We start from the raw sequence: 143,360 nt of genomic DNA, 5'->3' as shown, positions 1-143,360 counted from the left end.
CTCCCTCTGGACTATCTAGCCTTGCGAAGGAGGAGAGGGAAAGAGAGCAGTAAATATTTCCACTGCACCTCAGACTTCTCACTTTCACACACACACTGATCACACACACGCATACACAGCGTGCACCATGCTAGCGCACACACACACACACACACACACACACACACACACACACACACACACACACACACACACACACACACACACACGAAGAAATAGTATCCTGGTCATTCTGATGCGATGCTGGGCATGTATATGTCTGTGTGCATCTGGAGGCACTGGAGTGGACCCAGGCTAGTTGGGGGGGGGGGGGGGGGGGTTGCTGGGCAATGAGGTGGAGCCTATCCCCTTCTCCCTTCTGCCCTCCACCCCACCAAACCCACATTCCCTCTCCTATCCCAGAGGCTCCCATCACTGGACCCCACTGACTCTCTTCCAGGTGCCTTGGAGCTTCTGTGGCCCAGCTTGCCTTTGTAGCCCGTATCAGATTACAGATACAGGACCGCAGCCCAGTCTGTCTGGGCAAGGAGGGGCCAAAACACACCTCCCTGGGCAAGAGAGGGGCTAAACCTCACAAAGGACCACTCTGACTCTGGTCAGACCTAATTGTTGCTTGGAGGCTTTGTACAGAAATGCTCTTTTTATGATTGTTATTAATATTGTTATTCTGATTATTTAATAAAGGATTTATACCATACACTGGGGTTTGGTGGCCATCGCTGGATGTGCTCATTTGTCTTGCTTTGTGTGAGTTTCAGATGGGTTGTTAGTAGGAGGATACTGAGGTAACCTCGGCTTATACACGCACACACAGTACATTGTGTTGTCTATAGCCATGTACACACTTAAACACTCAGGACAAACACCCTCACAGGCACATTTCTATTCACACACTGTACACCGTTTGTATTCACAAACACTCTGTATAGGTCACACGCGCACAGGCTTTCAAACATGAACACAGACATGCATACACACAGTGTCAGCCAGCCATAGTTTTCCTCTCATCTCTCCATGGCCTCCCGTTAGCCCAGACCTCTAGTCACCCTTGTTTAGGAGCTCCAACATTAAAGCTTTTGAAGTGCCCGGCGTCTCACACACACACACACACACACATATGATTACTCTGCTTCCTCCATTTACATGGCTCCCCATCTCCTACACATGGTTTTGTTTGGCCATGTCAGCCCTCATACCTAAACACTAACACAACCAGAAAGTATGGCCTGTAACATATCCGTGACTGCAAGGATTTCTCTGGTTGGTATTGATAAGAGGGAGGAAATGGCTACAGTCTTAACATGAACAGACTGTGAATTTAATTTAAAGGGAAAGTTTAATGACATAGTTGAGCGAATTATCACTTGAGGTGGGAAATTTGGCTCCCAACCAACCCAAAAAAAGGTCATCGTCTCAACTTTTCATGTCCCTCACAATGGATTGACAACACTCGCTGTTTGATACTTCCTGGGGAACCGTGGCTCAGCTTTGAGTGGGCTCTTTACTGAGGTAGCAACACCCACTGCTCTACAACCAGTGATTCAGAGCTTTGACACGTTGTTACCCAGTCAAAGTGGGTGCGGCTGTTAGCACGCTCTGTGGTGCAACATAACAGCCCAATTATGGTCCCTAAACACAACACCCGAACCAACAGAGGAGCGCACTACCATCTGTTAGTAAGTGTGATTGATCCCAGCAGAAACGAGCTAGCACACCAGACACAAACCATGACCGAACCGTCAACAGGAAATTACCAAAGAAGCCTGAATGTCGTTGTTCTGTCCGGGGGGGGGATCCCTCTGTTCTTACAACTAAAATGATTTAAAAAATCAAAAATGTTTTTCCAAATGATGTTTTTTCCCTTTTCTCTATCAGTTGGAAATTAAATACGCCACAGGAGCTTTGTCCTTTCCTGACATCAGAGAGACGTCTCGTCTTCTAACGTTGCACCCGGCCAGACCAGCCTTCAAAGCATCTGTAAACTGATAGGGCCAGATTAAGAGAGGCCCCGTTCGAGGGTCACAGCAGGAAATGTATCCAACACTACTGCTAATTCATCTCTACTGTTATGCAATGGAGATGAAGGCAGGGCCGGTAGTGGATGCACAGCTCCCAGCTCATTACTCATTCTGTAATCACTGTGTCTGCGTGAGGGCTAGCTCCAACCATTTATTTGTGTCTTGATTATATGTAGAGAGTGTTGTGTGGTGAGATTGGGCGTTGCTGTATATTTTGTTGGTTGTTGGTACATTTGTTGAATGTAGGCTAGTTGGTTTGAGTGGATTTTCTCTGTGACTGAACCGACAGCGAGATCTATTGACACTCTTAGCGAGTTGGATCAGAACGAGACGGAGTGACAGTCCATTCCCCCTATCAGTGATGAACAGGTGCGGACCCCAGAGAAGCACCGAGATACTGACCCAGTATCCCTTTCAGCAGCATCCAGACCCCTCACATCACTCCCTCCCACCCCCACACACACTCCTTCTCCCTTCCACTGAGCCGCCCCCCTGTCCCACAAGGCATGCTGGGAAGTTGGCCCAGTCACATCCCTGCCTGTCCTGTCCTGTGTGCCAATGGTTCAAAGCTTATATGTGGGTCAGAGGAGGGGTGTACAGGGGATCTGGGCTGCTGCTGCCATAGAAATTGAATTAGCTTCTAGAATAGACTATCCCATTCAAGTCAATGTTTTGTGATAGGTGGACCGGGGACCACATCGAGTGTACCCATAGGAGTATTTCCATGGACTAACCATGGACTAATTACTTCCCTTCTAGTAATTCTATTTCTAGGACCGCTACCGCCCAAACACATCCACAGCCACCTACCTAAACATTTACAGAAAGACAGGCTGTCAATAAATGGAGGACATATTAGAAGAAGAAGAACATACAATATCTCTGTTTGTGAGCTCAAACTAGGCCAGACTCAATGTGGGTCTGTGTCCCAAATGTAACCCTATTCCCTGCATAGTGCACAACTTTGTAGTAATGTAAGTACACCACTATATAGGGAATAGGGTGCCATTTGGGACGCAACCTGGTTCTCGCTCCCCCTGTCATGGAGGAAATTCACTCAGTATACATATATTCCCTGTGAGCTGATTGAATGATGCACATTTAAAACTGAAGACAGCACTCCAAGAGGAAACCTTCAGTTATCAATGTATTGCTCTGTTTGTGAATACCATTCAGATGGTGATTTCTCAAGTTATTTCTCAAGTTATTAGTCTACATTTGAAGTCAAATGTCTGATTTTCTGACCTGGAGATCAGACGTCATGAGTTTCCAGTTGTCTTGAAAGCACCATTGCATCATAGTGCAGCAGGAGAGAGTGGTGTTTTGTCACGCTTGCACATTCAGAGATTGATTTATAGTCAATCAATGTAATCTAAAATAATTCATAGAGTTTAAACAAAAAACATTCTGTTTGTCATAGATGGACATGATTAATATGAGATGAAAGGTGAGGAACCGAAGTTCGAAGTTCCTAACGAGTTCAGGAAGTCAAGCTAGAGCTCTATGTGACGTTGACAGCAGTGGGGGAAGACATTTTGTTTAAGAGAGACCTTTAGAAAATATGCACATTTTTTTCATATAGTTTTGTTGAATAGGAAATAAAAAATATTAAAATATGATATATTTTACATGATGTGTCGTATTTGTACTGTGTACTTGAGCGTGTGTCCTCAAAGGTGACCACACCTCAGCAATGTATGACTGTTTTTAACAGAAAGGTCAGATTTGAACCTTTCTTGAAGTATGCAGCGTTACTAGAAATTGTTTATGTCCCTCTCATGATAAATAATGACTTTTTGGAATTACATAGATTTGACATAGCCTTTTGTTACTGCTTTCACTGTCTGTGACAGAAAATCTGTCACGTCCTGACCTGAGATATCTCTGTTTTCTTTATATTTTGGTTAGGTCAGGGTGTGACTAGGGTGGGTACGCTAGTTTTTGTATTGTCTAGGGTTTCTTGGATTGTCTAGGGTTTTTGTAGGTCTAGGTGATTTGTATGTCTATGGTGGCCTGATATGGTTCCCAATCAGAGGCAGCCATTTCCCCTTTGTGTTTTGTGGGATCATGTCTATGTGTAGTTGACTGTCAGCACTCGTTTGTATAGCTTCACGTTTTGTTATTTTGTTAGTTTGTTCAGTGTTTCATTCTTTGAATAAATAACCAACGCTGCGCCTTGGTCTCATCATTTTGACGAGCGTGACAAAATCAGTCCTCAGTTGCCTGCACAAAGTCACCTGCGTAATATGCTCCTCTTATCCTCAATGCAACATGACAACTGCCACCACAGACAATGCTTCACTCTGGCCCCATACACACTCATGATTAGGGCTGTTACAGTGACCATATTACCGCCACACCGGCGGTCACGAGTCAGGACAGCAGTCAAACCGTTTATTCACGGTAATTAGGCTTCTCCAAGCTCTGATGCTGCTGGTCATTAGTAGCCTGCCAAACTTGCTAACTGCCTGTTACTCAGCGCTCTAATGTCCCTCTAGTCAACCTGATATCAATGTAATTGAAAATCGAAGAGCCCATGAACTCATGTTGCGCAACATTTATATTGGCTCTGCAATTGCGCGGGAAAACAGAGTGATGGCCGCTAATAAAAAGAAGAGGATCCCATCAGCTTTCTATAGGCTAGGCCAAATATATTTATTTCTCAACTTTCCTAATATTAAGCACATTGCTTCTCTTCACAACAGGAGTATAGCCTGGCTGGCATGAAAATTAACCATGGGAAACGCATCCTCCATTCGCTATTTAAGTGCACAGATCACAGGTATTTTTTCCCGCTGACCCTGTTTCGAGACGGGTGCATGATAATGGTCCGTTCGAAATCAAAACAAATTTCACACGCATATTATTTAGCACATGTAAAGACAAGATTATATCAAGAATAGTGAGATGGTTGACAATATTAGCCTGTCACTTGTGAATGATATATTATCACGTGTGAATGAAGCCCAGCTTGTGTGCAGTAAGGCAAGAAACAGAGCATGCTTTTTTTTGGCGACTTTTTCAAATCATAGTCAAACACCTCATGTAGCCAGCCCAAAGGCCTATATGTTTTGATAAGGTTTGTATCACAACTAAAGTGGACAAATAACTTGTTAAAATGAAGCACATTAATTTGCCTTACAACAGGTGTAGAGTCTAACTGACATACATACGCAGCGTGTAAGTTTGGGGAAGATAATTTTCACCATAAAAATGCACCTTTATAATAAAAGCATCACATGCATAATTGCATTTGTGGTCACTTTTGAGAAGGTGGTTTTTTGAGGTGGTTTCCTACTAATGGAACATTCACGTTGATAGCCTGTGTGTGCATTGGTGTGCTTATAATGTAAAGAAATAGCCTAATAGTTAATCAACATTTTAATCTAAATGTTCTCATCTGTTGAGTCAGGCTCATTGCGTAACACAGGCGTGTTGAGGCTAATGGTTGTATTAATTTGGGATCTATTGCATCCCACAACTGTCCCAGACTTTGTTTGGAAGATTTATTTCTCGCACAGAATAAAATAGGTCTACTTTTGAACTATGGGGATAGTAGATTGACATAGGCTAGTGATTTTGCTGTTTGTAAGGCCTACTCATCTTGTTGGCTGACGAAAAATAAATATGGACAGTTCTTCCAATATCTTCAATATGCGCCTCGGAATTGGATAAGGACACGCGCAGTTGCATCTACGATGTCTGTCTTCACTTGTAGCCTATGAGAAAGACCCAATCATGCGAAGAGAGCCATGTAAGTGAGAGGTGCTTCGGCATGCAGCCAGGAGAAGGGAATGATATTTATTATATTTAGCCCAAGGGCACAACGACCACTGGCCGCTTGTCGAACAACTAAAGTTACATTAATAACTCTAAATTTTGTGAACCACTCAACACAGAATAGCCCCATGTGCGCACTCCCTCAAATCTTTTTGAGGAAATATGCTTTCTATTTTATTCAGCTATATTCTTTATACTATAAAATAATATAAAATAATGCCACGGAATTCTAAGAAAATCTTGTCTGCTCAATGAACTAGTGTAGCACACAGCCATATGACATAGCCAGATCAGGGCCTAACATAAGGACAACTCAGAGGATGCTATTCTGTTCTTCTGAAATAGAAAACGTTTTCTTCATATCATGTTTCTTTAGAACTGTCTAAAATAAATAATTTATTGTGAAGGTAAAATGTTAAAAATGTAGATATTCCAAAGGTCTACATCAGTGGCTTGTAGGTTATGCATGGAAGCTAGGAGATGCTAAATCAATTACCATGAGACAGCCAGTTATTTGCTTGACAATCACCTGCTGGAAAAAAATAAATGACTTCCACAGCCCTAGTTGTGATACAATAGATATTTTTGTGATTCAACTGAGAGTTTGTCTGCACAAAACTGTTGGCGCACACAACCATTGTGCGCGGTGTCTCAACAACCATTGTGTGAACATTTTGCGCAGAAAAAAGTCCATTATATCAAAACGGTCTCAAATGTATTGTTCATCGGTTGTACAAACGGAGTGTATACAGTGCCACCACAGACAATACATGAGACAAGCACATCAGACCACATCAATGTGGCCACCTGGGATAACTGTAGTTTTAACTATGCTTTGAAGAAAGTAACTATTGTTTCAGGGGAACAAATAGTTAATTTCGAGATGACTATAACTATTTGTGTGTATTTAAAAATAATGTTTTTTTTTTTTTTTACTATTTGAAACAGATTTCATAAAGTGACCATGTTTTCAAAACGACTTGAATCAGAGATTGGAACCGAAATTACCTTCGACTCGTTTAGTTGTGAACAGAACCATTATTTGTTTCATTCCGTTCCACTGTTCCCGACCCAACAAAATAAAGTTCTGAACTGGTTAGATCCAAAAGAAAATAACGGTTTATATCGTTCCTTCATGTTCCTTTTTAAACCTCTGAAATCATTTGTTTTTTACATTTAGCTCGACATTAAATTACTTAACCAATCAGTGAGGACAGAGCAGCTTGCTATGGCGCAGGCAAGCTATTGACATGCATTGGACAGACGAGTGTAGCGCGATGCAAAATGCATTTTGCGGGTGGGGAGAGAGAGAGTGGAGGAGGAGGAGGCTTGGCTTGAAGCGCTGGGGGCCTTGTTGTTAGGGCATGGATTATCTTAATAAATCAGTGGGTAATAATACCGCAACCAGACTTGAACAGAAAAAAAGTTGTATTTTGTAGTTTATTTAAAAATACCAACTTTTCAAAACTCAATGTATTCAAATATACAGCACCAGTCAAAACCTAAGACACACCTACTTTGATTTATTTTTTATTATTTTCTACATTGTGGAATAATTGTAATAGTGAAGACATCAAAACTATGAAATAACACATATGGAATCATGTAGTAACCAAAAAAGTGTTAAACAAATCAAAATATATATTTATCTTTGAGATTCTTCAAAGTAGCCACCATTTGCCTTGATGACAGCTTTACACATTCTTGGCATTCCCTCAACCAGCTTCACCTGGAATGCTTTTCAAACAGTCTTGAAGGAGTTCCCATATGTACTGAGCACTTGTTGGCTGCTTTTCCTTCACTCTGCGGTCCAACTCATCCCAAACCATCTCAATTGGGTTGTGGTCGGGTGATTGTGGAGGCCATGCTATTTGATGCCGCACTCCATCAGTTTCATTCTTGGTAAAATAGCCCTTACACAACCTGGAGGTGTGTTGTGTCATTGTCCTGTTGAAAAACAAATGATAGTCCCACTAAGCGCAAACCAGATGGGATGGCGTGTTGCTGCAGAAAGCTGTGGTAGCCATGCTGGTTAAGTGTGTCTTGAATTCTAAATAAATCACAGACAGTGTCACCAGCAAAGAACCTCACACACCATCACACCTCCACCTCCATGCTTCACGGTGGGAACCACACATGTGGAGATCATCTGTTAATCTATTCTGCGTCTCACAAAGGCACGGCGGTTGAAACCAAAAATCTCAAATTTGGACTCATCAGACCAAAGGACAGATTTCCACCGGTCTAATGTCCATTGCTCGGGTTTCTTGGCTCAATCAAGTGTCTTCTTCTTATTGGTGTCCTTTTGTAGTGGTTTCTTTGCAGTAATTCGACCATGAAGGCCTGAATCACGCAGTCCCCTCTGAACAGTTGATGTTGAGATGTGTCTGTTACTTGAACTCTGAAGCATTTATTTGGGCTGCAATCTGAGGTGCAGTTAACTCTAATGAACTTGTCCTCTGCAGCAGAGGTAACTCTGGGTCTTCCTTTCCTGTGGCGGTCCTCATGAGAGTCAGTTTCATCATAGAGCTTGATGGTTTTTGCGACTACACTTTTTATTTTTTTATTTACTTTACCTTTATTTAACTAGGTAAGTCAGTTCAAAGTTATTGAAGTTTTCCGCATTGAATGACCTTCATGTCTTAAAGTAATGATGGACTATCGTTTCTCTTTGCTTATTTGAGCATTTCTTGCCATAATATGGACTTGGTCGTTAACCAAATAGGACTATATTCTGTATACCACCCCTACCATGTCACAACACAACACAACTGATTGGCTCAAAGGAAGGAAATTCCACAAATTAACTTTTAACAAGGCACACCTGTTATTTGAAATGCATTCTAGTTGACTACCTCGTGAAATTGGTTGAGAGAATGCCAAGAGTTTGCAAAGCGGTCATCAAGGCAAAGGGTGCCTAATTTGAACAATCTCAAATATGAAACATATTTTGATTCCATATGTGTTATTTCATAGTTTTGATGTCTTCACTATTATTCTACAAAGTAGAAAATAGTCCAATTAAAGAAAAACCCTTGAATGAGTAGGTGTGTCCAAACTTTTGGCTAGTACTATACATACTGTAGTTTATATGGAACTATTTGATTTGATATTCAAATACAGGTCTCAGAAAAACAAATCATATTTGAAAGTATTTTGAAGACCTCTCAGAAAAGGTATTTGAATATATGCCAAATGATTTGAAGGCTGCCAAATGTTTGATGAAGAACCAAAAACTTCTGTTGAGATGTCGCCAAAGACCCATCTGCTATCCCTGGCCCGCTAGCTTTCTGAACACCGTGTCTCATTGGACCTTATGATCACTCAGCTACACAGCTACACAGCTGATCCCTGCTGGGCTGTTCACTAACACGGTACCTCATTTTGTTTATCTGTCGGCACCAGCCTCAAACTCAGGTCCTGAGTTAGGTATGTACCTAACTGACCCTCTCTGCCCATTCATCGCCATTTACCTGTTGTTGTCTTAGCCCTCCCGATCAACACCGGTGATTGCTTTACGCCTCTCTCTAATGTCAATATGCCTTCTCTACTGCTGTCTTGGCTAGTTTTTACTGTTTTATTTCACTGTAGAGCATTCACTCCCACACAAAATGTCTTAGATAGCTTAGATAGACCTCAACTTGCTTAACTGGTGCCTCCAGAGATGCAACCTCTCTCATTGTCACTCAATGCCTAGGTTTCCCTCCCCTGTACTCACATCCTACCATAACCTTGTCTGTATATTATGCCCTGAATCTATTTTACCACGCCCAGAAATCTGCTCCTTTTATTCTCTGTTCCAAATGCACTAGATGACCAGTCCTCCTCCTCTGTTCCTCTAGTGATGTAGCGGTTAACACAGGCCCTGTAGCCATCAGTACTACACCTATTCCCCAGGCGCTCTCATTTGTTGACTTCTGTAACCGTAAAAGCCTTGGTTTCATGCATGTTAACATCAGAAGCCTCCTCCCTAAGTTTTTTTTATTCACTGCTTTAGCACACTCCGCCAACCCTGATGTCCTTGCAATGTCTAAATCCTGGCTTAGGAAGGCAACCAAAAATTCAGAAATTTCCATCCCCAACTACAACATTTTCTGTCAAGATAGAACTGCCAAAGGGGGCGGAGTTGCAATCTACTGCAGAGTTCTGTCATACTATCCAGGTCTGTGCCCAAACAGAGCTTCTACTTTTAAAAATCCACGTTTCCAGAAATAAGTCTCTCACTGTTGCCGCTTGTTATATACCCCCCTCTGCCCCCAGCTGTGCCCTCGATACCATATGTGAATTGATTGCCCCCATCTATCTTCAGAGTTCGTACTGTTAGGTGACCTAAACTGGGATATGCTTAACACCCCGGCCTTCCTACAATCTAAGATAGATGCCCTCAATCTCACACAAATTATCATGGAACCTACCAGGTACAACCCTAAATCCGTAAACATGGGCACCCTCATAGATATCATCCTGACCAACTTGCACTCTAAATACACCTCTGCTGTCTTCAACCAGGATCTCAGCGATCACTGCCTCATTGCCTGCGTCCGTAATGGGTCCGCGGTCAAATGACCACCCCTCATCACTGTCAGACGTTCCCTAAAACACTTCAGCGAGCAGGCCTTTCTAATCGACCTGGCCCGGGTATCCTGGAAGGACATTAACCTCATCCTGTCAGTAGAGGATTCCTGGTTGTTCTTTAAAAGTGCTTTCCTCACCATCTTAAATAAGCATGCCACAAAAATGTAGAACTAAGAACAGATATAGCCCTTGGTTCACTCAAGACTTGACAGCCCTTGACCAGCACAAAAGCATCCTATGGCGTATTGCATTAGCATCGAATATGCAACTTTTCAGGGAAGTCAGGAACCAATATACACAGTCAGTTAGGAAAGCAAAAGGCTAGCTTTTTCAAACAGAAATTTGTGTCATGTAGCACTTATTCCAAAAGGTTTTGGGACACTGTAAAGTCTATGGAGAATAAGAAAACCTCCTCCCAGCTGCCCAATGCACTGAGGCTAGGAAACACTGTCGCTACCGATAAATCCAAGATAATTGAGAATTTCAAGAAGCATTTTTCTACGGCAGGTCATGCTTTCCACCTGGCTACCCCTACCCCGGCCAAGATCTCTGCACCCCCCGCAGCAATTTGCCCAATTTGCCCATCATGAAGTGGAACGACATTTATTGGATATGTCAAACTTTTTTAACAAATCAAAAACTGAAAAATTGGGCGTGCAAAATTATTCAGCCCCTTTACTTTCAGTGCAGCAAACTCTCTCCAGAAGTTCAGTGAGGATCTCTGAATGATCCAATGTTGACCTAAATGACTAATGATGATAAATACAATCCACCTGTGTGTAATCAAGTCTCCGTATAAATGCACCTGCACTGTGATAGACTCAGAGGTCCGTTAAAAGCGCAGAGAGCATCATGAAGAACAAGGAACACACCAGGCAGGTCCGAGATACTGTTGTGAATAAGTTTAAAGCCGGATTTGGATACAAAAAGATTTCCCAAGCTTTAAACATCCCAAGGAGCACTGTGCAAGCGATAATATTGAAATGGAAGGAGTATCAGACCACTGCAAATCTACCAAGACCTGGCCGTCCCTCTAAACTTTCAGCTCATACAAGGAGAAGACTGATCAGAGATGCAGCCAAGAGGCCCATGATCACTCTGGATGAACTGCAGAGATCTACAGCTGAGGTGGGAGACTCTGTCCATAGGACAACAATCAGTCGTATATTGCACAAATCTGGCCTTTATGGAAGAGTGGCAAGAAGAAAGCCATTTCTTAAAGATATCCATAAAAAGTGTTGTTTAAAGTTTGCCACAAGCCACCTGGGAGACACACCAAACATGTGGAAGAAGGTGCTCTGGTCAGATGAAACCAAAATTGAACTTTTTGGCAACAATGCAAAACGTTATGTTTGGCGTAAAAGCAACACAGCTCATCACAGCTCATCACCCTGAACACACCATCCCCACTGAACCACAAACATGGTGGTGGCAGCATCATGGTTTGGGCCTGCTTTTCTTCAGCAGGGACAGGGAAGATGGTTAAAATTGATGGGAAGATGGATGGAGCCAAATACAGGACCATTCTGGAAGAAAACCTGATGGAGTCTGCAAAAGACCTGAGACTGGGACGGAGATTTGTCTTCCAACAAGACAATGATCCAAAACATAAAGCAAAATCTACAATGGAATGGTTCAAAAATAAACATATCCAGGTGTTAGAATGGCCAAGTCAAAGTCCAGACCTGAATCCAATCGAGAATCTGTGGAAAGAACTGAAAACTGCTGTTCACAAATGCTCTCCATCCAACCTCACTGAGCTCGAGCTGTTTTGCAAGGAGGAATGGGAAAAAATGTCAGTCTCTCGATGTGCAAAACTGATAGAGACATACCCCAAGCGACTTACAGCTGTAATCGCAGCAAAAGGTGGCGCTACAAAGTATTAACTTAAGGGGGCTGAATAATTTTGCACGCCCAATTTTTCAGTTTTTGATTTGTTAAAAAAGTTTGAAATATCCAATAAATGTCGTTCCACTTCATGATTGTGTCCCACTTGTTGTTGATTCTTCACAAAAAAATACAGTTTTATATCTTTATGTTTGAAGCCTGAAATGTGGCAAAAGGTCGCAAAGTTCAAGGGGGCCGAATACTTTCGCAAGGCACTGTATCAATAATGTTGCTCATGCAGCCGGTTATTCTTTGACCCACCTCTATGCAGACGACTCCATTCTGTATACATCTGGCCCTTCTTTGGACACTATGTTAACAACCCTCCAAACGAGCTTCAATGCCATACAACACTCCTTCCGTGGCCACCAACTGCTCTTAAATGCTAGTAAAACTAAATACATGCTCTTCAACTGATTGCTGCCCGCACCCGCCCGCCTAGCATCACTACTCTGGACGGTTCTGACTTAGAATATGTGGACAACTATAAATACCTAGGTGTCTGGCTAGACTGTAAACTCTCCTTCCAGACTCACATTAAGCATCTCCAATCCAAAATTGAATCTAAAATCGGCTTCCTATTTCATAACAAAGCCTCCTTCGCTCATGCTGCCAAACATACCCTTGTAAAACTGACTATCCTACCAATCCTTGACTTCGGCGATGTCATTTACAAAATAGCCTCCAACACTCTACTCAACAATTGGATGCAGTCTATCACAGTGCCATTTGTTTTGTCACCAAAGCCCCATATACTACCCACCAATGCGACCTGTATGCTCTCGTTGGCTGGTCCTCGCTACATATTAATCACCAAACCCATCTATAAGTATTTTCTAGGTAAAGCCCAGCCTTATCTCAGCTCACTGGTCACCATAGCAACACCCACCCGTAGCATACACTCCGGCAGGTATATTTCACTGGTCATCCCCAAAGCCAACACCTCCTTTGGCCGCCTCTCCTTCCGGTTCTCTGCTGCCAATTACTGGAACGAATTGCAAAAATCACTGAAGCTGGAGACATATCTCCCTCACTAACTTTAAGCATCAGCTGTCAGAGCAGCTTACCGATCACTGCACCTGTACACACCCCATCTGTAAACAGCCCACCCAACTACCTCATCCCCATATTGTTTTTGCTCTTTTGCACCCCATTATCTCTACTTGCACATCATCTGCACATCTATCACTCCAGTGTTAATGCTAAATTGTAATTATCTCGCCATATGGCCTATTTATTGCCTTACCTCCCTAATCTTACTACGTTTGCACACAATGTACATAGATTTTTTCTGTTGTGTTATTACATTTGTTTATCCCATGTGTAACTCTGTGTTGTTGTTTTTGTCGAACTGCTTTGCTTTATCTTGGTCAGGTCGCAGTTGTAAATGAGAACTTGTTCTCACTGGTTAAATAAAGGTGAAATAAATAAAAAATATAAAAAAAGAGATGCACTGCAGTACTTAATGCGGCTGGTGGCCACACCAGATACTGACTGTGTCTTTTGATTTTGACTCCCCCTTTGTTCAGGAACACATTATTCCATTTCTGGTCTCCATTTCTGGCCTGCCTGGTTAATTAAAGGTGAAATAAAAAAAAGTAACAGTAACAAAATATGGCTATTAAATGTCTAAAGGAAACCAAATATCTGAAAACTGCATTCTTGAATCAACTACAGCCAAGGTAGGTGGAAAATCATGTTAGTTTGTATTCTGGGTTCCTTATCCCTTTAAATATAGTATAGTGTGTGTTTGAAACAAGAACACTTACCCTCAGATGGAAAAAGCTTTCAACCTTTTCAGTGGCATGTTGAAAGAGTCATACAGTACTTGACTGTAAAAACATATTTATACTTATCTGTACAAAATATCATTGGCTAATTGTTTTGATTTTATAATGTACACCTGGGACAATGGACATTTATAAGAATGGACATTTACAGAATGTTTCAATAGAAATGTCCTATTGTGTTTTTATTTGTGTTCTTATTTGAATTCTGGTGCCTCTCTGCTCACACAAGCTTGCTAGCTAGCTAGGTAGTCCAATGTTAAGCCAACTCACCGAAGTTCAAAGACATTCAGGGTTCTTTCATAGAACCCGCTCCTCCGTAGGTATAATTCTGTGGGCCTGAGTCAATAGGGAGTGAGTCAATATGAATCTGGGGGAAAAACAAAGTAACATACTGTATTTCATATTGAAAACCAGCAACGAAGTATGTCAAAAATGAAAATCCTTTACTTTCAATAGACATGAGTCAGCCTAAACAACGGGGGGGATTTACTGAACTCAACTTGAGGCCCATCATGCAGCCGATTGTTCTCAAGAGCTTTCTTTTGTTTTTATTATGTGTCAGGCAGACGTTTGTCTTTTGTTTTGTGAATAATAATTCTCATCATTTCCCTCAAATTACTTCTCTTTCCTTACAGACTCCATTCAATGGCACTTCAATCTGTTTCGGGAATAATTTAAAATTTTGTTACCAAAAAAAAGCCTTTGAGCCTATAAAGTTTGCCCATAAATAAACTGCATCTGAATTCACTCTTCTTCAAACAAATGATTTAGCCAATCTAGTCATATTCCAACTGTTTAATCATTTTTGAAGTGCAAAGCTTGGGTGACTCATGTACTTTAGGTGTACTATTTGTTTGCAGTATAAAGGGGCTGGTATGTTAACTTTATGTACTCTTTTAATGTTGACTGATGGTTTGTTCTGTTCATTTTCACTCACTGAGTGAGCAGGGGGTTTGTTGACGGTACGCTCCCATGCCTTGTAGGAGGTATGTTCCCAGACATTGTGTGTGTTTGTGAGCCTGCATGCGTGCGACACACATAAACACACACACATTTGTCCACGTGGGCAAATGTGTGTGTGTGTGGACTTTATGTAATGACTGTGATGATACCCCTCTCTCTCTGACTGATTCTGTGCTTCTCTAAGTAACAGCACCCAGGGGAGAGGGGATTTACAACCCCAGTCAGCTGCTCAGACTCAGTTTAGCATCGTTCAAACCACTGCCTCCTAAATGCACACACCTGAACTTAAACCCACTCAGGTACGCACACACACACATGAAAGCATGCACACACACACACGTGCACTCGCACAGGTAAGCATACGCACCCACACACGTGCACCCAAATCAGAACCTCTTTCAATCACTTGAATGAATGATATGGATGTGTTCATGAGGAATTTGAGGAAGACATTTGGAATGTAGAATTTATCTGTGCAAATCCCGGGAATGTTCCTGCATGCGGTATTGTTTAAGCGAGAAGATGATAATAACCCAGTAAGGAGATATGAATCTCTAGGCACAGTGTGGCGAGACTCCGTACACACACACACACAAGTACGTACAAGCGCACGCACACACTGAGAGAGGAGGGGGTTTAAGATAGCTAGAAGATGGTGCAAGGATGAAAAGAATAGCTGGGGATGAAGGTAACGGAGAGAGAAGACAAAGGAAAGGTCTGTTTGTGATAAGGTCTTGTTTCATTTTTGTTATACCTACAGTAAAATAGAATTGATAGGAAAATAGGGCCCAATGCTGTTATCAGTCTCTCTCAAGATTTTATTTTGCAGTGCCTCAGAGGCAGTCTAAATCCCAAATGGCACCTTATTCAATATTGGCCCTAGTAAAAAAGTGCACTATATACAACAACAAAAAAGTGATATCTAGAACCTAAAAGTGTTCTTCAGCTGTCCCCATAGGAGAACCCTGTGAAGAACCCTTTTCTGTTTCAGGTAGAACCCTTTTAGGTTCAATGTAGAACCATTTCCACAGAGGGTTCTACATGGAACCCAAAAGGGTTCTACATAGAATCAAGTGATTTCCTATGGGTACTTCCGAAGAACCCTTTTGAAACCCTTTTTTTCTAAGAGTGTAGGGAATAGGGTGCCATTTGGGACAAAGACAAAACAGAACTGGGACAGTGGGACGCTAGCTGTAAACAGTTCTCTGTAGGATAAGCAAGCCTCACAAAAGGCCTTCCTCTCCTGAATAGACCGCACACAAATAGGCAGCACTGCACTTTCCATAAATACACGACACAAAACAACAAACACCCCAGAGTCGCCGGGCAAAATCTATCTCTCCAAATACCACGTAATGCATCAATATCCAGTCTTTTATTTTTTAAACTGTATAAAAAGGTGTCACCCGAGGCGTATTTGTGTGAATGCCCAGTGGAGGGACCCTTGGAGCTCGCCACCACCTGCCTGGCCTGTCCTGCAAACAAAGTTGGGGAGGAAACACAGACTTCACACGTGTGTGTTTGAATGGGAGTTGTGTGTGTGGGAGGAGGCTGTATGTGTGTGCACGTGCATTTGCTCACACACACGTGTATACATTCGTGCATATTCAGTGCTCTCCTGAGCTCTGTATTTTGAATGGGAGCTGCCCAACCTGTACTTGTTGAAACAACAATGGCTGTCAAAATGAATGCAGTTGTACAGCAGGCAAAAAGGGACACAACGTGATTTACTATGAACAAAAGAACATAAGGACAGAGGTCAGTGGTGAGCCAAACTTAACATTCAGTATCACGTTTAAAGGAGAAATGTGTGCCCAGAAATGGCCCATCTGGCATGCAACATTAGCACAAAAAAATTCAGCTACGGAGTGATATTTTTTCCAGATGTTCCTACTCTTTGAATACACAAATTGTAACGGCTGAGTTAAATATGTGCATATTTGTGTAAAACATCAATGGCTCTTTGAGCTATTCAAGGTGATTTTCACATAGTAGTGGAAACAACAGATCATTCCCCACTGTACGCCAGACTTGGAAAGAAACTCAGCTTCGCTCTACTCAAGACACTGGCTCCCTGCTGGGCTGAGTCTGGGCGAGGTTGTCGAAAACTCAGAGACGTACCATAAAAGAATTTGCCCTACGAATATGACTCATGAAATCTGCTGCATTCAATGTTTGTACGAAAGAGTATGGGCAGATAAGATCCGTGTGTGTACATGCCTGTGCGTGTGACATCATGTATGTACTGCGTGACTATGTGCTAGTGTACATGTACTTGCGTGGTTCAATGTATGTTTGTGTGGTAATGTAACATGAAACATATTGGCAGGGGAACATGCCGGCCGGGCACACACCGTTATTCATAAAAAAGTAGATGTTTCCTGAATTCCCATGCCCCCAACCAAATAAATAACCGGCCCTGTTTGACAGAGTGAGAGCCCCTTGTCTCCAGATGCTCTGACCTGGAGTGTCTGCCTGCACACACTGACACTCACACACACACACGCCTGCCTGTCTGTCTTGTGTCCATCTGCACTACCCAAGGCCTCCCCATCCCCACCAACCCCACAGACAGACACCCAGAGGAGGATCGCCTTGCCTGCAAACGATCACACACCAACATGATGGATGGCTATCCCCTCTCGGTAATGCATAAATGCATTATCTGTCACAGCCTGCCCGAGGCAGAGGGAGTAGCTCTTTTTTGACGCTTAGGTGGCCTGGCGTGGCCTAGCGGTATGCCAGCATAGGTTTAAATCCAGCCCACTACTCTTTCAGCAATTCCTCTATCTCCCTTCCACCTCTGTCTTTATCACTAAAACATACAAAAACAAACAATATATGTAACAATGTTTTACACTTACAGTACACTCAGGTAGTTTCTCCAGCCACCTGTCAGACCGGGAGTAGAACCCACTCTTGCGGAAAGAAGATAACCCTCTTCCAAGTGCCAGATCACAAACCTCACACTCAATTGAACAAATCCTATACTTCTTATAGATCATTATTCATACGGTAGTTGCTATGATCGGGACTATAAATGCATAGGACCCTTAAGAACCCGCTGTTCACTTTGGGGACCCTGAACTGTGTGACTCAGTTGGTAGAGCATGACTCTTCAATGTCAGGATTGTGCGTCAAATTCCCTCATATGACAATGTAAGCAGGCGCCACTGTACATTCCTTTGGATAAAAGCATCCACAAAAATGGCATATATTATTATATTCTATACTGTTACTAGATGTAGGCTGCATCTGTAAGTGCATGATGATAGAAATGAAAGCAATGTCCAAAGGTGACCCAGGACATCACGGCGAAGTCGGACGCTGTAGCAATGTGCTATGCTATCTCACATGTTAGCCTTCTTGACAGAGGGGTGGGAGAGGCCACCGATGTGATCATCAAGATGCTGCAGCCTATACATGTACACAGAACAAAAATATAAACTCAACAAGCAACCATTTCAAAGATTTTACAATTACAGCTCTTATCAGTCCATTGAAATACATTCATTAGGCCCTAATCTATGGATTTCACATGACTGGGAATACAGATGTGCATCGGTTGGTCACAGATACCTTTAAAAAAATGTAGGGATGAGGATCAGAAACCCGGTCAGTATCTGGTCTGACCAGCCTTTGTCTCATGCAGTGCGACACATCTCCTTCGAATAAAGTTGATCAGGCTGTTGATTGTGGCCTGTGGAATGCTGTCCGATTCCTCTTCAATGGCTATGCGAAGTTGCCGGATATTGGCGGGGAACTGGAACATGTTGTCCAGAGCAGCCTAAAAATGCTTAATGGGTGACATGTCTGGTGAGTATGCAGGTCATGGATTAACTGGGGACATTTTCAGCTTCCAGGAATTATGTACAGATCCTTGCAACATGGGGCCTTGCATTACCTCATGCTGAAACATGAGGTGATGGCAGATGAATGACACGACAATAGGTCTCAGGATTTTGTCACGGTATCTCTGTGCATTCAAATTGACATCGATAAAATGCAAATTGCCATCGTTGTCCCTAGCTTATGCTTGCCCATACCATAACCTCACCGCCACCATGGGGCACTCTGTTCACAACGTTGACATCAGCAAACCGCTCGCGCACACAACACCATACACGCTGTCTACCATCTGCATTAGTACAGTTTAAACCTGGATTCATCCGTGAAGAGCACTTCTCCAGCGTGCCAGTGGCCATCGAAGGTGAGCATTTGCCAACTGAAATCGGTTACGACGGCGAACTGCAGCAAGGTCTAGACCCTGGTGAGGACGACGAGAACGCAGATGAGCTTCCCTGAGATGGTTTCTGACAGTTTGTGCAGGAATTCTTTGGTGGAGCAAACCCACAGTTTCATCAGTTGTTGGCGTGGCTGGTCTCAAACCATCCCGTAGGTGAAGAAGCCGGATGTGGAAGTCCTGGGCTGGCGTGGTTACACGTGGTCTGCAGTTGTGAGGCCGGTCGGACGTACTGCCAAATTCTCTAAAACCAGAGCTGGGTTATGGTAGAAAAACAAACAGTCAGTTCTCTGGCAGCAGCTCTGGTGGGAATTCATGCAGTCGGCATGCCAATTGCACGCTCCCTCAAAATTTGAGACATCTGTGGCATTGTGTTGTGGGAAAAAACTGCACATTTGGCCTTTTATTGTCCTCAGCACAAGGTGCAACTGTGTAATGATCATGCTGTTTAATCAGCTTCTTGGTATGCCACACCTGTCAGGTGGATGGGTTATCTTGGCAAAGGAGAAAAGCTGACTAACAGGAACACCCAAGATGACCGTCAACAATGCAGTATAGTGACCACGGCTGCTTGTCATACAACATTGTATTCAAAACGTTTATGTTCAATTACTTACAGTGTAGGAGTATCACTGTATTATTATTTAAAGGGACATCCCACCAAAAGTACTACCAACAGAATACAGTGCCTTCAGAAAGTATTAAAAACTATAAGGGCATAGCAGGTCAATGGCAGGCAGACAAGACAGGCTGATATTCTGACAGAGGAGACCTGCAAACTGACTTCTGTTTTCTACAATAAAATGACATGTTCTTTCCTTTGCCAGTTGCCAATGCTTTCAGACCCTTGGTTACTGTCACTCTAGCTATGATACGAGATTGCCCCTAGTGACCAAAACGAACTATAGCATGGTAGTCAGGGTAATCAAATGAGTAAAGATGTACGAAAGCTGCTGCTTGTCAAGAAGAAGTCCATGGCATACTACCTTACTGTGCTACCCACCATCTCATTTACAGTGGAGTTAATCGATCCCTCGTTCAAGCTACCTCTCTTTTTTGTCTCTCTCACAGCCACTCTCACTGACGTGTTCATTAAGCTTATCTTAACTTTGGCACTATCTCTCTCTTCCTTTCCACTCTCTCTTCGTATCTCCCTTTCTGGCTCTTTGTGTACGCAAATCTCCCTCCAACTCCCCCTTCTATCGCTCTCTTCCTGTCACTCTCTCTTGAGGAGTGTGGTAAAGGTTCAGTGTTTGCAGAACATGTCTATTTGTGTTTGCCAGCGGCAGCCTGACTGAGCGAGAGAGATCTTCTTCCACTTCCCTCTTCTCCTTCTCCTTTCCCTTCCTCTTCTCCCCTTTTCGCCCCATCTTTTCCTCTTCCATCTCCTATTCTCACCCCTCCTCTTTCTTCCTCTCCTCTCTCCTCCTTTCCCTTCCTCTCCCACTCCTCATTTAAGAGGACAGTGCTTACAGGGACCAACAACATGTCCTTCTAAACCACTTCACCTGTGTGTAAAGTGTATTGACTACCTAAAGGCTGTGGTATAGTGGTTAGTGGTCATACCTACAGCCCTCATGTATCAGTGTCTACGATTCACATTCCGACCCACTTCCTATGGCACACTATTCCTATTATTCCCTTTCTCTCCTGTCCAATAAAAATATGAACTAATACTTTATGAATTTTAGGCAGGATATTGTGTTTAAAACGAGATAAAAGATTACCCTCACAGTGGAAACCGACATGATCAAAGTTGGTTTGTCAAGGCAGTGTTGTTCATTATGATCTTACACAGAGTTGATATTGGCAGACTGGCTTGTCTCTTCGGGGGGAGTTCCAGAAAATATTAAGAAAGACCACCTTTGGCGTGCTCTCCTACTTATTCAAAGATGCAGTAGAAGTAGAAAATGATTTCCCCATGTTTTCTGGGTAGATTTATAAAAGCCTGCGGCATTTGTGGTGCTAAACATGATGTCCTGCTCGTTCTGGGATTCTGAAATTTGACACCGGCATTTTGTTGTGTCATGAGGATGGAACATCTACACAATGTTAACATCTACACAAACTTAACACAAAGGTGTTAAGATCACAATCTCAACTGATTCAACTGAGGATATGAGCTGAAAACAAAAGAACCCTCCCCTCCAAAAAGAAAGATAAACCACAAAGTTGAATGGATTTATAAAGCGGTATCCCTTTTTGGTCTCTGTTGAGATCTGAATGGAACATTTATCCATACTCCAAAGTGCAACAATATAGGCCCACCATTTTATCTCTGTGCCAAAGCTTTAGATTGATACGCCCCCTATCCTTCTCTCACTCTGCCCATCAAACTGTGTCAGTCAGTTAAGCCACTTTAGTTCAGATGGAAAACAAAGACATGGGGGGGGGGGGGGGAGAATGAAAGAAAGAAAATATGTACCTAAAAGAGGCCTTTACGATCCTGCTGTGCTGCACAGTGGAGGTTGAGCCAGGCCCCACAATGAACGGGAGATATGAGCGCTGCGAGTCTTGTGTCCCAAATGGCACCTTATTCCCTATGTAGCGCACTGCTTTTGACCGGAGCCCATAAGTTGACATTTTTTGGACGCACATTGTGACAGACAGGCCACGGCAGCCATCGAATTCACTGGGGACAATGGAGACGTGTGAGCGGTAGCTGACTGACAGAGGGCCCATTTCCACTCAACACAAAAGACCGGAGAGATGAAGCAGATAAGCCACTCTCTAGACCTTATGCGAGCGGGCCAAATGATAAGATTTCCCTTTCTCGATTCCTACTTACGTGCGCATGCTGCACGGCGATGGACCCAGGACTATAGTCTCAGCTTCTTTTTTTGAAAGGTTCTTTTATTCCCCTTCTTTTTAAGCAGCTCAGATGTGACAGCTGCCTTTTCAGTCCATCTCTGGTCTCCTTTGTCCCTCGGGCTGAATTGAAAGCAGGATAGTGGTGATAGGCTATAGGGCTTAAAGAGTGGCTCTCGTCATGAAAAAGTCAATATACTGCGATTCCCTCTCCAGGATTAGGCCTGCTGCATTCTGTAGAATATAAAGCACACTTACACAACAGAAGTATCTAATTGAAGGTATCTTCTTAGAAAGCGTATAACTGCCATTTCATGTAATATCAGGTGCTGTTCTATACCACATTGCATTTACCTTTTTTTTCTCTAAATACTCAACACCACTAACAGTACATTGTTGACACCTCATGGACCTAACCTAGTGCTCTGCAGCAGTACCCATTGATTTTTGGAGAATATAACTACTACTAAATGCCTTATGAATCGATTACATCCGTCTTATCCTATCATAAACCAAAATATAAGGTTCCTCTTTTCTATTGTAAATTATTACAGGTATCGGTGAAGAGAGATTTTAGAATTTCACTCCTGGGCTACTGGGTCTGCAGGCTTTAGGTCCAGGCCTGCAGTAACACATCCTGATTTTGTTGTATGGTCCAGAGAGAAGACTTTGCTTAGTTCAACTCCTGTTCAATTCCTGAATCAGGTGTGTTCGTGATGGGCAAGAACCTAAGCCTGCACACCCACTTATTGTAAATCGGTCGGGATGAGAGCATCTGCTAAATGATGAATTGTGAATGCACAAAAACACGTGTTGGTACAATGATGTCTCTGTGACAGGGATAGAGTGGATAAAGCAGCACCTAGTCAGGTTAGAAGTAAGAAAGAGCATTTTCAGATTCGAACATTAAAAAACATTTTATGTGGAAACCTTCAGTTGTCAAGAAGCAAGAAACAGGCCCATGACGCAATCATGGTTCACATCAGCATTTTCAATCTGTTATGTGTTGACCCATCAGTGACCTTTACCACTGCACTCTGCTCTCTCTTCACAGACATCTCAGGCACTCAGCATTTCACAGAAAGAAATGAGTCGATTTTGGGCTCCACATCACAGGGTCACAAGTATTGTAACATCAAGGCATAAGCTATATATATAAAAAAAGGAATATCATTGTTTTTGCTATATTAAAAGAAGAGTTCAATTCACGTAATAGGGTTGATCTTTAATTTAATCACTAATCACCTAAAATAAATAATAATCTTCAGAAATGACTTTGTCAAAACAACAGAGTAACTAGCGAGACTTTACAATGATGGTGAAAACTTGGATACATTTTTGAGTTCAAATCTACATGATTTTTGGTACTTTAGCAAGTCTTTATTAATATAAGGGATCTGATGTGTTACATTTTCCATGTGGTCTTTATAAAAAATAGCTTAATTTAATGTAACAGGCTTTTAAAAGTTCTACTTTCAATAAGAAAGGGACACAAAAGTGACTCTGTTCGTTGAACAACCCGAAAGAAGATATCAAAAGTGCTACTGGTTGTTTAAGATATGTAAATGAAACGCGCTACTGAAGCAAGAAACAGGCCCATGGTGCAATCATAGTTCACATCAGCATTTTCAATCTGTGTTCTTTTAACCTATCAGTGACCTTTTCACTGCACTCTGCACTCTCCTCTCTGACATGTCAAGGCCCTCAGAGACAGAGTTGAGTAGATATTATGCTCAACATCACAGGGCCACCAGTATCGCAACATCGAGGCATAAGATAACTGAGCAAAAGCAGATATATAGCAAGTGGTTTGTCACAACACATTAGCAGAGACAGAGTGTGTTTAATGGATTCTGTCACAAAGCTTAGCATTCTTCTGGCTGGTCTGATGGGAACCATCCATGCTGTCTAAGAAATCTATTAGATTAAAGAAGGAGGAGAAAATTATGCTTTTTACAACAATGTCAAATCAAATCAGATGTTATTGGTCACATACACGTGTTTAGCAGATGGTATTGTGGGTCTAGTGAAATGCTTGTGCTTCTATCACTGACAGTGGAGTAATATCTAACACGTAATATCTAACAGTTTCACAACATATACCCAAAATACACGTAAATCTAAGTAAGGTATGGATTAAATCATTTATTTACTAACTAAGTAATTCACAGAAATGCATTAACAAACAGTTTATAGTTACAAGGAAATGATAACGGAGTTTCCCTAGTGGGATAAACCGGTATCGCGGCTTGGTGTACAAAGGGAAGTGGGGGTCGACTGAGATGACAACACACAGTTGATAATTATAACAATTGAAATGCTAATCCTTTGCACATGAACGCTCACTCATTTGGGAACAATTGCAATCAATGTATCTTTTTACGCTCAGTGTGTCGTCGGGGTCTCTGTTGAAAAGTTTGTTTCCGTTGGAGAGTTTGTCTGTCGTCTCTGTCGTGGTTAGAATGGATAGTTCAGAGTGACATTCATTCATGTTGTTATGAATAGATGTTTCGGCGGTTGTCGGTCTTCGCGTTCAATGGTAGCTACAGACTAGTAATTAATATCAAAGACTTGTTCTTATTCTGTCGGTATCGATAGTCTAAGAGTTTAAGAACAAGTGTATCTTTAATTATATGTAAAACATGTATCTTTCGTCAAAGTTTATTATGAGTATTTCTGTTATATGACGTAGCTCTCTGTAATTACTCTGGATGTTTTGGAGGCATTTCTGAACATGGTGCCAATGTAAACCGAGATTTGTGGATATAAATATGCATATTATCGAACAAAACATAAATATATTGTGTAACATGATGTCCTATGAGTGTCATCTGATGAATATTATCAAAGGTTAGTGATTAATTTTATCTCTAATTCTGCTTTTGTGACTATCTTTGGCTGGGAAAAATGGCTGTGTATTTTGGGGGATTTGGTGGTGATCTAACATTTAAAAAATCAGACACAATGGGTAGATCAGAATATACTGTAGACCGCTGTGGCTATTATTGACAAAAAGAATCTCGGGAGATAGTACGGTTGGCATTTGATTATGAAATATTCTAGGTCGGGTGAACAGAAGGACTTGAGTTCCTTCTTCTCCAGGGAAGTCGTAATCCTGGTCGTAATGCTAGAAGTTCTGGTGAGTTACCGCCACTCTAATATCCAATAGTTCTTCCCGGCTGTATGTAATGACACAAAACAATTCCTGAGCCAATAACGTAAAAACAAAATAGTACTTAAACAACATACTGCAGAATTGTTTAAGAGCTAGTCACGATGCTGCCATCTCCGTCGGTGCCATCGCCTCAATGTGGGAAGGGACTACTGTTTGATCTTTAAAATCCGAATCTGAAGAGCGCCTGCTTTTACGGAACTCTTCTGACACTTCATCTGAAAATTCCACCCTGAATGCCGAATTAAGGGATTGAGTGAAACTGAAATGGATTCATGACATTTCAACTGTCCTGATCCCGAACCTCTCGTCAGACCCTGGACTATACAGGGCAGAGTGCTGGACAGCCGGCAACGTAAAACTCCAGCAAAGCATCAACCTCAGTGTCTGAAGTACTGTAGCTGTATCGTTAGTTTATATGTATGCTCATTTGAGAGGGAAAGTAGACCTGCAGTGTGGGGATTCTTGGGGGGGGGGGGGGGGGGAGATGGTAACTTTACAGTCAGATGGGTCCGCAAGCAAGCACTTTTGGGACGTGAACGAATCCGCAAAGCCCTTCATGGAGGAAGTAAGGGGCCGGGTTTTGCTGGCTGACAACGGATCCTCTCTCCATATGACCAACCTCAGTCAGCATGATATGGGAGAGAAGGCTGTGCTTCCCTGTTTCAACCCTGACCCCAATGGGACAAAGACATGGTGGGGGAGAATCCTTAGTCATCAAGGGAAGCAGACATCGTACGTTGTGGATGGACTATTGTCAGGAAATGTCTCCCTAGTCATCCCATCACCGATGCTCAACCACTCAGGGTTTTATGATTGCCAGCAGAAGCCGCCATCAAGAGTCATCATATCATATGGTCTAGTGGTGTGCCCTAAGTCTTAGCCCCTCAAAGAGTTTTGAGGCGAGGTTTCCCTTACATGCAGCTGATGTCCCAGAATATGACCGGGTGGAGTGGTAGAGAAAGACTACAAAGGTGGGCAATGTTATTCTGGAAACAAGATGTATGGATAAGTATAAACAATTCCCTAAAGATTTGGCAGAATGAATATATTTCGCCCTTACATCTCTCTGGTCCTCTCTAACCTCTCACCGGAGGACAGTGGGGATACTGGTGTGCTCTCATCTCTGACCAGAAGAACATGGTCTGTTTATCAATAACTACAACCCTTTTGATTGAATGGTAGAGAGACCCGTTTGGTATCGACGCCACAACCTATGCTGTGTACTCTTCACTGCTGGCCTGTGCTCTGCTGCGAAGGGAATTTGCTGTGATCACTGTGGACCTTAAGAACAGGAGAAGAGACCAGGCTTCCCCGAAGACCAGGAGAGGTTACCAGGCTTCCCCGAAGACCAGGAGAGGTTACCAGGCTTCCCCGAAGACCAGGAAGGGTTACCAGGCTTCCCTGCAGAACATGATGTCTGCAGCCAAGACGCTTGCCAGCAGAACAGCAGAGTGGAAGAGGAGAGCGAACAAAGGGGAGAGAGAGAGGATAGTGAAGAGAAAAGAAAGTGAAGAATAAAGAGAAGACTAACATTTTAATCTATTTTTTCACTTGCTCAAATTATCCAAATCGGTTTAATGTACACATGTTTCTATTTAATTTAATAATGTGTTACTTCCATGTAAAATTTGCTTTGAATGATTCTTGTTAATAGTTTGTTACTTACATGTAAAATTGCTTTCAAGGATTTTGTTAATACCTATATGTTAAGTTAATTTTAAGGAATTTTGCTAAAGCCACAATCTAGAAGAAGTCCTGCACTTCATTTGATTTGTCATTTCAATTAATGATATATACCCAGCTAATTGAATATAATGCCTCGTGAGCTTAATACAACTTTCTTACCCTATCATCATAACCCAAACTACAAGGTTATTAAAGACAAAAAAACGGCCTAATTCACAATAATGTGATTTGTACCTCATACAAATGGATTCTTCACACACCACACTAAGATATTATCCAATTCCACTACATTTCCCCCCAAAAAAAACTATTACATGAAAGTAGACCATCAGGTTTGTTTAAGTGAGCTGTTTTGTCTTGTGGTAATGTGGTGCTTGCCTGTATTTCCTTAAACCTTTATTTTAGCAATTACATGTCATTGAGATTTTTCTCTTTGTAATAGTGTCCTTTTTTTGTCTTTCTACGTTACACCCAGGGACACACTGCTTAATGGCAGGGTGGCGGATTGTGTTCCCTTGTCACCGAGAAATGCGTACGCCAGCTGATTGACGGAGCTTTGGGCCCCCTCTATGCATTTGTTTACATTCTGGTCCCAATGGAACATCCAGCTTCTCCGCTGCATGATGTCAGCTGGCGCAGAACACCGAGCAGTTTGTGCCACTTCATGCCTTGCTCTCAGAGCCACCTAATGTGACAGTCAAATAATGTATGTAAATAGTTCATTTCTAATGTTTTGAAGGAGGTGTCTCTGAACAACCACAACGTCCGTCTTTGCACGGCAGAGACGTGAAAGATATGAAATGTTGGCCTATGTTTCCCAATCAGAGTTTCATTCAGATTATTAGCTAAATCTGATCAGATTGTATTGCTTGCAAGGTCGCGTGCTTCAGGTATCGCGTGGATGCTAGTTGAATTGGTTTGAAAGATATTCCGACCTCTCCAACATATTAACCCATGTATTTAATTGAAACCGCTGTTACAGATGTAGATTTATTTTACATATATACCACCGCTGTGTTATGAACATGTGATTTAAAGAATGGCGCTGCAATGGATAACTGCCGTTTTATGGTCTCCTGATCAAATCTTCTATTTTGTGGGGGGGGGGGGTTCTGTGCTGATTGTAACTTTTTTTCATACATAATGTTTTCGACATCGTTTCTGTGATGTATACGCTGGGAGTCGGAAAGCAAGTGCAGGTGGGGAGTTTAATAATAAACAGAACGTTGAATAATATATCAAACACGAGTAGCGTATAGACAGGAAACACATAAACAGTACTGACTGGGGAAAGTACCTAAGGGGGTGCCAGATATAGGGGAGGTAATAAGTGAGGTCATGGAGTCCAGGTGTGCCTGATGATGATGTGTAGTTGTGCGTAATGATCGATACCAGCTGTGCGTAATGATGGATCCCAGGACCGATGATTAGTATACCGGCGACGTCGAGGGGGACAGCATCAGCTAGGGAACCAGGAACCACCGACCTGAGAAGGGAGATATGAAAAGAAGTTGAAATACGGTAGTCACTGGGAAGCTGTAACCTATACGTCACCTCGTTGACCCTCTGGAGAACCTTGAACGGCCCACAAACCGGGGGCTCAGCTTCTTACAGGGCAGGCGGAGTGGGAGGTTCTTGATTCTTGATCCCCAGGCTGGTACACAGGGGTCTCACTGCAGTGCCGGTCTGCCAGGTCCTTTTGATGGTGGAGAGACCGCTGGAGTCTCACGTGAGCATCGCTCCACACTTCTTTTGTGCACCTCATCAACCCCAGGAGCTTCAGTCTGGGACAGGGTCCACAGAGCCAGGGACGGCTCAAAATCCAGAACACACTGGAAGGGGGTCAACCCAGTGGAGGACTAATGTAGCAAGTTATGGGCGTACTCCGCCAAAAGGAATCGAGCCCACTCTCCCTGCCGGTCCTAACAGTGACTCCTCATGAACCTCCCCAGCTCTTGGAACATCTTCTCCACCTGCCTGTTGGACTGAGGTCTATACCTGGAAGTGAGGCTGGCTGTGAACCTGAGCTTCTCCATGAAGACTCTCCATACACGTGATGTGAATTGGGGGCCACGGTCGGAGACGATGTCCTCCAGAAGGCCATAATGCCGGAAGACCTGCTGGAATAGTTCCTCAGCAACCTGGAGTGCAGTAGGGAGACCAGAAAGAGGGATTAAATGACAGGATTTAGAAAATCTATCCACGGCGGAGGGGAGATAAGAAACCGTCAGAGGAGGGGAGATCAGTATCAATGTCAATGGATAGATGAGACCAGGGACGCTGAGGCACAGGAAGGGGAAGGAGTTTCCATGCTGGAGCCTTCCGGGGGGATTTGGTCTGGGCACATACGGAACATGAGTTGACGTAATGAGTGACGTCCTGCGCCAAGGTGGGCCACCAGTACTTCTCAGAGTTGGATTGGGTAGTACGAGAAATACCTGGATGTCCAGCTACGACAGCTGTGTGCGCCCAGGTCAGCAGCCGGTCCCTTATCCCTATGGGAACTTGGAGGCGCTCGGGAGGACAGTTAGTGGGTGCAGACTCCCTCTCCTGAGCCTGGCAAATGTTCACATCTATGTCCCAGACCACAGGTGGTACGACTCGGGAGGATGGGATAAGAGGTGCATTCTGGACAGGACCATCTCCCGAATCGTAGAGATGGGACAGAGCATTGGCGTTGGTGTTTTTTTAACCTGGCGATAGTTCAGCGAGAAGTCGAACCTTGTGACAAAATGGCCTTGACCTGACTGCATCTACATTCTTGTCATCCATCCTCACTCCCTGCGGGCTGACTTGGTAGCCTAAGAAAGAGACAGCCTTCTGATGAAATTGGCACTTCTCAGGCTTGACGGACAGGTGGTTAGCCAGGGGAGAAAAAAATAAAAAGGTGGTTAGCCAGGAGGCGTTCCAGTACTGCTTGAACATGAGTGATGTGATCCTTCAGGGTAGCTGAGTAGATCAGGATGTCATCGATATACATGACCATCTGGCGTCCCAGCATGTCCCTGAATACCTCGTTAATGAATGCCTGACGGAGCATTGGCTAAACCAAATGGCATCACCAAGTACTCGTAGTGACCAGACATCATGCTAAACACATTCTTCCATCCATCCACTTCCAGGATGCGGGTGAGATTGTATGCACTCCGCAGGTCCAGTTTGGTAAAGAACCGGGCCCCCACGGAGCTGTTGTATAGCTGCCGGCACTGACGGGAGAGGGTAACGATACTTAGGTGATTTCATTGAGTCCTCTGTAATCTATACATGGACGTAACCCTCCGTAACCATCCGTCTTGGCCAAAAAGAAGAAACCAGCCGACGCAGGAGAAGTGGACGTGCAGATGAAACCTTGTTGGCGCGCCTCTTGGAGTAGACGTGACCGTTTCCTATAACCGAAAATAGCTTCTGGACACCAGAACAGTGATCATTAACCTCAATTTGGATGAAGATTTGTATTTCGATTAGTTTGAGGAGCAGGCCCCAATTCCCAAGACTCTGAAAACAAAAAGACTGTGCAAGAGAGGCTGACATGCGGACACCGTGACGAAAATGCGTCAGCGAGTACATCAACCACCTCTACGCTCCGTTCTATTGGCTCTGTTGAAGACTATGCTATCAATGGGACCTGAACAACTATAACATCCGATGTTTTGTGTTTTTCAGAGTCAGTAGAAAGGCCTCTTTAGTGTCCCTGGTTTTCATAACTGTGACCTTAATTAATTGCCTACTGTCTGTAAGCTGTTAGTGTCTTAACAACAGTTCCACAGGTGCATGTTCATTAATTGTTTATGGTTCATTGAACAAGCATGGGAAACCGTGTTTAAACCCTTTACAATGAAGATCTGTGAAGTTATTTGGATTTTTATGAATAATCTTTGAAAGACAGGGTCCTGAAAAAGGGACGTTTCTCTTTTTGCTGAGTTTAGTACCCTGTGTTATTATTACATGTATTATTACATGCTATTACTTTTCTATTATTTCTCTATTTCTTTCTCAATTAATTGTTGGGAAGGGCAGAAAAGTAAACATTTCACTGTTTTTCTGCACCTGTTGTTTACAATGCTATTGACAAATATAATTTGATTTGTAATGCATTGAAAATTCTACTCCTTTTGATAGGAATTATCAAAGGTATTTTCTTGTCCATCTTATTTTTCTGTTGCTAAGATATTGGTATATTGACTGACTGCATACTGTTGGCCTGTTCCTGTCTGTTGGCCATGACGAGACCCAGCGTTCAGATGGCATTTATGTGTGAGGTAGGATGTCTTTGTATATACTGTCATCTACTGGCCATATATGAGATTGCGTAACATTATATTTGAACATGCGTGTTCTACGGGGCGCTAGGACCCGGTTCAGGCAGTTGTGTCATTGTGAGAAAATGCCGATTGCTGAGTCATGGAATACGTCGCTCCACGCAATCCGCAAGAAGAATAAGAACAGTTTACAAGTGGATACAACAAGATGACCATTATTGTTATTTTTGACTTGTAAAATCTCTTTGCGTAAAACGAGTTATTTGTTGGGAGCTTCAATTCACTGAATTGCTTTCCAGCCCCAGCTTGTCTTGAGAATGTGAGTGTTGTATTAAAAGCAACAGATCTAAGCTTGCTAATGTAGATAGCTAGCTATCTTGATAGGCCAGACCGATAACGCCACACATGTATTTATTTAATTTTTATTTAACTAGGCAAGTCTCACAAATGGTAGCTAGAGAGAAACTCTACTGCTAAGGTTATTTTGACGCTCTGTTTTTGTTGTCACATTTTTAAAAATATGTTCTGTCTGTCAAAGAGCGGGCCACCAAGAAAAACACGCTAAACAATGCCACTGGAGCAAATGCATCTTGATGCCCACGACAATATCTGTAGTGCTCAAGAAATGATTCCATGAGAGCAACAACATCTTAAGCATTTGTTTAGAACGTTCAATATCATATGACAACAAAAGCATAAACAATGGAGTAATAGGGGTTAATAGTTTTGTGCGGGTGATGATAATAAGGTACAGTTGTCGGCATACCACTGTAACCTAATTCTAGTATGTTATTTTGAATGAATATCAGTTGATGAAATGTGATGTGTTTTAAGTGCCTTGACTGAATCAGAATTAGTCCACCGCCCACCCCCAGATGACTGGCTGGGGTGCTTTTAGGAGCCATGACTGAAGCACTAACCATATTGTCAAGTTCACAGCCCGATATAGCAGGGTTGGCCTGGATCTCTAAGGCCTATTAGGTCTGTTGAATGATTATACACGAGGAAGAGATGCTTGCTGTGTTTTGCTTCAAAGTACAACACACACACTTCAAGGAGATTCAATCTGCTCTTAACCCTGATTCATTAAGTAGGGTATAGCAGCAACGATCTGAAGTCACGAATGAAAGAAGTTAGATGAGTTGAATTCCATCACGAATAGCCGTTTAGAGTAGGATACAAATAAGATCCGGTGAAAATACTGACTGCATGAAAACGAATTTCATGCAGTCAACTGTATGATTTCCTTTGCCTGTCCTGCTTTTTTAAAGTCTCTTTAACATCCATGCGGACCAGGTTGATGATCCTGAGCCCTATGTGTAGGCTTAATGTGGTAATATGTCTGTTATAGTGAATACTCTCTTTCCCTTCCCTGTCTCCCCAGCTTCCAGCCACCATGGTAGCAGTGCAAAGCTACTGTGAAGCCAGTGCTTCCATCTCTGAAGCCTGGCTGGAGGGCGGCATCTCGCCCTGCTTCTACTTCACCCTGGTGCCCACCGTCCTGCTTACCCTCTCCTTCTTCTTCGGCACCTTCCACTGCGTCTGCTACCGCCGCTACGGCACCGAGATGGAGCCCAAGTTCGTTCCGCGCTCGCGCCTCTATGGCCTCCAACTGTCAGTCTCCCTGCTCCTGCTGCTGCAGTTCCTGGGGGGGCTGATTTGGAGGGCGGCCGGGGGAGGGGAGCTCCCTGGCTATGTGGTGCTGTACGGCCTCCTGTCCATGCTGGGCTGGGCCTGGGCCGTGGCCCTGTTAAGGCTGGAGAGGAGGAGGGTGCTGGTGAGGGACCGGACACGTGGCCACAGCACGGTGCTGCTGCTCTTCTGGGCTGTGGCATTCTCAGCGGAGAACCTGGCCTTCGTCTCCTGGGCCAGCCCCTACTGGTGGTGGGGCCTGGAGAACACACAGCAGCAGGTGAGAGAGGACCAGTGGTATTGTTGAGGGTTTAACATTATAGAATGTCCCCAATATCAAATCAAATTTATTTATATAGCCCTTCGTACATCAGCTGATATCTCAAAGTGCTGTACAGAAACCCAGCCTAAAACCCCAAACAGCAAGCAATGCAGGTGTAGAAGCACCTGCATTGTAGAAGCAATAGAGCTGACGTAACTCCTCTCTCTACGTATCACTCAAAGAGACACGTCTTTTCTACATAATGTATTTCTATCAGAATGTTTCACAAACTTGCCTACTGAACGTGGCACTGGGTTCTGTTCAGGAGTGTGTAGCGTTAGAGGACCTTCCCGATATAAATGTATTTGTGTTGAAAAAACATGTTTAACTGTCAGGTTAAGTTGGAAATGGTGTTAGATCTGTTCCTTGCATTTCTGTCTGCATTGTTCAAACGTTTCACCTCTTTGAATTAACCCCACAGCTCAACCCTCAGTGAGGATAAACTGCCATCTCACTCCCTAGTTTCATAGAGGTTGTTAAAAACGTTAGCATATAATGTTACTGGCTATTAGTATTAAACTTAACATTGAGTTTTAACACTCCATTACACAAGTGTAATAGTGGGCTTTCTAAAAAGTAAGTTAGTCTACCCATAGGGTGTGATACTGTATCTGCGTAAATGAGACACATAGGCTAGGTTTAATGTTTTGTGAATCCCATTTCGTAAAGACGGTTGTGATTGTAAAAAAAATAAATATATATATATATATATAACAAAGCATTTTCTCACAAGAAGACTGCTAAAATAGAAACTGGCATTCCAACTATGACACAGCAGTGGAAGGGGGAAGAACCATTATCATTAGTCAGCTATGAGTAACTCTAGAAGTGCTGAGTCATTGCCCCATCTTGCCATTCTTCTTACCTCTCCCTCTGGCCACACCCTCAAATATACATTTTGTAACCAATCAGATCACGCCTTTTCTTAGTCCCTCCCTATGTCTGTCATTGGTTGTCCCACTCAGCTACTAATGTCTCCCAGTTGCATTCAGAATGCATTAGTTGAACACATCTTCATTAGCTTTTTACCAAGCATTCACCATCTTAGTTCTTCTTCCAATGGGTTGTTATACCACAAAGTATATGACACAGTCCACTGTTTACTTTGTGTCATAATGTGTACAGTAGTTTACTTTGTATAGTCAGTCTGACTGTAACCACTGATTCACCTCTCCTCCAATCCTGAATGATCCAACAACTCCTGAGTAAATTACTTTTGAATGAGAACCTCGGCCTCACATTGAAGTTGAAGCTGGTTCGAATCCCAGAGCAGACTAGGTGACAAATCTGCCGATGTGCCCTTGAGCAATTCATTCAACCATAATTGTTCCTGTAAATCGCTCTGGATAAGAGTGTCTGCTAAATGACTAAAATGTAAATGGTATGGGTTGAATGGAGTATTGAAATGTGTTTTATGCAGTTATGCTTGTCAGTCAGCACTTATTTAAAGAAATACTACACTCCAAAATGTTTTTATTTTGACGGCTGACATTCACCGTTTGGTATTGTATTAACAGTCCCATTGGGATTGAATTATCAATGGACAACATACTAAAATGTAGTTTATGAGTGCAAGATTTCTTTAAAGAGTCAATCTACAATTGCTACATCCATTTTTGGACTAATGATGTATACCCATTGAGTCTTGAAGATTATAAATTATATATGCCTCATGAGCTTAGTTCAACTGTAACACCCCATGAGAACCCAACAGATGAGCTTGTTTTACTTGAATGTTTATAAACATTGTAAATGTAAACAAACCGTGTATAACCTTAAAAGATGGTCATTTTGATACTATGGATGGTCGGTCCTTTCATCCGTTGAGTGGTTCCATTTCTCCAAGCCAAAGCTGCAGATTGCTCCGTTAAAGGTTCAGTCATGACTTTTCATTCGTTACCTCAGGTGGAATTTTCTCTGTGGTTGATGCGCTACGTCGGCACGGGCACACTCTTCTTCCTGGGCCTGAAGGCCCCGGGATTACCACGGAGACCGTACATGCTCCTGATCAACGAGGACGAACGCGACGTGGAGGGCGACACTGGCCAGGTAATCTAGTAATCAAATCAAATGTTATTTGTCACATGCGCCGAATACAACAGGTATAGATAGACTTTACGGTGAAATGCTTACTTACGAGCCCTTAACCAACAATGCAGTTTTTACGAAAATGGAGTTAAGAAAATATTTACTAAATTAACAAAAAAAATAATAATAATAAGTAACACAATAAAATAACAATAACGAGGCTATATACAGGGGGTACCAGTGCCGAGTTAGTGTGCGGGGGTACAGATTAGTCGAGGTAATATGTATGTACAGATACAGTTGAAGTTTTCCCAAACGCCTGAAGGTACCACGTTCATCTGTACGAACAATAGTACACAAATACAAACACCATGGGACCACGCAGCCGTCATACCGCTCAGGCAGGAGACGCGTTCTTTCACCCAGAGATTAACGTACTTTGGTGCGACAAGTGCAAATCAATCCCAGAACAACAGCAAAGGTCCGTGTGAAGATGCTGGAGGAAACGGGTACAAAAAGTATCTATATCCACAGTAAAAACAAGTCCTATATCGACTAACCTGAAAGGCCGCTCAGCAAGGAAGAAGCCACTGCTTCAAAACCGCCATAAAAAAGCCAGACTACAGTTTGCAACTTTACGTAGGGACAAAGATTGTACTTTTTGGAGAAATGTCCTCTGGTCTGATCAAAAATAGAACTGTTTGGCCATACCGACCATAGTTATGTTTGGAGGAAAAAGGGGGAGGCTTGCAAGCCGAAGAACACCATCCCAACCGTGAAGCATGGGGGTTGCAGCATCATGTTTTGTGGGGTACTTTGCTGCAGGAGGGACTGGTGCACTTCACAAAATAGATGGCATCATGAGGAAGGAAACTTATGTGGATATATTGAAGCAACATCTCAAGACATCAGTCAGGAAGTTAAAGCTTGGTCGCAAATGGGTCTTCCAAATGAACAATGACCCCAAGCATACTTCCAAAGTTCTGGCTTAAGGACAACAAAGTCAAGGTGGCATTCACAAATCCCTGACCTCAACCCTACAGAAAATGTGTGGGCAGGACTGAAAAAGCGTGTGCGAGCAAGGAGGCCTAGAAACTTGACTCAGTTACACCAGCTCTGTCAGGAGGAATGGGCCAAAATTCACCCAGCTTGTGGAAGGCTACCCGAAACGTTTGACCCAAGTTAAACAATTAAAGGCAATGCTACCAAATACAAATTGAGTGTATGTCAACTTCTGACCCACTGGGAATGTGTTGAAAGAAATAAAAGCAGAAATAAATAATTCTCTCTACTATTATTATGGCATTTCACATTCTTAAAATAAAGTGGTGATCCTAACTGACATAAAACTGAATTTGTACTGGGATTAAATGTCAGGAATTGTGAAAAACTGAGTTTAAATGTATTTGGCTATGGTGTATGTAAATTTACGACTTCAACTGTAGGTAGGGGTAAAGTGACTGCATAGATAATAAACAGTGAGAAGCCGCAGTGTAAAGAAAGGTATAGAGGTTCTGGATGTCAGGATGCTCTCAATGGTGTAGCTGTAGAACGTTTTGAGGATCTGGGAACCCACCAATCTTTTCAGCCTTCTGAGGAGGAATAGGCGTTGTCATGCATTCTTCGCAACTGTCTTGGTGTGTTTGGACCATGATAGCTTGTTGGTGATGTGGACACCAAGGAACTTGAATCTCTAGACCCGCTCCACCACAGCCACGTCAATTTGAATGGGGGCGTGTTCGCCCCTCCTTTTCCTGTAGTCCAAGATCAGCTCCTTTGTCTTGCTCACGTTGAGGGAGAGGTTGTTGTCCTGGCACCACACTGCCAGGTCTCTGACCTTCCTATAGGCTGTCTCGTCAGTGATCAGGTCTACCACTGTTGTGTCCACATCAAACTTAATGATGGTGTTGGAGTCATGCTTGGCCATGAAGACACTTGCCAGTTAGTTCACACATGCTCTGAGTACACTTCCTGGTAATCTGTCTGGGGCCGCGGCCTTGTGAATGTTGACCTGTTTAAAGGTCTTGCTCACATCGGCTACGGAGAGCGTGATCACGCAGTCCTCCGGAACAGCTGGTGCTCTCCTGCATGCTTCAGTGTTGCTTGCCTCGAAGCGAGCATAAAAGGCATTTAGCCTGTATGGTAGGCTCGCGTCATTGGGCAGCTCACGGATGGGTTTCCCTTTTGTAATCCGTAGTAGGTTGCAAGCCCTGCCACATCCGATGAGCGTAAGAATCCGGTGTAGTAGGATTCTATCTTAATCCTGTATTGACGCTTTGCCTATTTGATGGTTCGTCTGAGGGCATATCAGGATTTCTTATATAAGCGTCTGGATTAGTGTCCCGCTCCTTGAAAATAGCAGCTCCATGGGAAATGTACGTACGGTCACTGTGGGGACGACATCATCTATGTCCTTATTGATGAAGCCGATGACTGAGGTGGTATATTCCTCAATGCCATTGGATGAATCTGCGCTAACAAAACAGTCCTGTAGCTTAGCATCCGCTTCATCTGACCACTTCAGTATTGAGCAAGTCACGGGTACTTCCTGCTTTAGTTTTTGCTTGTATGCAGGAATCAAGAGGATAGAAGTATTTTTTCTCTCTGGTTGCACATGTGACATGCTGGTAGAAATTAGGTCAAACCGATTTAAGTTTGCCTGCATTAAAGTCCCCGGCCACAACCCTTTTTTGTTGTTGTTTATTGTCCCTGTCTGTATTTATTAAGTTCATAATAACCCCTAATATCTCTATCTGTACCCCAGCTCCTGTTGGATGGGGCAGAGGAATCCCAGTCTACCTGGCATGACTTTGGGCAGAAGGTGCGTCTGCTGGTGCCCTACATGTGGCCCAGAGGCAGCATGCTGTTACAGGGCCTGGTGCTCCTCTGCCTGTGCCTGCTGGGTCTGGAGAGGGTCATCAATGTCTTTGTGCCCATCTACTACAAGAACATTGGTGAGAGAGCATCCCTCGTTTCGTAACATCTCCCCTATATCCAGCTTTTATCTGGATGCCTTTTTAAATTCCTACTTGTTGCTGTCACAACCTTATTGGTTGCGTTGCAGGTTGTCTACCCAAAGAAACTGCAGAAAAGATGACCTGGGTTTGTCAACCCTCTTTCTGTCACAGTGAATGAGCTGACTGATGGAAGCAGCTGGAAGACCTTGGCCACCACTGTGTGTGTCTACGTCTTGCTCAAGTTCCTGCAAGGTGGAGGGGCAGGTGAGTGCAGAGCTCTAAAGTGTGACCAATTTGGTCAATAATATTTTGCTTTGCTTTCCAGCTAGGTTTTGTTTTGGGAGCACTGTGCGAGTATGAAAAAATCTCCCAGATAATCTTTGTAATGATAAGACTTAGCTGTACCGTTGTTTCCGAGTGCCTTAGAGAAACAAGCTTGTGCGGATTCGTTAGCGCCATTGTTGCACCATTACTACAGCGAAAGCGGCTTGCTTCTTGGCTTGCTTCTTGGCTTGCTTCTTGGCTTGCTTCTCGGCTTGCTTCTCGCCCAGATCAAAAGATCTGACCCGTATTACCGCCGCAACATTTTTATCTTCCTATAGCGGATAGCTGGGACCACATTTAACATTCAGAAACCATGTTGTGGGCCGTTCGAAAACTATTCGCAAACCATTTGTTGACACTTTGTTCAGTCATATTACTGCACTGGCTAGCTAGCTAACAACCTGGTAACTTGACCAGTATATCCAAACATTTTGGGGCACAGAAAGAAAGGAAAAGGAATCGCTTCTTCAGGAGATCAATGAATATAGCAATGAATGAATGAGAGATATCTTGCCTGTCATTATCACAAACCTGACTTTTTAAAGGGACAGTGTAAAATGTTTTATCTTATGCATCTCAAACAATATGGTGTAATAGCAGACCACAATTCAGGGTGTTTCCTGATGTGGTCATTCCTTGATATTGTCGTTTGGCAATTCTGGTGTTATGCGATGGATGGTTTCTCAACACATGATTTGTTTACATAGCAGGTTAGGATAATTAGCGTGGCAGGTTAGGTGAATTAGCGTGGCAAGTTAGGAGAATTGGCATGGCAGATTAGGTGAAATAGTGTGGCAGGTTGGGAGAAGGTTAAAGTTAGGAAAAGGGTTAGGCTACAATGCTACAGTTGTCAACTACTGTTGTCCCCGACGTGAAAGAAAAGGCCACGGACCAATGGCGAGCATCAATGGGTGTAACTTGATATTGAGAAACACCTGTATATGAAAGAAAACAGCCCTAATTGCTGTCTGCAATTACACCCTTTTCTCTCAGTAGGAAAATTGTGCTTTTACACAATGTTGAAGCCTAATATTCCGCAAATTACTGTCATTTCAATGACGTTTCAACGTATCAACGTTTTAGCTTTTATAATAAGCAAATGTATTTACAGTGTTACATATTTGTTTCTAAGGCACAACATGTGCTACAAAAGTAGCTATAATTCATAAAATCCTAATATAGCCTATATATTGGGAACACCAGTGATACAAAAAAATGTGTGTGTGTGTATATATATACATACACACACACACACACACATTTTATATACATATATATATTAATTTAGAGCCCTGGGTGAGTGGGAATTTCACCTCCATTTTGTATTTCTCTGCTACACCCATTCATTCCTTGAGTACTGTTATTTTAATTATCTCTCTTGTTCCCTCACTCTCTATATCTTCTCTCCCCTTTCTCCTTCTCCCCAACCCCACTCGTACCCCCCTGCCCTCTCTCTCTCTCTCTCTCTTCACTTTCCTGTACCTCACTCTCTCCCTAGGTGCGTCCGGCTTCGTCAGTAACCTGCGCTCCTTCCTGTGGATCCGCGTGCAGCAGTACACCAACCGGGTGGTGCAGGTGCGTCTGTTCAGCCACTTACACTCACTGTCTCTGCGCTGGCACCTGGGGCGACGCACCGGGGACGTCCTGCGAAGCATTGACCGCGGCACCTCCTCCATCAACAGCCTGCTCAGGTGGGTCTCCTAATAATAAATTGTGTGTGTGCGTGGTTTTCCGGTCCACACGTCTACATTTTGTTTTAAGGTACCTGTGATCAACAGATGCATATCTGTATTCCCAGTCTTGGCCTATTGAATTTATTTTCCTTATGAACTTTAACTCAGTAAAATCTTTTAAATGGTTGCATGTATGTAAATAAGATTTCTGTATTTCATTTTCTGTAAATTAGCAAAAATGTAATTTTTTGTAACTTTGTCATTATGGGGTATTTTGTGTGTGTTTTTAGATGGGTGAGACCAAAAACTCTTATTTAATCAATTTTGAATTCAGGCTGTAACGCATCAAAATGTGGAATAAGTCAAGGAGTATGAATACTCTCTGAAGGCACTGTTATTTATATTTATTTATTTATTTATTTATTTTACATATTTTTTGGAACGGCGGCAACAATTTAGCAGTGGCGGCTCACATCTTGGTTTGATCTTGGTGTGATTACCTGATCCTCAAAGCTTCGAGAGACTTCCTCAGGGGTTTACTCAATTGTCAAAAAGAGAGATTAATCTGTTCTCCTTTCCACCTTAAAATTTAGTCAACATTCCATTTCTTCCATCACTACCAACCAGTGTGATTTTGTGACCCAACTTTGATCTCCCTGTAGTACGTCTCAGTCTTTTAGGGTCATCCTGACCTCTGGACAGTCTGTGTGTTAATTCAGAGGTAAACCTGGCCTCCCGCTCCTTCTCTCCACAGCTACATTGTATTCAGCATCTTCCCCACCATCGCAGATATCGTCATCTCCATCATCTACTTCATCACCTACTTCAACGCCTGGTTCGGACTCATCGTATTCGTCTGTATGTTCCTCTACCTCAGTGAGTACAAGGCCTCCTTTCCGGAGCTAACTTAGTTATTTCTATAAAGTAGCAATCATCCGATCTGAGTCAAATATGTGAAATACTTTCAAATGACTTGACCTGCACCAATGGAATAGTCCCAAAAGCGTCAATTAAATCGACTCCAAGCTGAATCAATCACACCTACTTGAAAGGATTTTACATATGCATTCGACTGAGGTCTGGTAATACCAATGTAGTATTTCATAATGGTCCATCAATATATCTCTTCAGCTCTTACCATCATCATCACGGAATGGAGGACCAAGTACAGGCGAGACATGAACACCCAGGACAACAACGCAAAGTCCAAGGCGGTGGACTCCCTGCTCAACTTTGAGACGGTACCGAGATGGTCTCATTGACCTTTAACCTCAATAGTTGGATTGTGTTCATTAGGGCACGCAACAGAAAATGTTTAAAAACATTTTTGAATGGAAAATGTAAAAAGTCCAAGTAGTCCCTCCCAGTTTGTCTGTTTTGATGCCAAATGGACACATGAAGATTCCCTCAAACATATTGCATTTTTTGCAGCTTCAGAGTTGCTTCATGGCTGTGATTGTAATGTTTATCTAACAGGTGAAGTACTACAATGCTGAGAATTACGAGGTGAACCGTTTTGAGGACGCTATTCTGAAGTATCAGGTAATCCAGGCTATAGATGTAAAACTCTGAAGAGTTGAAAATATAGATATGTGTAAAGTTACACCAGAGCGTTTGCTTAGGTTTTTAAGGTAAATTCCAGTTCCACATTTTATTTGTCACATGCACAGTCCCAAGTCCCCAGCGAAAATCGGCTTTTCATTTATATGACTTTCATTTATCTGTCCAGCCTTTTATATTTTGCCTCACAAAGTTTATTTTATTTTATTTTTGTTATCAGGACAACCAGGGCTACAAGTAGGACAACCAGGGCAACCAGGGCTACAAGTAGGACAACCAGGGCTACAAGTAGGACAACCAGGGCTACAAGTAGGACAACCAGGGCTACAAGTAGGACAACCAGGGCAACCAGGGCTACAAGTAGGACAACCAGGGCTACAAGTAGGACAACCAGGGCTACAAGTAGGACAACCAGGGCTACAAGTAGGACAACCAGGGCTACACAAAACAATTTGACATAAACAGTTGCATTAATAATGAGTTTTATTGACGAATGTCAATAATAAAAAATAAGGTCAGCCAAAGCAAAAACCTGATAAAAATGTATTTATATGAATACTGTAAGTACAGAAGTTGTTCATTGGGAAATGAATATCCAACTAGTCAGTGACAACTGTGTGGAGTTTGTTACAGCAACTATGTACGCTTATTACAGTATTGTAGACACTTTGTCCTGGGATTTCCTATGATCTTCTATGTAGAAGAACCCCTTACCTTCTAACGACTTGTGTGGCCTGTGAGTGTTCGTGGGAGTCTTAGCTTTTCCTATACTGTATAGCTTTTAATAGTTTGTAGCTCCAAACCATTCGGACTCTACAGATGTTTTTGTTTAAAAAACCCTGCCCTGGTCCCCTTCGAGATCCACCCTTGTCTCACAAATACCGCCTCAACCCCCGTTAATCACAGAGTATGGATGCAGAAGAAATAGACAAATCCAATGTTACGACCCAGAAGTCTGTATCTCAAACACACAATCTATAAAATTTGTTAGAAATTAAAGTCCTAAATCACACCTTCATTATGGTGGGACTCGTTGTGTTTATTTGCAAGCCTTACCCAGCAGTGCAGTATTCAATATCAAAAAAGTATAACCGATAAGAAAATGTTTTATAATAACACAAGAAGTAAGAGCGGAATCTGTATACAGAGTACATTTACAATGTTCAGGGATACTGGAGTATATGAAGTAGATATTCACATGTAGGCAGTGATTAGGAGAAAGTGACTGGTAGCAGGATAAATAATAATATTAGTAAACAGGATAGCAGAAGCATGTGGGTGCGTGGTGTGTGTGTGTGCAAGAGTGTCAGGTGTGACAGTGGGATGGATGCACAGTGCCTTCAGAAAGTATTCATACCCCTTGACTTATTCCACATCTTGTTTTAAGTCTGAATTCAAAATGGATGAAATAAAACAAATTCTCACCCATCTCCACACAGTACCCCTTGGCAGAGTGAAAAAATGACAGAGTGGAAATGTGTCTTGAGACATTTTTTCAAATGTATTTCAAATTAAATACAGAAATATAAAATGTATGTGAATATTTACACTCAGGAGTCAATACTTTGTAGGAGCACTTTTGGCAGTGATTACAGCTGAGAGTCTTTCTGGGTAGGTCTCTAAGAACTTTCCACACCTGGATTGTGCAACATTTGCCCATTTTTATTCTTATAAAAATGATTTTAGCTCAGTCAAATTGATTGTTGATCATTGCTAGACGACAATTTTCAGGTCTTGCCTTAGATTTTAAAGTAGATTTAAGTCAAAACTTTAACTCAGCCACTCAGGAACATGTACTGTCTTCTTGGTAAGCAACTTCAGTGTAGATTTGACTTTGTGTTTTTGGTTATTGTCCTGCTGAAAGGTGAATTCATCTCCCCAGTGTCTGGTGGAAGGCAGACTAATCCAGGTTTAAAGCATTCTGAAAAAATCTCCAGTCCTTAATGATTACAAGCATACCCATAACATGATGCAGCCACCACTATGCTTGAAAATATGGAGAGTTACAGTACCCAGTTAATTTCTCTGATAACATTTCTTGCATTATTACTTTAGTGCCTTGTTGGAAACAGGATGCATGTTTTAGAATATTTGTATTCTGTACAGGCTTCCTTCTTTTCACTCTGTCAATTAGGTTAGTATTGTGGAGTAACTACAATGTTGTCCATCCTCAGATTTATTCTATCACAGCCATCTAACTGTTTTAAAGTCATCATTGGCTTCATGGTGAAATCCCTGAGGGGTTTCCTTCCTCTCCGGCAACTGAGTTAGGAAGGATGCCTGTATTTTTGTAGTGACTTGGTGTATTGATACACCATCCAAAGTGTAGCTAATAACTTCACCATGCTCAAAGGGATGTTTGCGTGGTTTTTTTATCTACCAATTTTCCAATGCCTCTTTGCAAGGCATTGGAAAATGTCCCTGGTTCTTGTGGTTGAATCTGTGTTTGAAATTCATTGCTTGACTGAGGGACCTTACAGATAATTGCATGTGTGGGGTACAGAGATGAGGTAGTTGTTCAAAAATCATGTTTAACACTTATTGCACACAGAGTGGGTCCATGCAACTAATGTGACTTTTTAAGCACATTTTTACTCCTTAACTTATTTAGACTTGCCATAACAAAGGGGTTAAATACTTATTGACGCAAGACATTTCAGCTTTTCATGTTTAATTAATTTGTAAAATTGTCAAATTATAATTCCACATTATGGGGTATTTTGTGTAGGCCAGTGACAAAACATCTAATCGAATCCATTTTAAATTCAGGCTGTAACACAATAAAAAAAGGCATTGTAGATGTAAACAGGGCTACAAAGTGACTGGTAGCAGATATATTTAAATACTTATGGAAAATGATAATATATACATGTAACAGTGACCAGTAACATGATGAATAGATATATATGAAATGTGTTTGACCACCTCAGCATAGTTAAATAGAGCTTTCCATCATTAATGATGTTCTAGGATTTTAGAACTGCAACCAGCAGACATTGCTTTAGCTTTTGTATCTCTATTTTCCTGGTTCTAGGTCTGTTCAGCAGTGCAAACAGACAGCACAAACAGATCTGGGACCAGACTATAACTCTTTTGATTGTAATGTTGCATTTATGGCCTGTTTGTCTGTCTGTCTGTCCCCTCCCGTCCTAGATCTCAGAATGGAAGACACAAGCCTCTCTGGCCTTCCTGAACCAGACACAGAACTTGATCATCGGTTCAGGCCTATTGGCCGGGTCACTGCTGTGTGCCTACTTTGTCCAGGAGGGAAAGTTTAAGGTACTGAGCTCGGAGCCCTTACTAGCTTAAAGGGAAAGTTGAGCATTTTATAAATTAATGTTAGATGGTTCCTCACCTTGACAATAGTCTATGAGCCAGGACTGTAATCTATAATCCATGTTTGGTTTTTGTTAAATAACCACTTTCCCGGGTGAGAAACAATTTAACATGAAGTTGTGAAATACTGAAGTTCCCCGTTAAAGGCCTAGATACTCATTCTACTACCCTTTTCACACTATCGAGCCGACCGAAAACAAACTGCCCTGGCTCTTTTCACATTGTCCGTATCAGCACGGTTCCAGCAACTACGGGTAAATGTCTGGATGTGTAACATGACCAGTGCAGCTTGGTTTGGCTCGGAAGTGTGAAAAGCCCTGTTGACCCACCTCAAACTCTCTCCACTCTGTTGTTTTTCGAACTCTGTCCTACATTAGATTAGAAAACGTTATTGTACTCTAATTAGGAAATTATTTGTAACTTGCCCAGCCGACAAAAGCAATTAATACAAATGCAAAACAGACATTGCATCATTACAAGGCCATGCAGCCTTGCTACTGTATGCATGTTTGAACATGTGCTAAAAAACTTCCCTTTGACACAGTGTTGTGGTATTGCATGTTTTTCTCAGTAATACACGTGGTGTATGAAGTATACATTCAAGTCAGCTGCTGTGAACTTTAGCCTGGTTAAACCAAACTGAACAAAGTGAAACAATAGTGAGCAAAGTGTTCAGTCTGGTTTAACCAGGCTAATGCACTCTATCTCCAGGTTGGAGATTTTGTCCTCTTCGGCACCTACATCATCCAGCTCTACACCCCTCTCAACTGGTTTGGAACCTACTACAGGTGAGAGGTGTTATGGGCTGGGTTTCAATTCTACTTCCTGTCATCCTTCCCTAGTCTCTTATGCCTATCACTTACAGCTAAATGGACTGGATAAGTTTCCACCATATTGCTTCCACATGTCTTACTAGATCAAGAAAGACACAAGCAAATTAAGCTAGACTATTGACACAGATCGATGAAAGGCATTGTTTACACAACAGGTGCTCTTTATAATACATACGTCCTCATCCTCCACAGAATGATCCAGAGCTCCTTTATCGACATGGAGAGCATGTTTAAGCTCTTTACAGAGGAAGAGGAGGTAATTTTGAAATTGGTTATCAATGACCAGCTTTGGTCTTTGAGCTTTGGTGTGTATGGGAGATTCTCAATTGGAAAAGCCTGTCCTCTCCTCCACTCCTCCGTCCTCTGTGACAGGCAACCGATAAGTGATCGAGAAGTGCCAATTCGTAAGTAGGTAGTCTTCTCCCATCCTCGATTACCTACTTCGATAGAGGATGCACAATAGTATCCTCGTGGCAGGAAGCATGGAAGTGTTTTAAAATCCCTTTGAATCAGCTTTTGTTTTCTCGGAGGAGAAGAGTATGTACACATTTAAAAACAATGCACTACGTATCCTTTTATCTATAAAATGTCTTGCACCACTAGAATATTTAGTTTTTAATCACTTTACACATTTATTTTTTCTGTACGCATCATTTTCCTGGTGATACGTGAGTGGAGAAAGAGTCTCATTTCATGAAAAGCTTATTTGTTTCCATGTTCCTTCTCCTCGCCACCTCTTTGATTACTTTCAACGTTTTTCAAATGAGGCGAGGGTAGAAGAGAGGAGGCAGGAGGCAAGCAAAACCAATCGAGATTCTCCCTATGTCAGAATCTAATCTTTGCATTTCATTATGGGAAATGTATTTTTTTGTCGTTTTTATGTGCTTTATCTTGATTTCTCTTCAGGTGAAGGATGCGGTGAACGCAGGGAACCTTCTCTATAAACTGGGAAAAGTGGAGTTTGAGAATGTATACTTTAACTACACTGACGGGTAAGTCCTAAGATTTAAAAAATGTATTTTCAGGTCTCGTTTGGACTGATGTGTAGGCTATACACAGAGACTGATTCAGAAACAGTTTGATGAATAATCATAGTTGTGGTAGTTCCAGCTTTCTCCTTTGAACGGGGACGTAGGTCTCGGTGCCTTGTAAGGATCTGACGGTGAGTGGGTAATCTACCTTTACAATCGGTCCTATGAGCCAACAATCAATCATTGGATAAAAAAAATAGACAAACTACGAGCACGTTTATCGTACCAATGGGACATGAAAAACTGTAATATTGGCCTCCCGGGTGGCGCAGTGGTCTAAGGCACTGCATCGCAGTGCTAGCTGACTTTGGTTCGACCGGGAGGTCGTCCGGGTTAGGGGGCGTAGCACAATTGGCCTAGCGTCGTCCGGGTTAGGGAGAGTTTGGCCGGTAGGGATATCCTTGTCTCATCACTCCCTAGCGACTCCTGTGGCGGGCCGGGCGCCGTGCGCGCTGACCAGGTCGCTAGGTGTACGGTGTTTCTTCCGACACAGTGGTGCGGCTGGCTTCCGGGTTGGTGTTAAGAAGCAGTTTGGTTGGGTTGTGTTTCGGAGGATGCATGGCTATCGACCTTCGTCTCTCCCGAGCCCGTACGGGAGTTGTAGCGATGATTGGATACTACGAAATTGGGGAGAAAAATGGGATTAAAAAATATATTTAAACTGTAATATCTTATGTTTCACCAAGTCGTGGCTGAACGATGAAATGAATAACATACAGCTAGCGGGTTTTACGCATTTTCGGCAGAATAGATCAAGGGGTGGCGGTCTATGTATATTATGTCTATGTATATTTTTAAACAACAGCTGGTGCATATTTTGTCTATGTATATTTTTAAACAACAGCTGGTGCATGAAATCTAAGGAAGTCTCAAGGTTTTGCTCTCCTGAGGTAGAGTATCTCATGATAAGCTGTTAAACTCTCTTGGTAAATAATGTGGTCATCAATATTTTTCTTACTGTCTATTTACCACCACAAACCGATGCTGGCACCAAGACAACACTCAATGAGCTGGCCATAAGCAGACAGGAAAATACTCATCCAGAGGCGGCGCATGGAAACTTAAATCCGTTTTACCTCATTTCTACCAGCATGTTAAATGTGCAACCAGAAGGTTTTTCCCTCTGAACACCTTTACTCCACACACAGAGACGCGTACAAAGCACTCCCCCGCCCTCCATTTAGCAAATCTGACTATAATTATATCCTTCTGATTCCTGCTGACAAGCAAAAACTAAAGCACCAGTGACTCGGTCAATAAAAAAAGTGCTCAGATGAAGCAGATGCTAAGCTACAGGACTGTTTTGTTAGCACAGACTGGAATATGTTTCGGGATTCTTCTGATGGCAGTACACCACATCAGTCACTGGGTTCATCAATAAGTGCATTGATGATGTCGTCCCCACAGTGACTGTACGTACATACCTCAACCAGAAGCCATGGATTACATCTAAAGGGTAGAGCCGCCGCTTTCAAGGAGCGGGACTCTAACCCGGAAGCGATTGTTGCCTTATAAGAAATCCCGTTATTGCCCAGGGACACAAGCCTACCAGACGAGCTAAATAACTTCTATGCGCTCTTCGAGGCAAGTAACACTGAAACATGCATGAGAGCATCAGCTGTTCTGGACGACTGTGATCACGCTCTCCATAGCCAATGTGAGTAAGACCTTTAAAGAGGTCAACATTCACAAGGCCGCAGGGCCAAAAAAGATTACAAGGACGTGTACTCCAAGCATGCGCTGACCAACTGGCTAGTGTCTTCACTGACATTTTCAACCTGTCCCTGACTGAGTCTGTAATACCAACATGTTTCAAGAAGATCACCATAGTGCCTGTGCCCAAGAACACGAAGGTAACCTGCCTAAATTACTACCAACCCGTAGCACTCACGTCGGTAGCCATGAAGTGCTTTGAAAGGCTGGTCATGGCTCACATCAACACCATTATCCCAGAAACTCTAGACCCACTCCACTTTGCATACCGCCCCAACAGATCCACAGATGATGCAATCTCTATTGCGCTCCACACTGCCATTTCCCACCTGGACGAAAAGGAACACCTATGTGAGAATGCTATTCATCGACTACAGCTCAGCATTCAACACCATAGTGCCCTCAAAGATCATCACTAGGCTAAGGACCCTGGGACTAAACACCTCCCTCTGCAATTGGATCCTGGACTTCCTGACCGGCTGCCCCCAGGTGGTAAGGGTAGGTAACAACACATCCGCCACACTGATCCTCAACACGGGGTCACCTCAAGGGTGCGTGCTCAGTCCCATCCTGTACTCCCTGTTCACTCATGACTGCATGGCCAGGCACGACTTCAACACCGTCATTAAGTTTGCCGATGACACAACAGTGGTAGGCTTGATCACCGACAACGATGAGACAGCCTATAGGGAGGAGGTCAGAGACCTGGCTGTGTGGTGCCAGGATAACAACCTCTCACTCAACGTGATCAAGACAAAAGGAGATGATTGTGGATTACAGGAAAAGGAGGACCGAGTACGCCCCCATTCTCATCGACGGGGCTGTAGTGGAACAGGTTGAGAGCTTCAAGTTCCTTGGTGTTCACATCGCCAACAAACTATCATGGTCCAAACACACCAAGACAGTTGTGAAGAGGGCATGACAAAGCCTATTCACCCTCAGGAGACTGAAAAGATTTTGCATGGGTCCTCAGATCCTCTGTTCTACAGCTGCACCATGGAGAACATCCTGACTGGTTGCATCACCGCCTGGTATGGCAACTGCTCGGCCTCCGACCGCAAGGCACTACGGAGTGTAGTGCGTACGGCCCAGTATACCAGACGGTGTCAGAGGAAGGCCCTAAGAATTGTCAGACTCCAGCCATTGATTTAATTCTACCTACATGTACAGTGCCTTGCGAAAGTATTCGGCCCCCTTGAACTTTGCAAACTTTTGCCACATTTCAGGCTTCAAACATAAAGATATAAAACTGTATTTTTTTGTGAAGAATCAGCAACAAGTGGGACACAATCATGAAGTGGAACAACATTTATTGGATATTTAAAACTTTTTTAACAAATCAAAAACTGAAAAATTGGGCGTGCAAAATTATTCAGCCACCCTTAAGTTAATACTTTGTACCTTTTGCTGCAATTACAGCTGTAAGTCGCTTGGGGTATGTCTCTATCAGTTTTGCACATCGAGAGACTGAAATGTTTTCCCATTCCTTCTTGCAAAACAGCTCGAGCTCAGTGAGGTTGGATGGAGAGCATTTGTGAACAGCAGTTTTCAGTTCTTTCCACAGATTCTCGATTGGATTCAGGTCTGGACTTTGACTTGGCCATTCTAACACCTGGATATGTTTATTTTTGAACCATTCCATTATAGATTTTGCTCCATCCATCTTCCCATCAATTTTAACCATCTTCCCTGTCCCTGCTGAAGAAAAGCAGGCCCAAACCATGATGCTGCCACCACCATGTTTGACAGTGGGGATGGTGTGTTCAGCTGTGTTGCTTTTACGCCAAACATAACGTTTTGCATTGTTGCCAAAAAGTTCAATTTTGGTTTCATCTGACCAGAGCACCTTCTTCCACATGTTTGGTGTGTCTCCCAGGTGGCTTGTGGCAAACTTTAAACGACACTTTTTATGGATATCTTTAAGAAATGGCTTTCTTCTTGCCACTCTTCCATAAAGGCCAGATTTGTGCAATATACGACTGATTGTTGTCCTATGGACAGAGTCTCCCACCTCAGCTGTAGATCTCTGCAGTTCATCCAGAGTGATCATGGGCCTCTTGGCTGCATCTCTGATCAGTCTTCTCCTTGTATGAGCTGAAAGTTTAGAGGGACGGCCAGGTCTTGGTAGATTTGCAGTGGTCTGATACTCCTTCCATTTCAATATTATCGCTTGCACAGTGCTCCTTGGGATGTTTAAAGCTTGGGAAATATTTTTGTATCCAAATCCAGCTTTAAACTTCTTCACAACAGTATCTCGGACCTGCCTGGTGTGTTCCTTGTTCTTCATGATGCTCTCTGCGCTTTTAACGGACCTCTGAGACTATCACAGTGCAGGTGCATTTATACGGAGACTTGATTACACACAGGTGGATTGTATTTATCATCATTAGTCATTTAGGTCAACATTGGATCATTCAGAGATCCTCACTGAACTTCTGGAGAGAGTTTGCTGCACTGAAAGTAAAGGGGCTGAATAATTTTGCACGCCCAATTTTTCAGTTTTTGATTTGTTCAAAAAGTTTGAAATATCCAATAAATGTCGTTCCACTTCATGATTGTGTCCCACTTGTTGTTGATTCTTCACAAAAAAATACAGTTTTATATTTTTATGTTTGAAGCCTGAAATGTGGCAAAAGGTCGCAAAGTTCAAGGGGGCCGAATACTTTCGCAAGGCACTGTACATATTACCTCAAATAACCGGTGTCCCCGCACATTGACTCTGTACCGGTACCCCTTTTATATAGCCTCGCTATTGTTATTTTACTGCTGCTGTTTAATTATTTGTTACTTGTATTTTTTACTTATCTATTTTTTTACTTAACCAACGGTGCAGTTTTTAGAATAAATAAGTGTTAAGGGCTTGAAAGTAAGCATGTGACAAATAACATTTGATTTGATTTAAATATATATTTTGTGCTTCTGTGTGTGTTTTTTTTTTTTAGGAAGGAGATCCTTAAGGATGTATCATTTACTGTGCAGCCAGGCCAGACTGTTGCATTGGTAAGATTGGATTCCAAGCTTCCGATCATTACCCAGATATTCCGCACACTTGAGCAGTGTTTGATTTCTCTCTCTCAGTCATGTGATGGTTTGTGTCCGGACCATGTGTAGTACAGATGTTTCTTGCTTCTCAACAGTTTGTGTGTTTGTTGACATCCCTAGGTTGGCCAGTCAGGGTGTGGTAAGAGCACCATCCTTCGCTTGCTCTTCCGTTTCTACGACGTCCAGGGAGGATGCATCCGCATCGATGGCCAGGACATCTCTAAGGTGAGTAATTTGCCCAGTTGCAAGAGAATAGTTCCCAGACATACTGCCTTGTTAGCACATGCTGTATATAACATTAGGTTTGTTACACATTGGTCTTCTATTTCAGTTATAGTATTGTTAATATGATACACCTGGGTCGTGTTCATTAGGCACCAAATTAAGAAAAAAACATTATTATCTGGATGTTTGAAAACGTTTTTTCATTGCATGACCTAGTGAACTTGACCTTGTATTAATATAGTGTATTCTGAGCCTCTTGGTATCTGGGTGCAGGTGAAGCAGGTGTCTCTGCGTGCCCACATCGGCGTGGTGCCCCAGGACACGGTCCTCTTCAACGACAACATCCGCAACAACATCCGCTACGGACGCATCTCTGCCAGCGACCACGAAGTGGAGGAGGCGGCGATCGCCGCGGACATTCACGAGAAGATCCAGACGTTCCCAGAAGGTACGGAAATAAAACGATCTCTTTCGATGGTTTCCCGGACACCAATTTAAGCCTTGTCCAAGACTAAAAAAAATATTTCAATGGAGATTCTCTATTGAGTCCAGGACTAGGCTTAACCTGTGCCTGGAAACCAGAGCTGTATGTTGTCATTATATTTATGTTTGTAGTTAACCTGAAAGTGGCTTATGGGTTTCAATATTGTTGTTTTAAGGGTTTGTGTGGGTGTTTTCAACCACATTTGCCGAAGCATTTTGACATCTAAATCTCCTCAAACAAGTGGGGAGATTTGCGGAGTTCACACAGTAGCTGTCGGGCTGTCATTGTTACTGTATGAGGTGAGTGACGTTTGTGTCTGTGTTGTCTCTGTCTGTCCCCCTACCCAGGATACGACACCCAGGTGGGCGAGAGGGGTCTGAAGCTGAGCGGGGGGGAGAAGCAGAGGGTGGCTATCGCCCGCACCATCCTCAAGGCCCCTCAGATCATCCTGCTGGATGAGGTAAACTTTCAGGAAGGTCCAACAGGAGGCTCAATGACCCTGTTCAGATAGGTATAGGGTGAAGATGGTCTTGGGTCAGTTGCATTTTTTTCTTCTATTTTTGGTTAGGTTTAGGATTGTGTAGGGGAAGCTGGTCCTAGATCATTACCAAGGTGAAACTTCACCCGGAGCGTTCAAATACTTAAAAAACACACACTTCCTCCCTCCTCTCCTTGAAGTTATCGCTGAGCTTACACAAATTGATAGGTGAACAAAGGGTTGCAAAGGGTAATAAACTTTCTGGTAAATATCTGGAATTTTTCAATGGGAATTTTGCTTAAATTCATTAATAAAAGTTAGCTTATAACAGTGAACCTTTTTTTGTGGGATACACATAAGGCAATTCTAGGTATTGTGGCATATTTTGCTTAAATTATCCCCAATTCAATGGAATTGCAACTCTCTGCATGCACAGTGTATTCTTCCATCACATGAACAGATGATTCTCAAGATCTTGCACACTAATGAGATGCTATTGAGTCCACACTACTACACTGTCTAAGCCAAGGACTACATGCTTTCTGGTAAGTTTTGATTACAATACTTGGTGGGGTGAATATATTTTATATGACATACATGATTTTTTGTTAACTAGTAAATAGTAAGTGTGTTTAAATCATTTCTAAGTTAACAATTTCTGCTAGTTAGCTTTTGCTACCATGTGGGTTTTAGCTTGCTTGAGCCTGCAATCTGAGGAGTGTTAATTCACCTGTTCCCAAACATGTTTCATTTAAAAAAATGTATCTTACAAAGGAGTTGTTTAATCTAACTGCTTAACTATTTATCTGTACATGGAATTGTATTTTTCATTTTTTTTACTCATATTTTTTCTAGTCTTTACAGGAAAATGCCATGGGCGCACTATCTGATGTGTGGAAACATTTCACTGCAGCTAATGTAGAAGGAAAAGCTGTGTACATTTGCAAATACTGTGCCAAATCATATGTGAAGAATGCAACAAAGATGCAGAATCATCTGGCCAAGTGCATAAAGTTCCCTCAGCGCTCACAACAAGCAACCTCTGACAAAAGTCCCTCTACTTCTATTTGAGGTGAAAATGATGAATCAGACACCTTATCGATAGCAACAGCTCATGGTCCTCCTGGAATCAGAGGTTACGTAGTCAGAGAAATGCTGATGAATGTCTTGCTCGAGCTGTGTATGCAACTGTTTCACCTCTGATGGTTACAGGCAATATGTATTGGAAGAGATTTCTGAATATCCTTCGCCCAGCGTACACCCCTCCAACCAGACATGCTTTATCTACTCATTTGCTGGATGCAGAGTTCAAGTGAAGGTCAAGCAAATCATAGAGAAAGCAGACTGAATTGCAATCATCTCTGATGGGTGGTCGAATGTTCATGGGAAAGGAATAATTAACTACATCATCTTCTCCCCTTAACCAGTAGTCTACAAGAGCACAGACACAAGGGACAACAGACACACCCGTCTCTACATTGCAGATGAGCTGAAGGCAGTCATCAATGACCTTGGACCACAGAAGGTATTTGCACTGGTGACAGACAATGCTGTGAACATGAAGGCTGCTTGGTCTAAAGTGGAGGAGTCCTACTCTCACATCACACCCATTGGCTGTGCTGCTCATGCATTGAATCTGCTCCTCAAGGATATAATGACACTGAAAACAATGGATACACTCTGCAAGAGAGCCAAGGAAATGGTTAGGTATGTAAAGGGTCATCAAGTTATAGCAGCAATCTACCTCACCAAGCAAAGTGAGAAGAATAAGAGCACCACAGTGAAGCTGCCCAGCAACACCCGTTGGGGTGGTGTTGTCATCATGTTTGACAGTCTCCTGGAGAGGAAGGAGTCTCTCCAAGAAATGGCCATATCAAAGTCCGCCGATGTGGACAGCCCCATCGAGAGGATCCTCCTGGATTATGTATTTTGGGAGAGAGGGGTAAGCAGCCTGAAAATCCTGAAACCTATAGCAGTAGCCATTGCACGGATTGAGGGAGACAATGCTATCCTGTCTGATGTTCAGACTCTGCTTGCAGATGTAAGAGAAGAAATACGGACTGCCATGCCCACTTCACTGTTGCTCCAAGCAGAGGAAACTGCAGTTCTGAAATACATCAAAAAGCATAAAGACTTCTGCCTGAAGCCCATACACAATGCAGCGTACATGTTGGACCCCAAGTATGTTGGCAAGAGCATCCTGTCTGGCGCAGAGATCAACAAGGCTTATGGTGTCATCACTATCGTGTCTCGCTACCTTGGTCTGGATGAGGGCAAGGTTCTTGGCAATCTGGCAAGTACACTTCCAAGCAAGAGCTTTGGGGTGGAAATGCAATATGCCAGTCGTGCCAACATATCTCATTAGCCACCTGGTGGAAGGAACTTTGTGGATCTTGGGCTCTTTCCCCTGTTGCCTCCATCATCCTCCAAATCCCACCATCATCAGCCGCCTCAGAGCGCAACTGGTCCTTGTTTGGGAACACACACCAAAGCACGCAATACGCAACGGTTAGGACAACTACTTTGTTCATGACACAAGTAATTTTTCCAACAATTGTTTGCAGACAGATTATTTCACTTATAGTTCATTGTATCACAATTCCAGTGGGTCAGACGTTTACATACACTAAGTTGATGGTGCCTTTAAACAGCCTGGAACATTCCAGAAAATTATATCATGGCTTTAGAAGCTTCTGATAGGCTAATTGACATAATTTGAGTCAATTGGAGGTGTACCTGTGGATGTATTTCAAGGCCTACCTTCAAACTCAGTGCATTTTTGCTTGGCATCATGGGAAAATCTAAAGAAATCAGCCAAGACCTCAGAAAAATGTTTTAGACCTCCACAAGTCTGGTTCATCCTTGGGAGAAATGTCCTCACGCCTGAAGGTACCACGTTCATTTGTAAAAACAATAGTACACAAGTATAAACACCATAGGACCACACAGCCATCATACCGCTCAGGAAGGAGACGCGTTCTGTCTCCTAGAGATGAATGTACTTTGGTGCGAAAAGTGCAAATTAATCCCAGAACAACAGCAAATGACCTTGTGAAGATGCTGGAGGAAACAGGTACAAAAGTATCTATATCCACAGTAAAACAAGTCCTATATCGACATAACCTGAAAGGCCGCTCATCAAGGAAGAACCACTGCTCCAAAACCGCCATAAAAAACCCTGACTACAGTTTGCAGCTTTACATGGGGACAAAGATTGTACTTTTTGGAGAGATGTCTTCTGGTCTGATGAAACAAAAATAGAACTGTTTGGCCATAATGACCATCATTCTGTTTGGAGGAGAAAGGGGGAGGCTTGCAAGCCAAAGAACACCATCCCAACCGTGATGCACGGGGATGGCAGCATCACGTTGTGGCAGTGCTTTGCTGCAGGAGGGACTGGTGCACTTCACAAAATAGATGGCATCATGAGGTAGGAAAATTATGTGGATATATTGAAGCAACATCTCACAACATCAGTCAGGAAGTTCAAGCTTGGTCGCAAATGGGTCTTCCAAATGGACAGTGACCCCAAGCATACTTCCAAAGTTGTTGCAAAGTGGCTTTAAGGACAACAATGTCAAGGTATTGGAGTGGCCATCACAAAGCCCTGACCCCAATACTATAGAACATTTGTGGGCAGAACTGAAAAAGCGTGTGCGAGCAAAGAGGCCTACAAACCTGACTCAGTTACACCAGCTCTGTCAGGAGGAATGGGCCAAAATTCACCCAGCTTGTGGAAGGCTACCCGAAACGTTTGACCCAAGTTAAACAATTTAAAGGCAATGCTACCAAATACTAATTGAGTGTATGTAAACTTCTGACCCACTGGGAATGTGATGAAAGAAATAAAAGCTGAAATAAATCATTCTCTCTACTATTATTCTGACATTTCATATTCTTCAAATAATGTGATGATCCTAACTGACATAAGACTGAATTTTTACTGGGATTAAATGTCAGGAATTGTGAAAAACTTAGTTTAAATGTACTTGGCTAAGGTGTATGTAAACGTCCAACTTTAACAATATGTTGAAAACGTTTTTGGGAGATGCAATGGATAATTGGGGATCATTCAGTATTCCCTTTTATTATTCAGTGAAATCATCCCATGTGAAGAGTCAACTCATTTAATTAAAGTTCAATTCTTAACTAAATTGTATTTTTTATTTCTATTGGAAGGATTTAATCATTTACAATTATGTCTACTTATGACAAGGTAAAAGGTTTATGTTTCTGTCTCCATATGATATGGTAAATATATCCAATTCAAAAAACATCTACATTTAAATAGTATTAATATTACTTTGCATATATTTGTGTTTATTCCCATATTTTCCCACGGAAAGTTTCCACCTCTGAATATTTTCCCAAAATGTGCAACCCTAGGTGAACGCATTGGCTCGATCAATTAGCTTTCACCAGTCCAGCCATGTCAGATCAGATATTTCTTCAAGAACGAGAAGAAGCAAAGATGCATTCTTAACATATTTGAAGAGGGACAATGTTTGCCCCCACACCACTGATCCCCTTTCGTATTGTGTTACAGTGGATTAATACGAGTTCACCGAACTCGAATATGTTACTTATCTCGTAAAGTTTTCCCTCTGCACAGGCCACATCTGCTCTCGACACACAGACGGAGCGCAACATTCAGGCGTCGCTCACCAAAGTGTGCTCCAATCGGACCACCATCGTCGTGGCTCACAGGTATGCGATGGCTCTGTTGGAACAAGATGCATGTATAGAGGGAACCCATACAGTATGATCAGTGGAGGCTGAGGGGAGGACGGCTTATAATAATGGCTAGAACGGAGCGAATGGAATTGCATCATGATGTGTTGGATACCATTCCACTCCAGCCATTACCACGAGCCTGTCCTCCTCAATTAAGGTGCCAACAACCTCCTGTGATTAGGACACACACATTTCCCCCCCTCTAATGCTGAGTTTGTATGGTTTGGATCTGTCCGGTCTGTAGTCAGATTGTGAATTGTCTGTCTTCAGGTTGTCGACCATCATCGGTGCCAACCAGATTCTTGTACTAAGTGACGGTCAGATAGCAGAGCGAGGACGGTGAGTTGAATGGTTGAAAGAGTGTTTGTTCGATTGCTGCACACTCCACAAGCCTATTCCAATCAAAATATTGTTTTATGCTCTTCAAGAAACAAACATCTAAAGAATTTATGTAAATGCCAAGAATGGGACAGGCCAATGTTGGATGCTTCTCACACAATAGTCCTATTCTCAACACCATATAGTGGGAACATCTTGACATTGTACTTGATGATGGTAATGGTGATTGTGTGTCCCCATTGTAACTACATATTCTCTACTTTCTTCCTCCCAGGCATGATGAACTGCTAGCTAAGGAAGGGTTGTACTGTGACATGTGGATGAAGCAGCAACGGGCACAGGACTCCGACTCAGCCTCTGACACCGAAGCCAAAGACAGGAAGTCTGAGAAACTACAGCCCCCATCAGTCACTGCAGGCCACAGGAGCCACTGAGTCTTGAGTGAGAGGTCAAGAATATGTAGACATTGTGAGGAGACAGAGGAGGACAAAAGGCTGTTTTGTATTTTTTAGGGTATCCGTCCATCGAGGTTAATTCTGTTATGAGTAAAATTTTAAGCACATATTTATTGGGTATTTTATGTTTGATCATTCAATCAAAATGTTTGTACCGTGAATGCCTCAGGCCAGTTGTTTTTAAGTGTATTCAGGATCGTGTTCATTAGGTTAATTAACAGATTTTTTTTTTTTTAAGTAGTAGTCCCCCCCCTTTCTGCAAGTTATGGGCACGTTTAGAAGCCAAATGTTCCCTCCCCTTCCAAAATTTGAATGATGCAAACACCTGCAAAATCATGATTTCTCCAAATGATCCGTGGCTGTTGTCTCATCCCACAGTCTGTTGAAAAACACTACTGTACCAGTTATGTTACGTGCGTCTGTGCAGGAGTGATTAGTGCCGACTGATTCAGTATAATCCGTCTTCTTGCTGTCTGAAGTCGTTTGATTGCAGCCGTCCACAGAAGCGGCAGCAAGTCCAAAGTAGACGAATACCTTAAGCGCAGGTATCGGCAGTTTGGCACAGTCTCACGACACTTTAAATGGTTGACTAATGTTTAGGGGTTGAGAAGTGAATTTGTTGTATTTACAGCAGATCTTATTGAACAGGTTCATTGTAAATGAGATTTTTAGAGCTGCATCAATTTTACTCCAATCAGACTTGGGCATTGTCATGTACAGTACAGTCTAGGTGTTGACTGATACATGTAAAACTTTGAATTGTCACCAATGGTGATCAATAAGAACTACTGGCAGTATATTAAAGAGAACAGAATCGATAGAATTGACAAAATTAGTAGCGGAAAAGCAAACCTTAATCTATGAATGAACCCAATCCTCAAGCCTGTATGCTGCTACCCGTTTTGAGTACAGAACTACTGTCAAGTGTATCTTTATTTTAATGGAAGAAATTAGTCTGTTTGAATTTGTAAATATCTATGCCTTGCATTCCCAAGGCAGTGTGGAGTTTGTCAGTATCTGTTGATAATAATCACACTCCATTTATTCATTGTCAAATTCTGTTTAATTGATTTTAAAAAGGGCCATAAGGGAAGATCTAGCCATTTAGCTGAACTTTAGTTTATTTGAGAGAGAATGGGGACTTTAAATCTATGTTAAGTCTCCTAGGGTTATGGGTTTGGGGTTGAATTGGAAACTGTCTGCATTAATCAAGGGGACGTAAAAACGGACATACTTACCATCCATATAGTGCACAGCAGACTTTACATCATGAAAAGTTATTGCAGACTGTGAAATAAATAGATGAATCCCAAATGCATTTGAGCATTTGTGACTGCAGAAGTAATACCAAAGAGCTAGAGTTGTTCTGCTAAAATAATTGCTCCACCACTACAGCAGTCAATCATTTGTAGGTGTACAATGTGCGCAAACTGGTGCAGTCAAATGATTTACACTAATGCGCCATGAATTTGAAATGTTATCTGTGACATGAGTGACATTGACACCACAGGAGGTTGGTGGCACCTTCATTGGGGAGAACGGGCTTGTGGCAATGGCTGGAGCGGATAGGTGGAATGGTATCAAATAAATGTGTTTGATGCCGTTCCATTTGTGCCTTCCAGAAATGTTTGAAAAGATATTAACTGCTTTGACACAATGTCAAACTTTTTTAAAATGTGATTTGGGGGCATAGTTTGTCTGTAGTGTGATCTTTGCCTTTGGAAGAGTGACTGTGTGTGTGTGTGGCATCTGTCCATGCCTGGAAGTCAAATACATCAATGGTTTGTTTTTTCTTTGTATATATGTTAATAAATGGTATAATTAAAGATGTATAATGACAAAGTGGGCTCTGTTTTTGCTAATTTACCATATTGATAGCTTTATATTATGAGACATTTTGTATCCATACAGTACGTTGCATAACTGTTCTCAAAACTGTTCCCTCCCTCCATCTCAGCTGCTGATTGGTTTTATAAGCGGGCTTGTCAGACGTTACAACGGAGGTTATTGTTGTGCTAGGTAGCTAGCCTGAGTAATACCAGACGCCGTTTTTTATATATATATATATATATATATATATATATAAAAAAAATTCCCCAGCTCGAGTTTTCTATTTCTACTATTTGGCTAATGTTGGATAGACCAGCATGGATTTCGACGAATTGTTTAGTGAACGAACATTTCAGTTTTCTGACTTTCAGGAGTTTACGGTAAGTTAACTAGCTAGCTGAGTTGGCTAGTTTAGGTGGTTAAATATGACCGCAAACGGGTTGATGTGACCTATTTGGTAATAATCGCATTTTAAATACGCATACCAGGTTAAACAAAACGTGTTGTATGCCTTATAATTGAACATCAAAACACGGCAAGGTTAACGCTTACTGGACAGTATTGTACTAGCTCACGCGTTAACGAAGCTAACCAGCCTGCTAACGTTAGCTACATGTGATTGTGGCTGTTCTGGATTTAGGTGACAACTCGTGAAGTTGAAGCGAACGTTAACCTCGTAGAACGGTAGCCAGCAAACACAGTAGGATAACCGACTATAAGAGGCAATTTGTGGGATTGCTAACTTATTCCAACCGTGTTGACATGACTTGGTTGTGTAAAGTTGGCTAACTTGACGTTAGCGTTATTTCAGGTTCGTTTTTGTCATGTCGGCCCTTCGCTCAATGATTTACTTTGCTCTCTGATCTGCCTTCACAGTTTCTTCCTGGACATCAGAAACTGTCAGAGAGAGTGCGGAAGCGATTGTACTATGGCCTGGAGCAAGACGGCTCTCCAGATTCCCTTTCCTGTCCTGTTACAGGTTAGCTATTCTGTCTGTTAGGTTATGTCCTGTCCGCGTGTGACTGTGTTGTGAATTTGATTGATTTGATTCTTATGTTCGGAAAATTATTTCTAGATATTGCTGTGGAACTCCTTCAGAAATCTGCCCCGAGCCCAATTCGAAAACTGCACAAGAAATATGCTGCTCATGTCGCGAGGTATGTTATCAGTGAGTGTTGACACTTGTTATCCTTTCTGGGCGTGTAATGGTCTCCATAACTTCATGTAGGTGGGTGGTCTGTTTTTCAGGGAGGCGTGCATCTCTCCATGTGCCATGATGTTGGCCCTGGTCTACATCGAAAGGCTACGACACAGGAACCCCGAATACCTGCAAAAGATCTCCTCCTCGGACCTCTTCCTTATCTCCATGGTATGTGGGCCAAAGGTTGGATGCGTCTGAAATGGCACCCTATTCCCCTTGTAGTGTACTGCTTATGACCAGACCCAAGATCTGCATTTCACTGTTTGTCTACACCTGTTGTTTACGAAAGCATGTGACACATTTTTTTTGGATTAATTGGAATGGGTGCCATTTGTGACTCACCGGTTGTCCCGCCAGAATTAGGCAAAGGCTATTTAGCCCATGTGATAAGTATTAGGTCCTCTCACCAGAATTAGGCCATGGCTATGCATGTGATGGGCACAGTACAGCTTGTTATGAACATGGGTCTCTGTAATTGCTGGGCATGTAGAGCCCAGACCCATATACTACACCCAATTCTTGTTCAATTTAGAATTTCCCGCAGCCACCCGCAATGTGTTTTTAGACCAGGGGTAGACGTAAGAGTGTGTCTGGGAAAGCATCCTGTCATGTTATCAAATCACATTTTACTCGTCACGCACAGTTTACAGCAGGTATAGAAGACGCAGCAAAATGCTTATGTGATAGCTTCAACAATGCAGTACATCAGTCAATAACAATGTTCAAGTCAAAAAAATAACAAGTAATAGAATTAATCAGATGGAATCTCCTGTGTAGTATGTGTGAGGAGATGGATGCAAACACAACTTGCTTTCTATGACACATGGACTGATCTTAACCTCCTAATCCCGTGTCGCCTTTCCTCCAGATGGTTGCCAGCAAGTATTTGTACGACGAAGGGGAGGACGAGGAGGTGTTCAACGACGAGTGGGGGGCAGCTGGGAAACTGGACGTCCAGACTGTCAACACTCTGGAGATGAATTTCCTCCACGCCATTGTAAGTTATACGTAGTATTACATACTACACCACAGGCCCAGAAACGTGTGGTCCTACTCAGAGCCATATATTTAATAGTGGGGCGTGGGTCAACCGTTAGTCCCCCCCCCCCCCCCCCCCCCCCCCCCTGGCAGAACACTTTTTTTGCCTGATTTTAGATATGTTTCTGATTAAAAAATCTGACATTTTGGTAGGCTTTTTTAGCCATCTTGTCTATAATTAGATACATGCAGCTTCTCTTCTGTCATTGTTTCCCTAGAAGACTAAATAAACCCTTGCTCACCAGAATAATGTCATAAATCGATAGAAGGAATGCTTCAAATTAGTTGACATTGGTAAAAATGTTCTGTTGTCTCTGCTTCTTTAATGGAGCAAAGATGTTCAGGAACCGGGAGAAAATATTTTCTGTGTAAATTTCCAAATAGCATCAGTGTGACTGACTGGTTGTAAGGAAGTAGGAAGCTGTGAAAATGACCCAACGGGTTTCTGAAAAAATGTCAGTTCGGCTTGGATGCATATTTAATGTGGTTGAAATACTATCAGCTTTTATGATGCTGATAAAGATAGCACCTCTACAGACGATATCTAACTGCGCATTCACTTTCTCTCAAGATGCTGAAAGAAAGAAATGATATTTCTCTCATCCTTTTCGAGTCAAAATGTTTCCTACATTTGGTGTATCATTTTATTGCAAGAAATGCTCAATTCTGCTGGAGTTAATATTAAGGCTGTGTGAGAGGTTATAGACCTAAAGTCAGTGTCCAGATTTCAGTTTCCATTTAACCCATCTGAACAGTAGGCTACAGTTCCCTTGAAGTGTCATATTTGAAGTATAGCGCCTCACAATCATCACGCATAACATAGCCGGCTATCATCCTCTTTTACCACTTCACCAAATCTTTTCCAAACATTACTTTTCTTTCTATTCTTTATTTTCAACTCTCCATTTCATAGCTTTTCTCTTATTGAATTTAACTTGACATTGTCACTTTTTCTGCCTGGCCCCTTCCCAAAAGCATTTTACGATTGGGGTGTATCGGGGGGGGGGGTGTGTGTAACTTTGAAAGTTTCTTCAAGTTCAGTTACAAAAACCATCAAGTGCTATGATGAAACTGGCTCTCATGAGGACTGCCACAAGAAAGGAAGACCCAGAGTTACCTCTGCTGCAGAGGATAAGTTTGTTAGAGTAACAGACACATCTCAACATCAGCTGTTCAGAGTTCAATTTGACCTTCATGGTCAAATTGCTGCAAAGAAACCACTACTAAAGGACACCAATATGAAGAAGAAGAGACTTGCTTGGGCCAAGAAACACGAGCAATTGACATTAGACCGGTGGAAATCTGCCCTTTGGTCTGATGAGTTCAAACCGTGTCTTTGTGAGAAGCAGAGTAGGTGAACGGATGATCTCTGCATGTGTGAATCCCACCGTGAAGCATTTAGGTGTGGAGGTGCATTGCTGGTGACACTCAGTGATTTATTTAGAATTCAAGGCACACTTGACCAGCATGGCTACCACAGCATTCTGCAGCAATCCCATCTGGTTTGCGCTTAGTGGGACTATCATTTGTTTTTCAACAGGACAATTACCCAACACACCTCCAGGCTGTGTAAGGACTATTTGACAAAGAACGGCGAGTGCTGCATCAGATGACCTGGCCTCCACAATCCCCTGACATCAACCCAATTTGAGATGGTTTCGGTTGAGTTGGACCACAGAGTGACGGAAAAGCAGCCTACAAGTATTCAGCATACAATATGTAGGAACTCCTTCAAGACTGTTGGAAAAACATTCCTCGTGAAGCTGGTTGAGAGAATGCCAAGAGTGCGCAAAGCTGTCAAGGCAAAGGGTGGCTACTTTGAAGAGTCTCAAATATAGAATATATTTTGATTAGTTTAACACTTTGTGGTTTCTACATGTGGTGGTTTGATGTCTTTGCTATTATTCTACAATGTCAAAAATGGTACAAATAAACAAAACACAAAAACCTTTTGAATGAGTAGGCGTGTCCAAACTCTTCAAGTAAACTAAGGGGTAAAACTCTGGAAAGTTGAGTGAAGTTCGCTCTCGTGCTTCTCTGCGCAAGCTGCGCATCCCCCCCCCCCCTCCCCCTGTCATCCACACAATATTTCATGACCCTAGACCCACCCGCCTGCTGTTATAACCACAGGGACTGTAGTTTGTGTCAACCCGCGCATCACTAATTTTTAAATCCCATTATACTGTATTTGTATGGCCATAATTTATAATCTGACAGCTGCTCTCACTTCTGTGTTTCAGGAGTGGAGCCTCTTCACTGAGCCCGGGGACTACTTTGGCATACTGAATCAACTCGAAACCAGGTTTGTGGTTCTTGTTTTCACGTAGATAGTTTTTCATGCTAGTGCAGGTTTCCCCAACTGTCGCCCTGCGGGCCGAATTTGGCCCGTGGGTGATTTTATTTGGCCACCTAAGTTTGTTGTTGAACATAAAATAATGTAAAAACACCAAAATATTTCCATGCGTTTTTAATTCTGTAACTCTGTTCCAAAGTATTCCTATGCATAATAGAGGTACATTTGTATACGATCACATATACTGTATGCCAGATTTGAAATGATTGTTTTAGTCAAATATTTGATCTGTTTGGGCTTCTTGTAAAAAAACAAACAAATTGGCCTGTGTGTCAGGGTGGGTGTGTGACTCCTAATGCATTAGAACCATTGGAAACACAAGAAGCTATGAAGGGTTGGGAATGTCATAGAGACTTCTATTTTTGTAGGCCCTGTGATTTTTCAGAGAATAACTAAATTAGTAGTGTCGAGTTCTTGTGGTAATTTGCCTGGCATAGGGACTGTAGATCTGATACAGAGCTAGCTGCTAGTTCAAACAAAGGGTTGGTTGTGTGTGTCACATGCGCGTTGTCATTTGTTTGCCAGGCTCTGTTCTACGTCCATCTCTCTCTCTGTGTTTGCATAGAGTGTGTGTACTAACTCAGGCCTGTTGTGACTCCAGTATTGCAGAGAAGCAGGGGATGAAGCGAGGCTGGTTCACCTACACCGACCTCTGTGTGCTGCTGGAGCAGGCGGCGTGGCGACAGGCACTGACGGCCATCTACCTGCACTTTGCCAAGGTGAGGAAGGGTCAGAGGGCAGGGGCAGTGGGGTGCACTGAAGGACTGAGTTGTGGGTCATGCTCAGTATGGGCACACTGTAGCAGAACATTTTGATCTAGAAAATAGCATTTCTTATTTGACACGTTCAGGTAGTATGTTTTTTTTTCTTCCTGTTTTGTGCCGAAATGACACGACACTAGTCTCAAAAACACACCTGAAAGTAACATGTCAATGTCATGGAAATACTTACACAGGGACACTCAAAGTCAATCTTAAATGAATCATTGTTTATTGTCAGCGCGCTGGAGAGGTTCCATCAAACTTAATGCACCATAGTGAACATCTGTCAGAAGCTCTGCTGAGGCAGTCTCAGCAGTTGTCTTATATACAGCTATACACAGACAACTTATATTTGCATAAGTAATTCAATACTGGGTCATACATGTGACCAATACCTCGCAAGGCTTCTTCTCTCTAAGCTGGGACCTTGAAACTGAAATATCTTTCGTTTTCAAAACAAGGTTTGGGCCTACTGACATTGTAGATACTGATAAGTGAGGGAATTGGTTATTAGAACAGCACTTGAATAGAACACAGAAATTAGTTATAAGAAAAGCACAAGTATAACATTTCCATCGCATCAATTTCCGAAAACTGCAAATTGCAGAAACCCACGAAAAACTAGGTGTTGATTGAAAGAAGCAACACTTTTGAAAGTAGTCAGTTTGGGGGGGGAAAGGAAAAACATAATGAAAGAAATCTACTAAATCCACGTCCTCGCCTCTCTCCAGGTGACCTGCATGCTGGGGCTGGTGTATCTGACCAGTGTCGCGGGCCTTATCGCCACCAGCCTCCCCAGGAGCAGCCAGCCCCTGGCCCCAGTCCGCCAAGTCCCCCTGCTGAGCTCCAGCCTCTCTCCACCACCACTAGGCCTGCTCCCAGTCCCAGAGACCACCAGTCCAGCATCCGACCTCCCTCGCTGCTGCGTCTTGGGCAACGACAGTCACAACCGCCGGCCTGGCACTCTGCACACCCACGACGACCACAACCATGGCTCGCCAACCTCCTCCCAGACCTCTATACTGTGTCTATGGGGCTCTATCCTCACTTCGCTAAGCCACACCGACCCACACCCCCAGCCCGACACTGAACCAGCCTTGTCCGCCTCCTCTCTGCACTGCCCCGGCTGCCAGGTTACAGTGGGGAGCCTCCCTCCTGGCTCCATCCAGTGCGGCCCACAGAACACCTCTGCTCCGCTACTAGAGCCTGGACACCCTGGTCACCCGGCAGCACCGTGGCTGGCCCCTGCCCCCCTCCTCTACGGAGCCGCCCCGATGCTCCTGGACTCCCGTCTGACTGGCATGGCACCGCTCCGTGTCGGACCCTGCTGCCCACAGTTCATGCTGCCCATCGAGAAAGCCCCATCTCTCCTCATGCCCAGCTAGATGCAGACGGACAAAACAAGCCACTATCGTTACCCTTCAATGACGATGACGCCGGACACCAAATGAAACCAGCTGGTTTTTCAGAATGCATCCGTTGCAGTGAAAGGAAAGTGAATTTTTGTTTTGTATGTGCTTTTTTTTTGTTGCATATACTGTCTACATTTGAGATAAGGGGCCCCTAAAGGTGAGTAGCACATTTTGTACAGTGGTTTGCCAGCTGAATTGGTGTAAATAAGTAAGATGAACTCATAACAGCGTGAGATCTGAGTTCTGTGCTCAGGCACTTATCTTTTCCAATGTTTATTTTTCAAAGGTTGGATCATGCAGCTTTTCAATGGGTGTTTCTAGAAGGTGTGTACATGGCAAACTAATATTTATAATGTTTGGTTTAAAAATACACAAATATGTCTAAGCATGGCTACCATACTCACACAGCGTTTGTTACTACCTAATCTTTAGCCTGGGTACCAGATTTGTTTGTGGAATGATGGAACAAACAGACTGGTACCCAGGCTACCTACACTTTACCCATGTTTGAAAATGGCGGGATTGTGGGGGGGATTGTGGGGGTTGGGCTAAGTCATGTTGTTAGATGGAAGAGTTCAGTTTTGATGTGACATCATAGCCATTTGAGAATGTTGAGAAAGTAAGTTGTCTCCACAAAAGCAAGGCTGCTTTCTAAGTCAGTACTGTCATGCTTTAAGAAGGGAGTCAATTTAGCCTGGTGCCAGATCTTTTTGTGCTCTTGCCAACTCTTGTTCTCCTTGTCAAGCCAAACATTGCATGACAAGGAGTTGGATTGATGGCACAAACAGACTTGCACTCAAGCTAGAGACAACTAGCTTGCCTACATTTCATTTGCCATGGAGTCTTTGGGTCATTATTCTTCTCAGTTATTGCAGTTATTTTTAAAATGTTAACATATTTATGCTTTTTGGGGGGTTTGTTAATAATAACTAGACCAGCAAAGCCACAGATGGCTACTGGTCCCTGCACTGAACAACAGTAGAGATTCATTTATTTTTATTATTATTATTCCCGTGGGGGAAAAAAACATGAAATTCATATCTCAGTATGGCTGCCCCTCAAGTCTTGTTCATTAGGGCACATCGTAGCGAAATGCTTTAAACCACTTTGCAACAGTAAAGGAACATTTTGTTTCTGAACATGACCCTGAACTCTGATAGCACTGGGTGAGATGCAACTCTGAGAGTGTAGCCTTTTTTTTTTTCAAGTAACTATTTATTTTACCATGACAGAATGCAGTGGCTCTCTCTGATGTCATGTTTTTCCAACAGAATGCCACGCAACTGAAATAGGTCATAACCAGTCTACTGTTTGCCGTTTTGAATACGTTAATAAGCGTTTTGAATACGATGGCGCCTGACATCAAACATGATTGTTTTGGAAATGTATCTAATGATTGCAATTTTCATCCAATAACCTTTTCATGGAAACCTAACATCCTCATATGGGTGAGTTGTATTGTGCAAAACACAACTTTTCATTAAAACATTTATTTTAATTTTTTAAGATCTGTTTTTCAATTTTTGCAATGAATTAGTATCCCTCTTTAACATACCCATTTGGTCGGGGAGACCTGACCAACAGTAAAAGTCACTCAATCACTCATACACCATTTTGTCTTCGCTTCCTGCTCAAAAATGGAAAATGTCTTCTTTCTGCATAGAAATAGAATTCCTCGAATGGGGATGTAAATTCTAAGTCATACTGTTTCTATGTGTCTCATCCCGGAAAAACAGTTAGCACTTCTCATTTTTCTACTCAAGATAAATTCCCTAGCAAGAAACTATGATTATTTGAACATTTGACTTGGTTTTACATTGACACGTTTCTAAATAAAACCTTTTTCAAATCGGACTGAGATTTTGAAGCATGAAATCCTTCAATTTTGTAAACAATGTACAAAACATTCAGTGTGTAGAAATCTGTAATAAAATGTTTGACCCTTTGGTTTTCATTTGTCATTTATGTCTATCGCTGTCCACGTGGTCCACTTTGACAGACAGTATGTAATGTGAGATGAATAGCTCAGTCTTGGCACGCGCGCACACACACACACCCTAGAAAGCAATATGCCATTTGAGCTCACATCCAGGGAACTGCAAAGGCGCTGATCTGCATGTGTGGTGTCAAGCAAGGCGACATTAACCTGGTCACAGATTTGTTTGGGCTGTCTTACCAATTCAGTCTTTGTCAAAACTGCACAAACCATCATCTTTGGAATCTCAATTGTATTTCTTTTACATTTTCGTCACCTCAAAAATGCAGTGGAGCAGAATATATGGGGTTCCTGCCCTGTGGGCTGTATTCACAAAGCAATTCAGAGAAGGACTGCTAATCAAGGATCAGGTTTCACCTCTTATTATCATCTAAATGCTAAGGACCCTGGGATTAAACACCTCCCTCTGCAACTGGATCCTGGACTTCCTGACGGGACGCCCCCAGGTGGTAAAGGTAGGTAACAACACACGCTGATCCTCAACACAGGGGCGGGCCCCTTGGGTGCGTGCTCAATCCCCTCCTCTACTCCCTGTTCACTCACGACTGCATGGACCGAGCACGACCCCATTCTCATCATCAGGGCTGTAGTGGAGCAGGTTGATAGCTTCAAGTTCCTTGGTGTCCACATCACCAACAAACTGTCCTGGTCCAAACACACCAAGACAGCTGTGAAGAGGGCACGATAAAGCCCTCTCAGGAGACTGAAAAGATTCGGCATGGGTCCTCAGATCCTCAAAAGGTTCTACAGCTGCACCATCGAGAGCATCCTGACTGGTTGCATCACTGCCAGGTATGGTAACTGCTCGGCCTCTGACCGCAAGGCACTACAGAGGGTAGTGCGTACAGCCTAGTACATCACTGGGGCCAAGCTTCCTGCCATCCAGGACCTCTATACCAGGCGGTGTTGGAGGAAGGCCCTAAAAATTGTCAAAGACTCCAGTCACCATAGTCATAGACTGTTCTCCTCGCTACCACAGGGCAAGCGGTACCGGAGAGCCAACTCTAGGTAGAAAAGGCTTCTAAACAGCTTCTACCCCCAAGCCATAAGACTCCTGAACAGCTAATCAAATGGCTACCCAGACCCCTCTTACGCTGCTGCTACTCTCTGTTTATTATCTATGCATAGTCACTTTAAGTCATACATATTACCTCAATTTGCTCGACTAACCGGTGTCCCCGCACATTGACTCTGTACCGGCACCCCTTTTATATAGCCTCGCTATTGTTATTTTACTGCTGCGGTTTAATTATTTGTTACTTTTATTTTCTATTTTTTTACCTAACACTTATTTTTCTTAAACTTCTTAAAGCATTGGTTGGTTAAGGGCTTGGTAAGTAACCCTTTCACTTTAAGGTTGTATTCGGTGCATGTGACAGACGATTTGATTTCATTTGATTTTAAAAAGCTAAACTTGATCCTAGATTAGCACTCCTACTCTGAGACTCTTTGTGAACGTGAGCCCCAATCTTCTCCAATGTGTTCTGAGAAGGAGAGTGGATGTGAGGAATCAAGGAAACACTATAAAAATGCCATTTTCCCAGCAACAACTTTGCGCAACATAGTGTACTTCACCTCATTTCCGTTCATTGCTGCTGTCCTCAAGCTTGTGCAAATAATGAACAAGACAATGCCAATGGGAACAGGAAGCCATTACAGCTGAATCAAAACAGTCAACATTGTTGCACCCATCACCAGAGTCATGGCACGCCTTTCCAAACACTGCAGCACCTCTATTGCATTCTACTTCGGCACATATCTATATCACAACACAACATGTCATTTTGACTGCTGTGCCTCATGTAGTCCTAGTATGCCAAGTCTGCCTGAGCATTTCTGACACTGTGCTTCTGTGCAAAATATCAGATCAGTTACAATGCCTGGCAAAATGTTTTACACAACTCAGGAACCACATCAACAACACACTGTAATCGTCCCAAAATCCACACAGAAACTATGCAGAATATGTCAGAGAGGAATGTACCCACCCCTCTGTTGCCTGCGCCTCTCCCCTCACCCCCGCCCCCATCCCCTTGGCCCTCTGCATACCACTTGAGACTCCTGCTCCTAATATAGACCCAACTGGTTTGTGGGATAGGCAGGGGGAGAGGAGCCTGCGTGTAGCAGGACCTAGCGTTTTGTTGTTGGGTGCGTAGTGCCCAACTCTTTCATGGAGAGAATACTTATAAGGCAGGTAGGTCATGGAACAGTTGGCCGGATTTGTGTTTGAGAAGTGTGTGTAGGACGGAAACATGTAGGACTACAAGGAATAAAGCTGGGGTAAAAAAAGTATATTGGATTGTAAAACAGCGTTTTTGGTTTAGAGCTTAGTTTACCTTGATCCTGAGTGTTTTTCCCTCGAAGGTTCATTCCAGCAGATTTTAGAGCACTATTATCAAGGTGTTATGGAGTGATTCAGCTTGTTGGTGTATTTTTATGTTGGTCGAGATCTCGTTTCAAGAGATGCGTGAACAATCGAAGAATGCAGGTAATTCAGGTAACCTTCAGTGCTTGTGTGTGCATGTACACTTGTGTGTCTGTTTCGTGGGATGAGCTGTATAGGGGATCTGTAACTGTTTGTGTGTGTAACTTTGTCCCCACTCCACCTCCCCATAACTTCAGAGGCCAATTTTATGTGCGGCCCCCTCAGTCCTGCTGTCCTAAAACATGTCCATGTCCATGCCAATAGTGATAAGAGCTCTCTCTCTCTCTCTCTCTCTCTCTCTCTCTCTCTCTCTCTCTCTCTCTCTCTATTGTCCTCACAGGTATGCTGACTATAACAGATTTCATCAACATTCTCCATTATTACTACAGGTCCCCATTGGTGTGTATTTTAACCAAATGCAAGTCAATATCCCAGACATAAGAATGTTTCACATTTCATGTCCAAATCATCCCAATGTGTCTGAAATGGATTGTGTAGCTCAATAAACGTGCTTTAAGATGATTGAAAAATGCTAATAATGTTGACCAGCATTGATTTTTTTGACCAAAATCCTTAAATGTTAGCCATGGTGACAGTGACCAGGTAAACAAAACCAAAGCATGGATTGCCGTCTTGCCTTGTCCATAAATTGCTTACAGGGTAAGGAAACCCTTTTGTAATTTGGGTGGACTATCCCTTTAAGCCTTGTCCTGGACTAAAAAGCGTGTTCAATGGAGACAAGATCGTGGTTGTGTGAATAGCACAGACATCATTCATAATATAAGTTGTCCAATATGTTTCCCCCCTCCCACAGGTTCAAATGAATGAGCTGGAGAGGCATCAAATTGGAACTTGGCGAGGTGAATCATTCAAGTTTCAAAGCTAGAGAAGGCAAATGATACAGTGTTCTATGTCTATGGTATTTACGTACATGTCTTCCAGTAACTTTCCCTTCCGATTATTTCTCTCTGTCTGCAGATGTGTACCTGCAATACTCCAACCACTGTCTTCACAGTATGACTCCAGACGCCAGGTAAATCTACTCAGCTCTCAGTCAAACCAACTCCTGTCACCTGGCTTTGTCTGAGTTGGTACTTTTGCTGATAACTTTTTTAATGAGTGACAGACTAAGGAAATTGAGGCTAGGATTCAGTCAATTACAGGCATTGTTCAGGGTTGTGTTCAGTAGGGCACAATGTAGCAAAATATTTTTTGCAACATGACCCAGGAGTGGATGTTGGTTGTGCTCTCCAGGGTTAGACACAGTGACTATTGACCTACTCAGTCTCCCCTCCTCTCCTTTGCAGCCTCTTCTACGCCATATATTCCCTACTGAGGTATCAGATCCACAGATTGCCGGTTATCGATCCCGTGTCCGGAAATGTCTTACACATTCTCACGCACAAGCGAATCCTCAAGTTTCTCCATATATTTGTAAGACGACATGACTTGAAGATGTCTGTGTTTTTGCTCGTATCATTTTGGGCATCCATTTCAAATAGTGGTGTTGTGAACTGTGTGTGTTGCTTTTACACTCCTTGTGTTCCCTTTTTTTTAAGTACTCTACACAGAAAGAGACAGTCCCAAAACACTGCTTCATGCAGAAGACGATCCAGGACGTTGGGATCGGGACATTCCGGAACATTGCCACGGTCCAGCAGACGGCCTCAGTCTACGATGCCCTGTCTCTGTTTGTAGAGAGGAGGGTCTCCGCACTGCCCGTAGTAAATGAGCAAGGTGGGTTAACCTCATCTCTAGTTCAAAGTCGAACACTGACTCGTACAGTATGTGTGTCTGTCCTTATTTAGGTACCCTTCAAAATAAAGTTTGACTTGTAAGATGTAGGTAGGCTGTGTATCTCACTATCCTTTCTACACCAAGGCAAAGTGGTGGCTCTCTACTCCAGATTTGATGTGATTGTGAGTACCCCAAAACTGCCCTTTACAGTTGAATTCACCTGAAAACTATACAAAATCAAGTCCTTCGTGTCTTTGTTTGGTGCGTTGTGTACATTTGAATTGTTCTCGCCGCTCCTCTCCTTGTCTCTTCTTCTCGGAGACAGAATTTGGCCTCCCAGAAGACATACAACAACCTGAACATGTCCATGGAGGAGGCCATCCGACGGCGCTGCTGTTTCGGTCGAGGGCGTGGTCAAGTGCCTCCCTGACGAGACCCCTGGAGACCGTCATCGATCGCATCATTAAGGCTGAGGTTAGTGTCCCACTCTGCTCTCCCCCCAGGGTTGTGTCCATAAGGCACCAAATGGAAGAAAACAGGCTGCAACAGGGAGGGACTACCTGAACGTGTATGATCCAGGTCATGTCCTCTGTCACAGTGGCCCTGCCTCTCCACTCCACCTATGAGTTTGTTTTAAAAATACATCAAAGTAATGGGTTATGCCATGCTGTAACATTTCACTCTATTAGCCCACACAATGAAATATAAATAGAGTTATGAAGGTTTGTGACATTAGGCCACTAGTATTTTTATGTATTTCAATGTATTAACTGTAGACTGCATAGGTTATAGCCCTCTGTTTCTTACTGCTCTGCTCTACTCTACTTAACTACCGGTACGCCCTTGTTGTGTAACCACGGCCAACCATTTTCCGCCACACACTCCCATCCTGCCCCATCCTCTCCCCATTCTGCACCAATTTTCTCCCCATTCTACCCCATCCTGCCCCAATCCACTATCCATCCTCTCCCCATACTGTCCTCATCCTGTCCCCATCCTCTCCCAATCGTGCCCTCCATCCTCTCTCCATCCTGTCACCGTCTTACCCCCCATCCTGCCCCATTGCTCTCTCCATCCCCCCCCCCCCCCTTCCACTCCTCGTCCTGTTCCCATCCTTTCCCCTCAGGGCCATCGGCTGGTCCTGGTAGACAAAGAGGACGTGTGCAGGGGGATCATCTCTCTCTCCGACCTGCTCCAGGCCGTGGTGTTAACCCCGGCAGGTAATGACACCCTTTTAGCCTCAAAACACCTGTGGGAGTCAGGCCCTCTTGCCCATCTTCCACCGCCTCTAGCCCCACCTCCCCGGCCCAGGTAGGTACACCCTTTTTTTTTTCTCGCCTCTCCCCAATCCCCCCAGCTCACTGACTGCCCCCCCCCCCCCCCCCCCCCCCACACAACAGCTGCTGCTGCTATACATTGCCCCCTGTTTCTCTGAGCTTCAGCCACGTATCAACCCCGAAGCACCAACATGCAAGTGGGCACACACGCACATGCACACACACACACATGCACACACACACACACACACATGCACACACACACAAAGGGTGATGATGATCTGACCTATCGTTCCCTGCTTGCCTGATGCATGGGGCGCAGGATAAATCCAATGATGTTCAGAAGGAGTGGACTCTTGAAGATTCCAAGCCTTTGTGGTTGACATTCTATGGACTAGCTGTAGCTTAAAGTTACAGTATGGCACTAGAGGAATGTGGTGATGTATCTGCATAAAGATTTGATGATATCCAATTTGATCTGCGTGCCAAATGGCACCCTATCCCGTGTAGTGTAGTGTACTACTTTTGACCATTGTCCATAGGGCTCAGGTTGAAAAGTTAAAAAAAATATCCTGGCTTGTGCAAGCCGGAACGGCTCATAGGAGCACGAGCCTATCTCCTGTTTCTGTAGCGTGAGGCAGCTTGATAGACAAGTACAGCCCCTGGACAGGACACTAGTCTATCTCAGGTCAGTAGTGCACTATATATAGGTAATAGGGTGCCATTTGGGATGCGACCGTGTTGTACATTTGCATCTCTCAGATTGGTTTGTGTCTATGGCAAGGATCTGTATGGAGCGTATTATCTACATTTATGCTCATATAATGCACACAACCTTTTTTTAATCATATGCTTTGGTTATAATCATTCCAATCTTTGATCATATTGCATCTCCACTGTTGTTTTTTCTTTTCCAGAGATTTCAAGCAAATCAAACTGAGATCACTAGAGAACAATGTGAAGTGGATGAAAAGGGAGACCGTTTTCAAAATGCCATCGTACTGCTGTGGAGAGAAACATAATCCGCAACAATCAACTGTATCAGTTGAGTTCAATAAAACACAATTGTCCTTAGTTGCATTTTATCAAATTGATGATGTAAGTTTGTGTTACTTTGTGTTGCGCTGAATTTGTGCTTTATTAAACATGTTCTAATCAATTTTACTTGTTTTTTTATAATGGACTTGCACAATGGATTTCACTGTTTTATGTAAGCTTTTCAGGGTAAGAAGTGGAGAAAGAAATATAAATTGTATTTTATGAAACAGTGGATAGCAGTATCCAATTTATCCAGCAGATGTCAGTAAATAGCTATTGTTTTCGCGAAACCAAGAGGGCAGTAAACAAGGAAGCACGTGACATGCTGAGCCAGTAAACTGTGTGTCCACTAGATAGCATAGCTACAAAGTCATAAATGGCTGCATAGTAAGAATGAATGAAAAACACATTTTTCGTTTTGGTCTTAAATTAAGGTTAGGCATAAGATTACCAGGGTGGTTGGGGTTAAGTTTAAAATCACATTTGAAGAAGAGCGATAGTAGAAATGGGCGGGGTTTGTGACTTTGTGGCTGTGGTAACTAGTGACGAGCAGTAACATCGGGGTCCTACTTTTTTTTTGGTTAACAGTGACGGGCCTGCGTGGATCTATCCGCCTATCCATACCCCGTGATCACCAAAACAACATAACAAAGTGGGGGGGGAAAAATGGCGAGCGGAGAGGAGGCTAGACGCCCCTCGGTTTCTTCCTCTGCCGTCCTCGAGGACCTGTTCCCTGCCGGAGGATCAGAGCCAGTATGTGGGGACGAGAACCCTGAGCTTGTGCAACTGCGAGAGCGTCTCCAAGGCTGGCTATCGCAATATGAGCCGTTGCTGTTATGGGTGCAGAGGCTGCTTGTTTGGGAAAGGCCGCTCTACAGCATCTTTGTTGCGCTCACGCTGAACACCTTGTTCTGGTAATGCTAAAATCATTAGTAAGAATCACTCATGTCATCGGTGATGTTGCCCTGGAATGGGAAGATGCACTGTCGCGACTGTTTTAGCTTGGTAGTAGTAACGCCAGCTAGCTACTTGCTGTAGTGTCGCTAGATTGAATGACAGCGAGACATCGATAATCCCTCGGACGACAGCGACGCTAGCTCGGTGGCTAATTACCTTTTTAACGCTGTCAGTTGGTAGTTTGGCATGCCAAAATGTACCCTGCTAGTATCAATTAAATGAATAACGTTTGGCCAAATACCGTACATTAGCTACAAGTTAGCTATCTTTGAAATAGCAGTACCTAGTTGACAGCTGTCTAATCTAGCTACCTTGCTAACAAGACGTTTTGGAGCGTTCGGATAGAAATGTGTAAATGTAGAACAAACATGCCTCTCCGACATGTAGACCAAGGAATCATGATGGCTGTATTCATGGCATTTATATCTGCAACGTTTGACAACTGAACGTGGCCAAGTTGACAGTTCTGTTTCATGTATTGTCCTGAACCAGGACAGGGGGCTAGCTGACAGTCTATTCACTCCTGTGGCTAGCTAGCTACTTAACGTTAGCAAATAGCTAGGAACATTTTAAAATGGCATGGGTTGTTTTCATGTGTGTTTTACAGGCTTCTGTCTTCGACGTCCCTGCGTCCTCTCTTCCTCCTGAGTCTTTCCATTCTAGGGCTCATGCAGCTGGAGAGATGGAAGCATAAATTACCTCTTACAACCGGTAAGTAAGTGCATAGTAGGTGCATGCATGCATTACTCTTGCAACACCCACCCCTGACTCTGGGGTCAGTGTGAAGTCTGAAATGCTGGTACAGGTCACGCTTTGATAAGATGGTTGAATGTTGTGGATTTAGATTAGATTTTACATGTCATTGTTCTGATGACTTTGATTCCCATGGCTATTCTATGAAGTCTAAAATGTATTGTTGATGATGTTGGACTTAGATGGAAAAAATCTCTCCTGTCTACTCTCTCCGCTACAGTTCAGTATCCTGAGGCCAACCCACTGGAAAGGTACACCTCTTGACTCAGTTAAAGGTCCATTGCAGCTGTTTTTAATCTGTGTCAAATCATTTCTGGGTAACAATTAAGTACCTTAATGTGATTGTTTTAAATTGAAATAGTACAAAAATAAACAAATGTATTTTTTTAGCAAAGAGCAATTAATCAACAAAAATGTAGCTAGGACTGTCTGGGAGTGGTCTGAGTGGGGAGGGGAAATGTAACATTAGTTGTTGTTGGCAGAGAGGTTTGGAACTCTTTCTTATTGGTGTATTAATTAATTTACTGCATGGAGATGTCACCATTGAAGGCCAAAACTCCATCCCACCAAAATAGGCTCTTACACTAAAAGGGCATTATCATCATTTGCACAATTTCACAGTATTATTCCAACCTCACGATTTTTGACTGCACTGGGCCTTTAAACACATCCTACTCCACCCTGCTCCTATAACACCTTCAAGCACTTTACTGTTATAGTGACTCATTTGATTATTCAGGCGTTTTCCCTACTTGTTTGGTGCTCTGTACCTGTCAATAGCACCAGGGCACATATTTATAAAGAGTAGTAGAAGAGCTGATCTAGGATCAGGCTCACCCTATCTATTATAAGCACTCCTACTCTGAGACGCTTGAAGCTTTTTAGGTCTGGCTTAGTACTGCTTGTGTTCATTTGTTCATCCCACGGTCTCTTTCTCTGACTGCAGAGAGGCCATGAGTGTGCAACCCCGGCTCCTCAGCATTCCAGAGCTCAGCCACCACCTGGTGGAGAGCTACCTCTACTGCTGCCTCTACGTCCAGGAGATGCTGCAGTACAAAAGGCAGAACCACGGAAAGGTATGTTGGGTTTGATGGCGACTCAGTGGGTTAGAGCTCATTGCCTCCAACATCGGGGTTGTGGGTTCGATTCCCACGTTGGCCGCATATACTGATTGTGTCATTTGGTATCTGTAGGTTGAAGTGTATTAAAGCAACGGCTAAATTACCATATTGTTGTTTGAGTGCCTCTCATGGTTTATCAAAACATTAAATTGCTTGAGTTGCATATATTTTTTTGTATATCTGAAGGAGTTACGGCTGGTGGGAGGAGCTGTAGGAGGACGAGTTCATTAATGGCTGGAACGGAATTTATGGAACGTAGTAAAACGTGATTTCCATATGTTATACCGTTGCATGAATCCCATTCCAGCCATTACAACGAGCCTCCCCCTATAGCTCCTCCCACCATCCTCCTCTGGTCTGAAGAGGTATTTGCTGATGCTGAAGTAGTCGTCCCTCCCCTACACTAGTTTCAGCCAACTTGCAGGTTTAATGGCACTGCGTCTCTTTTCTCCCTCCAGTTCTGTGCTATGATGTGCTCTGGTTGTTCTGTGCTCGCCGTGGTAGGACACTACGTACCAGGAATCATGATATCCTATATCATCGGTGAGCTGCCTTGCGTTTTCAATCCTTTTCCCTTGTTTTTCACAAAGGCAACCAACCAACCAGTATGCCAATGGGTGTGGTTGTCTGTAAGAAAAGCAGTGCTACTGCATAACAATTGCCAACCAAAGTTATTGCCAATAACTTCTAAATGCAACCTTCATACCACCATTTATAGTGTTGCCATTCCCCAACCTAGAAATGTATTGTGATTTGGCCATTTGTGAAGCTCAGTATTCCAGGGTCGTAGTCAATAGTGCACACAGTTAGCCAGACATTTGCAACGTTGTAGCGTTTGGAGTAAATGGATTCCGTTGCAAAATGTTTTGCTACGGTGTTCACTAATGAATACGACCCTGAATATATCCCGTTCTCTGGTTTACACTGAAGATTGAGTGCATTCCAAATGGCTCCCTATAAAGGGCACTACTTTTGACCAGAACGCTATGGGCTCTGATCAAACATAGTGCACTATGTAGGCAAAAGGGTGCCATTTCGGATGCTGCACTTGTCATGGTGAGTCAAAAGCCATTGAAGTGCCATGTTGGGGTTGTTTTTTTGTCCTGTGCCCAGCGCTGAGTGTGTTGGTGTGGCCTCTGGTGGTGTACCACGAGCTGATCCAGCGGATGTACACGGGCCTGGAGCCCATCCTGATGAAACTGGACTACAGTATGAAGGGAGACACGCAGCACCACAAGCACGATAAGAGGAGTGAGTTTACATTGTGTGTGTGGGTGTGTGTGTGCCCTCCGCCATTCATCACCTGGTCCCCTCTCTGGCTGTGAACACTGAACGTCAGGGTTGCCTGGTGTTAGATTCTAATTCCCAGAGTAAAACACTCAACAGACATGATGAAAGCTTAACCAAGTTTACTCTGCCCAGAGGGTCAATATAGCTGCATTCAGACAAAAACATGTTCACACAAGCGCGGATATTTAACCGTTCCTCATAGGTGGAGTCTCCTCCTACACGTTTGTACAAACATAATAATTTACTGCTAGGCATGACACAAGTGCTACAGGCCATGAACTTTTATTTCTCCCTTAAGGTGACCTGACCTCAAACCCCCCCCTCAATCACTAATCCATGGCTCTCTCCCCTTATCAATGCCTGCCACATGTAATCGATCCCTGCACTCAACACATTCCAAGCTTAGTTGCACACAATATATACCTTCCTCCTATAATCCTTAACTTCTGGTGTAGACCCTCTAAACCTCAGAACTCCATCAGTGACATGAATAAGTATATTTCCTATTCTCAGAACCCAACACTGGGAAACCGTTCTCCTCCCGGGTTTGTGCCACTAGTGTGGCAGCTGGAGCAAATTTATTTTCAGACATGTAAGGATTTGGGGTTTCTACAGATCCTTAAAGGTCTTAAGTCTTAAATTGTGCTTTCAAAGGTCTTTAAAAAAATGCAACAGAGATGACTACTGTGTTTCCGTTATATTGCGCAGCTGCTTAATTGTTGCCACCGCGGGAAAAACAAACACAATTGAACTTCAAATAATGCTCTTTCGAGACAAGTTGACCTCCGTGAGTCGCGTCGTTGCCAGAGAGAGCAAGGTACCCTATGCCATTTGATAGACAACACTAACTAGAGCTGGGACGATAAACCGAAAATTACAGACGCCCTCCTTGTACCGAAGCAATTTTGCTTATGTTTGTAATTTCGGTGATTAGGCTACACAACAGTCCTGCTGATTTATAAAAAATAAAAATATATTTATTGGGTTTTTTATTTATTTGGGGGGGGGTCTAAAACCATTATATGATTTTCCTGCAATGAAAGTATCTGTCCTGTCCCTGTTTCGCTGCTGGCTCTCACTCCCGCTCCCTTCTTTGCACACAAGGTGAAGGGAGAGATGTATTCTGATGTATTCTGAAAGTTAAGCTCTACATTTCGAAATATAATTGCGTGAAAGACAGTTTTTCCAACAACTACTGTTACTGTTAGGAGTCTCAGCTTTATTTGAGTAACAATTATTTTGGAACTGTCAATATAAAGGAGGGGAAAAAACACTTTACAAACGCAGTATGTAATTGAGATGATTTGCCAACGGAGCGGAGCGCACCATTTGCGATGAATGCATCAAGTAGGCTACCAATGAAACGTTTTTGTAGGACATTACAATTACTGTTAGATCAATTGCATGGCTAAAGAAACAATATCATATTTAGATTTAGCAATCTAACTAATGTGTTTTGAGTTCCCACTTCCTCAATTGGTAAATGATGTAGCATAGTCTATCACCAAGGCCAATATGCAAATATACAGGAACATTCACCTCTAAAGAGACAAAAAACATATCTAATTATTCTGGATCCTATTTTGAAAAATTGCACATCAAAATATCCATCATGCACTCCATGAAGATGTTAGATGAAATGGTGTACTTCTTTACTTGCCACTGGAAGTCCGCCTAGAGCCCTCCCACTTAGCTACCTTAGCTCAAACCATTTGATACCTGATTCATTTCACGAGGGAGTTATTTTCTTCACCTTTTTGGTTGTATTCTGTTATAGCATAATACCTCCAGAAGACCTACTGTGTGTCTAGACATTTGTCCCAGCCCCACTCTAACAAACCAGATTCTACAAATCGACCTTGTTAAGCTGACTCGGGTGTGTTTGAACAGTGCTGGCTCAAAAGCCTGCACGCCCAGTGGCCTTTCTCTGGTTGACCATGTGTTTTATATAGTAACAGTGCTGTATATTTGACCTTTTGTAAGGCATTTATTTTCATCATTATGGTATTGAGTATCAATATACTAAGCTGGTGTTGAAATCGAAGCCAAAATTCTGGAGACTTAGTTAATGATTAGCCCATTGGGGTAGCCTAACAAATGCAGATGGGCAACCCCATGCTTCAGCCATCTCGTCTAGCCAGTAGCCACTAAACTACTACATTCGTCAGGCTCGTGAAAGAGCACACCTGCCTGATAATGAGCCACCTTTGAAAGAGACAGCCCTAAAAATACGACTGTTGCCAACATGGGCTCATTTCTGGAGAAGAATATTAGCTGGTGTGGCGCATGCAGACCTCAATTTGTATTAAATTGTACGCCAAGTGACATTTTAAATGTCTTAAGTCTTAAATTCAACTTCTTGGATCCTGCAGTTACCCTTTAAAAATGTGTGTGTGTGTTGCAGAGGTGAAGAAGGAGGTGGAGGAAGGGGATGAGCCCAGGGCTGAGACAGAGAGCGAGAGCGAGGAGGAGCTATCCTGCTTTGCCCCACTGGTAAGCACCACGCCGTCTGCCATCTTGCACAAGGATCATGTGTTTGTATGGACATATTTACCTATACTTGTGAGGACCAGAACAAAAATTGGATCAACTGGGAACATTTTGTCGGCCCCCACAAGGGAGAAAGGCTATTTCTAGGGGGCTACGGTTAGAATTAGGGTTGGGGGGGCAATGTTCCCTCAAATGTTGTCACTGAGCAAATTTCAGGTCTGCTGAGCGCAAACTTGAATGTTGTGAAAATTCTGTGCAACTTCCAGTGCACATTTACTGTGAACACTGAGGCTGTACCCGCTTTAAGTTTGTTTTTTTAACAGTGGCCAAGTACACTACTATGGCTATTTTAGCATAATATAGTCTTACCAGAGTGGCCTACCACCGAAAACAATGGAGAAAATGCATCCCATAACATTTTAACATGGAAATAGCTGTTCTATCATTCAACCTACATTAGCAGCCTACATTCCATGAGACTTGTCAAATAATTTTGCTGATTCAATGGTTTGGCTGATTCAAAATTAGACACGTGTTGCATCCTAATAATCTTTCCTTTTTCCCTAGCAATATACACATGTTCACTTCCCCTTATGGATCTGAAAGGAAATGAACGTTAATGAAAACTCCCTCTAGCCCATGCCTATAAATCTAATGCTTTTAAATATGTCTGGAATAGAACAAGCGCACACTTCAGGAGGAATGAGGGATTATTTGTACTCAACCAAGATATTCCCCTCAATGAAAGGCAAAATATTAGTTTTTTAGTTTTTTACAGAATGTGGTTTAATTCATGTTTGATTGTTGACATTTCCTCACAATTGAGAGGATAAGAAAATATTATGGCTTGACTTTGTAATAACCTGATTGGGCTCTAGAATGGGTTCTGTCGAGAGCCTTTCACTAAAGAACAATGGTGATGTCATTGGTCAGGTGGATGCAAAGACCACCGCCCTGGCAATGGCCATCACTGACTCGGAGCTGTCTGACGAGGAAGCATCCATTTTGGAGAGTGGGGGGTTTTCCGTATCCAGAGCTACCACCCCACAGCTCACAGACGTCTGTGAAGGTAGGTGCCCAAGCACAGCAGGCCCTTCCTCCAAAGTATCTGTTCTGTGCAACTTGGATTCAAAAGAAAAAGAATGGTGTGTGTTCATTAGTGCAAACCGAAGCAAAAATGTTTTTCCCCATTTAAAACAAATGCTCGCCTAGCGTGTTATTGTCGGTCAATCAAAGCCGCACCACAGTCAGAGGCTCCATGTGTATAGCAAGTGAAGTGGGATATTTCTATTCAATGCTAAATGGAATTGGGCTACAATGATCAACCAACTGGTAGGCTGTTGTTTCATATGAATTGTTGTACACAAGGATGCCTCAATAAGCCTTGCTACTTTAGCTAGTTACCTGGCTAATTTAGCTGGCTACTGTAGCTAGTTTGTTTACAAAGATTACATGCGGTCATGACGGACACTAGCAGATGGTATGATAGATAACCTATGGCAGCAACAAGTGTGTCTAACTAGCTTGTGTCGGTTTGCCAACTTTCTCGCTCTCTCCCCCTCCTCGCCCCACACACAGACTGTCACACACACCGGCCCCTGCTCCCCTATCGCCCCTCCCCCACCCGTCCAAGCAGAGCGCAGTGCACCGGCTCTCAAGTTACGCAAGCAGGTCTCCATTGAAGTTTAAAAAATAATACTCTTTAAAACCATGTAGACTATCTGAAAAATATATATTATTCTAATCGTGAAGCCATTTCAAATGCCCGTCCCTAGCATATAACCCGATGTTAAACATACAGTTGAAGTCGGAAGTTTACATACACTTAGATTGGAGTCATAAAAAATTGGTTTTTCAACCACTCCTCAAATTTCTTGTTAACAAACTATAGTTTTGGCAAGTCGGTTAGGACATCTACTTTGTGCATGACACAAGTCATTTTTCCAACAATTGTTTACAGACAGATTATTTCACTGTATCACAATTCCAGTGGGTCAGAAGTTTACATTCACTAAATTGACAGTGCCTTTAAACAGCTTGGATTATGTCATGGCTTTAGAAGCTTCTGATAGGCTAATTGACATAATTTGAGTCAATTGGAGGTGGTGTACCTGTGGATGTATTTCAAGGCCTACCTTCAAACTCAGGGCCTCTAAGCACGGGGATGGCAGCATCATGTTGTGGGGGTGCGTTGCTGCAGGAGGGACTGGTGCCCTTCACAAAATAGATGGCTTCATGAGGATGGAAAATTATGTGGATATATTGAAGCAACATCTCAAGACATCAGTCAGGAAGTTAAAGCTTGGTCGCAAATGGGTCTTCCAAATGGACAATGACCCCAAGCATACTTCCAAAGTTGTGGCAAAATGGCTTAAAGACAACAAAGTCAAGGTATTGGAGTGGCCATCGCAAAGCCCTGACCACAATCCTATAGAACATTTGTGGGTAGGACTGAAAAAGCGAGGATGCATACAAACCTGACTCAGTTACACCAGCTCTGTCAGGAGGAATGGGCCAAAATTCACCCAGCTTGTGGAAGGCTACCCAGAACGTTTGACCCAAGTTAAACAATTTAAAGGCAATGCTACCAAATACTAATTGAATGTAAATCATTTTCTCTACTATTATTCTGACGTTTCACATTCTTAAAATGCAGTGGTGATCCTAACTGACCTAAAACAGGGATTTTTTTACTAGGATTAAATGTCAGGAATTGTGAAAAACTGAGTTTAAATGTACTTGGCTAAGGTGTATGTAAACTTCCGACTTCAACTGTATGCTGTTGACTCCTTCCTCATTCACTATATATCAGAATTACATTTTCACTGCATATTAAACGGCTACTCAGCGACATGGCGTTACCACAAGCAGGATATTGTAGACATTCACTCGCAAAAAATATCTTGCCATGTGCAGGCGACCTTCAAGCTGCTGCAATGTGACAGCTGCTGGACCAAAACGGCAGAGAAGTTCAGCCTTGCGATTTACATTCTTAGAAGTCAACCCAATATTGCGATTTACTTCATGCATTGCTGACTACCTTTAACCCCATCCTCTCTCTCTCTCTCTCCTGTGACTGTTTAGACCTGGACCAGCAGAGTGTGCACAGTGACCCAGAGGAGGCCTTCCTAAGGGACCTACCTGAATTCCCCTCGATTGACGAGTTCCCCAGCGAGCACAGCCTCCTCCACTTCCCATTGCGTGGTCAGGGCCAAGGGGACGGGGCCGCGGCTGGGGGAAGAGAGCCCTCGGAGGGGGAGCCCATGAGCCCCGCCAGCCTCCTCATCCAGCACCTGGCCTCCCCGCTTCACTTTGTCAACACACACTTCAACGGACATGGACGGCCGCCAGGTGGGGACCAGGGACCACTGCTGGGTGCTGGGAGAGCGGAGGTGGTGGTGCATGGGGGGGAAGGGGAATCCCAGGCCCCAAGGCCGTCACTGGAAGCCTTGAGTGAGGAGATCGTGAACACGGCAATCTCCACCGTGGTACAGAACACACTGTCGGCCCTGCTACACTCCACTGAGGCAAGTAAGGGCCCATCCATCGCAGATTTCCTGCCCACCGACATGCCCCCCAGCGCCCTGGAAAGCCCCCCCGCCCCTGTCGCCGAGACAGAGGAAGCAGAAAAGGACCAGGATGTGGTCGCTGCAGAGTCTGAGAGGAGTGCCGAGGAGATGCCGGACGACATGTTTGTACCGACCGAGGACGAGGACTTTGAGCTTCTGGACCAAAGTGAACTGGAGCAGATGGACGAGGGTCTGCTGGGTCTTCTCAGTCCTGATGGACAGGGGGTAGTGGGAGTGGCCTCTCCCGCAGACACACACCCATCTCCGACGTACCAACCGGAATCCTTCTAGCGTCCTCATCACCGCTCATACCCTACTGTTTTGTTTTACGTAGACATACATTATACAAATATATATGTACACTTATCAAAGTGTCTGTGGTTAGTGGCAGTTGGTTAGTGATTGAGATCACTGTGGTTAATTCTGCCTCCACATGATCACTGTGGTTGAGTCCAAATGGCACTCTATTCCCTTTATAGTGCCCTACTTTTTACCAGTTGTGCACTATAGCTGGAATAGGGTACCATTTGGGATTACACTTGTTTCTTGAGGCTTGGGCTTGATGGTACCTGTGTTTGACAGGCTTTTATTGCTTTTAACCAAGGGAACAAGCCATCTGAGATTTGGGAGCTACTAGTAATATGGGTGGCAGGAGAAGGGTTTGGTGGAACCTCGTCCCAGATTTGTTTCTGCTGTATCTTGTAATGCCAAATGGAGTTGGGTACTTTACAGCACAATCTGCAATGGGTCCAGATCCACAGCCACCCTTCTTGAAGGAAATTATTAACAGATTATATGTAGATGGATTCTTTGAGAGAAAGAAAAGGTTTTTGTTTTGATTATATTAATATATATGATAAATTATTTTTTATTTAATGGTCAGTTTAATGGAAATCTATTGTCGTCATATGGGAATTTGAAAGTAATAATGATTCTCTATGGTCAGTAACCCAAGTTGATTCTACAATCTGCATTGGATTTAGATCATTAGCGAAACACACGTTCTCATGTAGGCACAAATACGTACGTTTGGGAGTTTCATTGAAGGTAGTTTATTAACCAGCAACCCCTCAAGTAAGTTCAGCACTCAATTGTGAAATCTCCCAAACAAAACTTAGTCTGTAGTTATTAGCCATACACAAAGGAGTTATGCCATCTATTTTAACTGTCTATTAAAATGACATTTAGGGTGTATTGGACATTGTAGGTACAAATACATATGTTTGGGAGTTTTATTGAAGGCAATTTAATGACCAGCAAGCCCCTCAAGTAAGTTCCACACTCAGAGAAATTGTGAAATCTCAAACAATAATTTACAATAGATCTTTGAATTTGAGTGTGTATTTTTTTTTAATCCCCAAACCAGGTGATGGTAAAAAAAAATCTTTACCCATACAAAACATACTTACTGTGGTATGCTGACAACCTTTTCAATTGCTCATTGTCAACATCTCAAAGGTCTATATTTTGTTAGTTGTATTCTGTAATGGTTGTAAACGAATGCAAGTGCTATTTCACCACCACCACCAATTGCTTAATATGTGTACAACTTGCAAATGTTCTGGGTACTTAATACTCTTGGAAATCCCAGACCTAGGGCAAAACATTTGTAACACTGTGGGAGGCAACCAGTCTGTCTAGAGACTAGGTACCTAACATCTGAAGAAGGTTCATAATGCAGGTTTTGTCATGGCAATCCCACATACAACTGCCATTCGCTATGACAAATGATTGAAAGTAATAGGAATACATGCATTGCATTATCTGTCAAAAAGGTATGTTACCTAGGTCCTATGTAACAATGATGGGAATTCTTCATTTCATAAATTGGTTACTAGTGGGAATTCAGCTCAACCAACTTAACTAGGACAGCTTTATTGCGAGTGTGCCTATCTGATCTGAATCTCAGGAGTGGGATGTACTTTAGTTTGCGCAATGGAAGATACCGTTGCACATAGAAACTAATATGTAGATGCAAATTAATGTGAGGTAGAAAATGGCGTCCACCAATGTCTAGCCTAAAGTTCCCCAACCCAAGTTGTCCCTGTGCACTGTATTGTAATATAGACCAACCTTTTTCCTGGCCAATGCCTTCCAAGCACTTCTGTAAAAGGTTTCCCTCAAAATGAGAGCAATTTAACATTGCATGTGAAAACCAAGCATTAAAAATGCAACTTGGAGGGAGCAAGATCTTGGACTTGTAGCAAGCATGCAATTTGTATGTTGCAGCTTAAATAGAATTTCTAGAAGACTAAATTGCCAATGAGGCAATTTAGTGTGATTTCATTTAAAAGGTCATTTGTTTTACTATAATCCCACTGTAACCAACTATAAAAAGACATTAACAAATGTGTTATAGAAATGTTTGCTTATGCTCTTACTGCTTCTTGATCTATAAAGGCACTTAACAAGAAATGTACTATTGTAAAGAAATGTATCTTGTCTCCTGTTTTTCAGAAACTACTCATCAATTTGATATTTTACATCTACAAAATAACACATGAGTTTTGAAAATGATCAGATTTATTGCAATTACAAGAGGTTAAAAACTGACAGTAGCTCTTTGTGCAATGAAAGAGAATAAAATAACGAACTGAAACAAGGGATGGAATGCAGTTGAAATTGATTTAAATCCCTTTTATCCATCTAACCCATATCCTCCTCTCCCTCCTCTTCAAACTCGCCCTCCTCCTCGGCGGTGGCATCCTGGTACTGCTGGTACTCAGACACCAGGTCGTTCATGTTGCTCTCGGCCTCGGTGAACTCCATCTCGTCCATGCCCTCTCCGGTGTACCAGTGCAGGAAGGCCTTGCGGCGGAACATGGCTGTGAACTGCTCAGAGATGCGCTTAAACAGCTCCTGGATGGCCGTGCTGTTCCCGATGAAGGTAGCGGCCATCTTGAGTCCGCGGGGTGGGATGTCGCAGACTGCGGTCTTGACATTGTTGGGGATCCATTCGACGAAGTAGCTGCTGTTCTTGTTCTGCACGTTCAGCATCTGCTCGTCCACCTCCTTCATGGACATGCGGCCACGGAAGATGGCGGCCACGGTGAGGTAACGGCCATGACGGGGGTCGCAAGCGGCCATCATGTTCTTGGCATCGAACATCTGCTGAGTGAGTTCGGGCACCGTTAGCGCTCTGTACTGCTGGCTACCTCTGCTGGTGAGGGGGGCAAAGCCTGGCATGAAGAAATGCAGGCGGGGGAATGGGACCATGTTGACAGCTAGCTTACGTAGGTCGGCGTTGAGCTGGCCGGGGAAGCGCAGGCAGGTGGTGACACCACTCATGGTGGCTGACACCAGGTGGTTGAGGTCCCCGTAAGTGGGAGTCGTCAGCTTCAGGGTGCGAAAGCAGATGTCGTACAAGGCCTCGTTGTCAATGCAATAAGTCTCGTCAGTGTTCTCCACAAGCTGATGCACAGACAGGGTGGCATTGTAGGGCTCCACCACGGTGTCTGACACTTTGGGAGAGGGCACCACACTGAAGGTGTTCATGATGCGGTCAGGGTACTCCTCACGGATCTTGCTAATCAACAGGGTACCCATGCCAGAGCCCGTGCCGCCTCCAAGGGAGTGGGTGAGCTGGAAACCCTGAAGACAGTCACAGCTCTCAGCTTCCTTTCTCACCACATCCAGGACAGAGTCTACCAGCTCTGCTCCCTCAGTGTAATGACCCTTTGCCCAGTTGTTACCTGCACCACTCTGTCCTTTAAACAACAAAAAGTAACGCAATGAGATGTAGGCTAGGCGTATTACTATGGTAATGTGAAATGAATTTGCAATTTCAAAGCATTTGCTCACCAAAGACAAAGTTGTCCGGTCTGAATATTTGGCCAAATGGTCCCGAGCGGACAGAGTCCATCGTGCCAGGCTCCAGATCAACTAGAATGGCACGAGGAACATACTTGCCACCTGAAATAAATGAACATACACATTTTGGGTCAGTAGCTAATTTGTGACAGATTTCCATGCAAATATTGTAAAATCTGCATTAAGAAAATATGCGCGTTTACCCACCAGTGGTACATTTTCACCAAACTGACTTGTTGCGGATAAAAATCAGTGTGATAACAGTGCACAAAAACGTTTACTTTTTCACTTAAGTTTTCATATATATATATATGTATATAAAAAAGAGTTCCATGTGTTTCCATCACATTTTCAACTCTACCGGTAGTTTAGTCAAACTGTTGCATTAAATAGCAAATGTTCCTACTCTGGTCTTTGTACATGCTCTCTAGCCAACAGCTTGCAGATACAGTGTGGGTAGGCTAGTCTACATGATGAGATTTATGGATAAGAGTGAGAATATTTGTATTTGTCAAACAGCAGTCAAGCATCAAGTCACCAGAATTAGACCCTCTTTATTGGAAAGGAGCATCAAGATCTCATCTGTAGCCTAAAACGTCATCGTTTCTCTGAGTCGGAGACCACACACCATGTTGCGTGACTCAAAGTTTACTTCGATATTATGGTTATCTTAAATCTGGAAATCTGGTTAACCTTTTTGGGATAGGGGGCAGCATTTTCACTTTTGGATGAATACCGTGCCCAGAGTGAACTGCCTCCTACTGTCCCAGATGCTAATATATGCTTATTATTAGTACTATTGAATAGAAAACACTCTGAAGTTTCAAAAAATGTTTGAATGGTGTCTGTGAGTATAACAGAACTCATATGGCAGGTGAAAACCTGAGAAAAATCCAACCAGGAAGTGGGACATCTGAGGTTTGTAGTTTTTCAAAGCGTGGCCTACCGAATACACATTGAGATATGGATAAAGTTGCACTTCCTACGGCTTCCACTATTTTAAGTACCGCTTCGTACGGTCTGACAAAGATCTAGCAGTGTCTGAATTTTTGGGTCTTATCGTGTAGTGTGTGGTGTGTGTGGCTGGTGTTATGAGCCGATCCTGGTGACTGACCAACAGGAACACGGTTGGCACTGAGTATGCACACAATAATACAATTATTGTGAATAATTAGATTAATATAATAGTTCAATTTAAACATTCAGCCTACATGCTGTGCAAGAACAATTTCCCTCATCTTTTTTACATGAAAGGTCTGAGTTCAGATTATTCTGAGTTTGGACATAAGGTTTATGTGAAAACTATTTCTAAGATGCATACTTTGTTTTTCTGAACTCACTTCACTGGCGCATATACAGAGGCTTGAGCTGCTGGCACATGCCCAGATCAAAATATAAAATAAACTGCTGCAGTTGATTGCAAGCCAATTGCAGAATGTGACTACAGAACAGAAGCATATCCTACAATCTGGACAGGTTGATATCAATATTTTAATTTGTTAACATCACACAGTGTGACAATGTGTTAGTTAAAGAGAACACAGCATAATTGTTTGAATACTTGACACTACTACCTGCGTAAATACACTTTAAAATCACTTCAACCAGCAACTTAATGTGTTATATTTATTCAAAATGTCACAAATTTGCTAGCTACCTATGTACATAGAGGATCATTTCCAGTTACCTGTTGCCTCATTGTAGTACACATTGATTCTCTCAAGCTGCAGATCGCTATCTCCATGGTAAGTGCCAGTTGGGTCTATTCCATGCTCATCACTGATAACCTCCCAAAACTGCAAAAGTATGATGGAGTGGTTAGTGGCACGTCAGCGGGTAAAAGTTACTCATAGCATTATAGCTAGTAAGCTAAATGTAGGCAGCCATCGACAAATTGAATGAATTTACTCTTCATATCAACCACACATTTCAGATAACCACATCTAGCGTTAGCTTGCTAACTAACAAATCGCAAATACTTTAGTTTGGACTTAACTTATGAGCAGGCTAGCGACACAAAGCTAGCTCACGAACGCTAACGTTAGTTACTTTGAAAAATGCAACTGCTTTTGCGATACATTTAAATTAAAAAAGTGCCCTTACCTTGGCACCGATCTGATTTCCACATTGACCGGCCTGTAGATGAACAATCTCCCTCATGTTAAAATCGAGTCGACGTGTAAATGAACAAAGATCACTTGTAAACACCTGACAATAACTGTAATCTTTACTGCGCGCCTTTTTTCTAAGCGTCTAAAGTCGAGCGAGCCGTTGAAAGAGAGGGAAAAGAAAGCTTCAGCGCGCGTGAGGAGTTTGTCTTTGCATGCATTCCATTGGCTAAATCAATATTACGTCATTATCATACAAGGCAATGCTTGGGTATGTATGTATGTATGTATGTGTTAAAATGTATATGTATATATATATATATATATATATATATATATATATATATATATATATATGTCCTTATAAACCTAGCACAGGCAAAGACAGGCGGCCGCCAGCCAGTCAACGAAATGTTTTTATTTTTTACATGCAGCCAGTTGATAGCGGTGGATGGATAGATATATACAATATGTTGTATTTAAAATATATAAATGTTTATTACATGCAGTGTTTACCTATGGACCATGATATAAATAGAATTGCATAATGTAGCCTACACACAACATATGTGTGAAGCCATTCCTTTTTGGACCCAATGTGAAACCGCTGCTTCACCAGAAAACTCAGCCAAACCTGTTGTTGGGCCCTTGTGCAGGGCACTGCTCTGCAGCTGACACTTTGCTTCCTATAGCCTCTTGTGTGCTTTGATGTTTGGGGGTTGGGAATGAAAGAAAAGATAGCCCACTGAGCCTCTGTCAGAGTACACATCCTATAACATATCCTTTATTGCTGATGCTATATATTGGCCATTGAGAGGCTTTGAAGCCACCGGTCAGCCATATTGGCACTCCCCAGTAGACACAGTCTTCCATAGAAATGAATTTTACAGTATTTAAATTAAATGTTAAGGACAAATTTACTTTTAACCGCCTAGTATTTTTTGTTGATGTGGTGGGGACAGTAACATTAGGGGGAAAATGCTGTAATTTTTTGTTATGTTTAAAAGTATGCATTAAGGTGCCTAATATAATAATTGTAAAAAACAAATGAAGTCATTTATAAATGCATTTGTATAGCTTCCAAATATTTTTTTATATTGGAGGAGTAGCAAGATGGCTGCGCGGTGGCTTCAATACAGCACACAGTCAGTGATCCAGGTTTTATACACACCGTTGCTGTAACCCATGGACACTTGTCAGACAGACAGAGACTGCTGCAGAGGAAATGCACGCCATATGTTAGACCTGCAACTCACCACAGGCGTTTGCATATTTGATTCAAAAGCACTAGGAGGGTGTCAGTGTGAACAAATGGTGAGCTGGCCAGCCCAGTGCTGTGTTACAGTACTGACACGAACACTTGGCTGGTATGCATGAAGACAAGAGCCTCTTGAAAACGAGACATACAACTCTGCAAACATTCCTCCCTAAAACCTTGGAGTTCCAGCCTTTGATTTTTGGATTCACACCCCACCAGTTACATAAGGCTTACAGACATGGAATCTGAGAATGGCGTGAACTATGTAAAAAATAACTTCATAGCTAAAACAATAAGTTGAAGGGGAAGGATGCAGTGGGGAAGAAGGATGCAGTGGGGAGAGGGGCAACCAGACATCCAGTGATGATGATATTCATTGAGGTCATCACTATTTATTTAGTCATCAAATACATTCAACCTTTAATATGCAAATGAATGTATAAAGACCATTTTTTATTTTTTTGAACAAACAACAACTCTGACAGAAAGCGCTTCAGCAAGTCGTGTAAATTCATGCAGTGTCTTTTCTTGTCCTTGATGCAAGATCTTTCTCCTATGGATAGTGTAAACAAAATAGAAACACAAATGGAACATTACTTTGCAATAAAAGGTTCATGAAAAATCAATGAATCCAAAAGGAATGAGGGCAATGCAGTACAAATGTTTCGCCTACCATTAGTACAGATCAGGTCCCCCCCACAATTGTTTTCAATTCAAATCTTCGAGGTCCTGGAAAATAATCTAAAACACTGGCACAGAAGCATACTAAGCTATGAGACATGTGATTGCTGTGCCTGTGTCCTAGTTACGATACTCACCTCCCTGAGTTGGTCTGCAGCAATCTGCAGTTTGGCCCTCATCTCATCACCAATGATGACATCAGACAACACGGACCATCTACCATCCTGGAAGCTCACTGGCATTGAGAAGACTACACCAGCTGGGAGGTTGTACTGTCCTGCAGAGAGGCCAAGAGAAGACAGATATTAGGGCCTTTATTCATAAAGTGTCTTCGAGAAGGAGTGCTGATCTAGGATCAGTTTGACCTTTTTAGACACTCATACTGAGACACTTTATGAATATAGGCTTCATAGGCAGCACTTATTTAGTATGCTTACTTACTTTGTGTTCTTATTTTTATTTGTTTGTTTTTGTTATACCTTATCCTATTTTTACTATTACATTGTTATTGATTACTGCATTGTTGGGGTTAGAGCTTGCAAGAAAGGCATTTCACTCTACTTGTGCATATGACATTGAAACTTTTATCCTGGAACACATTATATAAAATGCTGATACAATATATACAAATTATTACATAGCCTGGTCCCAGATCTTTGGGTGCTTTAATAGCCAACTCCTATGGCTTTTGTCAATACTAATGTTACAGCACAGACAGATCTGGGATCAGGCTTAATGATACAGTCTTTCTATAGCCAAGTCATGTCAATGACTCTAGGAGTTGGCAAGTCTGCACAAACAGATCTGGGACCAGACTAGTATTATTCCCTCCTATCTGCAACTGTCACTATATTGACTTTTGACCCGACCTGTGTTGAGTATGCCTAAGGAGAAGACCTCCTCTGCAGAAGAGTTGCAGTTCCAGGCCTTTAGAACTGCAATGATCCCATTAGTGGCTGATATGGCTGTGGCCCTCTGGGACTTGGAGGCTACAGTGGCACGTTGGGAACTGACCAAATTCAGGAAGTCAGTCTGTAGCCATTTCCTTTGAGAAAAAAAAGTATTCAAAGTTTGGGTGTACTGTGTGTGTGTTAGAACTAGAGCACTGATGACAGGGAGGGGATATTATCAAAACATAGTGCAGTGGTATTTTATGGTTGTTGAATTTAGGTATGAAATAGCACAGGAACAGTAGCTTCGTCCCAGATCTGACTGTGCCGTCTTGCCAAATCCGAAGGACATTTTGGCATAACGATGACCATAGGAGTCGGTTACACAGCACAAACAGATCTATACTGCAGGAACAGTACAGATTCATTGATAAACATAATTTGGCCAAAATGTCTTGGCAAACAGTTAAGTTACCTGTCATATATCATCTTTAGGACTGGCTGAGAAAAATCTAATGGTCCCCAGATGGCCCCTTCGTATTGGAAAACCTTTGCCCTCTGCAGGTCAACATGAGAACTGCCGCTGATGTTACCCCAAACGATGACATCTGTCACATCTGACCGAGACGATAAAGAAGAATCACATGAAGGTTTGAGTTTTTTTTTTCAATTTAAGGTAAAAATGTTTATCCATTTTATAGATACATGTATAATGGTAATGAAAAAATGAAGGAAAAAATTATTGCGCTAAAAGTTGATTTGAGGAAAGTTTCACTTGGAATGACTGGGATATGTTGTTGTCATCTACTTTAGTTGAATGCACTGACTCAGTCGCTTTGTATAAGAGCAAAATGAATGTAAATGTAGAATTTTGATTTGTTACCTGCAGTCCTAACAGATAGCTTCTGTGCAATGTGGGCTCTGGCTTCGTACTCCAGTTGAGTTGCCATGCCGACAAAGTGTCCGCTGTCAACCGAGGGAGCGTTCTCTAGCAGAAGGGAGCACTTCAGGTTAACCAAGGTGTTCCCAGCCACAATCACCGCCACGTTCTTGTGCGCCCTTTCGTCGATAAGGCGCCCATACTGTTGGTAACGCTCCGACACCTTCCTCACCTTAAAAATAATAATATGGTCATTTAGCAGATGTTTTTATCCAAAGCAACTTACAGAACTGTCAACACTGACACATGTTCAGCGTATGTGGAGTGGATGATACAATAATCCAACCCACAACCCTGGTGTTGCTTGCACCGTGCTCTAACCCACCGAGCCATTCGAACTACACACCTTGCTTTCTTCCTCATCCTCCCCTCCACACTCAGGCCAACTGTCATCCAGGAGGATGATGAAGTGTGCTTGTTGGAAGGCCTGGTCCAGCTCTGTGTAGACAGTGACTTTATGGAGCTGTGGGAGGGCCAGGTCCTCTGTCTCCATCCTGACCCCCTGCAGGTCCTCCTCGATGGCCCCCACATCCAACAGGTGGAGGCTGATGGTTGGGGCGTCCCGGAATACCCCAGGGGCAAACAGCTGGGGGATCAGGATGTAGCAGGTCGGGTTAAGAGCACTGCAGGGTAGCAAAGGAGGGGAACAGTGGATTAAATCTGTTTGTGATGTAGGCCTAAAGCCATAGGAGTTGGCAAGACAGCACAAACTGGTCTGGTAGATTAGGATGCTTCGCTGCCTATAACTTCTGTAGAAGACAAACATATTTGAGCCAAACATTTTCAATATTTTTACTTCATATTTTGAATGGCAATAGAAATGTCTTTTTCCTTCCTGAATTGACTCATTTGAAATGGAATTGATCCCAGCCATGCCTCAAATTGAGATGCAGCTAGCTACCCTACGTACCTGCTGATCCATATGTGCAGTGGCTTGATGAGGCTCTGATGGTACACCTCCTCCTTCATGCACAGCTCCCGTGTCAGCAGGTTCTCTGTTGCAATCTTCATCATCAGTTCCGTCGTCATATCTGAGGTGATGCCATAGTAAGCCTGGAAGTCAAGCAGCACTTTGACATGATTTGATCAGGATGTTTCTATTCTTGCTGAACCAGCTGATTGTGGAATTATCAACAAAGTAATAATTGATATAATGCCAGACTGATAGTTATCTTTGAATAAGGGTGATGTAGTAACATTACCTGTACATGTTCTAGGAAGTCGCTGAAGCCCCCTAGAAGCATTCCTTTACCCCCACGGTTGATCAGTTCCCTCCATATCATGGGAGAATGCTCATGCTGCCAGCCATTTTCCTTGCAAGTGGTTTCCAGCCATTGCTGGGAGGTGGAAAGAGAGGATGACACAGATTGTCTGGACAGAATATCTCTAGTTTAGGCTACACATTGACAAAGTAAAGAGACCATATGAAAATATAATTGACTGAATGTAATAAATGCATCTACCTGCCACTCATTGGGGTGCATGCAGATCTTGTGGATGCTGAACTTTGGCAGAGATCTTTGCAGTAAATCTGCAAGAAGTTCAGCTTTGGCAAAGTACGGGCAATTTGCCTTACCTGAGAGAAAAACAAGTTGTCAAAAAAAACAAGTTGGAATGTCATTACCAGCAGGTCATAAGCTCTTCCCATTTATGTAAGTCAGACATTTATGTCTACATAGCTAATACAACCTAAACTTAAACAAGTCTTACCAGCAAGTACAAATTTTGCCATGTTTGTTGGCCGGATGTCAGTTGTTGCTAGGAAACCAGGGGTGTTATTTTAATTGTGTCCGATGGGAAACAGAGTTCGCTACGTTTAGCTGAATATTTTTAGAATTGTGTAATTAATTATGATATGAAAATTCAATACATATTCACTATCATATTCCAAACAAATTATGGCTATAAATATTTAAAATATCAAATAACTAAAACTTAACATGATGTAACGTCGTTTTGTAATGGATGACGAAGGACCCATTATGGTTGCACACACAGACAACTGGCATGTGAAAGGCATGTGAAATGGATTGGACAACATAGCTAAGGCCAGGGTAAATTCGTTTATATTCAAATATGATGACATATTGTTATGTATGTTTAATGTATGGAAATTCTAACTTGAGTGAGTTAGCTAGCTAGCGCAACCTGTCATTTAGCGAGCTGGCTGACGATACTATAGCTAGCTGGCTAATGTCTATCTCGCTAACGTTAGTGACTTAACCCCTAGCATCATGCGCTTGTTGGCCTTGTGACCGATTTACATCGCATTGCAATTTTCACAATGGGAAGTAATGATTGTCTTACAAACAACATTTTATTGTTTTCAGATAGTGGAGACACGTGTTTAGATGCAGAATTTACTAGAGTATCAGTCTATTTTGCTAAGGAAAGACTAACCACAGTGGTAAACTTATCTAAGGTTAATGACTTTGTAATGTCACATGTGCAATGCCACGCTGTGTTATTTGGCTTTCCCTTTTGTTCTAGTAACGTTAGCTGTTCAAGAGGATACGTTAATGACTCAAAGGTGTTGCTGTACGAAACATTCATTGACTGTATGTTTCGTGTTATATCATTTCAGATGATAGCTTCCATATTGCATTTTTAATCCACTACCCGGTGGACTGGTATCTGTGCAACTAAACAACACAATGACAGCCCGTACTGCAGAGGTGCTGCTCGGGTGGGCCCTGCGGATATGCAACCACCGACGTCCATGGCAACACCGTGGCCCTCAGATGTTGATGATAGAGAGCTTTGACAGAGGACTGTCTCATATCTGGAGCACAGGACCAAGTCATAGACCGTTGGCTGGACTAGCTATATATAAAGTGAGGTATTATTCTCAGGGTAAAACATATGGGCAGGACGTGGTGGAAAGAAAGCAAGGCAACTCCATACAGACTCAGAGCTCTGGAACCTGGTCTTCACCAAGTCGGACATCCCCGGACCAGCCAGCCAAAAGGGTGCCGTTTTACGACCAGCTGAGGGAGTGCGGTTCCCCCTCGGATGTGCTCGACCTGGCCGGCCAGTACACAGCCACACACCGGCGGGTGAGCAACTGCCTGACGCGCTGCTGGGAGTCCACCAAGAAGATGTCAGAGGAGCAGCGACGCTACGAACTGCGCATTATGTTCGAGCACGCTGGCTTCGAGGAGCTCCTCCAGAGGACCATGCAGGACGCGCGGCACATGCGCAGCGAGGACCTAGCCTACAGCCTGCTGGCCACAGTCAAGCTGGGCGTGTCGCAGAGCAGCCGCGTGGTCCAGACCCTCCTCCGAGTCTGCCAGGTAACCAATTGGAGACCGGTTGTTAGTGTGTTTACAGGCCAGGCCACCAATCAGATACTTGAGTCCTGTTAGCGCTGTTCAGCATGCAAGTGTTTATCTCATCTGTGTCTGGCGGAATTCATATTTTACATTTTATATTTATTTTGGACTCCTGACGTAGCCCGGTTGCCAGCCTGTCAGTGAACAGTAATCTCAGACTGGCACCCACCAAGAGTGGCGCTGTAACTCTCTCTCTCAATATTTTAAAATGCACGCTGGACAATATTCCTATATGATGGTGTAATGCCATGCTTTGCCCCCACAGGAGAACCTCAATGAGTTTGATGAGAAGTCCCTGTCAGTGCTGGCTTCCTGTCTGGAACACCTGGAGAGCAGCCCCAATGGGGACGCACTGAAGGAGGGAGTCAGGTGGGTTCCAGTGACATCTGTTTTAACAGCGGCAGTGATTCTTCAAAAATGACTAGAGTGCCATTTCCTATTTAACTCCAGAGTGTATTTCTCCAGTACAGTGTATGACCGTGTGTTTATTGTTTTCTAGGCTAATGATCGAGGCTCTACTGCCGAGCATCCAGAACGTCATGTCCCTTCAGACCTTGATGCGCCACATGGGCCGGGATACCCCGGTGGACATCAAGAAAAAACTGGAGGTGTGTTAGTGCTCATCCGTTGAGCCTTTGAGTTAAATCACAGTTTAGCAAGCCTTGTACCCTGTGGCAAACTATATACATCTGGGCCAGTATTCATAAAGCGTCTCAGAATAGGAGTGCTGATCTAGGATTAGGTCTTCTCTGTATCTTTTTCATTGTGATCTAAAAGGAAAAGTCCTTACAGCTGTCCCTGAGACAAAAAAAGTATTTGTTGACCAAGAGTCGTCTGTTCATTTGACCAATCGACTGGTCTACATTTTTAAATTTCTATTTTTCCATACACACCCTGTGTGTTTTTAATAAAATCAGCTAGGCTTGCACATTATTTCCCTGTTGCACAGGCTACTGAACTTATCTGATGCTTTAAGCATGCTGTGATTAAATAATTAAGACACCCAAATTACTCATGAGGGAGCCAGAGATCAAGGTAGCCTAACCAGAAGAAAAAAACCTGTTCCTCCCGCTGCTGCTGGCCTTCGCAGAAATCTAAAAGTAACTTCCATTGCCAACTATGTAAAAATATCCTACATAAAGCCAACAAATAAAACCATTGCAGCCTGCGGTTAGAAAATATCCTGAATCACATTGGCTACACATGGCCTGCCTGCAAGGAATTTGAAACATTGTATCAACTTGGTCCAGTGGAAGCTCTTGCAACATTGTATAAAATATTCTGGACCCTCAGTTTCCTGCGCCAGTGAACTCTGTCCAGATACAGCTGTAGGCTATTTGGGATAAGAAGTAATCAAGCAGGCCTATTTTATGTTTCCACCGAATTGGAGCATGACATTTTTTTTCTTCCTTTCACCCAAATGGTTACAGAAAGGGAGAGAAATGGAAAGATTTTTCAAATAGGCTACATTGAGGCCGGTAGCCTAGGCCTCAGAGCATAAAATTAACATTGTGGTAACACCGGCCACTGTGGCGGGCAGATTTTAAAAAATCTACCAACCACACTGATTTTTTTACCAGCCAAAATATATTTTTTCTGCTAAAATTACACCAACAAAACAGAAAATATGTATGAGCATGCGTTGTAATGTTTCTAAAACAATACATGTATTACTAGTAAGAAGCAATGTTGTATATTATTTAATTAAACATTTTGTGATCTGATTCTTTTAACCAAAATATCACAGCTGAGACAAACAATTTCACGATGTTACGTCGGTGGTGCGACTCCAGACATGTTTGTGCCTGCTGTGAGATTGAGTATGAATAGTAGAAGCATTGTCTTCTCTTCCTTAGCAGTTGAAACTCAAACATGGAAAAACAACAGCAGCTCTTCTAAAAATGAATCTTTCGCTCAGTTCTTTGAGTGCGCACAGCCCAGCCAGGCAGTGTTGCAGTGAGAGGTGGAATAGGCTATATAGGATTCGTAGTTCTTAGACTTGGTGCGATTAATTTACCAGCTATTAAACTAAATGGCGGAAATACTTTGAAAACAGCTACTGCAGTGTTTATTTTATACATAGTTGTGCAACTGCCCGACTAAAAAAAAAAATGTATGTTGACGAAATGGGGTCAGCCCTAAAACTCCTAGATCAGCATTATTACTCTGAGATTGTGCATATGGGCCCTGACCAGTAATAACAATGTTTCTCTTGCCATCCCTCCATCCAGAGAAAGGCCCTGTCATTGGCAGACCAGTTCACTCTTCCGAACTCCCAGTATATGATCACTACGCTGGCCTCTATGGGCTTCTGCTCCAAGCCACTGTTGGCCGTCTGCAGCAGGAAGATTGCAGGTGAGACACATCCTATATGCCAGACTTGACTGACCGGAAACCAGTGGACGTAAGCCGCTGTACTCTGCTCAGCGTGTTTCACAGGATCAGTTATTTGATCAGTGTCGGCTCATCATTCTCAGCTACTGGTGCAACTGTTTTATATGTGAAAGATGACTGTACTCTTTCCTTCTTCCCTCCTGCATCACAGAGCACGTCCACGGAGTCCCCTTCCACCGCCTGGTGAGTGTGCTGAGGGCCTATAAGGAGCTGCACTCCAGAGACGTGGCCCTGTTCACCGCCATCTCTGACTACGTGGCTTCCAGCATCACCATGTGGAACAACAAACAGGTGACCTATACCATACTACTGTATACTATAATATACCATACTACTGTATACTATGCTATAACTTACCATTCTACTGTATACTATAATTTACCATACTACAGTATTCTATACTACACTATATACACAAATACTATACTGCTTACCCCCTTAGCTACATTATTTAGAGTAATATTGCCTATATTCTTATTTGCTATAGCCTATTTCAATTCATGTTATATTTACAGAATGCACGAGGACGATGTAGACATTGCTAAGTTTCACCAAAGCAGCGCCAAATCTTCTTTCAGAAAATATGTTCTATTTTTTTTCCCCCGAGCCAATGAATTCTCCAGCCACTCTATTTCATGATCAAACATTTGGCCTTCAACTCTGTTAGATTATCTCAAAGTTGTTAGTTGTTTTTGATCCCTCCTTGCCATTGTGAACCAAACTGTCAAAAGTCTAATCCTACTAATTTCAATATCATAAAAGCAATTAAAGTTATGAAAAGTATTTCCCAAATATTCTAATAAAGTGTTTGTCCTAAAGTTTCTCCTTTTAAAATGTGAACAATTATGTCGGAATCTGTGCTATTCTCAATCACAACTTTATTTTGAATGCCAAATTATATTTCAGGCAACAAGAATGAGGTTGTGCCAACAATACCAAGATTGAAAAATTGAGTTAGAAGTCTAAAGAAAGCTGAGGAAAGCTTGTGAAAGAGCAAGCTACCTTAAACTCATAGTAACCTAGGCCTAATATGAGAGGAGGATTTGGAAAAATGCGAATCAGTTTTATAATTGTGCAGGCGGTTTGCCAATAGGGGGTGATGCCATCGTATAGCACAATGTTTTAGGAGTGCATAATCACGATGGGAAAAAGGTTGACATCGCCCGACCCTAATATAGTTACACAGATTTATGCAGCAGGGGAGCACTGTTTCTGATAAACCGGCCTTTGAGAAGGTTCCCATAGCTTCTAGCACTTAGAATACTGTTCAGTGGTGATCTTGATCCGTAAGAGCCTGTGTTTGAAATCGGAAGTTTACTCCTCTCCTCTAACGTGTTCTGTCGGTTCCAGTTGATTCTCTTCCTGTCTGCGTTTGAGGATCTAGCTTTCTGCCCCACGGCCATGTTGGACGCCTTCGCAGAGAGAGTGACTAAGAACCCGGACGCCCTGGGGCTCAAAGACGTCCTCAGCGTTCTGAAGACCTACTCGTCCCTAAACCACAACCTACAGGGCTACAGAGAGCCGTGAGTCTCCACCATAGAAATATAATGTACCATAGAAATAGAATGACATTGTTGACATTTTTATTTCTATGGTCTCTAACTCGCCATGCCCTCTCCGTTTCCCCCCCCCCCCTTCTCTGCATTACCTTAATAATATGCTAAGCTAAAGAATGGCTAACTGTAGGCCTAGACCCTGTTTGAATACCTTAAATACAGGCTTCCATTCTCCCAAACCTTAAGTTACAGTATTTACTGATTTGACTAGGTTGGTGAAAGTTGAAGCAGTACGGTCTCTCTCTTATTCAATTACTTACAGATCAGTAGTTACCGCATTACATTTTGAAGGAACCTACAGTCATCTTTGCTCCCTGCTATATAGCATTTTTGCAGTGTGCACAGCTACAGCTGTATTTATAAATGGAGATGGGTTGTCAATCAATATTCAAAGCAGCCACATAACAGTCACATAATACAGATTACCACCATATCCCGCTGAATGCAAACTCTATATGTTTCTTCCTGGCCACAGGTTCCTGGAGGGCGTGACCCACGTGGTGGTGTCCTACCTTCCCAAGATGGCTGCCTCCGAGCTGCTGAAGGTGGTCTACTGCCTGTGTCTGCTGGGCCACTTTCCTGCCGCCCCACTGGAACAGCTGCTGCAGAAGGAGACACTGGAGGAGATCAGTGCCAGAGGTCAGACACTGTCAGCCTAAATAAAGATACTGATTAGATTTTCAAATCATTAGATTTTGGGAAAAAAGACACTTATACATCATTATTAAACATTATTATAATACAGATATTCTGAATTCCAAATCGAACTGCTAGCCCCTACCCCTTAGATGCTCCTGTGGAAGTGAAATGGGTGTAAGCAATATTTCTACCCAGCCAATAAGAAGGCAAGAGGAAGCTATTACCATCTTACTTAAACCTATCCAACCAGCTGACCCCTTGTCCTCCATGTCCATACAGGTGGGCGGCTGCAGAAGGGGATGGAAAAAAAGCTGCAGATAGTGGACCTGTGTCTCAGGCTGGACCGACCTTCTCTCCCTAAGCCCCTGACTGTCCCTCCCGAGGCTCTGGGCTCTCCAGCCCCTAACGACCTTTCCATTAACCCAGGGCTGTCTATGACCCTGCAGAGCATCGCCCAGGAAGGGCTGCTACAGGAGGGTGTGATGGTTGAAGACCTATACTTCATAGGTAAGTAGGACTTCACTGTTAGCTTGGTCCCAATGTTTCCTGTAATTCTTTTAGGCACTGAGCAGTTCTGCTGAGCGCGAACTTAAACGTTGTGAAAATTCTGTGCAACCTACGGCGCACGTTTACTGTGAACACGGCTGCTGACCTGCTTTAAGTTAGTTTTTTAAAAGTGGCACAGTAGACTACTATGGCTATTTGATCATAATGTAGGCCTATCAGTGGCCAAAAACAATCCCAAAACGTTTTAATATGGAAATAGCTGTTCTATCATTCAGCCTACAGTAGCAGCCAATGTGTGGTGTTCAATGTAGACCTACATTCCATGAGACTTTTGGGGGAAAAACATGCAGGGCTTGACATGAACCTGTTTATCCACTTGTCCTTCAGACAAGGTGACTGAATGTTGTTGTTTGATGCAAGAAACCACTTTTCAAAATAAAATGCATTATTATTCTCATACCATTATTACAGAGAATCAGACAAATTATGCTACCCTTTGCCTATTGGCTATAACACTGCCCCTTTAAGACAAAAAAAACCAACTCTTTACCTAATTCTCTTTTCGAAGATGGCTAGAAATGCACACATTTTGTGCTCTTTTAGGAAGCAACCACTCCCCCATTTGTTGACGAGAAATTAGCTATAACTGGGCTAATAACTCACTAACTAGCAAAGAATATGAACAAATGTATACAGGTGGCTGCATGCAACTCTCGCTTTGATCTCAAAACAAGCGCATCTACTCGCTGACGCTCATGTTGTAAACACAGTCCAGTTCAAAGTGAATGGCACAGATCCATCCATATATGACAATGGCTATTTGCGTCTACTGCAGCTCTGATTGATTATGGCGCACCGGTCTGTGTAGAGTACGGGCCTGAGTCATGACTGTCAATGAAATGAAATCCTACTCCATTGTGCTTTGCCTACAAGAAAATCTCTTGCACAGTTAGTTTTATCAAACTAAGTCTTGCATATTTGATTTTGTTCCGGTATGTTACATTGAAAGTGGCTAATTTTGCTTCTGTACACCTGGTACCACTCGGTACCCCCGTATATAGACTTGTTATTGTTATATTGTTACTTTTTATTTTATTTTTGACTTCATTTTATTTAGTAAATATTTTCTTAACTCTATTTCTTGAACTGCATTGTTGGTTAAGGGCTTGTAAGTAAGCATTTTACAGGAAGGTCTACATCTGTTGTATTTGGCGCATGTGACAAATAAAATTAGGTTTGATTTGAAAATATTGTGTTGATTCAAGCACAATTCCCACAGTACAGCGAAAAGTTGATAGTGTTCATTAAGGGAAAACTCTAGAAATGTAGATCTCGTGCTTTTCTGCTTGGGCTGATATTTCTTCTGTGCGGCAGCCCGAGCTTAGAGGGAACATTGCCTGGTCCCAGATCTGTTTGTGTTGGCTAGCTCATGGTTTCCTAAACTTGGTCTTGGGACCCCCCCCCCCCCCCCCCGGGTGAATGTTTTGGTTTTTGCCCTAGCACTACACAGCTGATTCAAATAAACAACTCATCAAGCTTTGATTATCTGAATCAGCTGTGTGGTGCTAGGGCATAAACTAAAACGTGCAACCTGGGGGTGGGGGCCAGGACCGGGTTTAGGAAACCCTGGATAGTTAACTCGTATGGTTGTATGGCATTACAATGACCAAAGGAGTTGGCTATAGAGCACAAACAGATCTGGGACCTGGCTACCTCACTGCTTGGGATCATTATGTTGTGTATTTATTATGTGGGACAAGACATTCGCACAGCTTTTATGTATGTGTTGAGTTAGGTACTGTATTTGAACTTGTCGGCATAAGATGTGTCCCCCAGTTATTTCTTCACCAATGCTCAACAGTGATTGTGCTTTATTTTAGCGAGTTATTGTTTCTGTTGCTGAAAGGATGTCATATTGCGGGTTGTGTCTGGGTTGTATAACAGATGGTGTGATAACCCAACCCGGATCTCTACAAGAAGCCACAGGAGGGAGGGCACCATCTGAGAGCGAGTTTCCGCCACCTGAGCACAGTCAAAGGTTACTAACTAATGTTGTGGAAAAACAATTACTGTCTGTAAAATTTACAGGATTATATGATTCACTTCATCTGAATTAGATCGGTGTAGTCTCTCCCATTCAAACTCATTCAATCACTGTTTCAGTCACATCAATGTTATCTAAATTAGGATCAAACTATTCTTGTATTCTCTCCCCTTGATGTAGAATTGCAGTATTCTGCGCTCCACCGTCCTCTTTCTGTTATGGTACCTCCCGTCCCCGTGGAAACCTGGCTATCAAGTTGCGTCATCTGACGGTCCTAGGATACACCCCAGTCGTGGTGAGTTTTGCACCCTAATGTCTTAGCCTAGGCTCTTGTTTTAAGCTCTCGCTAATGTGATTGTGTCTTAACTGTCTCTTGTTTGACTTTTATTAACAAACAAATTTCCTTCTGAGATGATGATGAACTTGATATATGGTCTTCTGATTAAAACTCTTTGAACCATCCTATTTTGATAAGGTGAAATGTGAGCCATGTTTATTTAGCATGGTTATTTATGAGTTTTAACTTTGTATATTTGAGAGACATTGTAATATACTAAAATAAGACAAATGTTGCAGAGCCCATCTTGAACTTGACTCAACTTCAAGGCCCCCCCACTTTTACCCATCCCTCATTTCTAAGTACATTATTTCCCGTCCCTCCTTTCCATTCCTAGGTGTTGGAGCACGAGCTGGACAATCTGTCCGAAGAGGAGAGAACAGAGCTCCTCAAAACACGGATCTTTCCAGAACAGGAGAGACCTGCTAACGTCGAACAGATGACAGACTGACGGACACAGAGAGAGCGGGGGACATGGCTCGTTCAGTCAAGAAAACCCCGACCTGGTTCTGTGGTCAGTCTGGTCACGATCCTGTTCCGGTCCTGTCATTCGTTGCACAGGAACTGCTGGTATACTGAATTGACTACATGAAGACTGTTGTCGAAAATATCTGTGTGCGAGTGTCTGGACTTAACAGTTCACTGCGTAATGTCTCACTATTTAACTAGAAAGTAAATGGGAACAAACTCCCATCTGTCATTGCTCCTCATATTTTTGAGGGAATCTGTGTTGGAGCGTAAGTGTTCCAGTTTAAGTAAGTTCAATCCTGTTGAAGTAACTTAAAGTTAAGTAACACAACTTTAAGCATCTTAATACCTCTCATGGGTTATTCCTAAATAGTCTAAATTCATATCCTCGCCGCCTCTCCTTCATCTGCACTGACCTGAAGGAACTGACCAGCCTGACCAGAGGAAGGAAAGGGGACGAGGAGAAGAAGCTACTGTAGACTATTGAGACAGAGAGCCATGTTTCTACTGGGTTTGTGTGTCTCATTTAGAATACGTCATTTGAGGTGACTGGATTTGCCAAAAGTGAGGCCCAATCCTAAATGGACCCCTAGACCCTGTGCACTTGTGGAGATCGGATATGATTTGATGGGTTTAAGCAATACGGTGAAACATCAACCTAGCCTAACAGAGGGCCAGTTGGAATTAATTGCTTATACCCGTTAAATCCTCTTACATCTCCTGAAGTGCATAGGGTGAGTGTCTAGGGGTTGATTTGGGATTGGACCTGAAATTGTTCAGATTGATGCCATGTCATTGAAATGTGTTGAGTAGAGGTGGTTATGGGAACTGATGTTATAACAACGAAAGGGTTCATAATCACGACTGTCACTTATGCTGAAAATAAAATGACATAAACAGTCATCCGCTATATACAGTACCAGTCAAAAGTTTGTACTTTGTACACCGACTCATTTCAGCCTTCTTTTTTTTTTTTACAATTTTCTACATTGTAGAATAATAGTGAAGACATCAGAACTATGAAATAACACATGGAATCATGTAGTAACCAAAAAATGCTGCTGCAGCGCATACAGCTGTTCAAACCTACATGTCACCTCCATTAATGTCAACTGACACGCATAATTGCTGGGCAGATATCACGCTGAGTGATAGTATCAAAAACAGATGCTAACACAGGGTGTAAGTTTTCATGTCTGTGTGTATATCAGACACACGCATCCCCCTGTGTTTTGAGTGGGACACATCTACAAATTCAAGGGTTTTTCTTTATTTTTACTGTTTTCTACATTGTAGACTAATAGTGAAGTCATCAAAACTATGAAATAACACATGGAATAATTTAGTAACAAAAAAAGTGTTCAACAAATCCAAATACATTTTATATTCTTCAAAGTAGTCACCCTTAGGCTTGATGACAACTTTGAACACTTGGCATTCTCTCAACCAGCTTCATGAGAAATGAAATCAGTGTACCAATTGGTCTCTGAGATTTCTACCCGCTATTCAAAGCGTTCTGAACAAATTAAGGGAATTGTTCACAAACATTGGCACATTCTAAAATCCGATGATAGTCTCAGTAATGTGTTTTCGGACCTTCCCTTGGGCAGAAATCTCAGAGACCAATTGGTACACTCTGATTTACCACCCCATGATATTCCTGAACAATGTATATTTGCGCACCTACTGGATGGAAATTACAAATGTAATGGCTGTGCTCAATGCAATGGCACTTATAAATGTAGATCCTTCAAACACCCACAAACAGGGAAATCGATCCCAATCAAAGGTGTTATTACGTGCTCCACTAAGGCAGTTATTTATCTTATAACTTGTCCTTGTGGTAAAAATTATCGTAGCATCATTAGGTGTAAAAACTTTACTTACCCAGTTGCGGCCCACTTCTTGGAGGCAGGCCACTCGATTTAGTCTCTGCGTTATATTGGCATCTAACATGTCACCCTCCCTAGAAGAGAGTCTTAAGTCACTCACTAAGTGACTCCGAGTGTCCCTGTACAATAATTTCCACAACAGTGTGTTAACTCTTGCAAGCCTGCCGGCCCAAACGGACGGCATCCCTAGCCGCTTCCTCAGAGCATGCGCAGACAAGCTGGCTAGAGTGGTTACGAACATATTCAATCTCTTCCTACCCCAGTCTACTGTCCCCACATGCTTCAAGATGTTCACCATTGTTCCTGTACCCAAGAAAACAAAGTTAACTGAACTAAATTACTATCACCCTGTAGCACTCACTTCTGTCATCATGAAGTGATTTGAGAGACTAGTCAAGGATCATATCCCCTCTACCTTACCTGACACCCTAGACCCACTTGCTTACCGCCCCAATAGATTCACAGACGATGCCATCGCACTGCACACTGTCCTATCCCATCTGGACAAGAGGAATATTTATGTAAGAATGCTGTTCATTGACTGAAGCTCAGCATTCAACTCCATAGTACCCTCCAAGATCATTCTTAAACTTAAGGCCCTGGGTCTGAACCCCGCCCTGTGCAACTGGGTCCTGGACTTACTGATGGGCCGCCCCCAGGTGGTGAAGGCAGGACAAATCACCTCCACTTTGCTGATTCTCAACACTGGGGTCTCACAAGGATGTGTGCTCAGCCCCCTCCTGTACTCCCTGTTCACCCATGACTGCGTGGCCACGCACATCTACTTAATCATCCAGTTTGCAAACGACACAAACAGTAGTAGGCCTGATAACCAACAATGACGAGACAGCCTAACAGGGAGGAGGTGAGGCCTTGGGAGTGTGGTGCCAGGAAAATAATCTCTCATCCAACGTCAACAAAAGAAAGGAGCTGATTGTGGACTTCGGGAAACAGCAGAGGGAGAACCCCCCCTATCCACATCAACAGGACTGCAGTGGAGAAGGTGGAAAGCTTCAAGTTCTCGTCATACACATCACTGACAAACTGAAATGGTACACCCACACAGACTGTGTGGTGAAGAAGGCGCAACAGCGCCTCTTCAACCTCAGAAGGCTGAAGAAATTTGACTTGGCACCTAAAACCCTCACAAACTTTTAAAAATCCACAATTGAGAGCATCTTGTCAAGCTGTATCACCGGCTGGTAGGGCAACTGCACCACCCACAACCGCAGGGCTCTCAAGAGGGTGGTGCGGTCTGCCCAAGCATCACCGGGCACCCCGCTATCATCCAGAAGGCGAAGTCAGTACAAGGTGGTACCGAGAGACTGAAAAACAGCTTCTCTCTCAAGGCCATCAGACAGTTAAATACTGTTAGAATACTGTTAGCCATCACTAGCACTTTAGAGGCTGCTGCCCTATATACATAGACATGGAATCACTGGCCACTTTAATAATGGAACACGAGTCACTTTAATAATGTTTAAATATTTTGCATTACTCATCTCACATGTATATACTGTATTCTATCCTATTCTATTGTATCTTAGTCTATGCCGCTCTGACATTGCTCACCCAAATATTTATATATTCTTAATTCCATTCCTTTACTTTAGATTTGTGTGTATTGTTGTGAAATTGTTAGATATTACTGCACTGTTAGCTAGAAACACAAGCATTTCGCTACACTCGCAATAGCATCTGCAAAACACATGTATGTGACAAATACAAGTGGATTTGATTTTCAGTTTATTTTTTTATACATTTGCAAAAATGTCTCAACTCAGGTACAAGGTATTGTGTGTAGATTGATGAGGAGAAAAAAAACAATTTAGTACATTTTAGAAAAAGGCTGTAACGTAACAACATTTGGAAAAAGTCAAGGGGTCTGAATCCTTCACGAATGCAGGAATGCATACAAGTATGTGTAATACATAATGTAAAAGTAGTGCACTATAAAGAGAAAAGGGTACCATTTGGGATGTAGCTACTGTTTCTTTGTGACATGAAACCTGTGCAGCCCTCATAGTCTGCTGGTTTAATGCGTTTGCCCTAACTACATAGAAACTGCAGGGTGTGCAACATCAAGGTGCCGTCCCTCTTATGCATACTCTAGTGCATAATGGCACAAAACATAAGCCTCCAAGGACACAGTAGACAGGAAATTATGCTAGGTATGTTTTTTTCGTTTTAGTCATTACAGCAGTTTTTTGTATTTCAACATTTCCTTGTGGCTGAGTTACTTAAGTTAACCTTCAAAGGACGAGTTGTAAGATGTTCTATAAAAATCTGTAAACAATGGTCCAAACTAAAATATTGCAATACACTGAAACAGTTGAGAGAGGCCTGTAGCTTGGGAATGCTCGATTTGAAGCACCAGCTTGATTTGATTTTTTTAAAAACTACTTAACTACAGTAACAAAATATTCCCATTACAAGGACAAGCAGGGATTTGTAATTCAGTGTGCCAGTTTCAATGGAACATACATGACAATCAGTGGGACAAGCAGGGATTTGTAATTCAGTGTGCCAGTTTCAATGGAACATACATGACAATCAGTGCCTCTCAGAGAGAGTGTGTGAAAATGTGGTTCAGTCCCCTCAAATTCGGAAACCACTGTTTCCTGTATGACCCATTCACCACAGAGCTAGGGTCTTCCTCTTCACTACATACCCACTACAAATCAGATATGATATCCCTGTGGCTGTATGCTTAACCCCATTGTGTGTGTGGGCGTGTGTGTTCGTTCTGTATGCAAGGGGATATTGTTTTATATAGTATACTGCCCACAACTTCAAGAGTCCATTCTCCATAGTTTCCCAGAAGATCATATTACATCAGACTATAATTATTTGATAAACATTTATAAGATAACTCAAATCTTTATTTACACGCAATCAGATGTACAATTAGATGTGCACCTCATCATTTGAAGAGCTAGCTTTCATGTTTACATCAAGAACTTGGTCTGTTTCTCCAGTCAGCTCTCAAGGGCCAATAAAGGCTCAACTCGTGTTACTTTTGTATGAGGATGTCTGATCTGAGGATGACAGTGATCAGTATCGTCCCATTCGGATTGGATGCTGGACCCCCTGCTTCTTCCTGTGCCCCCTGAGTGGAGCTTTGGGTTTGATGTTCATGTAGTCACTCTGGGAACACTCCACTCTCCTCAGTCTGAGCTGAGGATCAAATTCACAGAAAGAGGTGGAGAGTGAGTAGGGTGAGCTGTGTATATGTATGTAGTTGTGCACAACTGTCTCCATGCATCATTTATGTTTTCATTAAATAAAGTACCAGTCAAAAGTTTGGACACACCTACTCATTCAATTGTTTTTCTTTATCTTCTACATTGATGTCTTCACTATTATTGTACAAACTATGAAATAACACATATGGAATCATGCACTAACCAAAGTAGCCACCCTTTGTCTTGATGACAGCTTTGCACATGCTTGGCATTCTCCCAACCAGATTCATGCAGTAGTCACCTGGAATGCATTTCAATTAACAGGTGTGCCTTGTTAAAAGTTATTTTGTGGAATTTCTTTCCTGCGTTTGAGCCACTCAGTTGTGTTGTGACAAGGTAGGGGTGGTATACAGAAAATAGCCCTATTTGTAAAAAGACCAAGTCCATAGTATGGCAAGAACAGCTCAAATAAGCAAAGCGAAATGACAGTCCATCATTACTTTAAGACAAGAAGGTCAGTCAATACGGAAAATGTCAAGAACTTTGAAAGTTTCTTCAAGTGCAGTCGCAAAAAACATCCAGCGCTATGATGAAACTGGCTCTCATGAGGACCGCTACAGGAAAGGAAGACCCGGAGTTACCTCTGCTGCAGAGGGTAAGTTCATTAGAGTTAACTGCACCTCAGATTGCAGCCCAAATAAATGCTTCAGAGAGTTCAAGTAACAGACACATCTCAACATCTGTTCAGAGGAGACTGTGTGAATCAGGCCTTCATGGCCGAATTGCTGCAAAGAAACCACTACTAAAGGACACCAATAATAAGAAGAGACTTGTTTGGGCCAAGAAACATGAGCAATGGACATTAGACCTTGGTCTGATTAGTCCAAATTTGAAATTTTTAGTTCCAACCGCTGTGTATTTGTGAGATATAGAGTAGGTAAACGGATGATCTCCGCATGTGTGGTTCCAACTGTGAAGCACAGAGGGTGCTTTGCTGGTGACACTGTCAGTGATTTATTTAGAATTCAAGGCACACTTAACCAGCATGGCTACCACAGCATTCTGCAGCGATACGCCATCCCATCTGGTTTGCACTTAGTCCCACTATCATTTGTTTTTCAACAGGACAATGACCCAAAACACACCTCCAGGCTGTGTAAGGGCTATTTGACCAAGGAGAGTAATGGAGTGCTGCATCAGATGACCTGGCCTCCACAATCACCCAACCTTATCCTAACAGAGATGGTTTGGGATGAGTTGGACCGCAGAGTGAAGGAAAAGCAGCTAACAAGTGCTCAGCCTATGTGGGGACTCCTTCAAGACTGGTGGAAAAGCATTCCAGGTGAAGCTGGTTGAGATAATGCCAAGAGTGTGGAAAGCTGTCATCAAGGCAAAGGGTGGCTACTTTGAAGAATGTCAAATATAAAATATATTTTGATTTGTTTAAAACTTATTTTAGTTACTATATGATTCTTATTATTTCACAATTTTGATGTTTTCACTATTATTCTACAATGTTGAAAATAGTTTTAAAAAACTTGAATTGGTAGATGTCTCAACTTTTGACTGGTACTGTACACTATATTGCATTGTTGGACCAAATAGTTAATTGTGCATTGAATTTATGCCAAGGCTTGAGAGATTACTTATGTGTTTTCATCACAGCACCTCATGGATGTCAGGCAAGTTACCCTCTCTTTGAGTAAAGGAAGCAAGATGTCACTCACCCAGATGACAAAGGCGAAGACCGTGACAACCAGGCCATAGATGGTGGTGACCCAGAACCCCAGCATCCATGCCCAAACAGGGACACCATGCACTCTAGGGCCTACACATCCCCCTGCCTGGCACTGAAATGCTGACCAACCAATCAGAGAGAGAGAGAGAGAGATGTGAGTTTTAAACTTCAAGGAGTATTTTTACAGATCCAGATTAAGCCTACTCCTGGGGTACTTTAGTTTTTCCACTGAAAGTGCATTTTAAGTAAAAGAAATAGGCTTATCTAGGTCCAGTAAACTGGCCAGTTTGGTCTTTAAGCATAAGTACATCATTAGAATATACACTGAGTGCACAAAACATTAGGATCGCCTTCCTAATATTGAGTTGCAAACCCTTTCGCCCTCAGAACAGCCTTCCCACAGTTGTGTCAAGTTAATTGAATGACATTTGGGTGGTGGACCATTCTTCATACACGCAGGAAACTGTTGAGCATGAAAAACGCAGCAGCGTTGTAGTTCTTGACACACTCAAACCGGTGGCACCTGCTACCATACTCCATTCAAAGGCACTTAAATCTTTGTGTTGCCCATTCACCCTCTGAATGGCAAATATGCACAATCTATATCTCAATTCCTTCTTTAACCTGTCTCCTCCTCTTCATCTACACTGATTGAAGTGGATTTAACAGGTGACATCAATAAGGGATCATACCATTCACCTGGTCAGTATATGTCATGGAAGATCAGGTGTTCCTAATGTTTTGTAGACTCAGTGTATAGTCCTATAAATCAAGATATAGCATTTTGAACTACTGTGCATGCATGCATGCGTATTTGTGTGTGCTTGTATAGATCAGTTCCTTTTGAAGTAAACATACCTTCAACCAGGACCAAGGTCTGAGGCTCGTCTGGTACTTTCTCAATGGGAGGTGGGTACATGGGGTACCCCTCACAGGTATAGACTCCAGCGCGCTCCGTGGTCATTCCAGAGAGGACAAAACTGACCGTATGGTCCTGTTCGTTCACCCTCAGCCCCAGACCCTCCCCAACAGGACTCACTGTCTCTGTGGAGTTGTGGTTGTGAGCACTGTCGTGAGTGTGGTTGCCAACCTCGACCAAGCCCAGGTAAAGGTGGAATCTCATCTCCTCCTGGTCCTTGCCTGTCAGGTTGGGGCATCTGACAGATGCAATGCCGTTGACAGACACACGGACCACATAGAACGTTCTGAGCTTATCTGGTGAGGGAAGGTCAAAAGTCAAATAGAGGCAGTCAGTTGTGCGCGTTATATCAGAGGGAAGTAGACAAGGACCCTGTTTTAATATTTCCCTCCTTCTTTCCTTGAAGGAATCACTGATCTGACACAGCAAGATTTGGTGAGTGCAATGAGGTGTAAACCTAGCCTTGGTGCCAGTCTATTTCAGCTCTCTTGCCACATCCTTATGGAATTGTCATGCCAAACAGATTACTGTGAGACCAGACTTTTCAGCTTGACAATGACAGCATCTGAGTCATTGTCAACAGATCTGGGACCAGGCTAGTAGAAACCTACTCTGGTTACAAGTCTTTTTAGCTAGCGTTCCACTCCTGTCCTTTGCCAAATTGCTTGTCTCTTTGATCTTGAACACACACACACACATAAACCGCTATGTACAGTGCCTTGCAAAAGTATTCATCCCCCTTGGCGTTTTTCCTATTTTATTGCATTACAATCTGTAATTTAAATTGATTTTTATTTGGATTTCATGCAATGGACATACACAAAATAGTCCAAATTGGTGAAGTGAAATTTAAAAAAGGACTTGTTTCAAAAAATTCAAAAAAATTCAAAACGGAAAAGTGGTGTGTGCATATGTATTCACCCCCTTTACTATGAGGCCCCTAAATAAAATCTGGTGCAACCAATTACCTTCAGAAGTCACATAATTAGTTAAATAAAGTACACCTGTTTGCAATCTAAGTGTCACATGATCTGAGTATATATACACCTCTTCTGAAAGGACCCAGTGTTTGCAACACCACTAAGCAAGGGTGAGCCCAATGAGCTCTCCAAACAGGTCAGGGACAAAGTTGCGGAGAAGTACAGATCAGGGTTGGGTTATAAAAAAATATCCGAAACTTTGAACATCCCACAGAGCAACATTAAATCCATTATTAAAAAATGGAAAGAATATGGCACCACAGCAAACCTGCCAAGAGAGGGCCGCCCACCAAAACTCATGGACCAGGCAAGGAGGGCATTAATTAGAGAGGCAACAAAGAGACCAAAGATAACACTGAAGGAGCTGCAAAGCTCCACAGCGGAGACTGGAGTATCTGTCCATAGGATCACTTTAAGCCGTACACTCCACAGAGCTGGGCTTTACAGTAGAGTGGCCAAAAAAAAGCCATTGCTTATAGACAAAATAAGCAAACACGTATGGTATTCGCCAAAAGGCATGTGGGAGACTCTCCAAACATATGGTAGAAGGTACTCTGGTCAGATGAGACTGATGACACTATCTTTTTGGCCATCAAGGAAAATGCTATGTCTGCCACAAACCCAACACCTCTCATCACCCCGAGAACACCATCCCCATAGTGAAGCATGGTGGTGGCAGCATCATGCTGTGGGGATGTTTTTCATCGGCGGGGACTGGGAAACTGGTCAGAATTGAAGGAATGATTGAGGGTGCAAAATACAGGGAAATTCTTGAGGGAAACCTGTTTCAGTCTTCCAGCAGGACAATGAACCTAAGTATACTGCTAAAGCAACACTTAAGTGGTTTAAGGGGAAGCATTTAAATGTCTTGAAATGGCCTAGTCAAAGCCCAGACCTCAATCCAATTGAGAATCTGTGGTATGACTTAAAGATTGCTATACACCAGTAAAAGCCATCCAACTTGAAGGAGCTGGAGTAGTTTCGCCTTGGAGAATGGGCAAAAATCCCAGTGGCTAGATGTGCAAAGCATATAAAGACATACCCCATGAGACTTGCAGCTGTAATTGCTGCAAAATGTGGCTCTACAAAGTATTGCCTTTGGAGGGGTGAGTAGTTATGCACGCTCAAGTTTTCAGGTTTTTTGTCTTATTTCTTGTTTGTTTCACAATAAAAAATATTTTGCATCTTCAAAGTGGTAGGCGTGTTGTGCAAATCAAATGATACAACCCCCCCCCCCCCAAAAAAAAATATCAATTTTAATTCCAGGTTGTAAGGCAACAAAATAGGAAAAATGCCAAGGGGGTGACTGTATTGCTATACTTGTGAGGACTTTTGGGGGACTAACAATTGATTCCCATTCAAAATCCTATTTTCCATAACCTTAACCCCTAACTCCAAACCCTAACCCCAATTCTAAACCTAACCTTAATTCTAACCCAAACCCTGAACCTAACCCCTAAGCCTAAAATAGCTTTTTAACAAGTGAGGACTTGTAAAAAATTATCTGCATTTTTGAAGACTTTTGGTACTCACAAGTATAGTAAAACGCGTGCACACACACTAGGGTTGCAGAGGGTCGGAAGCTTTCCGGTAAATTTCTGGTATTTTTCTGAAAATTGTCCATGGGAAGTTAAGCCCTGGCATTTTGCTTAAATTCTTCTAAAAAGTTAGCTTATAACAGTGAACCTTTTTTGTGGGATACACATAAGGCAATTCTAGGTCTTGTGGCATATTTTGTTTAAACTATCCCCAATTCAGTGGAATTGCAACCCTCTGCACGCACAGTGCATTCTTCCATCACATGTGCAGTGCACTCTTTCACACACGCACACACACACACACACACACACACACACACACAGGAAATGGCTTCTGAGGCTTACCTAGCCTTTTTACCCTCTCAAATTTGAACTATTCGTATGCATCATTTCACAGTATTTTAACCCACACATTGAACATGCTCCAAAACAAGTGTTGTGGCTTGAGATTCCAAAAAGAGAAGCAGTCCCGTAACTGTGTGGACTAGAACATGTGAGTCACTTAGTTGAATCCTTATCACCCCCACCCCTGCCGTTTCCTTTCTGCAAGTCCTATCACAATGAGGAAACAACAACTTCAATGCATTAAATAAACCTGCTTATTCTATTCATAATATAGCTGCAGTCTAGATGTTGAAGCATATCCACATTTGTAATTGGGGTTTAACTGCACTCCTTTGAGTAATGTGCTGGAGGAATTCAAACCACTGCAACTAGCATCCCCACCTGATAAAACCATGCAGCTTGGTGAGCATTGAAATCTTAAATGATCTGCAACCCTTTGATTGGGCAACCTTTTGTTCTTGTTATCAGAATGTTCTGGTCGTGCTATGGATCATGCCTGAGGTGACATTTGTTGATACTGAGAATATAGATGAACGTTAATGACAAAGTCCAATGGTGAAACATTCAGGCAAATGTAATAATTTTGAGCTGAAACGATTCCCTTTTCTACATACGTTACACCATCCTGGACTTACCCAGATCTTTTTAAAATTTTTGTCCCAAATCTCCCCCCAGCTTTTTGTTTTGTTGTTACATATACATTCTACACACATTTTACATACATGCCACTTTTTTCACAATAGTTAAATAGGAATAATAAAGTAATTTGTTATACATTACATCTGGATAGATGGTACTTATACATTATACATCGTGTTTTCAGTCATAACTATTGTAGAGCGTGAGCTTTTAAACAGGCTCAGATCTTACCTTTACAGTTGTTTGAGCTTATCATGTTGGCAGCGCTGGAGAGGGAGAGGAGGATCGTGGGTATCCAGTAAACGTTCATCTTGAAAGTTCTCAGTTTTGTCGTGAAACTGAAGCTCCCCTGGTATCTTTTTACAGTGCACAACAATCAGGGTAAATGCAATGATACGCTGTATGCCAAACAGAACGAGACAGTGACTGCTCTGTTCTACCTAAACATACCTAAACATACAACACATGCTCGTCACACGATGACAGCGTGCATCTCATAACATCCTTCCCTGTCACCTGTCATTGTGAACAACAATCTGGCCCTCGTCGACTGTAAGCAACTCTCTCTGCTGCACATCTAACAGGGTGACTGACTGCACGGACTCTTGAGTAAAAAAACATCCGCACTCTGTGGCAGTGCACTCTGAACTTTCTGCCCTCAACCGGTGTGTGACTTTTGATGCCCTTCGAATTTGATACTTCCCTGTGTGTTAGGGCTCTGAACCTCATTTCGCATTAGTCATATGTTTGATTTCCCCCTCTTATCTGGGGACTGTCATATAGACTCGCTCCATATCATATTTCACTGCTTCTGGTAGAACTCGCAGAGACCCACCTGGACCACGGCACCAATGTGAGTGACCGGGGTTCGAACCTGGGTCTTGCCCACAAGACTGTGTTAGCCTGCTGAGCTAGAGCATAATGCAAGTGTTCAAGTCTCAGGCAGTTACTCATCACACGGTTGTTACATAGGCCTACCTAGCACCTGTCAGTGACAACCATCGCACAAACGGGGGTTTGGTCTGTGGTTGTGACTGTCTCCTGCAACAGTCAGTCAGGTAAACTAACAATGTTGCACTTATATTATCACAGACGTGTAATGCGCCAAATCGTATAACCATACACCACGTTGTGGCAAATGTGTAGGCCAACATTTCCTGTTTTTTATTCGATTTTTGAGTAAACCTTCCAGTGAGTGTCATTATCCAGAGTCACTTCACATCATACAGATAGATACCTTAACTAGAAATTGAGAGGCCTATAGTTTGTTTGGGGAGAGCAGAGAGATTTACTGGTCTCCTTTTAAATCTCACTGCAGCGATAGGCAAACATACACAAGTCAAATTTGATTTGTTACATGCGCCGAATACAACAGGTGTAGACTTTACCCACACACACACCTACTGTAGCTCACCCCAGCCACTCTCTACATTTACATCTTTATAAAATAATAATCAAGTATGTGCCATTTAGCAGACACTTTTATCCAAAGAGAGCATCATGCTCTCCCGACTGGGCCCCACAGGACATGATTCATTTTTTACATTTGTCTGCAAAATATAGTCAACTCGGACTAAAGAGAGGAGTTTTCTCAGTGTGACTACATGAACACCAAACCCAGAATTTCCCCCAGAATAAACACACACTCGCACGTGACTGTCGGTCATATCAAGGCTGAAGAGCTGCGGATGAGTCTTTCATGATCATCCTAACGGCTCTGCTACACTATAGCAGTTGGGCGTCCGGCATTGAAAGCAACATTAATGGTGGGGTTTTTTTATAAAGTTTTTTTGTAGGCACAAAAAACTTTCATGGTTCGTTGGACAAAGCCTATAGGAAAATGTATGGAGTTTTTGGGTAAATGCCGAAAAATAAGGTCTGTGGTAAACACGGGCTTAGGAGATCTTATACGTTTTGTTCTATGAGATAATCTGGGCACTTTGAAGCATTTATGTAATACATTTTTAAAAAGCACATACAGCACAAGGCTTTGTAATTCATGATAACTGACTGACATTATCTCGTAGAACAAAACTTATAAAAATCTCCTAAGCTTGTGTTAACCTCAGACCTTTATGCGGAATACGTTCCAAGTGGCACCCTATTCCCTATAATGCACACCCTGGGCGAAAGTAGTGCACTATAAAGAGAAAAGGTTTCCATTTGGAACATAGTCACTATTACGTTGTGACACGAAACCTGTACAGCCCTCGTAGTCTGCTGCAGTGTTTGCCCTAACTACATAGAAACTGCAAGGTGTGCAACATTAAGGAGCAGTGCCTCTTGTGCATACAAAAGTGCACAATTGCACACAAAAAACAACCTCCAAGGGAAACTTAAACAGGAAATGATGCTAGGTGTTTTTTTTGTCATTGCAGCAGTTTTTTTTCACTATCGTTTCCTTATCCGCCGAGTTACACAAGTTAACACAGTGTGCTCCTTAGTTAAAAATAGAGAGATGTACCTTGCATCAAGGTCATGTCCTAAAGCACAAGCAGGGATTTGTAATTCAGTTTCAATGTAGGACAGTCACTTATTTTGACCCATACATGACAATCACAGTGGCTCTCAGCGAGAGAATGGGATGTAAGTCCCCTCGTATTTGGAAACCACTGTTTCACGTGAGACCCATTCACCAGGGTCTTCCTCTAGCTACGCCACATGCGCACTCTGAAGAAGAGGTGTAAGCAGGGATCGGACCAAGACACAGCGTAGTTATAATTCATGGTTCTTTTAATAACGAAACTATACATGAAATCGACTACAAAACAAGAAACATGAAAACCCGAAACAGTCCCGTGTGGTACTGACACAGGAGACAACCACCCACAAAACCCAACACAAAACAGGCTACCTAAATATGGTTCCCAATCAGAGACAATGACTAACACCTGCCTCTGATTGAGAACCATATCAGGCCAAACATAGAAATAGACAAACCAGACACACAACATAGAATGCCCACCCAGCTCACGTCCTGACCAACACTAAAACAAGGAAAACACACAAGAACGATGGTCAGAACGTGACACCCTGTGTCTATAAGCTTAACCTGTGTGTGTGTGCGCGTTGACTACAGCATGCATGAGGATATGAGAGATGAACATTCATTTCGTATTATTTGTTGTTGTTTGGGGGGTATGCTGCCCACAACTTCAAGAGTCCATTCTCAATAGATTCCCGGAAGATCATATTACATCAATTATTTGATTTACATTTATAAGATAACTCAAAACTTTATTTACACGCAATCAGTTGTACAATTAGATGTATACCATGTGACTTGACAAACTGGCTTACACAGAGAACTTGGTGTGTTTCAGAAGTCAGCTCTCAAAGGCAAATTGTGGCTCAACTCTGATCTGAGGATGACAGTGATCAGTATCGCCCCATTCGGATTGGATGCTGGACCCCCTGCTTCTTCCTGGGCCACCTGAGTGGAGCTTTGGGTTTGATGTTCATGTCGTCGCTCTGGGAACACTCCACTCTCCTCAGTCTGAGCTGAGGATCAAATTCACAGAAAGAGGTGGAGAGTGAGTAGGGTGAGCTGTGTATATGTATGTAGTTGTGTACAAGTGTCTCCATGCATCATTTATGTTTTAAATACATATACTATATTGCATTATTTGACTTTTTTTTGTGTCATTTAAACTGGTATTTTTTGCTTATTTTGACTTTTCTCTTTGACCGTCATCCCAGCAACTTCTCTCCCACTTGTCTCCAGTTCCACATCCCAACCCTCAATTTCCCCCAGCTCATCCCGTCTGTCTCAGCTGGCCACCCTCTTCGTATTTCTTCGCAAGATGTCTTTCAACTATGCTGTGATGTTTAACATACGATTTTGAATCTACCGAATAGAATCCATAGATTGCGAGTTGAAGATAAATACTTTTACTAAGAGTATTAGTAAATGACTGACCCGGTCTCTCCAGATCTCCCAACAGTACTATTTCTAGGGTCAATTTTAAACTGAGACCAGAAACCGTCTACTTGAGGGCAACACCAGCACAAATGGTCTATTGATTCTGTATCCTCACATCAAAATCTGCAGAGCTGCAATGGTTGTATGCCCCACATATTCAACATTTTGTTGTTGGCAAGAATTCTGTACAATAATTTAACTGAAGCACACAAAATGTTGAATCTTGCGTCATTTTATTTATCAGCTCGTCGTTTTTTTATACAGTACCAGTCAAAAGTTTGGACGCCTACTCATTCAAGGGTTTTTCTTCATTTTTACTATTTTCTACATTGTACAATAATAGTGAAGACATCAAAACTATGAAATAACGCATAACCCCCAAAAATTCAACATATCAAAATATATTTTATATTCTCCAAAGTAGCCACCCTTTGACTTTATGACAGCTTTGCCCACTCTTGGCATTCTCTCAACCAGCTTCATGAGGAATGCTTTTCCAACAGTCTTGAAGGAGTTCCCATATATGCTGAGTACTTGTTCGCTGCTTTTCCTTCACTCTGCGTTCCAACTCATCCCAAACCATCTCAATTGGCTTGAGGCCGGGTGATTGTGAAGGCCAGGTCATCTGATGCAGCACTCCATCACTCTCCTTCTTGGTCAAATAGCCCTTAAACAGCCTGGAAGTGTGTTTTGGGTCATTGTCCTGTTGAAAAACAAATGATAGTCCCACTAAGCGCAAACCAGCTTGGATGGTGTATCACTGCAGAATGCTGTGGTAGCCATGCTGGTTAAGTTATGCCTTGAATTCTAAATAAATCAGACAGTGTCACCAGCAAAGCACCATCACACCTCCTCCATGCTTCATGGTGAGAACCATACATGTGGAGATCATCCATTCACCTACTCTGTGTCTCACAAAGACACGGCGGTTGAAACCAAAAATGTCAAATTTGGACTCATCAGACCAAAGGACAGATTTCCACCAGTCTAATGTCCATTAATTGATTGTTTCTTGGCCCAAGCAAGTCTTTGCCCAAGCAAGTCTTCTTATTGGTGTCTTTTAGTAGTTTTTTCTTAACAGCAATTCGACCATGAAGGCCTGATTCACACAGTCTGAACAGTTGATGTTGAGATGTGTCTGTTACTTGAACTCTGTGAAGCCTTTATTTGGGCTGCAATCTGAGGTGCAGTTAACTCTAATTAATTTATCCTTTGCAGCAGAGGTACCTCTGGGTCTTCCTTTCCTGTGGCGGTCCTCATGACAGCCAGTTTCATCAGAGCGCTTAATGATTTTTACGACTATACTTGAAGAAACTTTCAAAGTTCTTGACATTTTCCGTACTGACTGACCTTCATGTCTTAAAGTAATGATGGACTGTTTCTCTTTGCTTATTTGAGCTCTTCTTGCTGTAATATGGACTTGGTCTTCTAAATTAACAAGGCACAACTGTTAATTGAAATGCATTCCAGGTGACTACCTCATGAAGCTGGTTCAGAGAATGCAAAGAGTGTGCAAAGCTGTCATCAAGGCAAATATAAAATATATTTGTTTAACACTTTTTTGGGGGTTACTACATGATTCCATATGTGTTATTTCATAGTTTTGATGTCTTCTCTATTATTCTACAATGTAGACCATACTTTTTACTAAGAAAAAAAAACCTGGAATGAGTGGGTAGGTCCAAACTTTTGACTGGTACTATATACATGTATATATACTGTGTAAGGCAATATATATATATATATATATATATATATATATATATATATATATATATATATATATATATATATATATATATATATACATACACACACATGTGTATATATATCCTGTGCCATGGAATCGGTACATCAAAAATCTCTTCCCAGCTAAATATTTTTTGCTCATACGGTATGATTTGAAATACAAGCCATCAGGAGTAGGCAGCTATGACTAAGGAGTTAATCAAGGTGATTTTTCCTTAAATAGACAGGTATTTATTTACCTCTCAGTGGACTAAATAGTTCATTGTGCATTGAATTTATGCCAAGGCTTGCTTATATTTTTTCATCACTGGAGGCAGCACCTCACGGATGTAAGACAAGTTACCCTCTCTCTGAGTAAAGGAAACGAGATGTCACTCACCCGGATGGCAAAGGCGATGACAGTGACAGCCAGGCCATAGATGATGGTGACCCAGAACCCCAGTACCCATGTCCAAGCAGAGCCTGCACATACCACAATCTTCATTTCCTGGCACTGGAGAGCTGACCAACCAATCAAAGAGAGAGATAGATATGAGTTTTAAGCTTTAAGGGGCAGTTTTCCGGATCCAGATTAAGCCTACTCCTAGAGTAACTTCGTTTTTCCATTGAAAATACATTTCAAGTCCAGAAGTAGGCTTGTATAGTTTCAGGAAACTGGCCAGTTTAGCCTTTTAAGTGTAAATAGATCATTAGAATATACTGTGTGTGTACAAAACATTAGGAACACCTTCCTAATATAGAGTTACACCGCTTTTCCCCGCAGAACAGCCTCAATTCGTCACCGCATGTACTCTACAAGGTGTCAAACGTGCTACAGGGATGCTGGCCCAAGTTGACTCCAATGCTTCCCACAGTTGTATCAAGTTGGCTGGATGTCCTTTGGGTGGTGGACCATTCTTGATACACATGGGAAACTGTTGAACGTGGAAAACCCCAGAAGCATTGAAGTTCTTGACACACTCAAACCGGTGCACCTGGAACCTACTACCATACTTAAATATTTTGCCTTGCCCATTTACCCTCTGAATGGCACACATACAACAATCCATGTTTCAAATTTCTCAAACCTCAGATATCCTTTAACCTGTCTCCCCCCCCTCATCTACACTGATTGAATTGGTTTTAACAGGTGACATCAATAAGGGATCATACCTTTCACCTGGTTAGTCTATGTCATGGAAGAGCAGGTGTTCCTAATGTTTTGTACACTCAAGTGTATATATTTCTGTAAATCAATATATAGCATTTTGTGCATGCCTGTGTGTATTTGTGTGTGCTTGTGCTTGCATAGATCAGTTCCTTTTGAAGTAAACATACCTTCAACCAGGACCAAGGTCTGAGGCTCGTCTGGTAATTTCTCAATGGGAGGTGGGCACTTGGGTTGCCCCTCACATGTATAGACTCCAGCGCGCTCCGTGGTCATTCCAGAGAGGACAAAACTGACCGTATGGTCCTGTTCGTTCACCCTCAGCCCCAGACCCTTCCCAACAGGACTCACTGTCTCTGTGGAGTTGTGGTTGTGACCATTGTCGTGAGTGTGGTTGCCAACCTCGACCAAGCCCAGGTAAAGGTGGAATCTCATCTCCTCCTGGTCCTTGCCTGTCAGGTTGGGGCAGCTGACAGATGCAGTGCCGTTGACAGACACACGGACCACATTGAACATTCTGAGCTTGTCTGGTGAGGGAAGGTCAAAAGTCAAATAGAGGCAGTCAGTTGTGCGCGTTATATCAGAGGGAAGTAGACAAGGACCCTGTTTTAATATTTCTCTCCTTCTTTCCTTGAAGAAATCACTGATCTGACACAGCAAGATGAGTAAACCTAGCCTGGGTGCCAGTCTGTTTCTGCTCACTTGCCATTATAGCCATTCAGAGCACCGTCTGGCACTTACAGAGCTTGCTTAAAGACGCATCCCCACTGGGCAGAAATTGGTTGAATCATTGTTTCCACTATCAAGTAAAAATAACTTCTAACAAGCCAAAACCTGCAGAAGAAACACAGCGAAACCTGGAAATACCATCCAACACAAAATTGAGTGAGTAATGTTAAGTCTGAACTTATTTTCTGAAGTCAAAAAGTAATAGACAAACTCTAGGTAATTTTGTTATATAAGGCCACCAAACTGCTAGGAAAGACTGAAATTAGCAATGTAGTGTGACGTGAAAGGTATGAAAACTCTTGAGCCTAACAACGGCAGGTGAGTTTCACAGCCCCTTCCCACCCAAATGCAGAGGCCTTTGAAGCCCCCTTCATCTGTGCAGAGAAAATATCCTCGTCAGAATCCCCAAAATACAACAGCCACAGGACAACTTTGTTTGGACGTTGTAAATGACCACTCGCCGATACTGAAAAGATACACTGTAGCTAGCTAACGACCTCCTTTTCCACGTGGAAAAGACAAACAGAGACTTTCTAGCTACATTAGCTGGGATTTTCTACAAGGAATCTGCCTCCCGAAAAAAGTTTCTCACAAGTGGGTGTGACACCTACTCCCGTTGCCTGCTGCACTGCTTCTTGGATTCCACCTGGCGATATGTTCACCGTCTGTCCTAGCCTGTCTCCCCCTGTCTGCTATAGGTACCCCGGGCCACACTCCCTCCTCTCTCCCAAGCTTCCGTCACCTCCAGCACACATGCACTGTTGAGGCGAGTGACTGAACTTACAATGGCAAACCACAAGTTGTTATATTTTTCACTTGCACTTTATGCTATTTACCTCATGACTCCTGCGTGCTTTGTTGACTATGAACTTGCTTGTTTACCCAACCGTGACACAGTCTGTTTGTTCCCACACTCGGGACTCTGACTCTCTATTGGTTACACGGACTCTTGGCCTCCCATCCTATTCTAATCACCTCTCGCCGGCTTTGTATTCATGTTACCTAAGGAAATTGCTGTACAATATGATCGTGTTGCCACCTAATGCACATTCAAATGTTATAAAAACTGCAGAGCTCTCCCTGTCCTCTGCCGTGACCTGATTGTATTACTGCTGATTATATGTGCATGTACACCTTGGCCCATCTACTGTTGCTAGCCTCAATTCTGATTTGTGCTTTGATATCTGCTTCACGGATTTCTGCTATAGTAAAAGCCTGGGCTTTCTGCACGTTAACACTAGAAGCTTATTACCTAAAATGTATCAATTGAAAGTGTGGGTTCACAGCTCCAATCCAGATGTGTTGGTCATTACTGAGACATGGTTAAGAAAGAGTGTTTTGAATACTAATGGTAACCTTTATAGAAGACAAATCTTCTATAAGACAGACCATCCAAAGGTGGTGGAGTGGCAATCTTTACCAAGGATCAACAACGGTGCTTGATTGTCTCCACCAAGTCTGTCCTCAAACAATTTGATTTCCTGGTTTTACGCATTACACTTTAACTATTCGTTGACTTGTTGCTTGGTATTATCGGCCACCATCAGCACTGACCTGTACCCTAAATGCCCTAAACTCTCTCCTGGCACCTTACACTAAGTCTGAATTTGTCTTGCTAGGTGATCTAACCTGGGACATGCTTAAACCACCTGACCAAGTCCTAAAGCAAGGGGACTCCCTAAATCTTTCTCAGATTATCACCAATCCAAGGTATGACTCCAAACATCCAGAAAAGGCTACTCTCCTTGATGTTATCCCTACAAATAATCCTGATAGGTATCAGTCTGGTGTTTTCTGTAATGACCTGTTTTACAGCCTGTGTTTGTAATGGCTTTTCAGTGAAACGACTTGTCCTGACTTGTCATAGACACTTACTAAAAAACTTCAATGAGCAAGCCTTCCATCATGATCTTGCCTCTGTAAAATGGTATAGAATCAGCTTGATCCCCTCTGTCGAAGTAACTTGGACCTTTTTGTTGTTGATATTTTCAGTGGTATTGTTAACATACACACCCATAAATAAAATGAGAATTAAAAACAGGTTCCGCCCCTGGTTCGACTGTGATATGGCAGAGTTACTCCACCTCAAGAATTCCATTTGGCAAATCGCTTGGCACACGCATATTCAAACTGACTGGCTCTCGTTCAGGCAAATGAGAAATAAGTGCACTCAGGCTATCCGGAAGGCCAAAGTGAGTTACTTTAAGGAGCAGTTCTCTCTCTGTGAGGCTAACCCCAAGACGTTTGGGAAACGATTAAATAATGTCCCATAATGTTGATGATGTGGTTGTTACTGAAAAGGAGCACATGGATGAGCTCTTTAATCACTACTTCATTAAGTCAGGATTCCTATTTGACTCTGCCATGCCTCCTTGCTCATCCAACATTTCCTCATCTCCCACCCCTTCTAATGTGACTATCCCCGAAGCTCCTCCCTCTTTCCACCCTGCCCCGCTAAAAAGTTTCTCCCTGCAGGCAGTCACTGAGTCTGAGATGCTAAAGCGGCTCCTTAAACTTGACCCTAAAACAACATCTGGTTCAGATGGTTTAGACCCTTTATTCTTTAAGGTTGCTGCCCCTATCATCACCAAGCCTATCTTTGACCTTTTTAACCTCTCCTCTCTGGGGAGGTTCCCATAGCTTGGAAGGCAGTCACGGTACGTCCTTTATTTAAAGGGCGAGATCAAGCTGATCCTAACTCTTATAGGCCAATTTCTAGTTTGCCCTGTTTATCAAAAGTGTTGGAAAAACTTGTCAATAATCAACTGACTGGCTTTCTTGATGTCTATAGTATTCTCGCGGGTATGCAATCTGGTTTCCGCTCAGGTTATGGATGAGTCACTGCAACCTGAAAGGTCCTAAATTATGTCACCATTGCCCTTGATTTTAAGCAATATTGTGCTTCTATTTTTATTAACTTGGCCAAAGCTTTTGTTACTTTAGACCATTCCATTCTTGTGGGCCGGCTAAGGAGTATTGGTGTCTCTGAGGGGTCTTTGGCCTGGTTTGCTACCTCTCTCAAAGAGTAAAGTGTATAAAGTCAGAACATCTGCTGTCTCAGCCACTGCCTGTCACCAATGGAGTACCCCGAGGCTCGATCCTAAGCGCCACGCTCTTCTCAATTTACATCAACAACATAGCTCAAGTAGTAGGAAGTTCTCTCATCCATTTATATGCAGATAATACAGTCTTATACTCAGCTGGCCCCTCCCTGGATTTTGTGTTAAACGCTCTTCAACAAAGCTTTCTTAGTGTCCAACCAGCTTTCTCCGCCCTAAACCTTGTTCTGAACAAAACACAGGTCATGTGGTTTGGTAAGAAGAATGCCCCTCTCCACACCGGTGTGATTACTACCTCTGAGGGTTTAGAGCTTGAGGTAGTCAACTCATACAAGTACTTGGGAGTTTGGCGAGACGGTACACTGTCCTTCTCTCAGCAGATATCAAAGCTGCAAGCTAAGGTTAAATCTAGACTTGGTTTCCTCTATCGTAATCCCTCCTCTTTCACCACAGCTGTCAAACTAACCCTGATTCAGATGACTATCCTACCCATGCTAGATTACGGAGACGTAATTTATAGATCGATCGGAAGTTGAGGGTGCTCTCGAGCAGCTAGATGTTCTTTACCATTCGGTCATCAGATTTGTCACCAATGCCTCTTATAGGACACATCACTGCACTCTATACTCCTCTGTAAACGGGTTATCTCTGTATACCTGTCGCAAGACCCACTGGTTGATGCTTATTCATAAAACCATCTTAGGCCTCACTCCCCCCTATCTGAGTTATCTACTGCAGCCCTCATCCTCCACATACAACACCCGTTCTGCCAGTCACATTCTGTTAAAGGTCCCGAAAGCACACACATCCTTGGGTCGCTCGTCTTTTCAGTTCGCTGCAGCTAGCGACTGGAACGAGCTGCAAAAAACACTCAAACTGGACCTTTTTATCTCCATCTCTTCATTCAAAGACTCAATCACGGACACTCTTACTGACAGTTGTGGCTACTTCGCGTGACATATTGTTTTCTTTACCTTCTTGCCCTTTGTGCTGTTGTCTTTGCCCAATAATGTTTGTACTGTGCCATGTTTTGTGCTGCTACCATGTTGTTTTGCTGCTATGTTGTGTTGCTACCATGATGTGTTTGCATGTGTTGCTGCCATGCTGTGTTGTTTTCTCAGGTCTCTCTTTATGTGTAGGTGTCTCTTGTCGTGATGTGTCTTTTGTCCTATACTTTAATTTCAATTTTATATTTTTAATCCCAGCCCCTGTCCCCCCCGGAGGCCTTTTGCCTTCTGAAAGGCAGTCATTGTAAATAAGAACTTGTTCTTAACTGACTTGCCTAGTTTAATGAAAGGTAAAATAAAAAAAAATCTGTGACTTTGAATGTGTTGCTGAATATTTAGTATTTATCTCAACCTAACTTTTTTTGGGTCACAAACAAATGTAAATCCCAACTACAAGTTAATATCACAACTGAAAAACTGACACCTCTAGCAAACAATGAAGCGACAGGCAGCAATCTCAAGGGGATTCAAACAATTCAGATTGCTTTTCACTTTGATCTTGTGCACACACACAGCTTTTTTTATGTGACATTTCTGGACTTTTTGGGGAGGAAAAATGTATTCCCATTCAAAATCCTATTTACCCTAACCCCTAACCATAACCTTTAAGCCTAAAATAGCATTTTAACACATTTAGGACATTATCAGGTTTTCCTATCTTGTTAGGACATTCTGGTGACTTGTGTAGGAAATATAAAACACACACACACAGAGGAAATAGCTTCTGAGGCTGAATCCTGTAGTACACTATATTTTACCTAGCCCCAAATCTGGATTATTCATATTTCATTATTTGTAATTTCATTGTATTTTTAACCCACACATTGAACATGTTCCATGCAGGAGAGATTTCATAAAGTGGTGGAGAGAGGCAGTTACAGAACTGTGTGGAATAGAAAACGTGAGTCACTTAGTTTCATCCTTGTCACCCCTGCCTATTCATTTCTGCAAAATCCTATCAACATTAGGAAACAGCCAATTCAATGCATTACATACAGTTGAAGTCGGAAGTTTACATACACCTTAGCCAAAAACATTTAAACTCAGTTTTTCACAATTCCTGACATTTAATCCTAGTAAAAATTCCCTGTCTTAGGTCAGTTAGGATCACCCCTTTTATTTTAAGAAAGTGAAATGTCAGAATAATAGTAGCAAGCCTCCCCCTTTTTCCTCCAAACATAACGATGGTCATTATGGCCAAACAGTTATATTTTTGTTTCATCAGACCAGAGGACATCTCTCCAAAAAGTACAATCGTTGTCCCCATGTGCAGTTGCAAACTGTAGTCTGGCTTTTTTTTATGGCGGTTTTGGAGCAGTGGCTTCTTCCTTGCTCAGCGGCCTTTCAGGTTTTGTTGATCTAGGACTCGTTTTTACTGTGGATATAGATACTTTTATACCTGTTTCCTCCAGCATCTTCACAAGGTCCTTTGCTGTTTTGGGATTGATTAGCACTTTTCGCACCACCTTACGTCCATCTCTAGGAGACAGAACGCATCTCCTTCCTATGTGGTATGACGGCTGTGTGGTCCCATGGTGTTTATACTTGTGTACTATTATTTGTATAGATGAACGTGGTACCTTCAGGTGTTTGGAAATTGCTCCCAAGGATGAACCAGACTTGTGGAGGTCTACAACTGTTTTCTGAGGTCTTGGGGCTGATTTCTTTTGATTATCCCATGATGTCAAGCAACGAGGCACTGAGTTTGAAGGTAGGCCTTGAAATACATCCACAGGTACACCTCCAATTGACTCAAATGATGTCAATTAACCCATCAGAAGCTTCTAAATCCATGACACAATTTTCTGGATTTTTCCAAGCTGTTTGAAGGCACAGTCAATTTAGTGTATGTAAACTTCTGACCACTGGAATTGTGATACAGTGAAATAATCTGTCCTGTAAACAATTGTTGAAAAAATGACTTGTGTCATGCACAAAGTAGATGCCCTAACTGACTTGCCAAAACTATAGTTTGTTAACAATAAATTTGTGGAGTGGTTGAAAAACGAGTTTTAATGACTCCAACATAAGTGTATGTAAACTTCCGACTTGAACTGTACATAGACCTGCTTATTCTATTCATAATATAGCTGCAGTCTAGATGTTGAAGCATATCCACATTTGTAATTGGGGTTTAACTGCACTCATTTGAGTAATGTGCTGGAGGAATTCAAACCACTGCAACTAGCATCCCCACCTGATAAAACAATGCAATTTTGCTAGCATTGCAATCTTGAATGATCTGCAAATTTTTGATTGGGCAATCTTTGGCTTTTGTTCTTGTTATCAGAATGTTCTGGTCGTGCTATGGATCATGCCTGAGGTGACATTTGTTGATACTGAGAATATAGATGAACGTTAATGACAAAGTCCAATGGTGAAACATTCAGACAAATGTAATAATTTAGAGCTGAAACGATTTCTTATTCTACCTGACTGACATTTATATCTATTCTACACAATACTCTATGAACATTCTATAACATTGCACCCTATTAAACAGGCTCAGATCTTACCTTTACAGTTGTTTGAGCTTATCATGTTGGCAGCACTGGAGAGGGAGAGGAGGATCGTGGGTATCCAGTAAACGTTCATCTTGAAAGTTCTCAGTTTTGTTGTGAAACTGAAGCTCCCCTGATCTCCCTTTACAGTGCACAACAATCAGGGTAAATGTGACAAGACACTGTATGCCAAACAGAACGAGACAGCGACCGCTCTGCTCTACCTAAACATACAACACATGCTCGTCACACGATGACAGCGTGCATCTCATAACATCCTTCCCTGTCACTTCACTGTGAACAACAATCTGGCCCTCGTCGACTGTAAGCAACTCTCTCTGCTGCACATCTAACAGGGTGACTGACTGCACGGACTCTTCAGTAAAAAAACATCCGCACTCTGAACTTCATAAGTTTCCACCCTCTACCGGTGTTTGACCTTTGATGGGCTTGGAACCTCGTATCGTATTACTCATCTTTTGATTTTCTCCTCCATATCATATTTCACTGCTTCTGGTAAAACTCGCAGTGACCCACCCAGGTTTCTCTGTTGCTATGTGACTGTCTCCTGCGACAGACTGTCAGGAAAACTCTGATATTATCACAGAGACAGGGGAGTATTACATCGAATCGTATCACCATACATCTCGTTGTGGTCATAGTGTAGGCCAACATTTCCTGTTTGTCATGATTTTTCTGTGCAAGAATTTTCCAGAGACACTTCATATCATACAGGTATCTTCATTGGAAATGTTGTGTGCTACAGTTTGTTTGGGGGGGAGTTGAGAGATTTACTGATCTCCTGCACACTACAGGTATACACACACACACAGTCATGTCATGCATACATACATTTTTGGTGTTGGTGGCCCCTTCGGGAATAGAACCCACAGTCCTGGGGTTGCAAGCATCATGCTCTACCAACTGAGACCTAAAGAGAGTGGAGTCTTCCTAGAGTGCCTACATGAACACCAAACGCAGAGCTTCTCCCAGCACGAACACACACACAGGAGCGGACTGGGACAAGAATTCGGCCTAGCATTTTATCCACACCAGCCAACTCACAACCCCCCCCCCCCCCCCCCTCCAGGTGGGCCACAAGCCATACACACACACACCCCATCCACACACACCTTACACAGTCACAGGCAGAGGTGTTGACAAATAACATTGGCAGTACAGTTCAGCATTTATCAACCATTTCGATTCTAGTGACCGGCACGACATGTCCCTCCTATTTTAACCGGCTCATGTTTAAAACAAATACAGTATGTAAGAACACCACTGGGGATACAACTAACTCATCACTATAACTGTGCCTCTGCTCTAGTCATTTCATTTGCTTCCCTCTTGTGCTGTCTATCTGTCTCGGTATCTTCTCTGCGGTCACACTGTGCTTCTTCTTGTTCTCCATCATTCTGTCTGACTGCTTCAACCTTATGTTATAAAAGATGACGCCAACGACACAGGCTATATTGCAAATTAGTGCCTGTCATATACTGAGTATACAAAAGATCACAAACATCTGCTCTTTCCATGACACAGACTGACAAGGTGAACGTTATGATCCCTTACTTATGTCACTTGTTAAATCCACTTTAATCAGTGTAGATGAAGGGGAGGAGACGGGTTATATAAGGACGTTTAAACCTTTAGACAATTGAGACATGGATTGTGTATGTGTGCCATTCAGAGGCTGAATGAGCAAGACGAAAGATGTATGTGCCTTTGAACAGGGTATGGTAGTAGGTCCCAGGCGCCTCGGTTTGTGTCAAGAACTGCAACGCTGCTGTTTTTTTTAACGCTCAACAGTTTCCCATGTGTATCAAAAATGGTCCACCACCCAAAGGACATCCAGCCACTTGACAAATGTGGGAATCATTAGAGTGAACATGCACCAGCATCCCTGTGGAACGCATTCGACACCTTCACATTGTCTGTGAATGTCCATGCCCAAATGAATTGAGGCTGTTCTGAGGGCAAAAGGGGGTGCAACTCAATATTAAGAAGGTGTTCCTAATGTTTGGTATACTCAGTGTATGTGTTACCTGAATATACACATACCTTTAAGACATGCTCCAGAAGTTTGGTGAATAATAAGTTGTTTTTTAAACCTCCCACTTTGGGCTGGATGTGTCAATGTGTAGTTTATTCATGCACAATCAATGAGCAGAATTACTGTCTCACCTCAATTAGCCATGAAATCCTTAGTTTGAGAGTGACTGTTTTCTGAAAGCTGTGCCACTTTCCCCAACATGGATGTAGTAGCTCTAAAAATGCTTAGTCATGACTGGTTCCACCTCTCCCATGCAGATCGGGACATCATTAGCCACCTTAGGTTAATCTTGTGGTTATGTGCACCGGGTGTTGTTTTACCCCCAACCTGGCTTAGTTTCCCAGATGCAAGGATGATTAGAAACAACGAGGGGTTTGTTCTACTCCTCCAGGCTATCTTGGGTCACACACACCAGCTCAGTCTATAGAATGCAGGCTGTAGGTTTTTATCACCAAGTCATCATAAAGCTCAAGCCCCAGAGGCCCAAATCAGATGTTTCTACAACGTGATTGGAGTCCACCTGTGGTAAATTCAATTGATTGGACATGATTTGACAAGGCACACACCTGTCTATATAAGGTCCCACAGTTGACAGTGCATGTCAGAGCAAAATCCAAAATCCAAGGTTAAAGGATTTATCCGTAGAGCCCCGAGACAGGATTGTGTCGAGGCACAGATCTGGGGAAGGGTACCAAAACATGACAGCCCGCTTGGAGTTTGCCAAAAGCGATGAGAAACAAGATTATTTAGTCTGATGAAACCAAGATTGAACTCCTTGGCCTGAATGCCAAGCGTCAAGTCTGTAGGAAACCAGGCACCATCTCTTCAGTGAAGGGAGCATCAAGCATCGTGCTGTGGGAATTTTTTCAGTGGCCGGAGACTTGTCAGGATCGAGGGAAAGATGAACGGAGCAAAGTACAGATAGATCCTTGATAAAAAACCTGCTCCAGAGCGATCAAGACGATCAAGACCTGGAGCGAAGGTTCACCTTCCAACAGGACAATGACAGTAAGCACAGCCAAGACAGCGCAGAACTGGCTTTGTCTGTGAATGTCCTTGAGTGGCCAAGCCAGAGCCCAGACTTGAACCCATCTTTGGAGAGACCTGAAAATAGCTGTGCAGCGACAGGGTTTTATATTTTGATGTTGATGTCCCAGGGACAGTTAGTGAAAAACAGGTAAATCCAACCCGATTGTGGTTAAGATATGGAAACAATGGTTAACATTGAGAGATTTATTCACCTCTCAATCTACAGATCTCTTGTGTATGTGTATGTATTTTTGATACTCACTCCCATTTAATAGAAGTATAACCTTTATTGTGATTATAGTATTACCATACTAATTGGATTATACAACCCAGCATGAAGGGTTTGAAATTATGAAGGGTCTGGGTTTTTTTTCTGGGTTGATTCCCCTTACTTTAACCTTTTTCACACGTACCAACAAACGGGTGTGATCTTCTACAGTAGTCCCTGCATCGTAAGCTCAAACCAGTGTGATTAGAACGCTTTTAGAACGTCCAATTTCGATTGACTTAAACAATCAGCATTCGAGCTAGCCACACTGTTTTTTTTTCACAGAAACATTTTGCACAAACACAGTCCTTACAAAGTTATGTCCAGAATGTGACCAGTTTATTTTTGTACGTAATGTTCAGACATTCACAGAAGTAGCTACAGCATAACACAATCATCCAAACCGGAAAAAATGTAGGCTACATTTGTTCTAGCGCTAACTGAGGAAAGATTGACATGACACAAGTGGTCATATTTTTTACAACTCTCGGCTGACAGAAACTACAATATGAATTAGCTAATTAGCAATTACTATTTATAATTAATCACATCATGGGTGAGCTCACCATTGATCTAAATAATTGAGTGAAACACTTTCTAGAAATCGAAAGTAATCCAACGACAGGTAGTTTGTGCCACCTCCATGTTTTTTTTCGTTGCATCAACCAAAGATAAGAGGAGACGATGAGTTTGGTCTGTTTATAGTATGCATGTTGAAGGGGGTGTCCTCTACGATCATTCACTTCCCTTCATTCCCTTCTGACGACTTGCAGACTTGTTTTCGATTTGCTGTGCGTTTTGTTGCCAACCTGTTTTGCTACCTGACAAATTTACGTTTTTTTACTTTTTAATTACCGTTTATATTTTTGTTTTTTCCTCCTCAACTTTTTCACTCCGGACGCTTTATCTGGACACGGTTCGTCAGGACCTCCAACAGCCGAAGCTAAGTAGTAACATTAACATGATGCCTTCTAATTGCAGTCGCTGTACTCGCCTTACGGCGAGGATAGCTGTGCTGCAAGCCCAGCTTCAGACGCAATCGCTAGGCAAGAGTAATTTCAGTGTAGGAAAGGATGAAACAGCGTCTGTGCCACCAGTAAGTACAGATAGTAGTATAAATCCCCTGGCACAGTCCCCGCAGCCGGACAACTTTCTCACGGTTTCTGGAAGGAAATGCTGTAGGAACGCTCAACCGGTGTCGCTCATTCAGCCGACAGAAACTTTCAACCGGTTTTCCCCATTAAGCAGCGGGTCGGAGTCAGAGGCCGAGTCTTCTCTGGTCTCTACTCCTCCCGTTACGGGGTCTGAGACGCCGAAGCTTCCCACCATTAGCTCTGACAAATTGAAAACTCTAGTCATTGGCGACTCCATTACCCGCAGTATTAGACTTAAAACGAATCATCCAGCGATCATACACTGTTTACCGGGGGGCAGGGCTACCGACGTTAAGGCTAATCTGAAGATGGTGCTGGCTAAAGCTAAAACTGGCGAGTGTAGAGAGTATAGAGATATTGTTATCCACGTCGGCACCAACGATGTTAGGATGAAACAGTCAGAGATCACCAAGCGCAACATAGCTTCTGCGTGTAAATCAGCTAGAAAGATGTGTCGGCATCGAGTAATTGTCTCTGGCCCCCTCCCAGTTAGGGGGAGTGATGAGCTCTACAGCAGAGTCTCACAACTCAATCGCTGGTTGAAAACTGTTTTCTGCCCCTCCCAAAAGATAGAATTTGTAGATAATTGGCCCTCTTTCTGGGACTCACCCACAAACAGGACCAAGCCTGACCTGCTGAGGAGTGACGGACTCCATCCTAGCTGGAGGGGTGCTCTCATTTTATCTACCAACATAGACAGGGCTCTAACTCCTCTAGCTCCACAATGAAATAGGGTGCAGGCCAGGCAGCAGGCTGTTAGCCAGCCTGCCAGCATAGTGGAGTCTGCCACTAGCACAGTCAGTGTAGTCAGCTCAGCTATCACCATTGAGACCGTGTCTGTACCTCGACCTAGGTTGGGCAAAACTAAACATGGCGGTGTTCGCCTTAGCAATCTCACTAGGATAAAGACCACCTCCATTCCTGTCATTATTGAAAGAGATCAGGATACCTCACATCTCAAAATAGGGCTACTTAATGTTAGATCCCTTACTTCAAAGGCAATTATAGTCAATGAACTAATCACTGATCATAATCTTGATGTGATTGGCCTGACTGAAACATGGCTTAAGCCTGATGAATTTACTGTGTTAAATGAGGCCTCACCTCCTGGCTACACTAGTGACCATATCCCCCGTGCATCACGCAAAGGCGGAGGTGTTGCTAACATTTACGATAGCAAATTTCAATTTACAAAAAAAAAAATGACGTTTTCGTCTTTTGAGCTTCTAGTCATGAAATCTATGCAGCCTACTCAATCACTTTTTATAGCTACTGTTTACAGGCCTCCTGGGCCATATACAGCGTTCCTCACTGAGTTCCCTGAATTCCTATCGGACCTTGTAGTCATAGCGGATAATATTCTAATCTTTGGTGACTTTAATATTCACATGGAAAAGTCCACAGACCCACTCCAAAAGGCTTCCGGAGCCATCATCGACTCAGTGGGTTTTGTCCAACATGTCTCTGGACCCACTCACTGTCACAGTCATACGCTGGACCTAGTTTTGTCCCATGGAATAAATGTTGTGGATCTTAATGTTTTTCCTCATAATCCTGGACTATCGGACCACCATTTTATTACGTTTGCAATTGCAACAAATAATCTGCTCAGACCCCAACCAAGGATCATCAAAAGTCGTACTATAAATTCACAGACAGAACAAAGATTCCTTGATGTCCTTCCAGATTCCCTCTGTCTACCCAAGGACGCCAGAGGACAAAAATCAGTTAACCACCTAACTGAGGAACTCAATTTAACCTTGCGCAATACCCTAGATGCAGTTGCACCCCTAAAAACAAAAAACATTTCTCATAAGAAACTAGCTCCCTGGTACACAGAAAATACCAGAGCTCTGAAGCAAGCTTCCAGAAAATTGGAACGGAAATGGCGCCACACCAAACTGGAAGTCTTCCGACTAGCTTGGAAAGACAGTACTGTGCAGTACCGAAGAGCCCTTACTGCTGCTCGATCATCCTATTTTTCTAACTTAATTGAGGAAAATAAGAACAATCCGAAATTCCTTTTTGATACTGTCGCAAAGCTAACTAAAAAGCAGCATTCCCCAAGAGAGGATGACTTTCACTTTAGCAGTGATAAATTCATGAACTTCTTTGAGGAAAAGATTATGATTATTAGAAAGCAAATTTCGGACTCCTCCTTAAATCTGCGTATTCCTTCAAAGCTCAGTTGTCCTGAGTCTGCACAACTCTGCCAGGACCTAGGATCAAGAGAGACGCTCAAGTGTTTTAGTACTATATCTCTTGACACAATGATGAAAATAATCATGGCCTCTAAACCTTCAAGCTGCATACTGGACCCTATTCCAACTAAACTACTGAAAGAGCTGCTTCCTGTGCTTGGCCCTCCTATGTTGAACATAATAAACGGCTCTCTATCCACCGGATGTGTACCAAACTCACTAAAAGTGGCAGTAATAAAGCCTCTCTTGAAAAAGCCAAACCTTGACCCAGAAAATATAAAAAACTATCGGCCTATATCGAATCTTCCATTCCTCTCAAAAATTTTAGAAAAGGCTGTTGCGCAACAACTCACTGCCTTCCTGAAGACAAACAATGTATACGAAATGCTTCAGTCTGGTTTTAGACCCCATCATAGCACTGAGACGGCACTTGTGAAGGTGGTAAATTACATTTTAATGGCATCGGACCGAGGCTCTGCATCTGTCCTCGTGCTCCTAGACCTTAGTGCTGCTTTTGATACCATCGATCACCACATTCTTTTGGAGAGATTGGAAACCCAAATTGGTCTAAATGGACAAGTTCTGGCCTGGTTTAGATCTTATCTGTCGGAAAGATATCAGTTTGTCTCTGTGAATGGTTTGTCCTCTGACAAATCAACTGTAAATTTCGGTGTTCCTCAAGGTTCCGTTTTAGGACCACTATTGTTTTCACTATATATTTTACCTCTTGGGGATGTTATTCGAAAACATAATGTTAACTTTCACTGCTATGCGGATGACACACAGCTGTACATTTCAATTAAACATGGTGAAGCCCCAAAATTGCCCTTGCTAGAAGAATGTGTTTCAGACATAAGGAAGTGGATGGCTGCAAACTTTCTACTTTTAAACTCGGACAAAACAGAGATGCTTGTTCTAGGTCCCAAGAAACAAAGAGATCTTCTGTTGAATCTGACAATTAATCTTAATGGTTGTACAGTCGTCTCAAATAAAACTGTGAAGGACCTCGGCGTTACTCTGGACCCTGATCTCTCTTTTGAAGAACATATCAAGACCATTTCAAGGACAGCTTTTTTCCATCTACGTAACATTGCAAAAATCAGAAACTTTCTGTCCAAAAATGATGCAGAAAAATGAATCCATGCTTTTGTCACTTCTAGGTTAGACTACTGCAATGCTCTACTTTCCGGCTACCCGGATAAAGCACTAAATAAACTTCAGTTAGTGCTAAATACGGCTGCTAGAATCCTGACTAGAACCAAAAAATTTGATCATATTACTCCAGTGCTAGCCTCTCTACACTGGCTTCCTGTCAAAGCAAGGGCTGATTTCAAGGTTTTACTGCTAACCTACAAAGCATTACATGGGCTTGCTCCTACCTATCTCTCTGATTTGGTCCTGCCGTACATACCTACACGTACGCTACGGTCACAAGACGCAGGCCTCCTAATTGTCCCCAGAATTTCTAAGCAAACAGCTGGAGGCAGGGCTTTCTCCTATAGAGCTCCATTTTTATGGAACTGTCTGCCTACCCATGTCAGAGAAGCAAACTCGGTCTCAACCTTTAAGTCTCTACTGAAGACTCATCTCTTCAGTGGGTCATATGATTGAGTGTAGTCTGGCCCAGGAGTGGGAAGGTGAACGGAAAGGCTCTGGAGCAACGAACCGCCCTTGCTGTCTCTGCCTGGCCGGTTCCCCTCTTTCCACTGGGATTCTCTGCCTCTAACCCTATTACAGGGGCTGAGTCACTGGCTTACTGGGGCTCTCTCATGCTGTCCCTGGAGGGGGTGCGTCACCTGAGAGGGCTGATTCACTGATGTGGTCATCCTGTCTGGGTTGGCGCCAGTCCTCCTGGCCGTGCTGCTGCTCCAGTTTCTTTCAACTGTTCTGCCTTATTATTATTCGACCATGCTGGTCATTTATGAACATTTGAACATCTTGGCCATGTTCTGTTACAATCTCCAGTAATCTCCATAACTCACTTATGAAAAAGGTTAATAGAAGTATAGAATATTATGAGTATGAGAGTATCTCTACCGCTCCTGCTGTCTCTACAGAGTTGAAAACAGAAGGTCTGGGACAGGTAGCACGTCCGGTGAACAGTTCAGGGTTTCATAGCCGCAGGCAGAACAGTTGAAACTGGAGCAGCAGCACGGCCAGGTGGACTGGGGACAGCAAGGAGTCATCCTGCCAGGTAGTCCTGAGGCATGGTCCTAGGGCTCAGGTCCTCCGAGAGAGAGAAAGAAAAAGAGAAAGAGAGAGCATACTTAAATTCACACAGGACACCGGATAAGACAGGATAAGTACTCCAGATATAACAAACTGACCCTAGCCCCCCGACACATAAACTACTGCAGCATAAATACTGGAGGCTGAGACAGGAGGGGTCAGGAGACACTGTGGCCCCATCCTACCCCCGGACAGGGCCAAACAGGCAGGATATAACCCCACCCACTTTGCCAAAGCACAGCCCCCACACCACTAGAGGGATATCTTCAACCACCAACTTACCATCCTGAGACAAGGCTGAGTACAGCCCACAAAGATCTCCGCTACGGCACAACCCAAGGGGGGCACCAACCCAGACAGGAAGATCACATCAGTGACTCAACCCACTCAAGTGACGCACCCCTCCTAGGGACGATATGAAAGAGCACCAGTAAGCCAGTGACTCGGCCCCTGTAATAGGGTTAGAGGCAGAGAATCCCAGTGGAAAGAGGGGAACCGGCCAGGCAGAAACAGCAAGGACAGTTCGTTGCTCCAGAGCCTTTCCGTTCACCTTCACACTCCTGGGCCAGACTACACTCAATCATATGACCCACATTCAGTAAAGACTTAAAGGTTGAGACTGAGTCTGCGTCTCTCACATGGGTAGGCAGACCATTCCATAAAAATGGAGCTCTATAGGAGAAAGCCCTTGTCTAGGGACAATTAGGAGGCCTGCGTCTTGTGACCGTAGCATACGTGTAGGTATGTACGGCAGGACCAAATCAGAGAGATAGTTAGGAGCAAGCCCATGTAATGCTTTGTAGGATAGCAGTGAAACCTTAAAACCAGTCCCTGGTGAGCTACAGTTCTGTAGGTTCACACTCCAACCCTAATCTAGCACACCTGATTCTAATAATTAGACAGTTATTAAGCTGAATCAGGACAAAAACCTACAGCGGGGTAGCTCTCAAGGAACAGACTTGGAGAGCCCTGCTCTTGACCCCGCAAACGCAACTCTGGACCATGAAGCCAGTTTTCATAACTCCCCTCTAATCAGGGACTGATTTAGACCAGAGACACCAAGTGGGTGCAATTAATTATCAGGGCAAACCGATAACCAGCAGGCTCCGGACCTTGTAGGGAAAGAGTTGAATACCCCTGGTCTAGACCATAGCTGTGTTAGAATACTCATACTAACTGCACTATTTGTGATGTAAATTGAGTATGTAGTATGCTTATTGGTCATAGTATGGATATAGTTAATATGCCAAACGTTCCCGGATGTCGTACTACATTTGCCAAAATACGAAGTATACAATAAGTGGACACTATTTCTGTTCTTTTGGGGCCCATTATGCAATTCTTCAGAAATGGGTGTGACTTCACATCATTTTCAGATTTGAATAAAATTGTGGAAAATATGCAGCCGAAGTCCATTGACAGCAGATACAAATTCATTGCTTTAACTAATTATGACATGTTAAGAAAATGTTGTGCAATATGATAAAGTAATGGCTTTTCAAATAAGTTACGCTACATGTTATGTTGTCTGACAATTTGTTAGCTTCGCTAGCCTTACGAACAGCATATCATATCATTACTGCAGTTGCTTGTATGTACCAGTATGTTAGCTAGCTACAGTCCAGTTGTACAACTGACTAGGTTTCCCCCTTTCCACTAACGTTAGTTGGCTACTAATACATCGAATTTGCCAGTATATTAACTATAGCATAGCATATCATATCATTACTGCAGTTGCTTGTATGTACCAGTATGTTAGCTAGCTACAGTCCAGTTGTACAACTGACTAGGTTTCCCCCTTTCCACTAATGTTAGTTGGCTACTAATACATCGAATTTGCCAGTATATTAACTATATACTAACTAACTACCCAACGTTTATTGACTTGATAATTCACATCATTCTTAGCTTAGCTAAGTGGTTTTGTCATTTTGAGTTCTCAATGGACATTGTTAATGAAGTCGTAAGATGTCAAGCTAGTAATTTTTTGGCTATGCTAACTAGCTAGCAAGAAGTTGCATAGCAACAGCATCAACTTCCGGTACACAGCTGAAGAGAGAGTACACTTATCTGAAAGGATACTGTTTGTTTACAGTATACTAAAATGAACTTATAGTATGTAGTATATACTCATTAAGTATGTAGTATACAGTATGATAGTACAGATCACGTCTTAACTTCTGCTTTTCATAGCCTTCCTTGACAGCATGGATGGTTCCAATCAGAACAGCTAGTAGAATGTTCCGTTTTGTGAAAAAATACATTTAACAAACCCCTAGCCATAGATCTGCTTTTGCCCAGGTATCTTATGCCTCGATGTTGCAATACTGGGGACCCCATGATGTTGATCCTAATATCCACTCATCACTTTCTCTGAAACACTGGGGGCCTTACATGTCAGAGAGGAGAGAGCAGTGGTAAAGGTCACCGATGGGTCAAAACAGCACAGATCGAAAATGCTGATCGAGTCAAAACCAGAGCCAACTGGTGCTTGCCCATCACTGTCAGGCT

The 143,360-nt window shown here is 42.8% G+C and overlaps 9 protein-coding genes and 1 pseudogene across 11 annotated transcripts in view; 6 read left to right on the top strand and 4 right to left on the bottom strand.

Annotated features, from left to right (window-relative positions):
• Window positions 1-697, top strand: part of LOC139413112 (neuropilin-2-like) — a 74,555-nt gene extending 73,858 nt beyond the window's left edge. The window contains exon 17 of the mRNA XM_071160173.1: window positions 1-697. This exon is cut by the window's left edge and continues 1,765 nt beyond it. The gene's annotated coding sequence lies outside the window, so the exon portion shown is untranslated.
• Window positions 698-31,280: 30,583 nt separating this feature from the next.
• On the top strand, window positions 31,281-60,192 carry LOC139413124 (ATP-binding cassette sub-family B member 6-like). Of its 3 annotated transcripts, XM_071160200.1 has the most exons (20): window positions 31,281-31,503; window positions 32,569-33,096; window positions 35,044-35,187; window positions 37,931-38,120; window positions 38,295-38,387; window positions 39,946-40,138; window positions 40,875-40,996; window positions 41,252-41,361; window positions 41,597-41,662; window positions 44,834-44,959; window positions 45,728-45,804; window positions 46,042-46,105; window positions 46,756-46,841; window positions 51,536-51,593; window positions 51,756-51,860; window positions 52,134-52,308; window positions 52,692-52,804; window positions 57,435-57,529; window positions 57,827-57,895; window positions 58,170-60,192. In XM_071160200.1, the coding sequence occupies exons 2-20, from the start codon at window positions 32,581-32,583 to the stop codon at window positions 58,327-58,329; spliced, it is 2,562 nt and encodes an 853-aa protein (XP_071016301.1). In that variant the 5' UTR covers window positions 31,281-31,503; window positions 32,569-32,580; the 3' UTR covers window positions 58,330-60,192. The 3 variants fall into 3 exon arrangements, with proteins under 3 accessions (XP_071016301.1, XP_071016302.1, XP_071016303.1); XM_071160201.1 differs by lacking the exon at window positions 35,044-35,187 and having other exon boundaries at window positions 31,319-31,503; XM_071160202.1 differs by lacking the exons at window positions 57,435-57,529; window positions 57,827-57,895; window positions 58,170-60,192 and adding an exon at window positions 53,283-53,351 and having other exon boundaries at window positions 31,319-31,503.
• A 137-nt stretch (window positions 60,193-60,329) lies between these two features.
• On the top strand, window positions 60,330-68,891 carry LOC139413110 (cyclin Pas1/PHO80 domain containing 1). Its single transcript, XM_071160172.1, has 8 exons — window positions 60,330-60,560; window positions 61,057-61,159; window positions 61,256-61,337; window positions 61,429-61,549; window positions 62,250-62,378; window positions 64,660-64,721; window positions 65,374-65,491; window positions 66,265-68,891. The coding sequence occupies exons 1-8, from the start codon at window positions 60,498-60,500 to the stop codon at window positions 66,916-66,918; spliced, it is 1,332 nt and encodes a 443-aa protein (XP_071016273.1). The 5' UTR covers window positions 60,330-60,497; the 3' UTR covers window positions 66,919-68,891.
• Window positions 68,892-71,102: 2,211 nt separating this feature from the next.
• LOC139413109 (5'-AMP-activated protein kinase subunit gamma-3-like) lies at window positions 71,103-75,539 on the top strand (annotated as a pseudogene).
• Window positions 75,540-75,950: 411 nt separating this feature from the next.
• On the top strand, window positions 75,951-88,519 carry LOC139413106 (reticulophagy regulator family member 2). Its single transcript, XM_071160169.1, has 9 exons — window positions 75,951-76,332; window positions 76,983-77,086; window positions 77,349-77,379; window positions 78,075-78,204; window positions 78,708-78,792; window positions 79,363-79,500; window positions 81,944-82,032; window positions 82,963-83,098; window positions 85,114-88,519. The coding sequence occupies exons 1-9, from the start codon at window positions 76,085-76,087 to the stop codon at window positions 85,887-85,889; spliced, it is 1,737 nt and encodes a 578-aa protein (XP_071016270.1). The 5' UTR covers window positions 75,951-76,084; the 3' UTR covers window positions 85,890-88,519.
• LOC139413107 (tubulin beta-4B chain-like) lies at window positions 88,245-91,631 on the bottom strand. The gene is made up of 4 exons (XM_071160170.1): window positions 91,512-91,631; window positions 91,096-91,204; window positions 89,400-89,510; window positions 88,245-89,305 (listed from the first exon to the last, which is right to left on the bottom strand). Exons 1-4 carry the CDS (start codon window positions 91,566-91,568, stop codon window positions 88,245-88,247), a joined length of 1,338 nt encoding a protein of 445 aa, XP_071016271.1. The 5' UTR covers window positions 91,569-91,631.
• A 1,637-nt stretch (window positions 91,632-93,268) lies between these two features.
• On the bottom strand, window positions 93,269-97,023 carry LOC139413108 (malate dehydrogenase 1B, NAD (soluble)). Its single transcript, XM_071160171.1, has 10 exons — window positions 96,996-97,023; window positions 96,749-96,861; window positions 96,488-96,622; window positions 96,196-96,338; window positions 95,632-95,908; window positions 95,229-95,457; window positions 94,821-94,962; window positions 94,325-94,500; window positions 93,593-93,732; window positions 93,269-93,327 (listed from the first exon to the last, which is right to left on the bottom strand). Exons 1-10 carry the CDS (start codon window positions 97,015-97,017, stop codon window positions 93,286-93,288), a joined length of 1,419 nt encoding a protein of 472 aa, XP_071016272.1. The 5' UTR covers window positions 97,018-97,023; the 3' UTR covers window positions 93,269-93,285.
• Window positions 97,024-97,232: 209 nt separating this feature from the next.
• Window positions 97,233-107,478, top strand: LOC139413104 (FAST kinase domains 2). Its single transcript, XM_071160167.1, has 12 exons — window positions 97,233-97,339; window positions 97,870-98,578; window positions 98,883-98,986; window positions 99,117-99,225; window positions 100,849-100,972; window positions 101,163-101,302; window positions 102,362-102,534; window positions 103,043-103,206; window positions 103,486-103,713; window positions 105,658-105,751; window positions 105,938-106,052; window positions 106,432-107,478. The coding sequence occupies exons 2-12, from the start codon at window positions 97,940-97,942 to the stop codon at window positions 106,543-106,545; spliced, it is 2,004 nt and encodes a 667-aa protein (XP_071016268.1). The 5' UTR covers window positions 97,233-97,339; window positions 97,870-97,939; the 3' UTR covers window positions 106,546-107,478.
• Window positions 107,479-110,183: 2,705 nt separating this feature from the next.
• LOC139413105 (T-cell-specific surface glycoprotein CD28-like) lies at window positions 110,184-118,423 on the bottom strand. The gene is made up of 4 exons (XM_071160168.1): window positions 118,030-118,423; window positions 114,236-114,592; window positions 113,367-113,497; window positions 110,184-111,631 (listed from the first exon to the last, which is right to left on the bottom strand). The coding sequence occupies exons 1-4, from the start codon at window positions 118,106-118,108 to the stop codon at window positions 111,509-111,511; spliced, it is 690 nt and encodes a 229-aa protein (XP_071016269.1). The 5' UTR covers window positions 118,109-118,423; the 3' UTR covers window positions 110,184-111,508.
• Window positions 118,424-120,513: 2,090 nt separating this feature from the next.
• LOC139414176 (T-cell-specific surface glycoprotein CD28-like) lies at window positions 120,514-132,261 on the bottom strand. The gene is made up of 4 exons (XM_071162062.1): window positions 131,928-132,261; window positions 124,787-125,143; window positions 123,849-123,970; window positions 120,514-121,299 (listed from the first exon to the last, which is right to left on the bottom strand). The coding sequence occupies exons 1-4, from the start codon at window positions 132,004-132,006 to the stop codon at window positions 121,177-121,179; spliced, it is 681 nt and encodes a 226-aa protein (XP_071018163.1). The 5' UTR covers window positions 132,007-132,261; the 3' UTR covers window positions 120,514-121,176.
• Between the last annotated feature and the right edge of the window lie 11,099 nt (window positions 132,262-143,360).

Source organism: Oncorhynchus clarkii, chromosome 7, assembly GCF_045791955.1.
Source record: "Oncorhynchus clarkii lewisi isolate Uvic-CL-2024 chromosome 7, UVic_Ocla_1.0, whole genome shotgun sequence".
Taxonomy (NCBI): Eukaryota; Metazoa; Chordata; class Actinopteri; order Salmoniformes; family Salmonidae; genus Oncorhynchus; species Oncorhynchus clarkii.
Note: the sequence above shows the minus strand (reverse complement) of the source record. Positions and strands in the feature narration are given on the sequence as shown.

Bases quoted from the DNA above. Each gene is read 5' to 3' on its own strand.
- LOC139413106 (XM_071160169.1), top strand. From the start codon at position 76,085: ATGGCGAGCGGAGAGGAGGCTAGACGCCCCTCGGTTTCTTCCTCTGCC. The intron at 77,087-77,348 runs GTAAGTAAGTGC...TCTCCGCTACAG, and splicing joins TAAATTACCTCTTACAACCG to TTCAGTATCCTGAGGCCAAC. The intron at 83,099-85,113 runs GTAGGTGCCCAA...GTGACTGTTTAG, and splicing joins GCTCACAGACGTCTGTGAAG to ACCTGGACCAGCAGAGTGTG.
- LOC139413107 (XM_071160170.1), bottom strand. From the start codon at position 91,568: ATGAGGGAGATTGTTCATCTACAGGCCGGTCAATGTGGAAATCAGATC. The intron at 89,511-91,095 runs GTAACTGGAAAT...CATTTATTTCAG, and splicing joins GTACTACAATGAGGCAACAG to GTGGCAAGTATGTTCCTCGT. The intron at 89,306-89,399 runs GTGAGCAAATGC...TGTTGTTTAAAG, and splicing joins ACCGGACAACTTTGTCTTTG to GACAGAGTGGTGCAGGTAAC.
- LOC139413104 (XM_071160167.1), top strand. From the start codon at position 97,940: ATGACAGCCCGTACTGCAGAGGTGCTGCTCGGGTGGGCCCTGCGGATA. The intron at 98,987-99,116 runs GTGGGTTCCAGT...ATTGTTTTCTAG, and splicing joins GCACTGAAGGAGGGAGTCAG to GCTAATGATCGAGGCTCTAC. The intron at 103,714-105,657 runs GTAAGTAGGACT...GTTGTATAACAG, and splicing joins TGAAGACCTATACTTCATAG to ATGGTGTGATAACCCAACCC.
- LOC139414176 (XM_071162062.1), bottom strand. From the start codon at position 132,006: ATGAACGTTTACTGGATACCCACGATCCTCCTCTCCCTCTCCAGTGCT. The intron at 125,144-131,927 runs GTAAGATCTGAG...TTCCCTCACCAG, and splicing joins AAGCTCAAACAACTGTAAAG to ACAAGCTCAGAATGTTCAAT. The intron at 121,300-123,848 runs GTGAGTGACATC...TTTGATCCTCAG, and splicing joins TCATCGCCTTTGCCATCCGG to CTCAGACTGAGGAGAGTGGA.
- LOC139413124 (XM_071160200.1), top strand. From the start codon at position 32,581: ATGGTAGCAGTGCAAAGCTACTGTGAAGCCAGTGCTTCCATCTCTGAA. The intron at 46,106-46,755 runs GTAATTTTGAAA...ATTTCTCTTCAG, and splicing joins TCTTTACAGAGGAAGAGGAG to GTGAAGGATGCGGTGAACGC. The intron at 51,594-51,755 runs GTAAGATTGGAT...TGACATCCCTAG, and splicing joins CAGGCCAGACTGTTGCATTG to GTTGGCCAGTCAGGGTGTGG.
- LOC139413108 (XM_071160171.1), bottom strand. From the start codon at position 97,017: ATGGCAAAATTTGTACTTGCTG. The intron at 96,862-96,995 runs GTAAGACTTGTT...TTTTTCTCTCAG, and splicing joins GGCAAAATTTGTACTTGCTG to GTAAGGCAAATTGCCCGTAC. The intron at 96,623-96,748 runs GTAGATGCATTT...TCCACCTCCCAG, and splicing joins TGCACCCCAATGAGTGGCAG to CAATGGCTGGAAACCACTTG.
- LOC139413110 (XM_071160172.1), top strand. From the start codon at position 60,498: ATGGATTTCGACGAATTGTTTAGTGAACGAACATTTCAGTTTTCTGAC. The intron at 61,550-62,249 runs GTATGTGGGCCA...CCTTTCCTCCAG, and splicing joins ACCTCTTCCTTATCTCCATG to ATGGTTGCCAGCAAGTATTT. The intron at 64,722-65,373 runs GTTTGTGGTTCT...TTGTGACTCCAG, and splicing joins CTGAATCAACTCGAAACCAG to TATTGCAGAGAAGCAGGGGA.
- LOC139413105 (XM_071160168.1), bottom strand. From the start codon at position 118,108: ATGAACGTTTACTGGATACCCACGATCCTCCTCTCCCTCTCCAGCGCT. The intron at 114,593-118,029 runs GTAAGATCTGAG...TTCCCTCACCAG, and splicing joins AAGCTCAAACAACTGTAAAG to ATAAGCTCAGAACGTTCTAT. The intron at 113,498-114,235 runs GTATGTTTACTT...TTGGTTGGTCAG, and splicing joins GACCTTGGTCCTGGTTGAAG to CATTTCAGTGCCAGGCAGGG.